The sequence below is a fragment of the Amaranthus tricolor genome, chromosome 13 (genome assembly GCF_026212465.1).
Source record: "Amaranthus tricolor cultivar Red isolate AtriRed21 chromosome 13, ASM2621246v1, whole genome shotgun sequence".
NCBI lineage: Eukaryota > Viridiplantae > Streptophyta > Magnoliopsida > Caryophyllales > Amaranthaceae > Amaranthus > Amaranthus tricolor.
The window spans coordinates 8,284,813-8,409,003 of NC_080059.1; the positions used below are offsets into that span (position 1 = coordinate 8,284,813).

At 31.9% G+C, this 124,191-nt stretch overlaps 13 protein-coding genes across 25 annotated transcripts in view; 7 read left to right on the forward strand and 6 right to left on the reverse strand.

Moving 5' to 3' along the window:
- The window catches only part of LOC130798318 (transcription factor MYB1R1-like), a 1,741-nt gene extending 1,544 nt beyond the window's left edge, over nucleotides 1–197 (reverse strand). Inside the window, exon 1 of the mRNA XM_057661255.1 lies at nucleotides 1–197. This exon is cut by the window's left edge and continues 220 nt beyond it. Within this exon, the coding sequence (XP_057517238.1) occupies nucleotides 1–42 (42 nt within the window). The 5' untranslated portion in view covers nucleotides 43–197.
- Nucleotides 198–9,591: 9,394 nt separating this feature from the next.
- Nucleotides 9,592–13,224, reverse strand: LOC130798165 (palmitoyl-acyl carrier protein thioesterase, chloroplastic-like). 2 transcript variants are annotated; one of them, XM_057661048.1, is made up of 6 exons: nucleotides 12,775–13,224; nucleotides 11,743–11,876; nucleotides 11,457–11,570; nucleotides 10,616–10,796; nucleotides 10,450–10,518; nucleotides 9,592–9,952 (listed from the first exon to the last, which is right to left on the reverse strand). In XM_057661048.1, exons 1-6 carry the CDS (start codon nucleotides 13,159–13,161, stop codon nucleotides 9,719–9,721), a joined length of 1,119 nt encoding a protein of 372 aa, XP_057517031.1. In that variant the 5' UTR covers nucleotides 13,162–13,224; the 3' UTR covers nucleotides 9,592–9,718. The 2 variants fall into 2 exon arrangements, with proteins under 2 accessions (XP_057517031.1, XP_057517032.1); XM_057661049.1 differs by lacking the exon at nucleotides 10,450–10,518 and having other exon boundaries at nucleotides 9,625–9,952.
- A 3,419-nt stretch (nucleotides 13,225–16,643) lies between these two features.
- Nucleotides 16,644–18,053, forward strand: LOC130797991 (HVA22-like protein e). The gene is made up of 4 exons (XM_057660810.1): nucleotides 16,644–16,740; nucleotides 16,899–16,925; nucleotides 17,462–17,584; nucleotides 17,675–18,053. The coding sequence occupies exons 1-4, from the start codon at nucleotides 16,694–16,696 to the stop codon at nucleotides 17,835–17,837; spliced, it is 360 nt and encodes a 119-aa protein (XP_057516793.1). The 5' UTR covers nucleotides 16,644–16,693; the 3' UTR covers nucleotides 17,838–18,053.
- Nucleotides 18,054–23,639: 5,586 nt separating this feature from the next.
- LOC130798198 (uncharacterized) lies at nucleotides 23,640–24,510 on the forward strand. Its single transcript, XM_057661088.1, has one exon. It carries the CDS (start codon nucleotides 23,772–23,774, stop codon nucleotides 24,372–24,374), a length of 603 nt encoding a protein of 200 aa, XP_057517071.1. The 5' UTR covers nucleotides 23,640–23,771; the 3' UTR covers nucleotides 24,375–24,510.
- Nucleotides 24,511–29,569: 5,059 nt separating this feature from the next.
- LOC130798780 (11-beta-hydroxysteroid dehydrogenase A-like) lies at nucleotides 29,570–34,649 on the forward strand. Its single transcript, XM_057661876.1, has 7 exons — nucleotides 29,570–29,581; nucleotides 29,631–29,831; nucleotides 32,037–32,229; nucleotides 33,299–33,384; nucleotides 33,469–33,600; nucleotides 33,690–33,854; nucleotides 34,279–34,649. The coding sequence occupies exons 1-7, from the start codon at nucleotides 29,570–29,572 to the stop codon at nucleotides 34,546–34,548; spliced, it is 1,059 nt and encodes a 352-aa protein (XP_057517859.1). The 3' UTR covers nucleotides 34,549–34,649.
- Nucleotides 34,650–35,780: 1,131 nt separating this feature from the next.
- On the forward strand, nucleotides 35,781–39,910 carry LOC130797968 (11-beta-hydroxysteroid dehydrogenase A-like). The gene is made up of 6 exons (XM_057660776.1): nucleotides 35,781–36,081; nucleotides 36,222–36,414; nucleotides 38,052–38,137; nucleotides 38,267–38,398; nucleotides 39,086–39,247; nucleotides 39,374–39,910. Exons 1-6 carry the CDS (start codon nucleotides 35,899–35,901, stop codon nucleotides 39,662–39,664), a joined length of 1,047 nt encoding a protein of 348 aa, XP_057516759.1. The 5' UTR covers nucleotides 35,781–35,898; the 3' UTR covers nucleotides 39,665–39,910.
- A 121-nt stretch (nucleotides 39,911–40,031) lies between these two features.
- Nucleotides 40,032–52,557, reverse strand: LOC130797967 (recQ-mediated genome instability protein 1). 8 transcript variants are annotated; one of them, XR_009039005.1, is made up of 9 exons: nucleotides 51,736–52,557; nucleotides 49,664–49,834; nucleotides 48,538–48,683; nucleotides 45,522–45,688; nucleotides 43,523–44,022; nucleotides 42,332–42,442; nucleotides 42,125–42,250; nucleotides 41,404–41,971; nucleotides 40,032–40,469 (listed from the first exon to the last, which is right to left on the reverse strand). XR_009039005.1 is itself a non-coding variant. In XM_057660775.1 (8 exons), exons 1-8 carry the CDS (start codon nucleotides 52,366–52,368, stop codon nucleotides 41,801–41,803), a joined length of 2,025 nt encoding a protein of 674 aa, XP_057516758.1. In that variant the 5' UTR covers nucleotides 52,369–52,557; the 3' UTR covers nucleotides 40,032–41,800. The 8 variants fall into 8 exon arrangements, 2 of the variants coding, with proteins under 2 accessions (XP_057516758.1, XP_057516757.1); XR_009039004.1 differs by having other exon boundaries at nucleotides 40,032–40,733; XR_009039003.1 differs by having other exon boundaries at nucleotides 40,032–40,736; nucleotides 51,736–52,447.
- A 3,710-nt stretch (nucleotides 52,558–56,267) lies between these two features.
- On the forward strand, nucleotides 56,268–60,004 carry LOC130797604 (transcription factor TCP20-like). Of its 4 annotated transcripts, XM_057660258.1 has the most exons (4): nucleotides 56,281–57,886; nucleotides 57,994–58,251; nucleotides 58,657–58,704; nucleotides 59,536–60,004. In XM_057660258.1, the coding sequence occupies exon 1, from the start codon at nucleotides 56,404–56,406 to the stop codon at nucleotides 57,241–57,243; it is 840 nt and encodes a 279-aa protein (XP_057516241.1). In that variant the 5' UTR covers nucleotides 56,281–56,403; the 3' UTR covers nucleotides 57,244–57,886; nucleotides 57,994–58,251; nucleotides 58,657–58,704; nucleotides 59,536–60,004. The 4 variants fall into 4 exon arrangements, with proteins under 4 accessions (XP_057516238.1, XP_057516240.1, XP_057516239.1 ...); XM_057660255.1 differs by having other exon boundaries at nucleotides 56,268–58,251; XM_057660257.1 differs by having other exon boundaries at nucleotides 56,268–58,251; nucleotides 59,556–60,004.
- Nucleotides 60,005–60,442: 438 nt separating this feature from the next.
- On the reverse strand, nucleotides 60,443–66,555 carry LOC130797603 (SWI/SNF complex subunit SWI3A). Of its 2 annotated transcripts, none has more exons than XM_057660253.1 (7): nucleotides 66,314–66,555; nucleotides 65,674–66,206; nucleotides 64,280–64,846; nucleotides 63,014–63,180; nucleotides 62,596–62,645; nucleotides 61,337–61,500; nucleotides 60,443–61,241 (listed from the first exon to the last, which is right to left on the reverse strand). In XM_057660253.1, exons 1-7 carry the CDS (start codon nucleotides 66,411–66,413, stop codon nucleotides 61,071–61,073), a joined length of 1,752 nt encoding a protein of 583 aa, XP_057516236.1. In that variant the 5' UTR covers nucleotides 66,414–66,555; the 3' UTR covers nucleotides 60,443–61,070. The 2 variants fall into 2 exon arrangements, with proteins under 2 accessions (XP_057516236.1, XP_057516237.1); XM_057660254.1 differs by having other exon boundaries at nucleotides 60,455–61,241; nucleotides 64,280–64,843; nucleotides 66,314–66,462.
- Nucleotides 66,556–69,992: 3,437 nt separating this feature from the next.
- On the forward strand, nucleotides 69,993–77,217 carry LOC130797926 (probable WRKY transcription factor 75). Its single transcript, XM_057660721.1, has 2 exons — nucleotides 69,993–70,441; nucleotides 76,854–77,217. Exons 1-2 carry the CDS (start codon nucleotides 70,050–70,052, stop codon nucleotides 77,029–77,031), a joined length of 570 nt encoding a protein of 189 aa, XP_057516704.1. The 5' UTR covers nucleotides 69,993–70,049; the 3' UTR covers nucleotides 77,032–77,217.
- A 1,367-nt stretch (nucleotides 77,218–78,584) lies between these two features.
- LOC130798245 (26S proteasome non-ATPase regulatory subunit 14 homolog) lies at nucleotides 78,585–87,544 on the reverse strand. Its single transcript, XM_057661157.1, has 6 exons — nucleotides 87,291–87,544; nucleotides 87,003–87,180; nucleotides 83,797–83,878; nucleotides 81,416–81,592; nucleotides 81,159–81,326; nucleotides 78,585–79,004 (listed from the first exon to the last, which is right to left on the reverse strand). Exons 1-6 carry the CDS (start codon nucleotides 87,421–87,423, stop codon nucleotides 78,813–78,815), a joined length of 930 nt encoding a protein of 309 aa, XP_057517140.1. The 5' UTR covers nucleotides 87,424–87,544; the 3' UTR covers nucleotides 78,585–78,812.
- Nucleotides 87,545–93,829: 6,285 nt separating this feature from the next.
- Nucleotides 93,830–106,241, forward strand: LOC130797900 (F-box/LRR-repeat protein At5g63520). The gene is made up of 10 exons (XM_057660689.1): nucleotides 93,830–94,083; nucleotides 94,181–94,288; nucleotides 94,388–94,480; nucleotides 95,061–95,177; nucleotides 95,261–95,353; nucleotides 95,459–95,498; nucleotides 97,891–98,028; nucleotides 98,926–99,107; nucleotides 103,698–103,816; nucleotides 105,602–106,241. The coding sequence occupies exons 1-10, from the start codon at nucleotides 93,901–93,903 to the stop codon at nucleotides 106,002–106,004; spliced, it is 1,476 nt and encodes a 491-aa protein (XP_057516672.1). The 5' UTR covers nucleotides 93,830–93,900; the 3' UTR covers nucleotides 106,005–106,241.
- Nucleotides 106,242–108,160: 1,919 nt separating this feature from the next.
- LOC130798248 (gamma carbonic anhydrase-like 2, mitochondrial) lies at nucleotides 108,161–114,755 on the reverse strand. Its single transcript, XM_057661161.1, has 2 exons — nucleotides 114,212–114,755; nucleotides 108,161–108,750 (listed from the first exon to the last, which is right to left on the reverse strand). Exons 1-2 carry the CDS (start codon nucleotides 114,627–114,629, stop codon nucleotides 108,374–108,376), a joined length of 795 nt encoding a protein of 264 aa, XP_057517144.1. The 5' UTR covers nucleotides 114,630–114,755; the 3' UTR covers nucleotides 108,161–108,373.
- Nucleotides 114,756–124,191: the final 9,436 nt, after the last annotated feature.

The window sequence follows — 124,191 nt, forward strand, 5'->3', positions numbered from 1 at the left end:
CTCTCCGCCACCATTAACAACCATCGAATCTTCCCTATCCATCGCAAGCAAAAAAGTCGTCGTTCAAAAGGAGAGAGAAAAGAGAGAGAGAAGACGGGAAGAAGGGAAATGCAACTGTAAGTGAAATCTGAGGTGTATTCAAGGAATCTACATCAAGGAGAGAAAAAACAGAGGCCGTACGAAGGGATATAAATAATTGCAATCTGTGGATTTTATAGGGAAATACTACATAGGATTCAAGAGAATTTTTTATGGTTATAATTTAGTTTGTAAATTTGTAATCAAGAAATAAAGTTTATTTTTTATTTTTTGAAATAAGATAAAGTTATTTTTGAAGTGAAGATAATGTTTAAAAATTAGTAGGTGTATAAAATATATGAATGAAATAAAAAGAGAATAAAAGTTTTTTCATGTAATTAAATAAATAAAACGAGATCATGTTTAAAAATAATAAATGTTACAAATTAAAAAAGAAGTGATAGGTTTAACAAATTTAAAAGGATGAGTAATTTATGGTGAATTACGTACAGTCTAAATTAAATTTGTTCTTGTAAAAAAATAAGACCAATTATAAAACAGAGGTATGTTAGTGGCGTCCATTGTGGTTTTCACGAAACTTATGAGATCTCTGCAATATAACACCAAAGGCATAGGGATGGACTCCGGAATGATGTATTCGACGCCTAAGTTAGTACCTGTGTTTATAGGAATGATTATGGGCTGGGCCTAACTACTCTCGGACTTAGACGGTTAGACCCGTAAATGTTTTATGAATCCAGACCCGAACATCAACCCAAACACCTAAAGTCTGAAAATTTGGACCCAAACCTAAGGTCATCGGGTCCATAATTAGTCTAACTGGACTTAACTTAATTATTCATAATTTGCCTTTTTTTTTTTTACAGTTTAAGGTTTATTAAAACCTAAAATGGATATATACGATGTACATAGGTCTAAAAAGTTCATAATTGGATGGGTTGGGTCGTGAATGTGTCTAGCGAGTGGATCTCTCAAACTATTGGACTCAGATCCTAAATTAAGATTGTGCCTTTGTCAAGTCTAATAGAGTCTTGGAACCATGACCTTCTCTATCCCTTGAATAAGTCCAGCTCCAAACTCATACCACCTGAAAAGAATTAGGGTTACTGTGTATCCATATCTGTAGATTAGTTTATATAACATATCCTGTGGTCTCAATTATCAGTTTAGACTTTTATTTGAGTTGATTTTTTAACATGGTATCAGAAGCCAACGTGACAAGGGGTCACTGGTTCGAAACTCAATCACCCCTCTTTTAAAAATGAAATATTCAGCGTCATATATGAAGAAGGCACATGCTGCTTCCACACTTTTAGTCCAAGGGCTCTCGTGTAAAGAGACAAATTAGAGTAAATAACATATCATAAGGCCTCAACCATCAATTTAAACTTTTAATTGAGTCGGTTTCGTTACACCTTTTACATGTATACCTTATAAACAAGGATATGAATTCGGATTTCGGAATAACCCTAATTTTGTTCAGGTGGTATGCAGTTGGGAGCTAGACTCATTCACAGTTAAGAAATTTATTTGGCAACATACAAAATGAGAACAAGATAATCTCTGTGGGACCGGACAAGCACAACATTATGTATATTTATGTAATTTTTCTGATTTTTAATAGTTGCTATACTTCTTTTTTTTACATTATTCAATGCACGATTTTAATTTTTAACATTTTTAATTTCAAATAATAAAAAATTTTAAAAAGTTAATATTATGAAAATATGCATTAAGACGAATCAATCAAGATTCCATTTGACTGTGTTTTACATCATACATGGAGAAATATATACCAAATAAGATCAGTTGATGAACTGTAATTGCTACAAAAATTGTAGCGACTATTAAAATCCAGATGAAGTATTATTGGTAATCATAAAAAATTCATTTACATTGTGTATATTATATTCGAATATCGATATATTGTGTTGGATTATACATATACTGTTTTGGGGCACTCTTGGGTTATGTATACTAAAATTGGAGTATCGTTGGAGTACCAATACACATTTCTTAATAATGAGCATATTCATAAATATAGGAAAAAAATTAACTAAAAAGAAATTCTTGGGTTGATTTTAAAAAGAATTAACAACGTTAAAAATTTTGCTCAAAGCCACTACTTGAGGACCTGTTTGGAGTCGTATTTCATGACCAACATAAAACTTATTACGACATCTTTAATTAAGTAGGTCAATAATCGACATAGCAAATCCTTTAGAACTGATTTAAAAAAGGTATTTTGTATTGGTGGATAATTTTTCAAGTATAAAAATAATAATTAATGATGTGATAAAAGAAAGATATAAGGTGAATAATAGATAAGATACAAGGCTGTCAGATAAGTTGAATAATGGATATAAATAAAGGAAGCGATATTGTATTTATATCGTAGATTAATTTAATTAAAGTTAATAATTCAAGTTAATTTTAAAAGGAAAAAAACGGGAGGAGGAAAAAGCAGGGAGGGAGGAAAATCAAATGATTATGCCGAAGTTAAGTGGATAAAACACGTGGCTGTTAACTGTGGGTTTATCTTGAAGAAATTTATTGTTGGGTGATTTAAAGAGATGTGGGAAGAATTATTAGTCAAATATCATGTCACAATCAATTAGATGAAGAGGAGATGTGGTTTAAATTTAATTTGATTATTGAAACTTTTCTCTCTAAATTTAAATCATCATATATTCTATTAATTTTATTATATAATAGCAAAAAGAAAATTTGATTGTAAGCATGTTATTTGTCTTTTTTTCATTGGTTAGTATTAATGGAATTTGAGTGATTTGCATTTTTTTACATATATTATATTTAAAAATTTATATTTTTTGAAAAACTCATATATTAATAGATACAATAAATTACAATTATTTAAATTACACAGTTGTATATAAATGCACTGTTTAAAAATTATAATGGAAAATATATAATGTACTGTGTAGAATATTATATATTGTCTGATAAAATTCTGGAATTACATCCCGTAGAAAAATTATACTACAGAATAAATTACATTTATTCCAGTGTAATTGAAATTACACAATTTAGAAAATTATACTACAAAATTACACTGTGTATAAAACCATACAGCAATTTAGGAAATTACTTGAAGTACATAATAACTCTTTTTCCATCAATTATTATTTAAAACTAATTAAATGACATAAAATTCAATTAATTGATCATTAAAATCGATCATTTATATTGTTAGGCTACCATAATTATAATTTTAAATTTTAGGAAAAACGTAAAGTATGATTTGCAATATAAAATTTCTTTAAAATATTGACGTATTAAAAAATTCTTGCATTGCACGGGTTTCTATTCTAGTATTGTTTATAATTCAAATTGAATTGAATTGAAGTTGTAAATACCAATCCAAATTATATAGAGTTTGCATCAAACTAATCACTTTGTACCGAACTGACCAATTTACATCAAAATAGTATTATCTTCACATAATATTATGTTTCATTTGATTGTATCAAACATTTTCATAAAAATCACTAATCTAATTAATTAATCAAATTCATTAGTTTAATTGATTATTAATTAATAATTTTCAAAAAAATGATTCTATAACTATAAGTTAAATATGTTTTACTATAAGTACTTCTTTAATCCTTTTAAAATTGCTATTAATAATAATAACATAATATAAAAAGTATTATTTTTAGTAACAAATTAATAAAAATTATAAGAATTTAGTGAAGAGAAATAAATTATTGATTGATGTTGGCATGGGGGGAGGGGGAGGCACATGAACCGTGAGAAAAGCATATTCGGTTATTGTGTAGAAATACAAGTGAAAGATATTTTAATTTATTACATTGGATCATAAATTATTAAAATAATTATGGTCCATGTGGGACTATTTTTTTTAACAAGGTGGGGGATTATTTTTATTGTGTCCGTACTGCTTTATTATCTAATCTAATCTAATCAAGCCATCTTTACTTAGTGAAGGTGCATTTGCGTGGTGGAGGATAAGCTGAGATAAGGTATTTGTGGGACCCCTTTTCCAACTTCCAATCTTTTTCTTAAAATTCCTTTTTCACTTCACATTTTCTCATAATCTCCTTATTAGTATTACTCCACTTTATAAAGGGTAGCATGAGAGCACCAAAATTTTAGATGAGAACTTCGCCCATAACTAAAAATTTTAAAAAGTTAATATAAATAATTATTTTGTTAAGACGAATTAAACAAGATCACACCTGATATGTTTTAACTTATAGATTAAAAATAAAATACAAATTAAAAGCGAATTGTGAATGAAATTTAAAATTCAAATGGGATAAAGTCACTGAAACGGAAATAGTATTTACTAATTGCTTTATTTCTTATATCTCTTAGCCCCCCGCTCAGGCCCGTATCTAGTCAGGGGTGGGTGGGGCAAAGGCCTAGGCTCCATATTTCAGAAATTTGATAGATTTAAATTTAAATATTAAAAAATAAAAAGATAAAGAATTAAGATGGTAGCCGGGTATTATTGGAAAATAAATTAATTATCTGACAAGTAAATTAAATGAGAAAGATTTATACACATTTTTCTCAAAAATAAATGGAAATTCTTCTATCTCTTACATATTTGAAATTGAAATTTCAATTTACATTATAGAAGTAATATTATTAAAATTTTAATTTGCTTTATAATATTTGAAAGGGCAATAAGGGCCCCTATTTCTAATTTCACCCTGAGGCCACCGAAAGTTCAAAAACGGGCCTGCTCCCGCTATATTGACATACTACAAACTACAAAAGAGGTTACTACGTAATAGAGGAGTATTTACTGGTCGATTTTTTAAAGTTTTGCCCAATTGTGAAGTCAATGTAAAGTTTTAATAAAAATAAAATAGTTTATTATCTTGATATAATTAATTGGTTTTCATATGAGAATCAGATCTTGTTTCTGTTAAAGTAAGTATCACTTTCTTAAATAAGATTTTGAAATTAAAATGTTACTTTCACCTATGCAAAACCCTCAACAACAAATAAAATTAGATTGAAATAATTGTAAATTTAATATATGTAAAAGTTTGATGTCGTAATTGTTCTTTGTTATTATTTTTAAGCATATGAGCTTTAAATATATCGAATTTCATATAATGTTGAAAAAATTATTACATGTCTAAATATTCACAGAAAATAAATTTATTAGTATTCATAGTGAACCACATTTTTCTCCATGCCATACTCCAGATACGACATTCATAGTTGTGGACAATTTGAGCTTAATTAGTTACAGAAAGATAGTTTAGGTGATCGATACATTTACTGATAGTGTTTAGTAAATTAGTTAGTTGAGACAACTTGCTATTAATTAAAAATAACCAATTTAAAACAAACTTTCCCACCCACAAATAAAATTGGTCAACTAATCAAATCAACCACTCCAATCAAGTATCATCAGTTATTTATTATTGCCAAAAGTCCCCATAAACTAATTGTGTATAAACTTGATAATCAGTCAAAGCTTAAATAAGTATTTTCTGGAGATTGAATGAGTTGTACATAAACAATTTCTTGTTTTTTTACTAATACCGTTTCAATGGTTCCGTAACTCGTTAGTATCAGGTAAGGAAATCACTAATATTGTTTTCTGAAAAAAAAAAATATATCTACATAATTAAAAAAAATTACTAAGAAAAGGCTCTAGCAAGCCGACACTAATACAACAGATCATATCAAAACTTTGCAAATAAATGTGTTTGGTCGAAAATAGTACGAATTAGGATGGGTGCTTCGGTTCTGAGAAGTCTTCTTATAGTCATATATTAAAAACCGTTTTAAGCCGATTCTATCTTTTGCGATTTTAGAGATTGTATTGTTGACTAAAAAAGGGAATTTTACTTTGGAATGAAGGAAAGTACACAATTCCAACATGTGATCATTCTTGGGGTAGGTTGATATTTGAGAGATTTGGGGGTGTAACAATAAAATTGATTAGTATCATCACAAAGACACAAACCAATGATGGGCCAACCCTAATGTTTGAGAAAATTTTAAATGATTAAGATAAATTATCAATAAAATGAACCAAATAAGATAAGTTTTAACTTATTTTCAAAAGTAAGCGTGAAACTTATCTTATTTGGTTCATTTTGTTGATAATTTATCTTAATCATTTTAAATTTTCAATGTTTGACTTACTCTATTAAAAAGTTTTCACAAACTGAAGTCAAGTGGGACAAAGGATTTGGGGGCACAAAGAGTATTTTGTAAACATGTAATCCACCAAATATTTTACTCATAATTATATGTATTTTTCAGCTGCTAATTTTTTTGCCAAAAGTAAATTTTATAAAATATAAAAAAAAAAACCTTAGTGTTACTACTTAGGGATAAGAGATAAATGTGACATAACCCAAGGAAAGGGCACCTCAAAAGGTCTAGCTATCTTCTACCCTATACAAATTTGTTAATAATCCTATACAAATTCTAATATTTTATTAGAAATTAGACACCAACAAGGGTCAATACATTACAAAACATGGCTACGAACATCAGCAATTTGCTTTCTAAGCAGCATGTCATGACCCAGGACAACAAAAACAAAATTTTAAATAATAAAATATAGTATAATAAAGTTTTATTCCCTCCATCCCATTTAAAATGTTAATTTTTTCATTGTAATACGAAAATTATTGTTATGTTTCTATTGTATAATATAAATTTATATCTAATATTGTAATATATATATTTACTTATGGAAAAAAAATTACATAAATAATATTCTCTTATGTAATATATATATATATATATATTTGAATAGAGAGTAAAAAAGTATTCAGAACAATTACACTCTTTAATTATTTTCCCACTATAATTATTTTTCCTTTTATTTAACTTTAAATTATTTCTAATCAAACTTGGAAAAATGGTCGATCAGTTGAGTTTTGGATAGGATTAGTTTCAGTTGGATAATTTTTACGTCGGGTCGATTTCAAGTCAAATCACTCAGAGTTTGACAGGTTCATATTGAGCCAACGAATTTCAGATTGGGGGTTAAAATTTTCGGATTTCATTGCTTTTTTTTTTTAGGTCGGATTTGGAATAAATTTAAGTGCGGGATCAAATTTTGAATGTGTAATTCCAAGTAGAGTATATAATATAGTATCAGCCCCACCACTCCAAATTATTCATTAAAAGAAAAGAACCTGATTTACACCCTCATCCATGTGGTCTAAAAGATGATGTAAATATTTCTTTCCTGAAATGATATGCAGATTGAGAGAAAACAGTGGGCTATTTAAATAAAATGGTTTTCTAATCAATTTGCATGGTGGGGATAATATAATTAGTAAATTAGAAAAGCATATATAATAATACACTTACTAATAAGATGGATTTGGTAAACAAAAAAAGAAGCAATTTTAATGGGGTTTAAACAACCACTTCTCCCTAATAAAACAAAATATTTATGGGGCCTACCTAATTGAAGGTTTAAATAAGTTGATCCATTTTAATTTTGTTAAGGTAGCATTTAAGCCTTTTCTCACATATGATTTGATCAATTTCATGACTTGTTGTATGAGACTTTCCTATTAAGAAATGGCTCAAATAATTAATTTATTTTTCTAATTAATAACTTTAAGGTTTTAAGTAATTATTTTAAGGTATAATAAATTATTTTAAGATTATAATCAATTTGAAATTGTAAGTGATTATTTTAATATTATAATTAATTACGTTGAGACATAAATATATATTGAGCAAACTCAATAAAAATAATCTCACTCGTAACATCGTCTCAAGTGAAAATTTGTCATATCATAAACAACTGGTCTTGGGCGAGACGGTCTCAATATGAGATGGATAATAAAATCAGCCCAATTATAATTTTTCTCAATATGCGCTCATCATTTGATCTATTTAAAATCATAATTGATACATTTAAGGTTAAAATTGAAATTTTTTATAAGTTATAACTGATCATAATTAATCACTTTAAAATCTAAATTGATTATTCTTAGATCAAAATTGAAATTTTTTACTCCCTCCTACTCTTCTAATTAGTCCCATTTGAAATTCACCGATTTTTAGGTGGGTCAAATGGAACCACTTAAAAAGGAGAAAGAAAGGGTAACAAGCGAATTGTTAAAAGTTTTTCATTAGATTTATTGTAATAGGTAATGTGAGTAAGGGTAATAAGGTCAAAATACATACTGTAAATAGAAATGAGACTAATAGGGTGACTTAACCCTATTTGAAAATGGGACTAATAGGGAGAATAGAAGGGAGTATTACAAAGAAGCCATGTACTCTTGGTCATTTCCAAGAGCATTCATTGAATCAATTGGCAAACATAATTCGAAATCGACACTTCCTTCACCTTCACATCCAGGATAAGCAAACATTACACCTATAACTTTATTTTCAAGTACATTATGAATAGAAAATTGTTGGGGAAGAGTAATACCACTATTATTGATCGATAATTAAAGAGTACAAATTCTCTTATGTTCCATTTTTCCATTAGAACCATTATATTGCATCGAATAAGAGTACTTATAATGGACAATGTTTTGACACTATTATTGATAGTGTTATACTATTTATTTGTTGTTTGAAATTTAACTATAGAATAATACTATTGTATTACCTCTATTCTAAAATTATGAAAAAAAAAATCATATTTAGGTAGAAATTGATTAGTTTGACGTCAAAATTGATCAATTTCAGGTAAAAATTGAAATTTTTTATTTTAATTGGTCTATTTAAGGTTTACTTTAAATTGAAATTGATACCTTTAAGGTCAAAATTGATACATTTAAGGTCAAAATTAAATTTTTATTTTTTAATTTTTGGAAGAGCAGCCATTTTCATTTTTCGCTTTTGGGCTGGCCTATATAGACGGTCTCATAATGAAACTGTCTGATCCGAGTTTTTGTGTATCATAAAAGGTGAATTATTAGGTGATCATAAAATTTTCTATTTGCGCTTCTATTAATTTACTTGTTATGAGCCCAAGTAGCCCATCTTTACCAAACTTTGCCATCTATCCAAAAAGCCCAATTCCTAAGAGAATCCTAAATCTAACAAGTGTCCCTATAAAAGAAATTTGTTGTATTTAATTTGAGTGGAAAGGGTACCGGAGAAAAAGACAAAAATATATACAGATGGCAGAAAAAAGTAATTAATATGAAAAAATAAAATAAATTTATAAATGAGATTAAATAAGAAAGTGAGACTATTGTCAAAAATATAAAGTGAGATGAAGCTATATTTGATTCAAAACAATTTTATTGTATGTTTTTACAATAGGATAAATTGAATAGACTGGAATAATAATTGATTTAAATTAAATCAACTAATGCAATTAAACACATCTTGGTTGGAATCTTTTTTAGATAACAAAAGATTTAAAGATAATTATAATTTAGTTGGAGCATCGATAATGTCTTGTAATTGTTGATATTTGATGAACGACATGATATGATAACTTAAATGTCACAATAAACACTATATGTTATATAGGAAATAATAATAATAATAATAATAATAATAATAATAATAATAATAATAATAATAATAATAATATATTCCTGAATTCATCAATGAAATTGTGAATAACCTTATCTAAGTACAAAAGTAATAAAAATGAAAATGAAAGAGAAAAAAAACTACATCCAAATATATAATTTAAATAAAAATTAAATTGAATTATAAAATTCTAACATAATTTAGGAAGCCATTTAGTTCTAGCACGAACAATCTCTTGTTTATTATCTTGCATCCGCAAAAGATGAGTGTTTTCAATATGTTTAGAGTTGGCAAGGACACTACAATTAGGAGTGTTTTCCATGCTTGTTAATGATTCAAGTATGTTAGATTGCCTACATTCTCTTCGATATTCTAGTGTCATACTTGTCATGTCATAGTCTTGCAACACCTTCAATGGCACACTCTGAAAATATTAAAAAAAAAACAAATTTTAACATTATTATTATTTTTTTTTAACTTTCATATTTTATGAGAAATTGATATTTCAACTATACACTAAAAAAAATACTCATAAAATTGCGAGGGCCAAAAGCCAACTAACAAGCGTTCGTCGCTTTTTTAAAAAAATGACGACGACCTTGCAATAACAAAACATTTTGTAATTCTAGACATCAAGATGGCAACAGCCTGACGACCAACCCCACTCGTTACCCGACCAAAATATTAATTTTATTTTAAAAATAGTAGCGATTTCCGAGCTACTGCCCGGGCCGTTGCCAACAAGGGCGGCAATCTGAAGCCATAATCAAGTGGTCGCCACTTTTAAAAATTTTAAATGTTAGTATTGATTATACAACATAATATTTAATTTAAGGATGGGACATGGTCGGTCTTAGCCGACTAATAACTCTGCCCTTGGACTTAGTTGTGTATGAAAGTTGAAGATATAAAAAAAATAACCTCTAAGATCCAGCCAATATATTTAACGTTGTTTACGTGCAAATTTGCATCCATATCATTCCATCTAGGCTGAAATTATTATAAGCAAATGAAATTATTATGAGTAATGAAATATTATTAGGATTGTGATTGTAATTTGTAAACATGAATTAATGATTGTACTTACTACCAAGCCTGATTGAATAATATCAGCCGTTTGATCAGTGAGTTTATGGATTCTGAGGAGATGATCATCTTCACCATTTTCAATTGCATATCTATTTAAGTAAAAGGGTTGCACTTCTTGTCTCACTTCTTCTGGTATTTTTGATAATTTCCTGCTTTCTCTGTTCATGATCACCCATGTACTACGTACAATAGTATTTCAACTATGTATGATTAGTACTTAACCAACTATAACACCAAAAGCTAACACTTCGACCTTGTTTAGTATCCGATATTTTCTAGATGTAATTAACTTTTATTTTATTGTTGACTTGTTAGCGGATCAAATAATGATGAAATTGCTTCGTGAAATTTGATTTTTAAGTCGTATAAAAAGTTATTCTAAACGAGTTTTTTCATTAATTTTTAAATTGTTTTACGTTTTCTTTTATAAATAACAAATAGCCAATATCCAATGTAACCAAATAACACTTAAAAACCAAATAGTCAAGGTTATTTTCATGGAATCAATTCAACTAAAAGTTTAAGTTGATGGTTGAGGTTTCAACATATGCTATATACTTTGACACGCCCCCTCACAGAGAATCAATTGGGCTAAAAGTATGGATGCAGCACATGACCTCTACAAACCAGCATTAAATATTTCACTTTAAATGAGGGGTAGTTGAGATTCGAACCCATGACTTTTTGTCACGTTGGCTTCTAATACTATATCAAGATTCAACTCAACCAAAAACTTAAACTGATGGTGCGAACAATCTTACATTGTGTACTAACTAACAACAAACATTATTTACATATTTGAGTTATGAGTACGTACTAACCCACTAAAACAAAGTTACCTTGTAGCTCGTGTTATAATTTTTTGAGTACTATAGTCACGTATTATCCAATCTCTTCGCATACCATTTTTTCCGGCTGCATCTACCCAAGTATCGATTTCGACTAAGTCTCCCCTGGACAAATCAATCACCATGACACATATTTTATTTTTTTATTAAATAATTCAATTAATACATATTATGTAAGAATATAATTAAGTTCTTGTTTTGAGATATTTCACTAAAAAATATAATCTCATAAAAATAGCTATATAAATAATTATTATGAAATAATAATTTACCATACCAAGAACTATATTTGTTAACTTCAACATGTACACGGGTTACGACCCAAATGAGTTTCCTAAGACTCATCTCTCGTGTTGCACCAAACCCATTTCCAGCTAGTCCTGAGCTTGTCACATGATTTAATGCTGTCTCCTACATACACATTTCCCACAAACTTAAATTACAATTAAATATAACATGTGCGAATCTTAGATCGTAAATTAGATAGAGTCAAAGTAATTATCCAAATAAAAACTAGGATTGTCTTGAGATGGCAAATTGGGCGATCGGGTGCGGTATATCCTCTCCGTATTTATACCCATCTAAAATTTTTATTTTCACCGCTCATGGCAGATAAAATTGGTATAGCCACCACTACCCACCTGAGTTCCATATAAAACCATCCCCACCCACTATGATAAACTGAGTATTCATGGGTATTCCCAGTAAGTATATGCTCCATAAAAATATATTTTTTTACAAATTCAATTATGCATCTAATTTATCAAATCATACCATGTAATAAAATAAATTTACAATTCTTAATTTTTTGTCATAGTTTTAATAAAAATATACAAAATTGACATAAAGTAAGCAATACATTGTAGTTATAAGGTGAGGGCAATGGATATGGACGGGTAAGATCTCATACCCACCATCTACTCACTACTTATGGCGAGTATGACTTTTCATATTCATATCTAATCAGTACCCTCTAAATTTATATCCATATACATGCCAACTAGAGCAAAATCTATATAATTTTACTCGCTTGGAGGGTCAAGGTTCAAACTTTCATCTCATATTTAAAAATTTCATTCGGACTAAGCTCCTTCCAGGCCCAAAAAAAATCATCTATATCAGTTTAGTTGTTAAGAGAGTAAATCAAAAAACTTAAATTGTGTGAATAAAACTCACATTAAAATAAAGAAAAAATACGTGTCTGAAAAAGTGGTGAAACTATTTATGTAAATAAAAATGTAGCAAATTTAATAAAATCGATAAAAATGAAAATTATAGCAAGTTCAAAAGCTTAAAACTATTAACCAACCTGTAAGAGATTCATTAGGGTTTCCATAGTAGAAGTTTTATCTGGACCAATTTCATAAGATCTAATAATAAAAGTTTGCCTATATACAAACCTACCCTCCACAAACTTCCCTAACATACATGCATCACCTTCATTATTCATCATTTCACTCTTCTTTAATCCCACATAAGATGTCTCTCCAACACTAATAGTACCATTGATCTTCTTCCCATTTATTACATCTATATTCGGAGGAATTCGATTGTACAATCCAAAAACCGATTTTAGATTTTTTGAATGATTCGAGTGACATACATTGAATTGAGATATATAATTTATATGTTCAATTTTCTTTGTTCTAAGTAAAAAAATTTGGTTAAGGCTTGAATTTTGAATAGATATTGTCATATTTAAGGTTCCTAAATTTTTTGGAAGAAGGATTTTTGGCTTGTGATTAGAGGATTAAGCTTAAGAGCAAAAATGATGAAGTTTTGATGTTAAGATGCTAAAAATGTGTACATATTATTGGTGGGTGTAACTACTTTTTTGTAGTCAATGGGAAAATACTAATTATGTTAAATTGAATATTTGCAAAGAGATCTTATGCATATAATGACAAGAAAGACAATAGTCAATATATAAACCCTTGTTCTATTAAAGTAGTTTGCAAATGTTGCCAAATAATATTTGTAGCTCAACAACTTTCATGGGTTGGAAGGAAAACTATGGTTGCTTCTTATTGTTGGCTTACACACAAGTGTACAATTAGGATATTAACTTTGATATTATTATTCCACATCTATTAGTATTCTTATTCATGATATATATTAATAAAAATAATTTTATTCACTTTACTAGTTACTTTTTAATATAAAATTTAATAAAAGTCAATGAATTTTACAAGTTTAATTATAACTAATAAGAAAATCCAATTCTACTATAACAACCTTCAAAATTACGACCTTTAATTAAGAATATATATATATATATATATATATATATATATATATATATATATATATATATATATATATATATATATATATATATATATATATATATATGAACTTAGTAATTAGCGTATACGTATTAGAAACTTAATGTTACCAATAAGGGTTTGGAATTTGAAAAAGTATTTTGGGAAGATGGTTGACAAGGTAATCAGCAATGAAGACGAGAGACGTTCCTCAGGCCCAGCCCATTGAAACTTAATGTCTATTACATTATTTTTAGTGTCAACTTATCGTATTCTTAATACCTACTTACAATATCTTAAATGCCTACTTATTATTTTTAATGCCTATTTATAATATTTAAAATATATATATTAGACAGGTCTAATTAGAGAAGATCTCTCAAAAAGACCGTCTCTCACATAAATTTGTATTAATATATCTACTTGGCAAAATGATTTAGAGAGTTGATATTGTATCGTTATGGCCCGAGTAATTTCAAGTAGGGTACGATATCAGCCCTATCCCAAATGAATGGGTGACATAGGCCTTTAAAAGCCCATATTTGTTTTATTGGGCTTGAATTAAATAATAATGTACGATGAAGCGTAATCTACATGGAGTAGGCTTCCATTTCTTTTGAATAAATGGAGTAGGCTTCCATTAATCAAAGCTCCATCGAGATTTGGTTTACATCTTTTTAACTTAATGGCTTTATTATAATAATTATATGTTTTGATACACAAATAAAAGAATCCTAAACATTGAGACATGCCACCGACATTATAAAGAGCATGAAAATTCGAGACATACATGTGCCTTGGCTTAAATGCAAAGAAAACCTTGATCTCACTACAATCCTCTATTAAGTTTATGATTATCCTTTTTCTTTTAAATTAAATACATATTGCTTTAAAAAAAATTAATACTTCTACAAAATAAGGGGTCTACTTGGAAAATGGTATTTGGCTGGATTTTGCTTAATAATTGAGTTAGCTGTTATAACCAAAATGTTTGATATAAATTAATTTTTAATTGTTCATTAAAAAAAAATTGGTATTCAAAGGACAACAAAATAGTTAAGTATATAGCATATTATGGGTCGTCAACAATTTGTTTAAACTTTTGGTTCAATTGGTTTTTTGACATTGTATCAGAAGCCTACGTAATAAGATGTCACAGGTTCGAATCTCAATCATCAGCTTAAGCCAACGTGATGATCTTAATAAAATTTACGTTGACCCACTTAACTATATTTTGACATCTATATTAATAAAAACAAATTATTAATGATCAATGAATAATTGAAAAATCAAATGAGACGATTCATCTGAATTGGAAGGAGTATTTAATTATTTAATTTAACAAACACACGTATTTCAACTCCCCTTATAACATCAACCACACATTTCAACCTGATATCTCTCTGTTTATTACTCCTTCAATTCATAATGTTGGTTATATTATTTACTAACTTGTACGATAATTAAAAATAATTGTGAGAAATTTACTTCGTGTTTTAAAATTAGAATTAGAGATGAAAGAGTTATTTATTTGAGTTAATTATAATTAAGGGACTTTTAACATTTTTACAATCTACTATTAAATTAATAAATCAATAAATTACTTTATTTATTTTCTCAACTAATTAGAAAAACTTTTTATAAAAGAAAATTTTCAAATATAACCAACAAAGAAAAACACCCAAAACAAAATACATCAACATTATTATACAAAGTGAATATCGAATTTCCACATTCCCTTAAAATAAACACTCCATAACAACTAATGCACACTAAATTATGAGACAAAATAATATACTAACATTTGAAATCATAAATTTTAGTAACTCAAACTGATTATTAAACAATAACTAACACTATATATTCATCTTTAACTTATATAAATTTAATTAGTAATAAATGTTAAATAATTAAATAACGATGCAATTAAATTTGTCTTAATTCATAAATTTGTTGGGAGTGGGAGTAAATAAAAATAAGAATGGGCACGGAGGATAGACATGAAATGAAGTAGTACTCAGTACTCTCTCTGTCCCATTTAATTTTACATTATTTCTATTTTTAGATAATGACCCATTACTTTTTTTTCAATCTCATCCACACATTTTATCTCTCTTTTAATTTCATTCATACAATGATACAATTTATTATCTCTTTTCATTTATTACCATTTTACACCATTTTCTTAAAAGATACCAACTTTCTCTTAACATCAAATTAAATAGGACAGAGGGAGTAACAAATTAGTATTACTCCGTCCCTTGAATTAATATTAAAGAAAATATGAATTGTTTTTTAATAAAAAAGTAGATAGTTGATAATAAATAACATATATAATAAATTGTACGGATCTATTTTCAAATACTAAAGTAGGTAAAATTAATAGGTACTGTTAACTCAGAATAACAAATAATACTTTCTCCTTTCCATAATACTTGCTACTGATGGTGACATTTTCTCACGCAATATGTCATACTCAGTAGCAATTATTATGGAAGGGAAGAAGTATAAATTGAGTGAGCCTCTGACCATGTCGATGTAACCATCATTATTTTATAATGCAAATGATCGTGATGAGTTTTTCAATAATATCGTTGTATCTTATTTTAAATGTGATTTGTTTTATAATTTATCAAATTATACAATATACATCGCTTCTAAATATGAAAGCACGACATCTAAATTTAACTCAATTTATTAATTAGTAATTATAATTTTTATTTTAATTATTGACATCATTTTATTTTTTTTTTTAATCCCTCACGGCCGGACATTGTAGGAGATGGTGGGACGGTGGAATGCTTAGGAAGACACGTCAAAGACAGAATCAGATACTCATCTGCCACGTGACTTCTCCAATGCAAAGTTGCATATTTAAACTCCCAACTCCCAAGCCTAACTATTAACTCATCAAAACAACATTCAAAATCAAATACGAGTATTGTTTTGTTTTGTGAAGGAAAAATGAGTAAATTTTGGACTTTGCTCACTCATCTTCATTCTGGTGCCGGGTAATCTTCATTTATCCTTCTTATGATCTATTCTAGCCTACTTATTTTTCTAGCTACTGGGTCTAATAGGGTCCGGGTAGGGTCTTGCTTGCGTCTAATTCTAGCTACTTATTTTCTTCAATATATTTTGCTTATTTTTTTTTTATTTTTTTTTGCAGGCCCTTGATCATGCTTCTTTACCCATTGTAAGAAAGAATAAATCCCATTTTTATTTGCTTTCTAATTCTAATTGTATGTGTCAGGGTTGTTTCGTTCATTTTTAAGCTTCAGAACTAAATATAAAAATTAAAATTGTCCATAAATAAAAATTTAAAGCTTAATAAATAATATAGTATATATTTAATTTCATATTGTTGATATTTAATTATTTTCTAAAAATCTAATAACTCATATTACATAGTAAATTTAAATTATATCTAATTTTAATTCAATTTAAAACAAATATTGTACATAAAAATATAATTTTTAAGCCCTAACAAATTTTGTTGTCCTTATTAATCAATAGCTCGCTTTGTTCTTGCTTATGGATAGCCCACGCACTTTACCTGATATTTATAAGATGAACCTAGAGGTGTTCAGTGTTCATTCGGGTCAATTCGGGCCAGTTAATTTCGGGGCGGTTTAAAGTTGGATTATTTTTAAAAGTCAGGTTCGAGTAATTAAATATCGCGTTTTTGTGTCTGTTTTAAATACCTCTATATGTATAACTGTTGATGGACAGGTATGCATCAGTAATGGCAATAGAGAGCCCAACAAAAGACGATGATGAGCAGTGGTTGGCATATTGGATACTGTACTCCTTTCTTACTCTTTCTGAGATGCTCCTCCAGCCTCTTCTAGAATGGTTATTATATTTCTCTTCCAATTATTTATTCCATAATGATAATCTATTTATTACTACTATTGACGTGTTATTTTATGGGTCGGGTTTCAGGATCCCAATCTGGTACACAGTGAAGCTATTATTGGTATCATGGCTGGTGTTACCTCAATTCAGAGGAGCTGCTTTCATTTATGAGAGATTTGTGAGGGACAAGATTAGAAAATATGCTGTCAAACACCATAAGGTTGTCAATGCCAAAGGCAAAATCAAGTAAATTTACTTTTAAGAGTTTCAGTTCGAGAATGTACCACTTTTATTCTCGAGAAGAGGCTTAAAGACTGTTTTTTAATTTATTTCTTTTCTAGGTTTGTTTATTGTGATTGTATTATATACATAAGTTGGGGGACTTTTTTTCATTCTTTTTCTTGTTTGTTGGAGATGACAATATATCTTTCATACAGAAATAGCGCTTTGTCGTTTTATTACGCTCATTTAACACAAATTTTACGCTAAACACAAAATTTTTGGGAGTCTGTTTGAGGCCTTAGGCCGGCTCATTATATATTTTTTAAAATATTGTAAGTAAGGCATTAAGAATGATGCAGTAGATACTTAAAATATTAAAAGTAGACATTAAAAATACGGTAAATAAGCATTAAGGATAATATAAGTATGTATTAAGAATACGGTAAGTACGACATTAATTTTTAATGAGTTGGATTTGAAATATGCCTTTCAAAAAGGCAGTCTTTTAAGAGACTAGTAGACTTTTTTTCGGTGCGCTCGGGTGTTATTTTATTTTTTCATTTTTTAGTGATAATCTAAATGGGCATATTTTTTTTCTTTGGAGGGGTATGGCCGCATGCTCATTATCTTTTTTTTTTTTTTTTTTTATGATTTTGATTTTGACTTGTGTTGAATATGGGTTGTTGACTACAACTATGATAATGAACATATCATATTTAAACCGCTTAAAGAAGAATGTATATGAATTCAATTAAACCCTTTAATAAAAATGGTTATGTAAAGAAAGATGAATGACATTAAGATTTATAAAATAACAACTATCGGTTGAGCATTAAAATAGAAAATGATGAAGCGCAACACAAAGCACAGTACGAAGTTGACCTAAAATTGTACGTAGTAGTGACTAGTGAGCGTCATAAGCATTCTTCATTATTGGATTAAGGGAGGTTTCATACATGTTTATGTTCATGTGAGGAACACAATAAAATTGATTAATTATTAAGTCGTTAAAAAAATTATGTTGGTGTGAAGTTTATTTTGCTATTTAATTTTTCTTGCAGTTTGGCCAATTTAAAAATAATATTTACACAAGTAATAAAGATAGATTTTCTCTAACAAACGTCTTTTCAAGTGTACAATCATAGCTTAAAAAGATAATACTACAGTTTGTTTGGTGGCATGAGGATTGAGGCCTAAGTAAATTTTCAATTCTTTGTTTCTAAATTATTGAGTAAAAATGTTCGTTATTAATAAATATTATTTAGAGACTAATATTAGAAAATGGAATGAGCTGCTTTTATTTTGGAAATTAAATTTTTCAAGCTTTGTTTGGGGAATTTTCTTAGAAAAAAAGCTTATTTTTTTCAAGTTTTCTCGTGGTATGATTATTTTTATTAGATTTGCCAAATATACACTTATAATTTTAAGGTAATTATTTACAATGTTTAAAAGAGTTCACTTACAATATATCTTAAATTGAGCAATTATATTTAAATAGGTCATTTTTAATAGTCTTAAAGTGATCATTTATGATCACTTATAATTTTAAAGTGACCAACTATAAACTTAAGTGATCACTTACAATATTAATTACATTTTATAGTTTTAAAATAATCATTTTTTACAAATTCGTTTCATGGTGAAATGTTCTCATACAAAATTTGTTGCTTTTTATCCATGTTTTATTCAAAGCATATCAGCGTGCGTATTTTGCATTATATACACAGATTAAAACCATTTCTTTGCCTAAATTTGTAGTCGAACTTAAATTTATTTGAGATCAGCTTATGATTATATATTCATATTATAATTTTTGAGTTGCATTTCATTGTTGGTTAGCCTTAGAGGGATTGTGACTAGGACTTGTTCTCTTCATCTGATCTGATTGAGTCTGATTTAATAGTAATAATAATGTTGAAAATAATAAATAATAGTAATAAGTAATCATGCTCTGATCTGGTCTGGTTTGGTCTGATCTGATCTGATATGGTCTGATTTGGTTTGATCTAATGTGAACAAATCTAATCTAATCTAATCTGATCTGATCTGATCTGATTTCAATAAGAATAAGTAATAAGTTCAAAAAATAAGTTGAAGAGAATAGGCCTAATATCTGTATTTTTTCCTTTTTTAAATGTTTGGATATCAAATATCAATTAACATATACTTGTTTATAGAGGTGAATTTTCACTAATTTAAAATTTATCTGACTTTGCAACTGAACTCGATTTGACCCGACATAAAAAATAATTTATATTTATGTAAAAAACAATGTAAAGACAAAATTCAATTTCAAATCGACTTCAAATACCTAACCTGAAATCATTCGAACACCTCCACTTCTTTACTAGATTTTCACTAGGAATTTGGAGAACCTTTCACCGTTAGTTAATGGTTTTGTAGAAGATTCATAAAATTCCCATACAAAGCACAAAGAGGTTTCAACACGATTTAAGGACTTTAGACGTAACAAAACTATTAGCTGGTGGGGGCGAGTGATAGCATGTTTAATCGGTCCGACTCATTTGAGTTCGTTCTCTTACATAATTATTTGAAAGCACTATGCAGCTTTTAAAATTATGATATTTTTTTAATACTTTTATATCCTTAAATAGTTATTATTTAATTAATTTAGCAATTGATTATCATCAACTCAATATCCCACTTGTAACAGGGTTTGGGTGAGGGAAGACGATGGTCAATCTATATTCATCATCCCTGCAGAGAGGACAAGAGCAATGTGATCAAATTAACCCCAAAAATTATGAGCCTTGTAAAAGGAGGAATATGAGTGACATCGTAGTCTCAAGAGCAAAACAATCTGTAGAAAAACAACAAAGCAGATAAACTCAATGAGAAAATAAAACAAAGTAGATAAAATCATTTAGGCTAAAAGTGTGAATGCATCATGGGCCCTTTTCATATGTAGCACAATCCGATGTGATTCCTTAATTTATAGACTATCCAGTATATAAAATTCAACACAAAAGGTAAAACGATTTATTTTAATTTATTTTACTATGATGTTTTTTTCTTCTTATTTGGGTAATCCAAAACGACGTATGGGCCTTACTCATACCTACATATTAAGAAAGTAGGCCATTTTTTAATATCAACTATTTGATTCCTCCAAATCAACTAGTCATACCCACATCATCCCATGATGTTTTCTATATACATTATTATGATTTTTATATTAAAAGTTAAGGAAGAATATGGAAGGACAAAGGTAAGAGATTGATTATGAATTAGGAGTTCTTGCTAGTGTTTTGCAGCATGAAATTATCTGAAAATGTTCTGTTTGATTTTGGCACATAAATTTATGAATTGTAAGTGATATCGCTTTATTTTGAATTTTCAAAAATTGATATTTGGCCCTTTTATATTGTGAATGAAACCCTTTTGAATGAATTCACCCATTTTTGCAATTCTAAATTTTAGATTTTTAAAAATATAATGTTTATGTCCCATGATAGGTTTATAAGGAAAAGACTTTCTCACTAGCTACAGACCTGATAATGACCAGGTGAGAAAATAGTAGAAAAATCTAAAAAAAGGTCAGAATAACCGCTAACGGTAAGGAGAAACATGGAAAGTTGTTACTCAAACCTCTAACATAATTCCTAACTATAAATACTTATATGTTCATCAATGCCAAGTACGCATTTCATCTTTCCTAAGAGCATTAACTTCAAAAGATGTTCTGAGATTCAATAAGAATTCATTAAGCAATTATTACATCCTAATTACATTAAAGAAATTCTAGTATATATCCTCCTAGCTAAAGACTACAATGCACTTAGAATCAGGCTATATAGGTACTTTAACTTATTTAAATACTAAATTGGACCTCGGAGACACCCTCTAAAGCCCCATAACATGTGTTACTTGTGCAGCCATAATCTCAGGTGATACCTAGTAAGGAATAAGTTAAGAATTAAGTAATTAATCTCTCACCAGCATTACATCCAACTCTATTTTGATACCATCACTATTGATCTTAATTGTGTCTATTATCAAAGGGGAACAAGTATACGTTTGCCTAAAATAGGAATTATGAAAGAATTAAGGTGCTATTGTTCACTAAAGCTTCTTTGTACAATTGAAACTTGAAACATAAAAAGTTAAGACTAAACAAGAATGTGGAAGGTTCGTGACTTCGTTCGTGTGTCTTAAATTACACATGGTGTCATCTACGTTGAGAGAAAATTGTATTATAATCGTAAAGAATCTTTCAAAAGGGAGAGGAACCAAAACCTAGGCCTCCTTATATATATATTAGTATTCTACTTATCATAATTAGAATTATCATTGTTAACTTTGACCAATAAATACCATGCAAGAAAAAAGTTATATGGAACTATATATAGAGTTGAATTACGGAAGAAATTAGAGTTATATGTTGGTACTTTATTGTTGATATCGAATCAGATTTTTATTAATAAATTATTAGTATTTTTTTTAAAAAATATAATAATAAAAGATCGACAAATAATTTGAAAAAGACTCACCCGTAAAATATGCTCGATATATGAGTTATATACTTGAAGCCCCAAGTTATGTGTTATAGCTAAGGTCTGACACCATGAGGAAAGACATTTTCGGAAAGTTCATCCGATGCACAAGTCAAACCAGAATAATAATACAAATTAAAATAATAAGTATCATTTTCTTCTAGTAATTATTATGTATAAAAAAGTTACTATGTTAAAATAATAAGTATGAAGGTGTTTCTCATCCTTCTTATTTTAAGCACATTTTTTATTGGTTTTCACCCAAATATATACATGAATCATTTTATAAATTATAATCGCAAAATTTAGATAATTTATTAATTATAACCATAAAGTTTAATATTTACGGGCTATAAACACTATAAATCAAAAAAGACAACTATTGTAATCATGTCTCCGGATTATGTTCACTAGTATTTTAAATGACCTTTGACCTAATTTAATTACCTTTGACTAACACTCATGACTAATCCAATCACCCAAACTACCCATTTCACCTTTGATTAGCTTAAAAACCCTCCTTCTGCCATGCATGCCTACCCACCATCCCATTGTCACCCTTCTTTCTTCTTCTTCTTCTTTTTTACTATTGATGTAAAAAATCTAAATTATCTCTTTTCATCTAAATAATTATAATTAAAATAAATAAATTCAATCCAACTTTTTACCGATATAAATCTAACAATTACTCTTGTGAGAGACCGTCTCTCACTTCAAAATAAGAAGCCCGCTTTTTATTTTCTCTTTAATTTATATTAATTGGGCTATTTAACCCATATATCTAATGCGCCACTCAAAGAGATCTTTTCTCACAACGATTAGTGTAAATCTAATTAATAATTTCAACAAAATACTAGTAAATAAATTTATTTTATTTCATGAAAAAGTACAAAAGAAAGTTTTACACAAAAGAAAAAGAATAGAGATTAATTTTTGCAAAGTAAAATAAATAAATGAATGAAAAATGAACCATTTATTCTACTTTTCAAAAAGTCACACTTACCATAAAAAATACATTTTTTTTATCCTTCGAGTAAAGCAAAACTAAAAGTATCCACGTACAGTAACGTGATTGTATAACAACATATTCCTTTTAAACTTCTTTTTTCCCACTATAAAACCTACATTTTTCCATTACTTACATGTTACAACTTCACTCATTAACCAAATTAACAAACTTCACTCACAAATTCAAATTCAAAGTCTAATCGTGTCGGTTAGAGTTTGTATCACTTTTTTTACACTAAAATTCATATTTAACTATCTTAGTCGGAGTTTGTACCACTATTTACACTCAAAATTCAGGTTTAATCGCCTCGATTGGAGCTTAAATCACTTTCTCCTGGTAAAATCTTTCATTTGATTTTCGCTGTCTTTTTCTCCGTTTCTAATCATCTCCTTCACTCAGCCTTTGCTGTACCAAAAAAAAACTTCATACTCCCAACATTATGGATTCAATCAATGTAGAAAAAATTCAAGCCCTAAAAAGATACAAACAACAACAATTCACAAAAACCCTATTGTTTTATTCCATATTAGGTTTATCATTTAGTATATTTTGTACAAGCCCATTTTGGTTTCCTCCTTTATATTCATGTATAAATAAAATCATTTATATTTATATTCCAAGAATAGTATCATTTTTCTTCAATGTAACATCTATTTTCATACTTGGGAATCTTATTGTAATATTTCTCTTGGGAGAGTCAAAAATTCAAACTTCAGAAGATTCATCAATGGTTCGGCCAATAATCCAGCAAGTCAAAAGCCGAAAGCGACATATAAGGGAAGACATATTGCCAAAAATGGATTGCAAAATAGAGGAACAAGAAGTAGTACTTAAATTAGAAAGTAGAGAAGAAGAGATAAAAGAATTGAGCCAAGTTGAAGAGAAAGAGTTGGAGAATATAATAATGGAGGATAATTATGAAGAAGAATTAATTGTTAATTTATCAACAGAAGAATTAAATAAAAGGGCAGATGATTTTATTGCTAGAGTGAATAAACAAATTAGGCTTGAAGCTGATCGTGAGGTACTTAGTTGTTGTTGAGATGTAGAAAATTAACAAGTTTTTTTTTGAAAAAAAATTAATATTTTGTAATTTATTATATGATGTATTTTTGTAGATTAATTAATATAGTAAAAGCTGCTAAAAAGTGGCTAATGAAAGTATGTTATGTTACCAAAAGCTAGAATATTGATTGTCTTATCCTTACCAATTAAGGTTCCTTATGTTTTTTTTAAAAAATAAATTTATAGTGGTAAGTCGTTTAGATAATCATTATAATAAATATATAATTATGAACTATATTAATTTATAAAATTTTGATTCTGATTAGTTACTTAATAATTATTTTTATTTATGTGAAATTGTAATTATTGCTTGCTATTAAGGGTCAATCAGAAAAAAGTTTTTATGCTAATACTAATGAAAGTAAGGTTGTGTATATCCGATCTTTCAAATGCCTATCTTAGTGGAAGTCACTTAATGACATTGGGATAATAAATTATATCAAAAATAAATTTTTGTAGAAGTCATTTTTTATTTTTAATAAATTCAATTACTAATAAATGTCAATGACCCAAAATTATGAATAGTAATCAACTCTTAAGAATGCATGATTGTAATATGTTTGGGTTTGAGAACCAACCATTATAAAATTACCCTTAACCATTAGTTGCAAAACATTTTGGCATTAATTATCTTCATCTCTATTAAACAATCTACTTTTTAGCTAATTGTAGCCTCTTTCTACGTCATTATCAAGCCTGTGCAATGGGCCGAATATAAGTTGGGCCCAATTCTAATATAAATGGATCGAGTCAGATCGGGCCTTACGCAGACTTAAGTCCCTCAAGAATTACTTTATCCATCAATCTAAAATAAAGCTGGTCTTGGACGAGATAGTCTCATAATGAAACCGTCAATTTGGATCGGCCCAATTCGCGTGTGTAACAGCCTGAGGATTTTTTTCATTTTCTAGGCAATTTGCAATTTTGATCTTAAAAGTATCAATTTTGACCTTAAAAGTATAATTTTCAAAATTAATACCTTTAAGGTCAAAATTGATAAATGCCCAAAAATTTAAAATATTATTACACTCACAAATTGAACCGACCCAAATTCAGAATCTTATAATGAGATGAGACCGTCTCGTCCAAATTTTTGTGTCTAAAATATGTCCTTTGTTATTGAAAATTGTCCACCTCTCTTTGCCTATAAATACTCTCTCTTATGTAATAGTTAGATTGGACAAAGTCTGACTTAGCTTCCCAACTTGCTTAAAGTTATTATCTCTTCCAAAGACATTAATTTACTTGCCTATAAATACTCTCTCTTATGTAATAGTTAGATTTGTTGTTCTTTGTTGTTCACTCTTAATTTGTAATTTATTTTTAATGTATGAATTAAAATATAGTCAAACGAGATGTTGTTTGATTCATCTTAACATAAGGTGTATTAATATCTATTTTTTATAATTTTTAATTATGCATATTTTAAAATATTAAAGATTAAATTAGTGCATTGATAAACTTGCAAAAAGTAAATGGGGCGTTTGAAAAGAAACGGAGGGAGTATGAGATTATGAGAAAGTATGTTGAGTAAGATCAGCTTGTCTTTACTATCTTTGAATTTCTTGCAATAAGACCACTTTAGTGACCAAATTGTAACATACGTTTGAATGCCCGAAATTTGACTCAGAGAACCATCTCTAACACTCAAGTTGGTGAATATAAGTATATAACATATGAGTAACTATGAAATAGTTATAAAAACGTCTTTGTTAAAAATTACTATTTTAATAAGTAAAATGAGTTTGTCATTTTAAAAGTAAAATTTTACTACGATTTTTAGATATCAGATTTATTATTTTTGGGGACAAAATAAATTATACGACGAAAATTAGGGAATATTAACCACCTCATATTTGATGTATATGTGTAGGAAGTCATATTACTCTTACTTTGCCACCCGCACCTTATGGCTCACCTAAGTTGCTAAACCTGCTTTGTTTCCTATTTCTTCTGACACCCACGGTGCCTTCATCATCTCTTCCTTAATTCTTCCTTAGTTCCTACGCCCAACTCAGCCTTCTTCATTTTTTATTCTGCCCCAAGTTATTGTTGGGGTAGAAGAATCTAAGTAGTCATCACCATCGTCCATCCTTTTTGTATTAAAGACTTTTTGGTAAATCTTCTTTTGGTGTTTGAAGTTGGATTTCGAATTTTGATTGAAGATTTTGCTCACCAAGGTAATTCACAAACTAATCTATTTAAGCATAAATTGAATGTTTTAAAGTAATTTCTATTAGCATCAAAGCTAGGTTTTCTTTTTAAAATAATTTGGGGATTTCCTAATCAATTTTTTTTTTCTAATTGGGTGATATAATTATGATATCAAATTATTTCTCTAGTATCAAATTGATTTTCTTATCAAGTTTTAGGTTCTTGTTTAATGTTGATTAGTAATGGTTATTTAGGTTTAATTTTCTAGTATCAAATTATGTAATATGGATTCTGAAATTTCTGATCAGAAAAGGTTCTTACTGTTTTACAATTTTCGGTATTATTATGTTCATTTTTAGCTTCTGGAATCTTCATAAGATTTGTAGAGCTCCAAGTCACGGTCGTGTGGGCACTTGAATCGCCCCAAAATGAGTTCGTATGAGGGAGTTATGTCCAAAATACTAACAGGCTGTCATAAAAATCAACAATAAGCTTTCTGTTTTGCCATTTTTGGGATTAGTTCTGATTGTTTCTGGTTTTTAGTGTCTTCATAAGAATTGTAGAGCCTTGAGTCAGAGTCGCGTAGCCACTTGAATCGCCCCCAAATGAGTTCGTATGAGAGAGTTATGACCAAAATACTAACCGACTGTCATGAAAATTGAGAATAACCAATCATGAGGTTAATTGTTCAAATTAGGATTTCAATTGGTATTTCTTTGATCAAGTATTTAAGATTATTTTATGTTTTTTTATTGGGTAATTATAGATAGTATGAGTTTGTTGAGTATTATTAATAGTGATGAAAAAGGGAGCTTGGATTGTTATCTTTTGGCGTTATAAGTTGATGTACACAAGGTGTTTTTTCAAATGCATCAATGAAGTTCTTTAGTTTTCTAATTTAATTTTTGGTGTTTTAAATTTTGGATTTCGACTTTGTTTCACCTTGTTTCTAGTCCTTGATCAAAATTATATTTTATATGTTCACAAGTTTATAAATATGAGCTTTTAAATATATTGTACTATGAAAATGAGTTATGGTTATGGATTTCAAAGAAAACCAAGTGATTTATTGATTCATTTTATATTGAAATGTTCGACATTAAAATAAAATGTCCGTTTTTGGGAATTGGCAATGGATATTTATATCCGGATTATTGTGTAAATCCTATAGCTTGATAATAGGTAATGTTATTCGGATCGGTCTCGAGCCCCCGATCCCGTTTCATTCTTGCAAGAGCCGTATTTTCGGTGATGTCGATCACCCGTGTTCTCAGGATTTAGATAAAAACCTACTTCCTGACGGTCCATTATATTCCCACGTTTTAAACTGTTATTACATTATTTTTTTTAATGAGTTTTGAATAAATATGTTTGGTATATAAAGTTTTGTTTGTTTTGCAATGAAAGCATATGTTTCATTTGTCGTATTATATCGCTATTAACTTGTAAAGTTATAGCCGTATTTTGATTCGTTATGAACTAAAGGTTTATAGCCATATTTATGTCGATACCAAACGGTCTTTTAAAAGAGTTTGAATTTGGATAAAATAATGTTTATAGATGGTTACCAAGTGAACAAGGAATTTGATTGGAGATTTTTGTTAATGACTTGTATATAAATGTAATAGTTTGTTGGATTACTTAACAATTCAATTGTTGACAGTTTTTGATGGGGCCTATCTCTTACGGGGGATAGATCCACTTTCAGGTTGCCAACCTTAGTGCAGATGGATGTGCTGCTCCTTTATGTGTCATGTGTTGCAATAGCGAGGACATCGTTTTTGGAAAGTTAACTTATAATGATATTTTAACAAATCATGTGTTGTAAAAATTAAAAAAAAGTTTAGATATTTTATAATGTATTAACTTAGATTATAACTAGTTTGTAATCAATTGTATTACAGTTATGTAAAGTTTTTAAATACTCTGATATTGGTTGTTGTGGCTATCGAGCCACAGGTCGGATTCAGCCCAGACTTCTATAAGTCTTCCGCTGTGCTTTGTAGACAATATCATTATATTGTTTATGCTGGTTTGGGTTGTTTCAACCTAGCTAGGAAGCCTAATTTCAAGTGCACTGTAGTTTTAGCTTAGATGAACTTAATTAGGGTTTGTTTGTAGCGTGAGACTTAATGCAAGTTCTTTAATGCAAGAATAATTATAATAAGCAGGTCTTTTGAGAGATTGTCTCTTAGAGAGACAGCTTTCAAAGCCTAACCCAATTCAAAAAAAAACCTACTACGCGTACGAATTTTATAAAAACACCTACTGTAATTTTTAGTAGGTATTTTGAGCTATTTTAGTAGGCATTTAAACTAGTTTTAGCAGGTATTTTTTCATACTGAAGTAGGCATTTGAATAGTTGATGTAGACATTTTGAATTAGTTATATATATTAAAGTGGACATATAAACACCTACAACACATTACAAAATACCTACAACACATAACAAAAACACATACAACAAACTACATTCAAGATAATATACATACTTACATTAATCATATATACATACACTCTACATCTCATATGATAAAAACTTACATTTCATATAATAAAAACTAAATTTAATATGATATACGCCTACATTATATATACACACTCTATATTTCATATAATAAAAACCTAGATTTTATATTACATGATAAAAACCTACATTTGATACGATAAACACCTACATTTTATATGACAAAAATCTACATTTTCATATAATAAAAATCTACATTTTATATAATAAAACCTACATTTCACAGTGATAAAAATTTACTTTTCATATCAAATATTGTTAACTTATTGATGAGCCGGTGCATTAGATACGTATGTGTCCTGTCACCTGTGAAATCCATGCAACGGTGCCAGCAGTCAATCATATTCATACGACAAGCTAACGAAGTCGCTCTATCGTAATTGTAATCAGCATTATTGTATTCATCCTCCTCTTTAACTCTTTCATCTTCCATTCTGTTTCTCCTCCTCATCCTTCATTTCAGCTTCTACTCCTTCAGCTTAAGTTTAAAAATGGCCAATCTGGTGTTGTCTTAGTCGATGTAAGCAGTAAGCATCGCTTTTTCCAAACAAGTTCTATATCTCAAAAAAAATAAAAATGGTAAACACAATCTTGAATATGACCGCTCTTCCCTTGACGTTTATAGCAATGTGTTTTTTGTTGCCGCCATTTGTGTTTGTGAAGTTAATAATGTCCATCTTCTCTTCGTTCTTACCCGAAGATGTCGCAGGAAAAGTAGTCCTCATCACTGGCGCTTCCTCTGGCATTGGCGAGGTTTAATTTCCCTCCTTTTCAATTTCATGATTCATTTACTTTTTTCGAATTCGTATGATTTCCTTGCTAAGTTGCTATTGAAATTACATTCTCCTTGTATATGATGCCATTTTTGTGTTAGGAACTTAGGACTAAGTGGGTTTTAATTTGTTGGTCACAGTAAGTGTTTGATCATAATAATAAATAATAATCAATAGTATGAAATATTAAAAAAAAAAAAAAATTGGAGCAAATTGGATTAGTGTTTACATGAGATTAAATAATCAAGATCATGTCATTAATTTAACACTAAAACCCTAGTTTTGTAGCTTTCACCCCACCCTACAATTGCTTTCTCAAAAGTCTATTCAATTTAGTTGAAATGGGGCTGTGAAGAATGACCACTCTGTAGTTTAATTTTGCTGCAGACACCAGAGTTTTGCTTGTTGCCAAGTATCACTAATCTTATTTTGTGCCTTTCAATAGTCCATTTGGAAGTACTTGGTCTTGTAAAGCCACTTGTTTGCAATTGCTGAAATTTCTTCACTCATGGCGTTAAGCCAATTGGGATCTTTATAATTAAGCTGTTTTGAAGGATGAATGAACTTGAGCAGGTGTGATAGTTGCTATGAAACAGGTAAATTGAGGGTTGACATTTGTTGAGGCAAGGTTTTGTTTTGGGAGTTATTTGATCTTGCAACCAAGATGGAGGATGATCTTGACATATAGGTGTAGGTGCAAGTGAACTAGTGGAGGAGTTGAAGTATGTGGTTCAAATTGAGGAGACTGAGCGTGATATTGGTTTGCGTTTCGTGCAGAGTTCTTCAGATGAATCTTACCAAGTAGGAGCTGAAGGTGGTTGTATCTGGATATCAGATGAGGAACGAGGAGGGTGATAGAATTTTAAGAGATGGATCTGTGCAAAGTGCAAACCAAAGGAGGAAAACAGAGAGGCAATCCACGTTCAATTGACATCACTTTAAACAAAATAAAATCAAATAGTATACTTAAATATATCCTAAGTGAGATGGTTAGTGCTATTATTTCCCAGGAAAGACCTGGGTTTGAAACCCATTACTTGCGCGTCGCCGTTTCAGATATATTTTTTTAAAATTTTCATTTTTATTACCCAACTAATAATACCTCCAATTTGTTGGAATGATGTTCGCTTCCAAAATATGAAAACGCAGCGTGGCTATTTGTGTTGGGCATTTGCGTAAACTTATTTAATTCTGATTGTAATTTTTATTTAATTATTGACATCATTTTTTTTCTGGATCTGTTCTCCCCAGTAGCATTTAGGTAAACCCGACTAAAACCCCAAACTTCTTTACATCTCAAGGATGTTTTTATGTTTTCTTTCCACCCTGGCATTTTGCTGTTCCCCTCAACACATGAGGTTTGACGCAATATACCTACTTTATCATACAATGCTCTACATTGCCAAGTGATCAAATTCTGGAGCATTATAAAATCTTAAAAATCTTCACCTTTTTGTCAAATTGAGTAGTGGTCAAGTTTATGAAGGTGTTAAGGGCTTCCGATCTATTTGCCAAAAAAATGACCCAAGTTGTCTTGGTGTGATCATCTACAACTGTGACAAAGAATATGTGTTTGCATCTGGTTTGAACTCTATACGGCCCCCATATGTTAATGTGAAGTAATTCAAAGCGTTGTTGGGCTTAAGATGAGCTGATGGGGAAGGGCTCTTTGTGAGTTTCGTCGCCATGGGACATATGCATAAGTCAACACATCATGTGAGTATTTGTCTATTTGACACTGGCCATCACACAACCCTGCTCCACACTCAAATTCTTGCTGCTTATGAAATTCAGGTTTGCACTTGACTTTTCCTTCATAGTTAACACATCACACTGTTAGCATTAGTGTGCATTAGGTAGTATAAGCCATTTTTAGGCACTCCCACACCCAGAAGTTTGTGATTAGCATTGCTCATTGCGAAACAGTAATTAGCATAGAAATTCGCCTTATATTTGTTCTTGTGGCTAGTTTATTGACAGACAAGACAATACGTTTGAATTCAGGAACAACAATTACGTTTTTAAGGGTGAGATCATTATTTAGCTGTAGGTTATCATAGTGAACATGTATCTTTATACTCCTATAAACTACTTGAAGAGGTAATTGACAAAGTTGTTATGAGATGGTTTTTCTCTTATTTGTCGTTCACAAAACAGATCATATGGCTTGTTTTGCTCTTTGAAGCATATTGCATACGAGTATGCCAGGAGAGGAGCCCGTTTGGCCCTTGTTGCCAGAAGGAAACATCTTCTCCAAAATGTAGCTGATATCTGTAATCAGCTTGGCGCACCTGATGTCATTGTCATCCCTGCTGATGTTAGCAAAGTGGAGGATTGTCGGCATTTTACCACCGAAACAGTGAATCATTTTGGCAGACGTAAGTGTGCTATACATACACGTTAAGCTTTACACATCTTATCCATATAGTTTTACTTGGTTTGATTACTAACAAAACTCCTAAAAGTCTAATTTCCAAATGTGAGGGCTTTAAGAGCATTTGCAGAAACCTTTATTCTTTTTAAGTTCAAGTTTTGCTTAAATCAGTATTTTTTAAAACTTAGAAAACAATATAACTTTGTAATTGGAACATTAAATTGAACCCCACTACTGGTGTTCCAATAAAATAAATCTTAATACATAGAGATGTAGAAATCATTCTCAACTATCAATTTTTCTTGCAAAATAGATAGAAGAAGGCCGAGGAGAATAAATATTATAATTTACATTGGACCATATATATGTGTTAAGGAACCAATTCAACCAAAAACTTAAGATAATGGTTAAGGGTCCAAGATATGTTATATATACTATTACGCGCCCCTTCACACGAGAGTCCTTTAGGTTAGAAGTGTTGATGCAGCACATGCTCTTTTCATATCATTATCATTATCCTACCAGTGTATCCCGCTCATAGAAAAACTATGGACAGGGTCTGGGGAGGGAAGGACGATGGCAACTCATACTCATAAAGGAGAGCGCGGCTAAAGGAGTCCCCTGGCTCGAGAAATAAATGCATATAAATAAAATAAATAAGTAGAACCAACTACCAAATAGAAGAAAACAAAAAACTAATAATAAAAGAAACGAGAGAAGCAAGATGGCAAGAACACCAAAAGGTAATCTAAGAGGACAACAGTAGTTTAAAACATGGATATGGTCTTTTCATACCTAGCGTTAAATATTCCACTTGAAATAACGAAGGGTGAATGAGATTTTTTTTGTCATTTTGTCTTCTAATATTTTGTCAAGGACCCAAACTCATCCAAAAGCTAAAGCTATTTATAAACATGAAATCAATTTAAAAGATTTGGGAGTTTGGGACCGGACAATGGATGTTTGATTTTCTAATGAGCTAGTAGGTTCGAAAAATACGATCCATTCTAGAACAAATAGGAAATCTTTATTTAATAACTCTGTTGCATGGATGAACCCACCTGCAACAATAGTGGACCATTTGGTTTGCAATGCTGGAATTGCCACAATATGCATGCTTGAAGAATTCACTCCTGTAACCAATGCTGCACCAGTGATGGTAAATCTCATTCAACACTACTTTTTTACTTTTCAGTCTTAAGTTAACATTACATTTAGTTGAATAAGTTTCCATCTTTTTCAGGAAACTAACTTCTGGGGCTCAGTTTACAGCACCCACTTTGCAGTCCCACATCTCAGAAAAAGCATGGGCAAAATAATAGTCATTGCCTCTGCTGCATCATGGTTACCTGTACCACGACTTGCTTTCTACTCCGTAAATTGTCCATCTTGCTTCATAGTCTGATCTATATTATTTCTGACTCGCCGTTTCTCCATCTTACTTGTCAACTATGGCAATTACAGGCAAGTAAAGCAGCACTAGTGATCTTTTTCGAGACACTGAGGGTCGAGCTTGGAAGAGACATCGGGATCACAATAGTAACACCAGGGCTAACTGAATCAGAATTGACCAAAGGAAAGTTCCTTTCAAAAGAAGGCAAAATGGTATTGGATCAAGAGATAAGAGATGTAAGTTACTTCTACTTGCTTAACATAAAACACTGAAGAATGAAATCGAATTGGTTCCACACACATGCTTTTCAAAATGAACATGTCACATATTTTAAAATGGGGGTAAATATGTTTGGCAATTGGTTGTTTGTTGTTGGTATTTTAGTTGGCTTATTTGACCAGCTAGAAATGGTGGTTATTTTTGTTGGCTTTTAAGCTAGCTGAAAAAGCCAGCTGATTATGAAGATGTTTGGTAAATTTAGGTATTAGTTGTTGGCTGTTTATTAGAGAAAATGTGGGTTAATAAGCCAAAAGCCAACTTTTTTTGTTGTTTGACCAACCGACAAGCCAAATGCCAACCAAAAAGCTAAGCAAAAAGCCATGAACCAAACACCCTAATACATAAAGCATTGAATTTAGTTTGGAAGCTACATGATGGCAGGTAGAAGTAAGTGTAGTCCCAGTACAGCCAGTGGAGAAATGTGCAAAGGACACTGTGGATAGTGCTTGCTGTGGTGCCAAGTATTTGACAGTGCCATCATGGTTGAGGGCAACAATCCTATGGAAAATATTTGTACCTGAGGCAATCGAGTGGTGCAACCGCATTCTGCTTGTAACCGGACCTGAGACGCCACCAACGGAAGCACTTAGTAAGAAAATCCTAGATCTCACTGGACTTCAAAAAACCTTGTACCCACCTTCAATCCAATAATCCATGACCATAACAAGTTCATATGTAATATATATGAGACAAGATTTTAGGGATATGTTTTCTTTACATATAAACAATATCTATTATCAAGTGTTTTAGTTGTATACTCCCTTCATGGCTCCGTCCCTTTGAATTTTCTACTCAATATCCAAAAGGCTCTCAATTTGGATACTTCTAATTCCATACTATACAGTCGGAATATTTTTCATTTCTAGACTCGTATTTTACGTCTTTCGACTTTGCTCCTAACCTCGGACGGACCTTAGTGTTCGAACCCTTATTATATATGCAATTCAATATTTTTAATAATTCACTATTTTAGATTTCAGTACTTTTAGTTTTAGACCATTGTTTGAACCCTTAATGTCCCTTATCTCTCTTTGAACCCTGACTTTGTGCGGGATGTTGTGTTGATCATGATTAAAATTAATAATTTTATTATTTTAAAGAAAATATTTCTTATAAAAAAGGACCAATAAAACTATTTTAAGGTTACAATAAGAAAATATTGCCTCAAAATATAAAATGAATAGAAATATAATAGGTCTCAACTAAAAAGGATGACGTGTTACTAAAAGTAAATCAAACAATTAAACTTAAGTTAGTTTCTTCCGATATTTTGTAATATAAGTTAAAATTTTCAGGTTATAAAGCCATTAATCGAATTTTTAAGTAATTTTAAGTAGGATTAGATTTTGACATGTCAAGGTAAAAAGAAAGAAAAATTACCCAGAATAATTCGATCTTTTACTAATTTTCTTACCATAATCTCAATTTTTGATTAAAAATAAATAATTCAAAGTATGAGAGGTGCTTGTTAAAAATGCTCTAAGGTAACCTTTTATCTATACAAAAAGACATTTTGTATAGAAAAATAAAAAGAATTATAAAATTAAATTACAAAAAAAATAAAAACTTTAAAAAATCTAAAATAGAAATCAAGTAATTTTTTTTATTTTAATTTATAATTTTTATTATTTTTGATTTGTTCTTTATAGTAATTAACAAATATAACCCAATTATCATTTGTATAATATTATTTTTGGATAAGTAACCTTAAATTAAAATTATTTATAATTAATCAAAAGTTAAATTATACTATTAAAAAAAAAAGTGTTTGTCTAATATTGTGGGATGAAATTGTACATAGTGAAATTACAGATTGGTGCGATAGATAGATATATAGAAGTTGGTGGAGAACGTGTCCTTTGAAGTCCATGCAATGGCGCCAGCAGCCAACATCGTATCACTCCACCGCTTTATCATAAATTTAAATACCAGCCTTTCTTCTTCGTTCTTCATTTGTTTCTCCTCTTCTCAGTTTTATACGCCGTTTTTCTGAGTTGTAAAATGGATATGGTTAACACTTTCCTCAATTTTACGGCATTTCCCTTCACTTTTGCAGCAATGTGTTTTTTGTTGCCCCCATTTCTGTTTATCAAACTAATAATCTCCATCTTCTCTTCGTTCTTCCTCGAAAATGTCGCCGGAAAAGTAGTCCTCATCACCGGCGCTTCCTCCGGCATTGGCGAGGTTTCCTTTTTTTTTTTTCTAATTTCTATTCATTTTGTACGTAATTAGGTTCGGAGTAGCAAATTCATAGGAGGAATGAAGTTGAATTAGATATTATAATTTGGTCTTTAGCTGATGAATTTGAGTGAATATTGATGCAGCATCTAGCATATGAATATGCAAAAAGAGGAGCATGTTTAGTGCTGTCAGCTAGAAGAGAGGGAAGCCTACGAGAAGTCGGGGATTTATGTCTCGAGTTAGGCTCACCGGATGCAATTGTGGTGCCTGCTGATGTTGCTAAAATTGAAGATTGTCAGCGGCTCGTGAATGCTACCATATCACACTATGGACAATGTAAGCTGGAATGGTTTCCTTATTAATTACTACCTTAACTATCTACTGCTTGGACATTGATTATTATTGGTATTAAATGATAAGGATAATGCTACCATTTCACACTATGGACATTGATTATTACCGTTTCAACTTTCTTTCCTCTATTTCCCTCCTTTCCCCTGTATATTTGCTATGGTTATCCAAAAGTACATTTCTCCCCCTTTATTTTCCTCCATTTCCTCCTATTTAAACATAGTGATGATATATATTACTCCCTGCTCATTTGCTTTTTGTTTTTTTCACAATTATAAAAGTAAATTTTAAATTTTAATATCTTTATTTAACATATTATAAAAAATCATTAAAAAATATGTAATAAAAAAAAGTATATATTAAGATGAATCTAACAATATCTGTATATATATTTTATCAAGTATTATGAGGACGGAGGGAGTAATGAGTAATGATAGTCTTATTTTCAGATCCATCATGGTCTATTGTGGCTTGTGAGGGCTTTTCAAACATAGGAAAATCATCTCTTAAGTTTTGCACTTTATCATTGGTACTCTTAAGTTTTCTTAAGTTTTTTTAATTATCAATGGTATCTTCGTCTTATTAAGAACCGTGACCTTTTCTAATTTTTTCTGTCCAAAATGTTCAAAACCATTAACTTTTTTTTTATTTTATTTTTTTAATGTTTTAAATTGGAAAATAAAAGAAAAAAAAATTAATGATTTTGGACGGAAAAAATTAGAAAAGGTTATGGATAATTGAAAAAATCAGGGATACCGTTGATAAATCGCAAAAATTTAGGGGTACCGTTGATAATTTTCCTTAAACACATGGTTATCAGAATCAATCCTGATCAACGATTCTACGATTCCAAATTAGGCGACCAATTTGGATCGTATGTAGAATCTTAATGTTCGTAGAATCGTACGATCCTACATAGCTCCAAGATCGTAACACGATTCTACTATCCAACGATCTTATGATCCGATCCTACAAGGGTAGTTTCAATGGTAAAAAATTTCATATAATTCAGATTTTACTTTATATATATATATATATATATATATATATATATATATATATATATATATATATATATATATATATATATATATATATAAACAATTATATCAATATTTCAAGTTTTTCTTGATTCGCATTTGAAAAATGATTATTAAAGGTATTCTTTTACAAAACTTAATAAATGAAGTCAAATAAGTTTTAATTTAAACCTTAAAAACTTAAAGAAAGAACAAATATAATTGAAATCAGTTATCTAAAGCATATTAATGCATATTTGTATATTTGTAGGATCACACGATTTCGATCCTACCCCTCAACGATCCTACGTAGAATCTCGATCCTAACAACCTTGCTTAAACATAATGTAGCAGTGACTGAAGAATATGCTGTTTCATTTACCACTAACGAGAATAGGGGAAAAAAATGATTACTGCATAATCTTACCAAGTATTTAGCTGAACTGCATAAAATTTTTATCATCATTCTCATCATTTAAAACCAATACCAACAGTTAAGCAGCTGACAGTGTTATTTAGGTTCGTATTTATGCAATGCTTACCTAAAAATTAGATTAAGTGTCATTTAAAGATAACGTACATTTATACTCTTGTTATATGCAGTGGATCATTTAGTCAATAATGCTGGCATTGTTGGGGTTGGTCAATTTGATGATTTAGAAGACGTCACTAAAATGAGACCGGTTATGGTAAGTTAAATTTGATGTTCTTGATACCAAATTAGGCCATTTAACCTTCTCCAAACCTGATTTTAACGTTTTTAGCGTAGTTTAATTTAATTCCTTGCCAAATGAAATGAATGTGTTGTAATGGTGCAGGATATTAATTTCTGGGGTTCTGTATATACAACTCGGTTTGCTATTCCGCACCTCAGAAACACGCGAGGAAAGATTGTTGTCATGTCGTCTTCAGCATCATGGATACCCTTACCTAGAGAGAGCTTCTACAATGTATGTTTTTAATAGTCATATTTCATCCATTAGGTCGTGTGCTCAATCATTTATGCACCTTATGTATGTGAAGATGAAGTTTCCTATATTATTATGCTTCAGTTAGAAACAAACTCTTCCTTATAAGGATAAGATTGCGATTGCCTACAATTGAATCCTTTATATTCTTCATAGGTTGGAGCCACCAGCATTAGGCTAATGACATGTTGTATCAAAGGCAAATCCATGACACTAGTATAGGGTGGGTCGAACACTATACTTTGATCTACTTAGATCTCATTATTCAGTGTTATTTATTATCACTATAATATTAATAGGGTTTTTAATCATATAACTTGAAACATGTCCTTGTGTTAAAGGAAATGCCCACATGTGATCCACATCGGTAATTTAGTGAGGTGTTAAGACTAGTATGTAAGCTAGGTGGGGTACAACTCACTTCACCAAGTTTGTGGTAGTCAACTCTCCTGTTGCTCACGGGTTTGTATACACGAGCCCACCGGTGATCGTGAGCTTGTCCACACAAGCCCATGAAGATTTGTCAGCTAGGCAGGCTCGGATGGAGATCCTCTATGTGGTGGTATACTTTCACATCAGCTAAAAATATGAAGAGTTTTGTTGTTATGTTTGCATTTTAATCTGATGCTTCAGTTGTTATCAATAACTCTGATTTTGAGGATGCTGCAGGCAAGTAAGGCAGCAGTGTCAGCTTTCTACGAGACACTCAGGGTTGAACTAGGTTCCGATGTCAAAATAACCATCGTAACACCTGGTGTGATAGAGTCGGAGTTTACCAAGGGCAAGGTTTGGACTGAGGAAGGCATGAAAGTGGATCAGGAATTAAGAGATGTAAGTTATCTTCTGGAATTTTTGAGCATATAACATAAGTTTTTGATTTTGATTGTGTTTTAGTACTATATATGTAAGGGTGTGATTGAACTCTAATGATGGATTATACATATTGCAAATATGTAGGTGCAAGTGAATGTAATTCCAGTAGGAACAATCGAAGGGACAGCAAAGTCCATCATACACAGTGTGTGCCGTGGGGATAGGCATGTGACAATACCATCATGGTTTAAAGTGACCTACTTTTTGGATATGTTGTGCCCGGAGGTGTTAGAGTGGACGTACCGCTTGCTGTTTCTTACGAGCACAGACAATACACCAAGAGGCGCTATTGGGAAGCATATTGTGGACTTTCCGGGGGCAAAAGCCATGTTATACCCTCCTGGAATCCAGTCCCTTGATGTCAAAACCGAGTAAAAATCCCTCACTTAGGTCAACATCTAATGTATTAATAAGTTTTACGTGCTTCATCAAATGTATAAATAAAACCATCTTAAGAGATGTGAGTGCGGATATTCAATAGATAAATAAATTTTAGTATATGGCAATATTTGTGAGTTAAGTTTGAGTTTTATGAATTCCTGTTTCACTTAAAAGTTGATGTGTGTATTTAGTATAATCTTGACACGGTGTTTTTTATGAATGTAGTAAAATCTTTTTGTATGTTTTTTTTTTGTTTTATTAAATTTGCAACATTAAGTTTTCCATGTGAGCTTTTTGGAACATATATACCATTTACAATTGGACAGTGAGAGTACTCAATTGTCTTAAATGTGAAATATGTTTTCCATGTGAGCTTTTCAGAACATATATACCATTTACAGTTGGACAGAGAGTACTCAGTTGTCCTAATGTGAAAGAATATAATGGAAACATTAAGAGAGGAAATACATCATATATATGTTAATTAGTAATAGAAATGTGAGAGAAAATACATATATATGTAAATTTGCATCATATATATGTCTACAGCTATAGCATACACTTTGCAATCCCACATCTCAGAGAAAGCATTGCTTCTTCTGGGGCATGGTTACGGTCCTTACGGATACCATGACTAGCTTTCTACTGTATGAACATTCCATCACCATGACTAGCTTTCTACTGTATGAACATTCCATCACCATGACTAGCTTTCTACTGTATGAACATTCCATCTCGCTTCATATTCTCTTCGATATTTTGCGTCTGGCCGTTTCTTCATCTCAATTGTCATTTATGGCTGTTACAGGCAAGTAAAGTAGCACTGGTGATCTTCGAGAGAGATTCAAGGTGAAGAGACAATGAGATCACAATGGTGGCACCTGGGCTAATCGAATCAGAATCGACCAAAGGAAAGTTCCTTTCAAAAGAAGGCAAAAATGGTATTGGATCAAGAATGGGAGATGCTAACTAGACCTATTGACAAGATGTATCAAAGATGATCCCAATCTTATTGAACAGAAGCCAGAATTTCAACAGCTCAAAATAAACTTGATCATTTCACCTGCTAGAAAGATCAAAGAATTTTTTATGGTGTTTCGCACGTATGCGAAAAGCTGAATTTAAAATGTACTTTAGAGTATGTATCGAGATACAGCGATAGAGAGTTTAAGCCATACCAACCAGGCAACCAACTAATACTAGTCAAAACAGTAATCTACAAGATCTGACTTCAAAATTTTAAAATCCAACTTAATTTTGGTACTGAGTTAATCAACCCAAAACACCCTCACCCAAACAAGTAAACAACACATTGCACAAGTCTAATAGAACTTAAATGAACTTTATTTATGGTGAGACTTAAATGAAATATTAAACAAACTATCTAACAAAAAGTGATGGGGACAAGCATATTTGGGACAAAATGGAATTAAATTGTATATTTAGAGTGTGCAACTAGAACATCATTCATTCAAAAACAAAAAGATGTTTATTGACAAATGAGCAATTAGTTTCAAAAACGTTCACGTGTGGCATACAATGATTACAATCTGAGTGCTTGGTAGTATTTAGAAGAAGTCTGTACAAATGATATATTGGGGAAGGTTAGAGGCACAGATATTGCCGCTAATGATTTAAGATCAAGCTTTTCTTGTTGAGATATAACACTATAGCAGCAGACTCGGTATAAAGAGATAAATCTTCAATGTCAGAATATGAGTTTTAAAACGTACCTTTCATGACTTCGAGAAGCTTCAGATCTCATAGGTTGTGAATGTGCTGTCTTGAGAACCGAAGAGCTTTATAATTGTAGCAGAAGAAGAGGCTGAGACATGACCATCTTAATAACTTACCTTTGGAGAAACATCCCTTTGATCTAACAAAATTCATTATAACTACCGTTGCGACATGCTTCAACGTGATGAATGTAGAATAGAAAATTGTAGGGCCAACCTCTGCCTTCAGATAAATGAGATGGTTTGCATAATGAGTCTCTTTATAAAATGCCAACGTAATTTCATGGAGACTCAAAGCTTCCCAATCTTAACCAGAGACCAGCTTCAACAGGAGCCTATCAATTTTCCAACAAAAATCTTGCTCATACAAGGGCTCAATCCGAATTTCAATGGCTCAAGGAGACAATTGAATGACATCTGACTGGCCACTTTGAAAGAATGAGCTTGTAGAGGTTGGCTTCAGCCTTCTTAAAAGTAACCATGCATCTGAAGTTTCACAACCTTGATTCATCTCAAGGGCAACCGGAATCGTAGAAGTCTTGTTCATCTCCAGGAGCATCATACCCTGCAAAAAGAATTAGATTTCAATTACTCACATTCTATTTGAAGGGTATATGGGAAAAACAGCAGGAAAGGTGACACAGGCATCATTTAAACAGTTTTGGAAGAAGGATTCATCAAACATATTATTCATATTTTTAAGCCAAATAAAACCTGCCTCGAAATTCACCAAGAAAGACTGAAACTTTTTTAGTGTGTTCATCATGTCCTCAGCTGCTTTAGTTTTGGAGGAAAGAGCAGCAGTCACCTCTTCAGGTGAATAGCCTATAGCCTTTTTCACGACCTGATAAGAAACCCATGAAGTTACAAGTTTGTAAAAACTATCACGTTGCACCATGAAAGAAGGCAAACAACTAGAACTCACATTATGGTGGATAAGGATTTCAGATATGAGGCTCCCATCATCAACATAAACTTCTAGCTCAAACATTGATTGTCCCTTGAACCGGAATGTCTTTACACCAGTCAAAAAGCACTGCAGAGTTTAGAAGATAGAAACTTGAGATAAACAACATAGTGAAATTTTGTGCCAAAATACTGCTTGTATTAACCAACATTCTATGCGATTACAGAAAGTCGGACATTGCTATAAATTTTTCCAAATAAATATTGTTCCTAATAAATTATAAGTTGGTGAGAAGAAATATTATAGGAACAGGATTCTGTTCAGATACAATAGAAAATGCGTCAAGGTCAGCCCAGATATATAGAAGTACATTGTAACACCATCAAGGAGAATATTGCACGCTTGAAATCCACTTAGTTGCTCATTACAAGGTGTTTTCTTTTGAAATACAGATGCTACTCGCCAGATAATAAACACAAGATGAATCTAATTAGAAACTTCAAGAAGTTCAAATGATATACCAGGTAAGTAATCAATACAAGCAGTGATGTCAGAAATGAAACTAAGGTATCGACGAAGCAATTACAGGAATAAAGATAGTACAGGAAACCTATAAATATTATGTCATTCAGACCCAGCTTAGTTCAGAAAACAAAACACAATGTATGCATGATTAAGGGTTTAAATTTACGGGATATGAGCTCTTCCAGCAGATAAAACATGTATAAGATTAATTTACTCTTTTGACCAAAATAAAATCTTTCTAGCCACTTAACCATTCAATATTTTAAAAAAAGAAAAAAGAATCATATAATGGTAGTATTTGCTTTTGTATAAAATAAATACTTCAAATAAACAATAAATTAAAAATATATTATATTATATTATATTATATTAATTTAAAAATAAACTAAATGTTATATTTAATAGTGACAAAATGTCATATTGAACTCATATTACTAAGGACCCATTATGAATTGAAAGAAATCGGTTGAAATTACCTGTTTTCGATCTAACATAAAATAAATATCTGCTAGGAATACTAATGCATAGTTCAACATTGATCAACCAAGTGCAAACATACTTTCCCCAAGTCAAAATCCAAAATTTTTTTCAATGACAACTTTGTTGTCAATGAAATAATTTGTATAACTCTAACCCCTAAGGAGCATATTAACACATGGAAATGAGAAAACACATATGCAATACCTTGATCTTTCCTTGGACCATAAGCTCTTTATCCTGTACTGCATCCCATTTTGCTGCAAGACTTACCAAATAAGTGAAAGGCAACTCTCTCTCTTTGCTTAATATGAATGGGTGCTCCACAGAATCAAGCATCGGAGCATCATTTTCAATGAAAGTAGTAGAGTGCAAACTGAGCTCAGCATGTTCACTAACAGGGTATTGCTGAGAAGCTTCTGTAACAGTACGAAACTCATGAGCATCTACAATGATAGATCTCTGAGCAGTCACACGACTTAAATGCTCAGCAGTTGCTCCAGCATGATATGACTCATTAACTTCCCTACTTCTAGGAAGCACACATGTCTCTACATGGCTATGATGTTGAGCAGTTTCACTAGTAATATAATTTTGAGAAGACTGCAAATTTGAAGAATGTAGATCAACTCTTTCTGAAAGAGGAAACTCAGTAATTAACCCTCCAGCTTGAGAGGATTGCCTTATCCTAGTCATTGGCTCAGCACCTACTAGAACAAAATCATAAATAAGTTAAGAGCACATACAGTTTCCTTAGAAAGTTATTGATTAAATTATATAAAAAAATGTGAAAGGCTTGATTAACCATGAGAAGCAATGGTGAAACTTGACTCAAAAGTTAGGGGAGCAAAGATTTGGATTAGACTTAATTAGGTTTAAAAAGAAGAAAAGACAAAGGTTTGAGCTTTTGATCTCTTAGCATAGAGCAAAAGCAAGGCTGCACGTGTGCACATCACATCCACCGCATTGTAAAGGTTTTCAAAAAAAACCGATTTTTTCCAACTTGTAAAGGTGCAAAAATCCACATTTTAGCCATATCAAGGGATATCTCATGCTTTCGACCAATTTACGCGTTACGATACCACATCACTTTCGTTACCTCATCACCATTCCGTTACCACAATCGCGATCATTACCGCAATTTTTGCCGTATGCCTCTTAATTATAAAAATATAAACCTTGCCACTTATCCAACCATTACTATATAATTCTTTAAGTTGTCAAAATATATATATATATATATATATATATATATATGGGCAGGATCAGGTGAAAACAATTAAAGTGGTGAAAACTGAAAACTAGACTGACGTACAGTCATATACATATTATGGCAACAGGGATACATACTCTCTTATAGGGTGTACATATTTTTTTGAAGGAAAAAGTTCAAATTATTTACAGAAATGCCATCTGAATAGGTATACTTTTTAATCATCTATGCACACCTTTTAGAAAATATCCAATTATTTACAAATTTTCCATCAGAATATGTACATCATTTAAGCTTTATGTACACCTATTTTCAGTTTTCACCACTTTAATTGGTTTTCACGTGATTCAAAACCTATATATATATATATATATATATATATATATATATATATATATATATATATATATATATATATATATATACACACACACACTAAGGAAAAAAGTATGGGCAGTGACGCCTTTTTGTGTACCTTAAATCTTTCCCCACTCATGAGAAGATGATATTTTACGGGGGTTGAGTGTCTTCCATAGAGCATGATTCTCATGTGGCTCACATAAACAATTTAAGGGTCCATTCCAACCTTTTCTGGTGTGAAATTTAATACGACAAGTTCCATTCATAATGCAAAAAAGGTCATGATTGTCGTAACAGTCTAAGTGAATCAATGCAGCATGAAAATCTAAGGAAATTTATTTTAAACATGACCAAGGTAAGGAAGAATGGTAAAAAGAACCTCCCATCATCTCAATATGAATGTTCAATTTTTAGTTTGGGCAATTTCACTCCAAGCGTCTCATTTCCCTACTTAAAAAGTTATTTGTGGTTAATATCTGTCTATGTCCAACAGGATTCCCCAACTTTAATTTTTATCCACCAACTTGCATTTTCTCAAAAATTCACGCTAAAGTAAACTAGACATTCATATGAAAAGAACAGAGATATTTCCATTTAATATCATCAAAACTCAACATAAGAAGTAAAGCTCACCCGAGGGTTGACGAAACTGAGCTGTAGCATGTGGCATAGAATCTAAAGTGTTCCTTAGAACATGATTAGCATCATTTGATGGCATAGCTTCATCACTAACACCACCTTGTGTCCAAGCAGCAAGAGTAGCTCTAGCTGATAAGGGGGGGACATTACCATTCCTTGTTCTGAATAAATACAAAAAAGGAAGTAAGTAGATTTATTATGCCAAAACCTCAACAAAAATAACTTCCCCACCAAAATAGGCATGCCTCTTTCACCAAGAAAGAGGTAAAGTGAGGCTATTCTAAACCAATGTTGCACAAAACCAATTATATATACATATATATATATATATATATATATATATATATGGTCAAGTTACGGTGAGAACCAAGTTTATATGAGAATCGTGAGAACCAATCTGCATGATAAAGAAGTAACTTTTTTACTAGAAAGGTGTTACTTTTAGGCAAAAAAATATTTTTTATAAAAAAAAGCTGGTATTTTTCGTAAAAAAGTGTTACTTTCAAAAAAAAATATTTTTCACAAAAAAACATAATACAAAGTAACACGTTTTTTCCGAAAAGTAACACCTTTTAATGTAAAACGTAACACCTTTTTGTGAGTTTTGTTAAGAGTTTTTTTCTTAAAGTAACACTTTTTTTCTAAAAAGTACCAGCTTTTTCTAAAAAATATAGGTAACACTTTTTTACCTAAAACTAACTTATTTTTAGTAAAAAAGTAATATTTTTTGTTAGGTAGAATGGTTCTCATGGTTCTCATATAAGGATGGTTCTCATTTTTTAAAAAGTAACACCTTTTAATGTGAATTTTGGTTGTATTTTAAGAAGGAAAATTTTCATTCAACATCTAAAGAACTGCTGCAACGAAGGGGGAGCAAAAGTACACCTGCAATCAAGACACAATAAAAAGCCTCCAATACTAGAATGAGCCACATTTAGGAATACCTCATGAGCACAAGCCCAAAAAAAAACTAATTACACCAATTCATCCCAAAAAATTGTATATAACTACTATGAACAAATTTGAACGTTCTTAACAACGTACGGTATTCAAGCAAGCTTGCTGACTTGGTCACAATTAAACATCCTAACAAGCAAGGTATACATGGTAAAAAAATTTAGGGAGGTGATTGGGGGACTTTCACAAAAAAAAACTGATCAATTTCAGTTTTCTGGGCAGCAAGAACTCTAGTTAAGCTAGCGGAAATGTTCAGAGAAGGATTCCGAACAAAAATTTTACTAGAGTCTTGGAAGATTGTTGGTTTGAGTTATGCATTTAATCCAAATTAAAAACTTACAGGAGGCAAGTGAACCCTCATAAGTTGCTGATATAATCACTCATGAGTCATGACCATTAATGGCAGAAGGAGGTTAGTGAGAAGTGGTCTAGTATTAAATAAGCAATTTACATGCTTGCTACCTATCCTCCTAAGCATCACGTTAAGGATAAAATAGACGGGATACCAGATAAAATAGGCTGGCAACAACCACAGACAGGGAATTACATGTCAAAAGTTGGTAATAATTTCTTCAACGGGATAATTCCAAACCCAAAGACATGAATTTGGAAGGTTTTTGGGAGTAAACAATATGTACCCAAGCAGTGTGTTCGATTGGAAAATCATCAATAATTCACTTCCAGTTCAGTGAACTGGAGAAATAAACAATGCAATTCACCATGTTTGTCCTCTTTTCCTTAAACATGGGGAGTCACTTGATCATCTCTTCAGAGATTGCCCAATTGCAAGGATTTAAAAACTTCACAATTTGGATTCAACACAACAAGTTCTCAACAATCCTTCAAGCTAGAATATAGTACAAAACCTGGCACCTGAATGACTATCATCCAAACCTCATTACCTGCCAAACCAGAATCCAAAATTTCCCTATACCCCATGGCTACCAAAATATGTACTATGTAAGACCACACTCAAGAAATTAAATAACAGCAATCATATGTACAAATCACAATCACGAGCAAACTATGAGATCTAGGGTTTTAGCCCTAGTACACTTGTGTTTTGAAACATTCACGATAAAGTGAGGTGATATGGGTCCTAGAGCCTAGAAGAGCAAGCATGCACACATCTCATCCTTGTTCGAGAATCTAATGTGTGAAAACAGTTGCTAGCATGAAAACAATGCAGTAACAGTGGATTCATGCTTTCCCTGTGACTCACTCCACGCCTCTCACTTGTGCAGTTGCGCCTTGATCTTTAGTGCGTAACTGCTCCCTTTTTACAAAGTTGAATTTTCCTTTTTAGAAATCACAATAACAAGTGATTCATACTTTTACATACTACTCCGGTCTAAGTCCTGGAACTCTTGAATAGTGTCACATGATTCGCTAATCACCTCGTGAATTGCGAATCGAAAAAAGCGTATTATGGTCAGTTTTAGGCTATTTTTGACCCATTTTGAGTGAATCACGGATTCAAAAGGCGGACTAACTAGCGAATCATGTTTCACTACTCTTAAAGCATCACTTTTTACAAGAACCCAATACTATTGGAAGAAAAGCTATGTAAAGTCGGCCCACGCAGGAGACTTGATCGAATACCATATCAGAAACAGCCCTCTAGAAATCATCAACATCCAGTGCTCCCTACAACCAAACTTTGTCATCCTCAAGTAAGATGAGTAGCAGCCAAACTAGATCAAAGACTAAACAATAGGATAACTAACTTCTTCATGCATATAAAAGAATACATACTCATATCCAAACCTTAAATTGTGATGCAGAACCCACATATCACAATAAAACAGGGAAAGCATAAACAACTACCCTTTTAAATCATATGTGGAATCGCATTTAACCACTCATTAGTGAATACATTATATCCAACCTAAAGGCCACATTATGAGCCCCGAGCACCACATAGAACATCCAAGGAGGAAATCCATCAACTCAAACACAAAATTTAAGTTACCAAACCACCTCAAACATGAGCGTAAAAGAACTATAAATCTTATGTAATCTCACACAAACATGAACAACCACATTTCATTACCTCCTTCCTCTTGGTGGCTTATTAACTTCTTGAACAAGCCTTTGTCTAGCATCTTCAAGCTCATCAACACAACCACCAAGGATTTCCAATACTTCAGGAACCAACATTAGAAGCCCACGTCGTACATGTACATTCTGAATGACAACCTACAACAATAAAGCCAACTAGTTTCAAAAATAATGAAGGGCGCTATAAACCATTAAAAAGTTCCTAGAGGAAAAATTATATCCATCTGGTCCATTATGCAATTCGCTGCTAGCTTAGTTTTAAAAGAGTCCACTATGAATGCTTAAGACGAGCGCCTTGGATGGGGGGGAGGGGGAATGGGTTAAGTGAGGTGATTCGTTAAGGTGAGAGTACAAGTCAAGCGCCTCAAAGCATCTTGCACATAAGGTTAGCGCCTTGCGGCTTCACCTAGCGTTGCGGACCCTTAGTGCCTAAGGGATTCTTGAACCTTTTAAAAGGGGACTTCTAGGTTTAGTTTAAAGAGGTTACATTTAACACAAGTAAAAGAGAAACCATTAGATCCATCAAATATGCTCCAATCAAGAAATACTAAACATCATGAAAATTGATTAATGCATTTGTTCCCATGCCAAGAATTTCTTTAAACAAAGTTCTCTCATGGGTTCCAAAGAAGCACCTTGTTAGAAGTCCTTGCACAAACTAACCTACAAAAGTACCAATTTCAAGAGTTACAACACTTCAATCTACTTCATCAGTAAAGTAATTGTTAGACATTTATGAAGCTCCATAAAGCTATAAATATTGAAGGTAAATTTATCTTCTAAAAAAATTACTAGAAAACTAGTTCCATATCCTATACACAAATATGATGTGGCGGGGAATCTAAAAGTTAGTGTGACTTCTAAGTTGTTTATGTGGAAGTAACTCTACCAATTATAATAGTACTTCCTTTATCTCTTATCATTTGCCCCATCTAACCTAAATATGGGAATGCTTTTTGGATCAAATGAAACAAACTATAAAGGACACTAGAGTAACTAGCAACAATATTTCAAGAAAACACCAAAAGGTATTCCCAATATATAGATATGAAGGAAAAAGTAAATAAACATTGAAAGAAAATGGAAATGGCAAGGATGAAAAAAGCATATAGAAAAACCTTAAACCCAGCGGGCACAAGGACTTCAAGACTTTTGATAGGCCTATACTCCATCCCAAATACATGTTGGACGCCATCGGTCATGGATAGCTTGAGGCATCTTTTAAGCCCCGGAGGTGCATTCTTGTACCTCTCTCTCAGCGAACAACTAATGTTAATTACTTCATCAACCTGAAAAGAAAAGGCCAAAAGGTGTAAATGATCAAGCATAACAAAGAACAACAACCAATCACAAAAATACTAAATACTAAATTCTAACTACCCATAAACTTAAAGACACCTTTCATGAACAAAACCACGTGAAGAATAGAGTAAAATTTAAAATAAGGGGGATCATATACCCAATACTCTAGCAAGATAATTATAGTCGAATGATGGATATTCATACAAGAGCAAAATACTAAAATGAAAAAAAGGTTAAAATGTAAGTTTTAATTTTAAAACAAAATTTTATAATTTGGTACTTGATAAGTTAGAAGGCATTAAAGATATCAATAAGGGTTTCTTGAGTATTTTAAGAGACAAGAAGTTGGTTAAATTATTGGTGAAAAAAAATATTTAGAATAATAAAATTTGTAGCTTTCTTAAACACTAGAACCACAAAACTAAGGTTTCATTTCTACTACTTACTCAACCCTTATATTATATACTAGCATAGAAACTCGTACAATGCAGGAACTTATTAGTATGGAATATATAAAAATATAACATCAAAGAATAATGCATGTATACATTATCGTGATTAAATTTATCGAATACATGATTTTTAACACAAAAATTAAACAATGATTTTTTAAATTATAATACATCACTTTTTCATTCAGTTAAAAGTATCAAATTCTAACTTAAGCATATAGAATTGCTACAATAAATTATATAAATACTTTACCTAATTTAGCTCCAATTTTTTTAAAAAATCAAATTCTAAATTAGGTAAATATTTTAATGTAATCAACTATTATCCACTAATATAATTCCATTTGTCAAGGCCTCCAAAGGATGACATTTGTGATTTTTGAACATTTGTATTAGCATGTATGATACAATTGTCAAGGCTTCAAAGCATGACATCTGTCATTTTCCAACATTTTTATTAGTATGTATGATTTAAAATTAGTAACGACTAAAGAGGATCAACTTAAAAATACCATGGGTCGTGTGTTTCACCGGTGTAACGACTTTTTCGCCCAAAGTCTATTGTTTGTTTAGAGGTACTCGAAAGTGAGAGTGGAAAAACTATGAAGAAAAGCCTCAAGTTTCATGAAAGGAGTAGAAAATACTCCATTTGTTTCATTTTAAATGTCCCTTTTGCATGTTTTCTAATGCACAAATTCAATACTTAACAGCGATAACTATGTATGATTAAAAATTAAGAAAACTAGATATTAATAAACTTTATGTCATAACGAATCAAATAAGATCTCATTTGACAATGTTTTAACGCATGGATTAAGAATAGAATACAAATTAAAATTGATTGAGGAATAGTAACCCAAAAGCAAATGGGACACAGGGAGTATAAAAGATGAGACTTGGACATAAAAATTTCAAGTCTTATGTCCCTCAAACAAACACCCACTATATGGCTTCCACCTAGACACGGTTAGGATCGGGTGTATGTAGCCTTATCTTTGTAATGACAAATCAGCTAGTTTTTGAATGGTAGACTGGATTAAGGAACTTACAACAATTTCAATTCACTAGAAATGCTACTAGGTTCTAATCCAAAAACAACCTCTCAAAATACAATATCAAAACATGAGCATCAGGAATATTGACCCACTTCAAAACAACAATGTCTAAAATATTGGAGTCGGTTAACAATCAATAAATTACTCTCATTGGTTGTTCACGTGACATTTCCTTCTACATCCATTTTGATTTTCCATCGTCTAAAAAGTGTACCAATTTCTGGTAATAACCTAAAAATACCCGCAACGAAAGAATATGAAGTCAAGATTGCAAATTTGTCGCAAACATTTCCACAAAAATCAAACATTGCAGCTGACACCAATATAAATTCTATTATATTCTACAAAAACAATAAAGAGAGATAGAAAGAAATAGTTGACCTGCAGAACAAAGGGGCCAGGAAGATCAACATTGTGCAATTGATGCACATTTTCAGGAAGAGAAGCAGCACCACTATAACGCATATCCGAGTACAAAAACTGCCCAAAACAAAGTTTAGCCTTCATTTCGACATTGAAATTAGAAAAACCATGGTGTGCATTCTGAAGCCCTATTATACACGAATCAAGCCACTCTCTCCTTAAATTCAGCCCCAATCTCCTCAAATGATCATTAACCGGACAGCCCGAAGAGGCGTTAACTACTCTACGAGGAGAAACAAAAGGAGGGGAGAGATCTTCAGAGACATCAATAAATTCCTCGTCGGAAATTTCGACTGAAGGAGGTTCAGAAACAATGGGGGCAGTATTGATTGTGAGAGTAGAATGGATTGAATTTAGGGTTAAAGAATCGATGTTAGGGTTATAATTAGGATTAGGGTTTGTAGCTGATTGTTGTTGTTGTTCGATAAATTCTTGATCTATTGCTTCATCAAAAACGTCATCTTGCTCATGAAATTCCTGTTGCTGTTGCAGAGATTGAGAGTGGTTAGGGTTTTCAAATTGGGGTTGTTGTAGAACGTCTTCATCGTCAGAGGAAGAAGTGTAGACTGTACGAAATCGTCTTCTCGACATTGTTTCCAAGCACAGCCTGCAATACTAGAAGTAGACAGTGAGAATGGGAGGGAAATGTTGGGGTGTTTGTGTTTCCCCTCCAAATATCCAAATAGCGATTTTAACCGTTATAATACCAACTTTAATAGTTATAAAACTAACTCTAAATAAGTTATAATACCAACTTTAATATTGGTTATAACACCAACTCTAAATATCAACTTTAATAGATTATAACACAACTTTTTTCAAATAGGGTCAAACGCGAGCGTCCGTTTTTAGGTTTTTTCTCTTTTTTTAATTGTTGAGTCTGGGCCTGGAAAGATGTCTCTTATAAAGACGGTCTCTTCGGAGAGGCGCTGTTTTATTTTTGAACATGACCTACCAATTTTTTAAATTTTCATCTGTACAATTATAACTCTTTTTTAATTATTGGAAAAATTACTGTGAATAGTACGACGTTTTACTAATTTTCTTACAATAATACGAACTTTTAATTAATCCCGTATAATATAAAGTTTGATATCATTTTTCCACCGGCATACAGTTTTACTAACAATCGGTTAAAGCATTTTCCTTCATTATTTTATTTTTTTAGAGGAATCAACTAAGGGGCCGTTTGGTTGGGGTAATAATCAAAGGGAAAGGGAATGAAAATACTCAATTCCCTTTGTTATTGTTTGTTTGTCACTTTCTATCATTTCCTTTCCTTCATTTTAGTTTTGGGTTTACCCCAAACTATTATACCCTCATTCCCCAACCCCCCCCCACACACACACACAAAGCCCATAAAAAGTTGATTTACAGGAATTCCAGTAAATATCAACCCCGGCATCTTCTTGCATTTAGTTTATAATCATCTACTCAATATTCTCATATCCACGTTCTAATTTGAGCGTCAGAGGGGTTTTCCGGGAGATCACCCCCGGACAAGGCTAACGTGTTGTTTTACAGGAATTCAAGTCGCTTCCTTCCACGAATCGCCGCTCCTGATAACGCTTCTACTAACGATATTTCAAGTGTTTTTCACTTCCTCGTTTCATTACCGAAACAAATAATAAAAGAAAAAAAAAGCATAGTAAAAGGGCAAAATGTGAAAAGTATGGTTGTAGAGTGGGGGAATGGATGGTCCAAGACAAACAGAGAATAGTTGATAAGGTTGCCATGTGTACTTGTGTAATTGACAGTTGGGTCTTTAATCTTTATTGGAGTGCCAATCATTGCTGCTTCAATCATGGAATTTTTGGTAAATACTTCCTTACTTCCCTTTAAACATACCTTCTTCCTTCTTCTTAATTAGAGTATGTGTCAAAAACATCATACCAATTTTCTTCTTTTCTCACTATAATACTAACACTATAATGGTCCTACAAACTACTATTTCGTCTCTTTCCATTAGCATTAAAACGAAATAAAGTATTTTTGAAAAATTGAGAAAATAAATTATGTATTGAATTTGAGTAAATAAAATTAAAAGATACTTAAAATATATAAATGAAATTAAAATAAAAGTGGTGAACTATATTTAAAAATAATAACGATTCAAAATGAATAAAACAAATCAAATAACAAATGATACTTAATGAATAGAATAAAGAGAATAATACCTATATAAACCTACATTATTTCAACTCACACGAGTTATAACACATAGAAGTTGTTTCCTACAAACTTTGTTTCATTGTATTGAGTTTTTTACATGTTGAATATATTGATATTGTCAAACTGATCATATTCTATTATATTTTAGTCAAATTTAATTGAATTTAGTTAAAATTTATGATATGATATCAATATCGATTAAATATAATCATTTTTTATCGATGATTCGAACTTAATTAACTTAAAAGTTTTGTTGACAAGGTGAAGACAAACATACTAAGAATCACGCTTTGTATTTTGGTTGATGGATAATTCAAAGCAATTAGGCTTATTATTTTTTTAAAATAATACCTGAACATACGATATTTACATTAAAGATAAAAATTAGCAAGTAAATAATAATTTTAACCAAATATTATTCAAAATTAACAAAACTACGATCGTTGTGTATAAGATCTGACAATTTTTAGTATCCTCTTTCACATTGCTATTTGATACAACCTTTTACAAGGGGGACTTTCAATCTGTTGTAGTCTTAAAATAGAATTGAATTTGATATTGTTCATGATAATTGCAATTTTGGTGTTTGTTGCATTATCGCATTAATCTCTACGAACAAATCAACTAGAGACCAAAAATTCATAACCCCAAACTCTCACAAGGAGAGAGATTAAAGCCCAATATTTTAGTAGACTCAACCTAAAGAATGGGTAAAACTTTTCTCTTATAAGAAGAGAACAAATATTTATTCTAATTATATCGAAAAAGCTTAAAACGGAGAAAAAGAAAAGGAGGCCGCTTATAGCTCTTATTTGTAGGCTCACTATTATTTAAACCCTAAAAATATGAAAATGTTTGACATATATCTTGATAATAAGATGGAACAAAAATAACCAATACACTTTTATATTTAATTTGCGTCATATAATTGTATTTTGAGATCAATTGTTGTACAATGTAAATATCCTTATATGTCAATTTAATTAAATAAAGCAAACAACTATTAATTATTAATTATCAATTGTCAATTATCAGTAAATTTTACAAAATATTTGCATAAACATTGTTGATATAACAAGTTACTCAAACTCATTGATTTAATCAACTATTAATTACCAGCATTTCATTGTACCACAACAAATAATAAACCCTTTTATAAAAGGCTGATTGATGTTTTGAAAATGCAATGAAACAAATTTAAATCATAACATCCAACCTAATTGTATTTTTTCCTATGTTCTAATAAGTATATTCAAAGTTTTTTTTTTTTTTTTTTTTTTTTTTAGGCGTATAGTCAAAGTTTTCTATTATTTTTTATGCTCATACAATTTCAACTTCATTCAATTTAGTTAAATACATCACTTATACTATTCATTTTCAATATTTTTTTACTTCACTCTCATTTCGATCCATTTTGAACTCTATATAACATAATCTAATTTGCTCAACACATAATAAAGAGTACGTTCTCATGTGTTATTACATGAGACAATTGATGATGGTTGTGAGTAAACCTAAACACAATTCAATTTAATGTGTTTAAGTTATGCGTAACAGTCTTTCGTTACAAATTAAACTTAATTGATAATCAAATTAAATATCACATAATTCAAATTCACCAAATCATTTTAATATAAAAATTACATTTTTTTTATAGATGATTTTGAGCATCCAAGTCCAAATGTAATTAATGCAAGAAAACGATGCATGTAATTAAATCTTCTCTCAAAATTTGAATTTAAAATATATCCCAAAACAAGGAAAAAAATCTTCCTAAAATCCAAGTAAGCAGTTAAGTACACATAAGTAAAGAGTTCACATTTTATATATTTCCTTCCCTGCAATTTTGTTTCATTATTTGTATTTGTTTAACCGAAAGAAAAAAAGAAGTCAGACTTCCACCAAAGGGAAAGATTTGTTAAGTAGCTTCCCTTTAATCTAGAAGGGTCTATTTTAGAGGTATCCATTTCGATGTTGGGACGAATTTTAGATATAATATTTTAGGTCGAGTTATTTACTTTTTCGAGCATATATAAAAATTTGACAATCTGATTTTGATTTTTGTATACAAATATATCGGCCGAATGAAATCATAATTCAATTAATCGGGTTAATTTTTTATAACTTAATCCATGTTCTTAGAGAGTTTCATTTGGATCATCAGATCGATTTTAAATCAGTTTAAAATCAAATCTTATGTCCACAATTAATTTTATGTAATTTTAAATTCAAGTTAAGTTGGATTTAATTACAAAATTTTCCAACTATTAAATCATTAAATCTATTTTGAGTACGTTGAGTTTTGAGTTTTGACCCTCTTATCTTTTCCTTTCCAAAAGAAAACTACACTCAGGTCATAGCAAATTAGCAACCACAACTATATTCTATTGTATACTCACTCTCTCTCTCTCTTCACTTTCTCTCTCTTCACAAGTCTCACACACATACACATCCATGGATGACAACAGAAACCCAGAAGAAAAACAGGTTGTTGCAATCAATACACAATCACCCAATAAAGAAGACCTTCAAAAGAAGCAGCAAAATCAACAGTTAGCACCCAAAAGAAGCTCAAACAAAGACAGACATACAAAAGTAGATGGAAGAAGCAGAAGAATTAGAATGCCTGCACTTTGTGCAGCAAGGGTTTTTCAATTAACAAGAGAATTAGGTCATAAAACCGATGGCGAAACAATTCAATGGCTTCTTCAACAAGCCGAACCTGCAATTATTGCTGCTACTGGTACTGGTACTATTCCTGCTTCTTTTCTTACTGCTTCTGCTTCTGGTGCTACCCAACAGGGTTCATCTGTTTCTTTAGGTTTACATTCTAAAATTAACGAATTACGAGCCGGGATTGAGGTGGGAAATCGGCCTAATTGGGCTAATTTTGGGGATAATTTAGGAAGATCTCAAGTGGGTGCTTCAATTTGGCCTTCAATTGGAAGTGGCTATGCTCAAGTTTTTGATAATTGTTCTGGTACTAACTCCAATTTAGTGAGTCAATCATCGAGTTATGTCACTAATTTTCAACTTCAAGGAGTTGGATTACCTACTGGTAACATGGGTCTTCTGAGTTTTACTCCGATTTTGACTCGGGGAACTCAGATTCCTGGTCTTCAACTCGGTCTTTCTCAAGATGGTGTTATTGGACAACTTTATCAACAACAACAGCAACAACAAGGCCATGAACACACTGATTCTGGTGCTGCTGCTGCTGTTAGTGCTGAAACTGTTCATCAACAGCAGCAGCACTTACAATCTCATTCTAATGACAATTCAAGAGAGCAATGAATATTGCTTTTATTTCTTCTGTGGATTACTGTTTTTGTTGGGATTTTTTTTATTTTGTAATATTATTTCTTTTTTGTTTATAGTTTTATATGTAAGTATGTTGAGAATTGTGGAAATAGGGGATTGTTTCAGGAATGTTTTTATATCTGATTAAGCTAAGAACTTCATTTTCTGAAAAAAAATAGGAAAAAAAGATGGTTGGTTTTAATTCATGTACTGATTTTTGATTGTACAGATCATCTGACTAAACTTTAAAACTATAGCTACTGATTTTTCTGATCTCATAGTTCTTAATTTAGAATGTTTAGTGATCCAAGTTCATGCTTTTAGAACTATGTTTTTAACCCATGTTTGATATCTTATGGTGAAGAGCAGGGGATTCTAGGTTTGAGTCTTGCGTAGGCCATTAAAACACTTTTAGTATTGGATTGTTCAACTTATTATAATAAGAAGAATGATAGCCGAGTTGATCAAGCCACGCATGAGGGTTTGGCTCGTCTTATCATAGTGCAAAAATTGCAGTCCCAATCGCTGTAACAGGATGGTGATGAGGTAATGAGAGTGATGTGACTTGTCATAATGCCAAATATCGGATGAAAGTGTGAGATATCTCTGAATATGACCCAAATTGCCGGTTTTTTTTGTACGTGTACAATGCGTTTGATGTTTTCTATGCATTTTATACTAGTATCCTGGACTCGAGCGCAAACAAAATTGCACTGACTTGATATTTTCTTTGATTGCTTGAAGCCTATGTTATTTAGCCTCGGGTACGGAAGTTGAATACTGGTACATTTTCAAGTGTCGGATACGTCTAAATATTCAATTTTATGCCTAAAATGAAGTGTCTAAGTGCCATACCAACGTTCAAGGATCAAGGATTGGACACGGATACGTGAAGTAGAATAAAGAGTCCGAGTAATATAGCTTGAAGCTGTGAAGATTTGAATTGGTCAACATTTAAAAGTATTAGAGCAATGTTCCATATCATAGAAAACATTCCTCAAGGTGAGCTATTTCTTGCTTAAATATTACAAGGAGTATATAAAAATGGTATTCCTTTTCTGGTTAAAAAAAATGACATGAATCTTTAATACAATTCTTACCTGGCAAAATGCTGATTTCTCAAGATAAGAGCAAATGATGTTTTATTCTAATGTCCTCTTTTATTTATTATGCTTTTTCCATGGAAATTCCCATCCCCTCTTTGATTAGAAATGTGTCTGATATGTTTTTGGAATTTGATCTCTTTGGATTCCCATTCATTTTTAAAATATAGTTTTGTTGGCCTTATGCTGTCTTCCTGGAGAATCTTTTGTATAGAAAAGGTTTTCTTTTTGGGTTTCTTCTTTCCTACTTAATCTGCAATTGTTTATGCTATTCTCACATGATTTGTCTTTGGTTTCTATGCAGGGTAATTATTGACAATGATACTTCTCTTAGTGTGCCACTATAATACAGGTAGATGTCTTGATTTTGCTCTGCTTTGCCATATACATGTAACTTTCATTTCATCATTAATGAACTAGTATAATATGCCCTAAATTTTAAAGCCTTAGTTCCGACATAATGGGGTTGAATATCATTATCATCATCAACCCAATATCCCGCTTGGAAACAGGGTCTGGGCGAGGGAAGTTGATAAACAATCCATATCCGTACTCTTTCAAAGAGTAAAAGGGGTGCAACACGAAGACTTCCCAAGAGGTCACCCATTCTAGTAGTAGTCTCGTCCAAGCATGTTTAACTGCGGAGTTCTGATGGGTTCAACTATATGAACCAAAAAATCAGTTCTAGTGGTCATTCACGTGAATTCTCGTCAATTTGTGAATCTTGATCTTTTGTATTCTTTTCCACTCCACTTTTAGCTATTCTTCGGTTTTTCTTGTCTTGAATTTGTGCATGACATACAAAAGTACGAAAATAGTATGATTTAGATCTGACTTTATGCCTGATCAAGGATATGTGGGTAGTTGAGGAAACTCACCATCATCTATTGCCATTTTGGAACATTCTCAACTGTCAAGCTTGATATGCATCTAGAAAATTTTCTTTCTGTGGTTTGATGTTTGATTTCTAATTTCCTATTCATTTTAGCAGCTTTATGCATTAAATTCTTTGAAACAAGTTAAACCATCGTCAAATTAAATTTTTTCTTTAAATAATTGATGCTAATTTTCTTGAGGATGGATGGTTCTTGGATGACGTTTATAATATTTTACATGCATCACAACTATATAGTTTGGCTTTCGAGGTTTATGACAGTCTTATGATCTTAATTCTGATTACCAGTTTTTCATGTAATGGACAAGGGCAGAAATAGACTCGATGACTTTGACACAACTTCAAAATGGGTTTAAAATCATGGAAATCCCAATGTGGATTCAAGACCCGATTTGAACCGACCCGAACAACTTGATTGGAATGGCGCCACATGAGGATTACACCATGAGTCTGGTAGCACACCATGGATGTGGACTAGTAAGCATCTTACCTTCGACAAAGCTATGCGCTAATTGCTAAGGAAAGTGAGGAAATTCAAAACGTGGAAGGCGGGATTGGTTTACAGGTCCGTTGATGGTTATGGAGTATGTATTGTTATGGAGCGGTAACAGATTGAGAAGATTGGTATTTATACATGATCATTGGTGTACTAGAAGTATTAGAATTTGGTTAATTACATGTTAACAAGGGGATAGATATGGATCTCGGATCATTCAAAATGCTATATTTTAAACATAAAATTACCGCCTTACCATCACGCTTATATTCCCAAGCAAGATTCATTAAATCACGTGCATTTTATTAATGTAAATTTTGAAAAGACGCTTAATAACTAATGGTCAATTGAAAATATCATTTTTGTCAAATTTTCATTCATAATAGTCAGTTTGTATACATCCTCGCCCTCTCAAATTTCATTTTATGTACAAGCCACTTAATAACACTGATAATGAAATGGAATGACTTATATTCAAATAAAACTTGATAGCCGTATCGTGTCTGTGGAGTTTATCCAGCATGTCATTATTATTAACTCTTGATGCTAATAAATAGCTAGAAAGTATGGCATAATTTTACTTAAGATTGAGTATAATGGGTTTAATAATTGAGTGTAATGTCTTTCAAAAAAAAATTGAGTATAATGGATTTAACAGTAGAATATTAAAATTTAAGAGATTGAATATATAAAATAAAATTATTGGGTTATATACTTATATCCACATATAAAGATGAAATAGATTCATTAAAACAAACTAAAATAAAAGATGCAAATTTATTGAAACAGAATAAAAAGAAAATTAAGTAAAAAAAAATTACTCAAATTCATATGACGTCTCAAATAAAAAATTGGCGCCGTTGACCAACCAATAATATAAGTCTGATAGGGTGTACCATCGTTAAAAGCCCAAAGCTTTAGCCATTAATATAATAAATGAGATCACTAATGTATTTAGTGAGCACTAATCTATCTGATAATTGTGTCCTTTTCCCTGGATCGTATATCAACAACATTTCTATTTTCTATAATTTATTTTTTATTCAATTGCCAAATTTATGAACTAACAAGTTAATCTCTGCTTACATGCTAATGAAATAACAGTTAAAACAACAGCGCCACTGTGACGATTAATCAGATAAACGCCAACATGATCACCAATGGATACAACACAGTGAAATTCTGACATCTAATGGAATTACAGAGAAACGAGGGTGATCACAGGAGCTCTAAATTCCGGTACACCGGATAAGAGTTCCGCCATAAAAGATTTTTTAACCATGTAGAGTCAGGAGTGTACCGTAATGTATACCACCTGACAGTCGGTCTACAGATAATGATCTGTCTGATGGGATATTCCTTCACTAAATATTGTTTGCAATGTGGTGATCCTCTGTCTAATTATATCATCTTTCGACTCTTCTAGTAATGCATGTTCCTTCTCCATCATACGTTCTAAAACTTCAAAGAGTTCCGCTTTGCGTTGGACTTTCTTCAACTGCTCAACATTTTATCGAGAACAAAAATGTTCACAGTTGGATGGAGTAAAAAAATGTAGTACATGATCTTATGTGATCAAGACTCGATTATTACCTGGGTCTCAATAATGAAGGCCATCAATTGTTCGATTTCCCTTTCTTCGTGATCAGCTAACAGTTTTGCATGAGCAGCAGCTGCTCCAAGTGCGGTACCAACAGCCACTCTCATCCGTAGGGCTAGAGGAATTGAATCTCCTTCAGGTGATAATTTTTCAATCTCTGAGAATTCGCACGAAAAATTATCATATACCGGAATAAACCCATTATCTAGAAATACATCTAGAACAGTTAACTGTTATACATACAAGATATAAGTTGGTTTATATGAATTGCAAAATACTTGGTAAAAAAACATATATAACAAAAACGTTTCCAACACATTTGTGTAAAATAAGTACAGGGATACTTGAATATGCGGTAGAGTTCACAACTCTTCTATTCCAAATCAAGGTCCTTTCTTTTTGTCTTAAGCTTTTACTGACAGAGGGCCTCAGGATTTATTCTCACTTCTTGGGGAAGAGACTTAATGGTGAGACTTAAAAAGTTATGAGGAACCCTATGGAAGGAATTTCAGTTCTCTAGCCAAAGAAAGAAAGACTAGGGTAAAATTTATCCCTGATATTTTTCTCAAGTTCTAAAGTTTGTCATGACATTTTTCACTATTTTTTTATGCTCGGATTCGAATCCGATACTCACTAAACTCGACCCAATCTTTCATTTGATTTACTTTCCACAAGTATGGATGAATTAGGGTGAGAGGTAAATTACATGAGCTTGTAGAATCTTCTGTCTTCAAGTAGTCTATCAATTCAGATACTCGATGCTAAGACTTCCCCCTTTGAATTCAAAGATTAAACGCTAAGACATTCGCTCTGATTCTCTCCCTCAATGCTGCATTTAGTGGAATATGCAGAGGTGATAGAAAAATAAGATGGTGGAAGTAAAAGGTTCTGAAATCTGGACCAGACATGGATAAAACATCATTATCATGTCACAGAGAAGAAGTGGACGGAAAGGGAATCAGGAATCCTTGATTATTTAGGCAGATGTGTAGTTATTAGTATCTAGCATATGAGAGTGGTTTTACATCATAAAAGAAAGCTACACAAAAAGGATTTATAAAAAAATACATTGTGCAGACCTCCAAATTTTCCTCACGCTCAGTAAAACGCTAGATATAGAAGTATTAGATATTGAGGCTAATTTCTTTTAAAAGTAGTTTGACCATAGCTTATTATATTATACAACTAATGCAAGCCCCTTTTCGCATATATGAAATGAGCAATTTTATTATACATGTAATGCATGAAATACCTGAAGAATTGGATGCGTCCTTCATTTCTAGATCCTCGGATTGCAAAGTCCTGAAATGTTTCAGGTTAGAGTCAATATATGATGACAAAACATTAAACACAAAGTCTATTCCATTACCCCGATGCCACTAAGTGGCTCCGTCCTAGGCGAGTTTGGGGTTAGACGTACGCAGTTGCAAACCTTAAACAGAACAAGTACACTGATTGTATGCAATCTTACCTTTGTAATAACAAAGAGATTGCTTCCAATTGACCCTTGATAGCAAACATCATTTGCAATTACACATAAATAATAAGTGCACATAATTTAATGAGCAAGTTCACCATAGTCCAATTAAATGCGAAATCAAATAATAATAATAAAACTGTAGCTCCATCAAGAATGAACACCATACGCAGAGTCTAAATAGATTAATAACCTTTCCATTTCCTTATTGAGATTGCCTGATCTCTGCTCATCTATGGAAGTATCATCTGTATAGAAAACCTCCCGCAACAAGGGGTTTCCATCACATAGAACTGTTACAGCCGCATTAGCAGCTGCCGCTGTGATTGGAGGGGCAACCATGGTAGAAATGAGAGCTACCTGATAAAATGAACAGCAACAATGTCAAATCATTAGTAAAGCCTAAATCCATGATTGGAGAGACAACCACAGTATAAATGAGAGCTACGTAAAGAAATGAAAAGAGGAAAAATAATCTTGCCACAACTGAGCAGGCTAAAATACTGCAGCATCTCTTTTCTGCTTAAAATGAAATAGGATGCAACTTGGCCATTTTTTTTTTTGAAAGATAGACTATTCCAATTATGGGCTATCAGAAACAAGCATCCCATAATTGTTAGTGGCACCTTACCAGATTACATTTCTTGCCCAACTAATCTTGCCCCCTCCTCTTTTATTCTCAAAAGTATGAAGTCTAATGAGAAATAAATAGCACAATGAGTTGTGATGGCCAGCTCCCAATAACTAGATACAATACACCATATGGAAATGCATGTTTAGAGTGTTCTAGCACAGATAAAATTTCTTGTGCTATGATTATGTAGGTTAAAGTTAACAGTGTGACATTTGTCCCAAGAATGTAGCCAAACCATGCAATGCAAAATGCATCTAAATAAATTGTAATGGCGATCTATCAAAGAACCCCGTAGACATTGTATGCACATACACTAACTAGGTAGCATAGGTGATCTACTCCACCAACTAGAGCACACACATTTTTTTGTGTGTATGTCACATACAGTGTATGGAAATCAAGTGATTATGATGAGAAAAGACCTATTTGATTTGTAGTAACTGGTCATTCTTGTGGATTTCCCATCAAAAGTATAAGTGTAGCTGAAAAAGCTTGCAGTCATTGAGTATGACTGAAATGTTTAGCTGTTCTAAGACGCCTCACTAGTGTGTTACTCATTGTGTGCAAATGTACACAGTGAAAAAAACATGCTACACGGTTCGGAAAGTTTGTACAAAAGTGTCAGCTTACCACTGCCCCATTTCATTTGTTTCAAATAATAGTTGTCCATTTTTATATTTATTTTCGGGGGGGGGGGGGGGGGGGTGTGTGCTGTCTTTGCCTACCATGAGTTGCAAGTTAAAAAAATGGGAGATAAAATATTGTAACAATCAGGTGCATCGAAACAGAATAATGGGTCGAATGTCAAGGATTAAATGCTCAAACCTGTTCCATTAAAGATCTATTAGGAACTAAAGAATCAACGCGGCTTTTCTTAAGAGGTGGCTCTAGGTTGTCATTGTTCCCACCATTATCCTTTTCACCAATTTCATGATGATGACCATTCTCCTGATCGTGATTGTTCTCTAAGTGATTGCTGTCCTCAAGATGATTGCCTTCATGTTGATTGCCCTCACGTTGGTTGATCTCCATCTTTTCATTCTCAAGGGATACAATTGAGGCCTTCTGCTCTATAGAAGTATCATCATCATCAACAAGATCCCTCACCGGCAACTTTCCATGGGAGCCCAACATGAGTTCCCCAAAAGGCAATTCAATAAGCCGTGAAATGCATTCAAGTTTAGTCTTTGTATGCACATTTTGAGCAACAAGTTCCCAATCATCTCCGTGCTTCAGGACAGATTCCACAAGAAGAAGAGTTTCAGCTTCAGTCCAACCTGCTTGATTAGCATTGCTTTCTACACTATCTTTCAACGTAAAGTCATCGGCGGACTTGTTTTCTCCATATGCACCTTTCTCAAAGCACTTCAAGCATATTGAAAACTTCTCCTGCTAAATATCACAATCCAACAAAATTTCTTTAAGCAACAACTCAAGCCTGTCATAAAAATTAGATGCAATAGAGCAAGATTCTACCCATAGTTACACGGAACGTGGAATGTAGCGACGTTCCGCGATCCGGGAACAGTCGACCCCAATCACCACGAAACGCGACCTAAATTGCTCAAGGCGTCATCCTGGTGTAGAAGACCATTTTTAAAAGGAATTTTGGCCAAAGAAGGGAGAAAAAAACAAGATGAAACCTAAAAATCTAAAAAATTTCCACTAGAAAATAATTTCTTAAAGAAAATTAATCATTTTAGTTTAATTTTGTTTTCAAATATATATCTTATACATAATGTATCTCGTACCAATCGTTCCCGAGTCAATCTAGGTTGCTTTCCGAGTTTCCGTTCCCGTTCCTCGTTCCAAACCAAATGTTATTCCAGGGAACAATGATTCTACCTATGATGTTAATCTTCTAGGCATTATCCACTTAACAAGTGCATCCATTCTATTAACTTATTTATACTAAAACTAAATTCAGTTCCTTCGAGCATCAATAAGTTCTTATAGGTACTAATAATCGCACATTTCACTTCAGTTCAGCACTATTAAATTCAATTCAGTATAAAGAGAACTAACCCTAAATTGATCAATTGTTCAATATCTCAATATGCAAGCAAAACTTCAATGTCCTCACTTTCGAACTAAGATGTACATAATCTATGTACCTCAAACCTGGGAAGATATATCAATAATAGCAAAAACTACAACAAATGCAAAATCCAAACACTGGAATCAATGAAAGAAAAGGAAAACGTACAGGAAAAGAGTACCTTTGTGCATTCATAATACTTGGATTCACATTTCTCCTTGCAATTCCCACATAAAACCCCATTTTCTCCTCCCGAATCGCGAAAAACATCAGTAAATGAAGCCAACGGTGGCAGCTTAAACCCATTATCAACCCTTCCTTCATCACCCGAAACCGATAGCGGGGCCTTCAATGGTTTTAAAGTATTAGGAGTACCAACAACCCGAACACCAATCGGAGCCCCTTCTTCAACTCTCACTTTCACACTCTCGTCAACACATGGTTGAACAGGAGGGGGTGGAGGAGCACCAAAGTTAATCAAACCCCATTTATCCAAAAAATTGAAGAGTTTATTAAGAGTAGAAACATCTCCAACTAAAGATTTACGAACCTCGGTAAACGTGAGTCTTTTAGAAGGATCTTCTCTGTATTTAGAAATAATAAAATCCCTGTATTCTTTGTAGATTTTGGGGGTTCGAGTGAATGAACTTCCATCGAAGAATTCTCGAAGCTCAAGTCTTTCTGTATCGTGAATAGAATCCCATGAAAACCAAACTGCAAAAAAACAAACAAAAAGAAAAATTAAGGTTAGAAAAAAGAAAGAAAAAGGGGAAATGTAGAGCTAGGGTTAGGGTTGAAGAGAGAAAAGGGGAGAAAATTACAGGAGTGACTGGGGATAGTGTAGAGGTCAAGATGAGAGGGAAGAGAAGTGGGTTTAAAAGAAGAAGGAGGGAGACGATCTGAGTTCAAGTTGTTCTCCATTCTATTCACTACGACACATTTCTTGCGACGCCTTACAATAAAAATTACTATAAGTATGTGTAAATTGGGGGGGGGGGGGGGGGGATGATGGGGTTACTTACCCAAACGCAATCGGGGTGCCTTTTGCCCTTTGGGTCACTACTCATCAAGTGTTGCTTGTAATGATAAGTAGTTTATAGAAATAACAAACGGGAAAGATTGTATTGATTTCGTATTGTATCTATTTCAGTTGGATAAAGACTATGAGTATGACTTTGGTGGTTTTTAGGTAGATACGAGTCTAGGTATGAGAGATTTTATATGTCATAGATAGTGGGTAGGTGGTGGGTATGCAGTCTTACCAGCCCCACAGGTATACACCCAACACCATATTCACCCACCTGTCTCGCCCCCATACTTGCTCGCCCTATATTTACAATGTACTACTTTTTATCAATTTTGAATATTTTATTAAAATTATTATTAACAAAAAATTAAGGATATTAATTATATTTTATTACATCGTATGATTTAAAAAGAAAAATAGATTTACAATTAAATTTTTAAAGATATAAAGTGTATAAGGTGGACTTGTAAAAGCATGTGAGGCGAGTATAAGATGCGAATACTCATGATGTGTATGTCTAATTGACCATAGTGGGTGGAGATGTGTTTGAATACATGTTCAGGTGGACAGATATGAATATAAAAATTTTACTCTCTATGGGTGATGCGTAGGTGGTGAATATGGGTATAGAAAGGGTATACCTTATCCAACCGTCCGTATTCTCATCCCTTCTAGTTCACTTCTTGAGGTTCATGTTGCACAAGTTGGAATTTTTAATGGTCATAGTGGTGAAAACCAAAAACAAGCGTATATAAAAGCTTAAATGGTGGACATATTTGTGGCAATTTTATAAATAATTGAACAATTTTTAAAAGGTGTATATACACGCTTAAAAGATGTACATATTCAAATGACATTTTTGTAAATAATATGGATATTTTGCTTCACAAAATTCTCTACACCCTATAAGATAATATGTATATGTTTATGGAAAAGTCTTAACCGTAGATGTCTTCCTCTATTTATATTTTCCCTACAATAAATTTTTTTATTTATAAATAAAGGTCATGCTGGTCATCTATAAGTAATTATTGGTTCTACCATTCCAATTAGAAATAAGAAAAATTTGCAAATAATTGTCTTTAAGTTTAGAGCTCTTGCGAATTACTGACTTAAAGTTTATTTTTTGCGAATTACTGTCTCCAAAGTATTAAAGTCTACACCATATAGGCCAAGTGATCGTTGACCAACCCAAATGACCTTTGACCATCCTAAATGATTGTTGACCATCACTAATCACCTTTGACTTTCCTAATTACCAATAGTACCCTTATATCTTAGCACTTTAATGTCGCTTTTTACCCATCATAATGATTATTTTTCAAAAAACGGACGTCACGACTTTCTTATGGGGTAACCCTTTTGGAAATCCGGTCGAAACAAATACTAATTCGCCTATTTCCTGACACGTAGACCGAAAAAGATATTTAAATTGTTTTTACCCATCATAACAATATTTTTTCAAAAATAACAGACGTCACGATTACTTTAAAATATCTTTTTCGGTCTATGTGTCGAGAAATAGATGAATTAGTACTTGTTTCAACCAGATTTCCGAAAGAGTTATCGCTTAAGGATAATTGCGACGTCCGTTTTTGAAAAAATATCATTATAATAGGTAAAAAAGACGTTAAATATCTTTTTCGGTCTACGTATGGGGAAATAGGCAAATAAGTACTTGTTTCGACCGGATTTTCGAAAGAGTTTTCCCACAAGGATAATCGTGACATCCGTTTTTTGAAAAGATATCTTTATGATCGGTAAAAACGACATCAAATATTTTTTTGGTCTACGTGTTGGAAAATAGGCGAATTATATTTGTTTCGACCAGATTTTCGAAAGAGCTATCCCATAAGGATAGTCGTTACGTTCGTTTTTTGAAAAATATCGTTATTATTGGTAAAAACAACATTAAAGTGATAAGACATAAGGGTATTATTGTTAATTAGAAAAGTCAAAGTGATTATGAATGGTCAAAAGAAAGTCAAAGATGATAAGTGATGGTCAACGGTCATTTAAGTTGGTCAAAGGTCATTTAGGTTGGTCAACGGTCACTTGGCCTGAATGATGTAAACTTTGATACTTTAGAGATAGTAATTCGCAAAAAAATAAACTTTAAAGCTGTAATTCCCAAAAGCCTTAAATTTTAAGGCAATTATTTACAAATTACTCTAAAAATAAACTAAATTTTAATTGATTCAACCACACATAATGTCTCAACAAAACATAAAATGAGTGGGAAATTAGTTATAAGCTACAATTGAGATTATAAAAGGAATAATATTTGATTGTGAATTGTAACTTGTAAAAATGGTTTTCTGAAAAAAAGAATTAGTTGATATAGTTTGAAAACATACGAAATTGGAAAAGTAATAAGACAAGGCAAAATAAGGATGAAATAAGTTGGGGTCCTTCAGCCGCCTATTCTTTTTCCACAAATTACATCTTTATGAGTGCATGAATGACACTAATTGTTGACTTGTACTACCCTCATCACCTATTACTATTCTCCCTACATAACTCCACCAACGCCACGTTTAATTATGCTAATCTTTTTTTTTTTTAATTCATCTTAATTTTTTAATAGCAAATATTATTTATAACTTTACATAAATTAAAAAAATACATATAATTTTATAAATTATTTTACTATAATTTATTACTCCCTCCTATTGATCTTAGGAGTCCCATTTGACTTTTCACGGATTTTAAGGGAAGTCAAAAGTGGGACCCTAAGGGTAGGAAAGAGAGTGGTATTATGGGTTTTTTAATGTAAGGGAGGAAAATTAGTATGGGTGATAGAGGGTATAATTGAAAATAGGATAAAGTTACTAAGGGCATAAAAGTCAAAAACCCATACCAAAAATAGAAATGGGACAATTAAGGTGATTTGACCATAAAAAAAATGAGACACATAAACTGAATAGAAGGAAATATAATTTAAAATCAAATTACTATAAATCTTTAATTCATCAAAATAAACGACAATTATATTCCCTTCCTCCAAAGTCCTTAATAGTCCCTATGTCCCATGAAATTTTCTTTGATCTCATTCTATTTTTTTCCATGACCAAACTCCTTCTTTAATTTTCAACAAACACATATTTAAATTACCTTATCATCTCATTCATCATCTCATTCACACGTTTTTCTCACTTTCCATAAACACGAATTCTCGCATGAGATGAACTCACCTTATAACATGTCTCATATATAGGTTAAATAGTCCAATAATCAAATTATTAGCACATAAACTTCTTTTTTAGATATCATCTAACTATGAGATGTACCTAGCTCATATATGGCTTAAATTAATACAACATATAAAAACCTTTTATTTTAAGGTCCAGACTAAAATAAGATTTCTCACAAAAATAACTCTTTATAAAATACCAATTTGACAATTTTTCTTAAGTTTCCCATTGATAATTTTCATACGAGAGAGGGAGTATTATATCCTATAAAATCAAATATACTTCTCTTTCTCATTCACTTTTTCTAGCTCCTTCTCAAGGATAATTCCATCTACAATGACTTCTCCATTTTCATCCTCAAACATAGACAATTTTACTTTCTCATCAAACATGACAATGATTCCTCACACTCCATTTTCTTCTTCTTCTTCTTCATGTTTGTTTGATGTTTACCAAAATGGTCTTATGGGAATAATGAAAAGTGAGATGAACATGGATTTTAGCAATGACTTCCATGGAAAAACCTTATTACCTTCTCATGAAGTTCAAGTTGGATCTTCTAATAATGAAATCAAAGAAAATAATAAAAAGGAAAGTAATTATAAAGAGAAGAAAATAAGAAGGCATAGATATGCATTTCATACAAGAGCTCAAGTTGATATTCTTGATGATGGTTATCGTTGGAGAAAATATGGCCAAAAAGCTGTCAAAAACAACAAATTTCCTAGGTATTTTTATTGTTTTCTCATTTCTATATTATTAATTACTATTTACTCATCCATAGATAGAAAAAAAAAGACAAAAGGTAAAACTTTTTAGTTTGATTATTCTTCAGCTGAGCGTTTTATCGACTGCAACCTTCTTATCTCTTATGATAAGTACACGGTCTATTTACTATTGTCATTTCATCTTATCTTTTTCAATGATGATCATAATTTTTATGAGCGGACTATACTAAATACTGGGTATATATGATGATCGATTTCATTTATAATTTTTAGGTCAAATTAGGTTTTACCCTAAAATCTTTATGAGATATAGGGCTTTTATCTTTGGAATCATCGAGTAGGATATAATCTAGCATAAAATAAATAAAATCCTAATAAAAGAAACAATTTTTTGTGATTGGGTTTATGGAACAAATAGGTCGGATTGTTAACCATTAATATCATATGTGACAAAAAAATTCGATTTTTCCTTAGTCTGAGTAAATATCACTTTTTAAGACCAGATATAGATTTGATTTTTACATAACTCTCTCTTCTATCTAGCATACCCTATAATATCAAAATCCTATCTACGTGTATTTTAGCTATTAGCAACAAAAAATCATCTGATTTTAATGAAGAATCCTGGGGCTTCTTCCTATCTAAAAGTATCTTTGAATGAAAAGAATGTTACTTAGGACTTTCCTTTTAAGTTAATTCACTTTACAAAAGTAGCATAATTAGCATTTGAATTAGTAATGGAAAATTCACCAACTTTAGACTATATATGGTGTTTTTTTATTTGCACCAATTTATATTAATTGCTTTTTCTACAAAATAAAATTCTTGTATTTCATGTTAAATTCCTTGAATATATATACGTACTATTATTGTGACAATGATGGATACTTATTCTATCAAGTCAAGAAGAAAATTAGGAAAGGGGATTAATCAAACATGTATTAAGATTCTTACTACTAATCATATCAATCAATCAATCATAGATATATTCTTCATGGGATATTGGGATCATATGATATGATACACATGAGTAACTTTATTTATTTTTTGTCAAAAATTATCTTTTAAAGTTGTAATTTATTAAACTAAACTATCTTTTACTTAGTGCTATATATTATCTATTAATTATATTGGGGGATTAGATCGGGTTAATAAAAAGTCTGTTTGATTTTTTATTTAGAATATACATTTTAAAGTTGCAAAGATATGAAATTTTTTTTATTGAATTTTGTAAAAAATTATCAAAGCAAAGGCTTGAAAATTACAAAGTCATGTAAAACAAACAAAATGTTGTGTAGTGAAAATAAAAGAGGTGTTTTATAAGGTAGTTTATTAGAAAACTTATTAAAATGAACTTTTTTCTTTCTTCTAAAACTTTACAATTATAATGATGGGAATTGGGATAAACCATAAAAATGTATTTTTTTTTTATAGTTTCTGAATTAACAATATAAAAGAATTGTATTTTATTTCTGTTGAAGTAAGTATTTCATATTTTTTATTTTTCATATATACAAATCTTGGTATTGATTATCACCTACCTCAGAAGTTCTCCACTGCTCATAGACTACCCTTTTAATAAAAAAAGTTTTTGAATTAATAAATTTGTATTTGTTCATATTTAAATTTATCAAAATATATTTCTTTTTTATTTGTTTCACAATACTTATTACATTATTATTTATGTTGATCATAAAGTAACTTATGAATTGTCCTATATTTACCCTTATTTTATTACTATTTCATACCTCATTAGTTTTTACACTTTTTTCATTATCTAAGGACAATAATGGTATTTTGCTATTAATCAATTATTTCCTTAATACTTATATTAAGTTGAAATAGAGAAAATAGTATGTAATAGAGTCAGTAAATATTTACTAAATAGAATAAGAAATATCTCTTTATTAATTCCGCCATTTTTGCTTAATTTGAACTTTTAATGTTTGTCTATACGAATGCGCAAGGATTTTTGCTTTATTTTTTGAGCAATAATAATAACAAAGTCAGAGTCATAATTTCAAAATATTAATATCAACTACATAAATTAAGATATTAGTTAATTTTAATAATTGTCCATATGAATTTTTCCTCAAATCAAGATATATAAACTTTACATACTTTTACAAAATTTAAAATCTTATTTTACATTGCCTTTTGTTAGCTTTTACCAACTCTTCTAAGTGTATTATATCAAAAATGATGAAGTATCAAGAGTTAAATACGTAATAGGGAGTAAAACTATGTAAAAGCAAAGTTTTGGCAATATTTTATTTTATTTTATATTTTATATTTTAGTATTTGAACTTAGTTTCTAGAAAATAAAACATATTAACACTTTAATGTCATTAAGTGACTTTCAAGTCTCACTTCTGCAGACCAGGTTTGAAGACTAAATGTACGAAATTTTACCTTTGTTATTATTAACAAAAAGATAGTCTTCGATTGACTATTGGTAACAAATACCATCTGAAGCTTCACATAAATAACAAATATAAATTATATAATGAATCATTTTATTTTAGTTCATTATAAATCAAAGTTAAAGAATTTATATGGTATGGAATTGATTATCCCAAACAATGGTGAATGGTTACTACAACACCCAAATCAAATAATTAAAAAAAAAAAAAAAAAAAACAATAGATGGATTCAATGAATTTACATTTGAAAAATAACGTAAGTAACCCTGAAACGTATTACTTCGTGCATGGCTCTTATTGCTATCAGCTACTACTATAAAGTATTATTGTTGTTTTCGTTTACTGTATATTGTGTTAATTCGAAAGTATTTAATAATTATTGTTTTCATTTCACCTTGATTTTGACTAACTAAGCTTTATTTTACCCATTTAATTTTATTTTTAGTCAACATTTTAATTATTTGAAGATTATTATTAGAATAAGGTTTTTTCCCATTTAATTTATTTTAATCGAATCAGCAACAAGACAAGATTATTATATATAACGATTAATACATAGATTTTTTATAATTAAGAGGTAAGGGGAATTCTCTATAGTTATGAGAGTGAAGAGAAGAAATCAATTTGTTTTATAGGTGATGAAAATCATATCAAATTTCTATCGTAAGAATGAAAAGATAGGTATTCAATTGCCAACCATGATTATCAGAATGTTTTGATTTTTTTTATAGGCTTTTGCACTTTAGCTTTTTTACTTTCAGGTCAGTTGAAAAATTAATTTTTAAGTCAAAATCAAAATACTAATCATAGTAGTGTTTTTTTTTATTGTTTTTTGATTTTTTTCCCCAAATTTTAATAAATAGTTTAAACAAATATTTCCAACTAGTTAATTTTATCAGTTTGCTTTTCGGCCAATATTAAATGTCCAACAAATGAAACTAACAAACAACTCCATGTAACAGTCACTTGTCATAGCTACTTAATACTTATATTGGAATCCTTAGCTTTTAAAATATTAATTTGCACCACTTTACATATAATTAGTTTGCTTCAATCATTTTATACCCTTTTCTTTTTTAATAAGAGTCTCATCATTTTTCTTTTAATCTCACTTACAATTTTGATCTTAATCACTTATTTTTATCATTCACTTATTTTTTGTCTTATTCTCCAATTCAGTTTCCCATTCTACTAAATTTCACGTAAAAATATTAGTACATTCTCATAGGTACAGAGAGAGTAGATTTGATGATCTTACTTCACATGACCGGTTTGGGCATTGCCTCATGTTACAACCAATTATGCCTTAGCAGAAGGCTTTTGCCAACAGCAAGAAGCAACGTTAGATATTAATATTTCTCCTTAAATGTAGAGTCTGATACATGACTTCCTTAATTAGCTAGCTTGTCTGTGTTTGACTTTCTTACATTCTGATTTCTGCCAATACCAATCAATATCTTCACTAAATATGCAATCCAACTCCATTAACAAGCAAACTACTCCTAATTGGTACTTAGTAATAGTAGTTAGCAAATTATTCTCCGTCTCTATGAGATTAAACCATTTCACTCAAATATGTGAGAGTTTTTCAAGTTAAATAGTACTATTATTTCAGTTTCCAATAGATTTGAAGCAAAAAAAAATTGTGTGATTTTTAAGAAATTTATAATAAATGAAAATAGAGAATGAATTGTGTTGATGAAATGAAAAAAGAGTTAAAATTTATGGATGAGATTAAAAGAAAGTGGTGGGATATTATTTCTGATGCAAAATGAGTGGGTTTGATCAAAATGACAATTGATGCAAAATGAGTAGGACAGGGGAGTATAAGTTATCAGAAATCAGCATGAAAAGAGATTACGAGTTTGAATCTCAATCACCCCTCATTTTAGTGGAGCGTCATGTTAAAGAGGTCGGGTCTGTGTTGCATCTACACTTCTAGTCTAAATTAAAGGACTCTCGTATGAAGAAGCGTTTTAGATTCCGTTTCTAAATGTTCTTCCCGTTTAGAATATTCTATTTTGAAGAGAGAAAGTTGATTAAGATCTTTAAAACATATATAGATGATAAAATATATTCATGTGAGATCTCGCTAAATTCATCTTAATATATACTTTTTTATTATATAATTGTTATAATTTTTCATGATGTGTATTTAAAGATATTAAAACTTAAAATTTACATTAAAAATTATACAAAAAGTAAACGAGAATAAAAAACCGAAAAAAAGTATAACTTTTGATTAAGTTGATTCATTAGGTTTAACGTCATCCCATGTGAATTTTGATGACTAGTAGACTAAAGTATATACTTCTACGAGAGTGAAGAAGGAATTAAAGAGTAGGTAGTAGGTTTCCGTATTCCTTTTACTATAAATATTCTATTGAATGCACAGAGTGAGACTGCACGATTCAATCATAAATTCATACTCCAAGATCCTAATATGGTCGGCTGGGTAGGTCACTCATGCATTTAACCATTTCTATACTATTATTATATTCTATTATTATCTCTCCATTGAATCATTATTGCAATCTTAAAGCAAGCGAGGTTGGAAAAGAAAGGTTTAGATGAAACGGGTAAAGGAGTCTATTTGGCAAATGGTTATTAGTTAAAACTGTTAGTTAAAATTATTGATTAGTTTGACTAACTGAAAGTATTGACTTATAACTCAGTTGTTTAAGTTAGCTGTTTGGTAAAATTTATTTACTAATAATTGTTGGTTGTTTAGTAGAGAAAAGTAGGTTAAAAGTCAAAAGCTAAGAGTCGTTCTTGTGATTGATAGAAGATAACCTAAATGAACAATCATGACTAGCCAGGGTTACTCTCAAAAATACTCATTCGATAATTAAGGCCTAAAAGTCGTTCCTTTTTATGTTACATTGTATACTCAATTATATAGGTAATTTTTTTTTTGTTTTTTAATATGGTATCAGAAGCCAGTGGGATAAGAGATTATAAATTCGAATCTCAACTTTTTCGTATTTAAAGTGTAATATTTAGCGTTAGGTATAAGGAGAGCATATGCTGCATCCACATTGTTATTCCAAAAGATTCTTATATGAGCGCCTTAGATGAATTTTAAAACTTAGGGATTGTGTTGAAATAACGGAGCCCTCAAAGCCTCACACATAAAGGATGATAGATCATTGCTTGATTCTATTAGTAGTTTTCTAGTTTTCTTCCACTCAAGTTGATTAGCTCATGGGTGTCATGATCACCTTTTTTACGTTCATATATTCTTGATTTTTATGGTGCTCGAGTTGACTTGATCCATTTTCGACCAGGATTAGGGTTTCTTCTCTCGTTTTTCCTATTTGAGTCAAGATCTTTCTTATATAGTGAGAGATTTAGTTTAGATCTTTATTTATTGTTTGCCATGGTATGAGATTGATTTGACTTTTATTGTTTCTTAATGTTTTTATTTAAGAGAGCATGGATCTTTTCTATCTTAAATCCCTTTTCAGAGTATTAGAAAACAAATTTATTGTTTGAGATTGTTTTACCGATAGATGTTCTCTTATATAAATTATAAGAGTAACTTATAATGTATTTAGGGATATTTTATGTGATAATCCTGAATTTTCTGCTTTTCTATGTGAAAGACAAATATTTTTTTAATCCACGTGGTGACTAGCTTGATCTTTGAACTCTCCATGTATTAGACAAAAAGAGAAGTTTTTTTGTTAACTTAACGCTATTTTTGCCCAACGTAATGACAATTCTTTCAAAAAACAAACGTCATGATCACTCTAATAACCACATATGTCGAAATCCAGTCGAAATAAGAACTTAATTTAACCAAAAATTTTGATATTTTATTTACCACATTGAAAAATTAAAAGCTCAAGATCACCACGCCAATTTAAAAAAAACATTTGTGAAAAAGCCAAAAACTCATGGTCACCACATAAAATTTACCATGTATTTATAATTCAATATTATTTTTGAAAATTATAAGTCGTTAATGATAGTTATACATTTTGCAGAAGCTATTATAGATGCACACATGGAGGGTGTAATGTGAAAAAGCAAGTGCAAAGACTAACAAAAGATGAAGAAGTGGTGGTAACAACATATGAAGGCATACATACTCACCCTGTAGAAAGGTCCACTGATAACTTCGAACATATTTTAAAGCAAATGCACATTTATGTTCCTCCTTAATTAGATTTTACCTATACTTAATACCAACTATTTCCATACAATGATCTTCCATCAATATTAACATGGAAACATCTTTGTAGTAATCTTGCCTTTTATTTTAATAAATAAATGTTGTGAGCAAATATATGTTTAATGCATCAATTTGTATCTTTTTATTGACGTTATTTGGATTCGATTTTTTTTACTGTGTACAAGTTTGATATTAACTAATAATTTTACTATCATCAAAATTTAACGTGACAGCTTAATATTATATCAAGCTTATATATACTATAACTTTTATGTCTTGTTTGGATGAAAGAAAAAGTAAAAAAGAATTTAAAGGGATGGAAATCACCTTATTAGGATAGCAAAAAGGGAGGGAGAGGATTTTAAGGGAAGAAATTTGAAGGGATTAAGTGTTCATTTTATTAACATCTAAATCTTTCCATAAGAGAAAAAATTTGAAATGAAAATGAAATTCCTTTCTTTTGTCTTTCTTTTCTATATAAACAATGTAGTTTTTTTTTTTTTTTTTTTTCCCTTTTCCTTTCTTTCTCTTCTTTTTTTTTTTTCCTTTGCCTTCTTTTCTTTTCTCTCTTAAATTGCTATTTAAACATAGTGTTAAAAGAGAGAATGAAATATATCTAACTTTTGGTGTGTCCGGTTGTGTTGTTCCCAAGTAGGTATGTGCACTAGTATGAAGAGACTTAATGCTAGAAGAGGTCTACCAATGTAGGAATGTGCTAGTTTTGTCTACAAGTTTATGATCATCCTTGCCTATTCTAATCATTCTTTTTCATTAGAAAATTTATTCTTATCTATTATCATTTGAGAAGGTGATATTATGTGATAATAAAGATCTTGAAAAAAAATACATATTTGAGGATGAAAGCTGCATTATACATAAAGTAAATTGCTAATGACATAGCACATTCCATCAAAATTAACACTAAACGTAATTCTCATTACCATCATTTGATACTTATAATGAAACAGAACATTAGTGTTTCACAAATATATGAAAAGATCTCACGCACAAAACACTACAACAAGTATTACGGAAAGGCGATTGGCGGTTGAACACGCCTATGCGTCTCCTTTCTCTAGTTGGAACGCCAAATTTTGCCTTTGAATCGCCGACTGTGCTGTAGTGGACACCTGACTAGGCTCTGATCCTTGGAGCTTCTCCCTCGTGATGCATATACTAAATCGTGAACTCATAATAGAGGACAGTCGACTAGGCTCCTCTCTCCAAAAAACCAAACTCAACTTAAGATTTTTTACTTTCACACAACTCCTGACCGTCTCAAAACCATAAATGTGCCGGAACCAAAACATAGAGCAACTCATAATCAACTCGCTCAATTAGCACCCTTTCTTATAGCTCACAAGGGTTGGTGTTGGGTAGTATATTTATGTGTACTTATGTAGTATAAATTTGATTAGGAAAACAGCTCATTTTTTCATGTTGGAGTTTCCTGCATAGGTGATTAGAGACAAATAGAAGTATATATAACATGTTTAAACTTGTAGAGCTGAATTCTTGGGAGCAGAAGCATTTGCGTTATGAATAATGTTAAGCTTCATAAATAAAAAAATAATGAATAACAAGGCTTGTCAAAAACAATGTTACTAACCCACCAGTATAACACAATTTCCTCATCTGTGTAATAGATTACACAAGTATATTTGGATATTTCAATTTCGGAAGGACAAAGTGTTTAGAAACACGAAGTACATCTAGATTTTAACAAAAAAAATTCAAGAAATTGTCTATTTATCGAGCTTGAAAAACCAATTTAGAACACGACAGTGTCTAGCATGGTACCCAAAGTTTGAACAATGTTGGAGGACATCAAGTTGGAGACATGTTCTTCGAGATGCTTTTTAGCATCTTGCCTTCCCACGTTTGCGATTGCTAGTTTCTCTGGGGGCAATTCGTCTTCCTCTTGTACTGCCTTGTTGTATTTAACAGCAAGATTCAACATTTCCTGCAAATATCAAATGCATGCACTGAGAAATTTAGATAAGCAGCAATCTGAATGACAGTTTCCAGTCATTTGTATATTCTTAAATGCAGCTATATCACAAGTATAAGCAAAATTATTTCTCCAACATAGTCCGTTTCTTTCACTCAATTTGCTACAATTTCACTCAAAAGCTCTCACATTGAAAATAATAACAGAAAATTGATTACGATGGATTGTACAAGACGTGAACATTGTAGTTCATATTCTCACTTGATCCTGAGGTAGTCAGGGTTAATAAATGTTATTGATTTGTAATTTATAACATTGCACATTATAGAGTAGGATTTTTCATCCCCTGCGATTTTGGAACACCAATCAGGTAATCCTAGTTTCAATTTTACATCTAGTATCCCGAGATCTACAAAAAATAAGTGCTCGATGTCTTCAAAGTTCTTACAAAAAATCTTAAACTCATAAATGCCAAAATAAGCAATTAGCCAAGAACTCTATGTTCCTATTCACTCATTTCTTCCAAATTCAAATACTTTTTCACCAAATATAAATTTCCCATTCCTCTCATCATTTTACAGTTTTTACACTCATCCCTCTTGCAAAACTCAATAAGACTAACTTATTGGTTTATACATTTTTTTGTCATCAACTAAACTTTTCAAGATCAAAAGCCATAATTATCCAGTGAATCAAATGAAGATGTTTGTTCATGAGGGTACCGAGTAATTTTTTTAAGACCTCGGGGGTGTCTAATGAAAATACAAAACCATAGGATACTTGCTGAACTTCACAAAATATAGGGTTATGAAAGATCCCTAATAGTAAATCGGATTCGGTATCTTCACAAGCCATGTGCCTTCAATCAACTTTCAAATTAGAGATGGCCATGGGACGGATTGTACCACTTTCGTCTGGATCGAGTTGTGGGTTGGTTCAAACGGACATGAACTGGCAAAACGTCAAAGTAGCTCTGTGCCAGGTCAATATTTGAAAAAAGAAAATATTAAAAGAATAAATCGCTTTCTCCTCAGTCTGTGCAGTGTGCATGCCCATCTTCATTTCTCAATTACTCTGCACCTTTCTCCCCTCATACTCTCCTCCATCTTCAATTTTCACCATCTTCGATCTTCGTGTTCACTTCCCCTCAACATCTTTAATCTTCAACTCATCACTCATCACTCATCATCTTTAATCTTCATCTATGATTTCGAGAGAGTCGAAGGAAGCCAGTATGCTACCTCAAACGCTAGCCACTCTTCCTCATCATCAGCACTATCACAAAATTGCATAAGCAGGATTTAAAAAAAGTAAGATTTAAGTCTCAAGATCTCAGCCACCCACATAATTGACCACACACGACAAATAGGGTATGAATCATCATATATAACTTTCAATTCCCCAAATTTAACAAATTTAAAACCCTATTTCCCTAAATTTAACAGATATGAAAGTCTAAATAAGTTGATTTTCTTTTTTATTTCTTATTCTAGGGTTTTTAAATATTCTTCAGTCTTATTTTGGTGATAGCATGTGGTTCCCAGCAGTTCGATGGTTTATACTGTGGAGGTGGTGGTTTACCTTTGTAAATTTTAAAATTTTCTATTTACAATAGCTAGGTCAATCATATGCCAAATTTTTATACTACGTGGTTATTTTTGAATATGTTGCTTGTAAATTTGAGCTTTTTTTGCAATCTAGTTCTGGATCGGGTCGTTTTGGAACCAATTTGCGGTCTGATTTCGATCCAATTTACTTCTTAGTTTTATGACTTCAAACCGGACAGGTAATTACATAGGGTTCAGATCGATTTTTCATTTTACTTCAGGGCCAAAGCACCCATTGGCCACCTCTATTCCAAATCAATAACCATATTTACATTGATTTAAAATGCCTATCAAAGTGAATGTAACCAATTAATCAACTTTCTCCAAAATATCGAAGGTTATATTTAGAGAAAAACTTCCATCACAGATTACTTAACCTTAATGATCTGCAGATGATCAGATACTTCACATTCTACCATCTATTACCTATTATTAGTTCTATCTTCAAAATCGAAGAGAAAGTTCTTTTGCCAGCTTCAGAAAAGCACAGTTCAGGACAATTATGCGAAACTGGCTACTGATAAATTTCTATGTCTTGAAGACTTAAATCATAGCTGACCTGGACAGTCTGTTCGTTGGTTTTGGAATGAGCATCGAATCTCTTGAGTGTCAATCCATCAGTCCATTTCTTTTTGTGAAGGTTTAGTAACATCTTCTCCTCTAATTCATTTTTCCTGTAATTGATGGCTATGGAGTAGTAATGTCGATTCAACCCATGGATCAATGCCTGAAGATCACAGTTTCAATGGAAAGAGAACTAGATAAGAAGTAAAATAAAGTAGCATTTGTATATTCACGCAACATTCTCCTAATTACCTGAATTGATGGTTTGTTGAGATGCCCAAGATTGGATGTTGTTTGACGAGGCTCTTGACCAAGCATCATAGTTTGTGGACTGATCAAACGGAAGGCGTCAATAACAACCTTCCCCTTCACACTTTGTATAGGATCCACCACTACAGCAACAGCTCTTTGATTTAATGCTTCAAAGCTCTGAAATTTTAGGTTAAAGTTAGATGAGTTTTTCTAAAAAATTGGTTCTTGCTTGATCTTTGAGATAAATATACACAAACTGTTAGTGCAAGTGCCACACTTAATAATGATGATGAGTTCGATCACTTAATCGAACATGCCTTAGCTTGTACTTTAGAGAAGGACTTTGAGAATGTATCGTATGTGAGTGAATTGAGGTTTCAAACGATCGATGAGGTGATTAATGTGAGGCAAATGAGGCTTCACTAAAGGGATGGACCATGCCTTGAACGAGTCAAGGCATGGGAAGTAGATTGCTCGAACAAGTCAACACGAAAACAAAGTCAGAAAGGGGCTGGAGAGCGGTGCTCGTTCAAGCACAGTGTGCTACATCAAGGCAGTGGGTTTTGAACTGACTGCTTGTTCGAGCACATGCTATGCTCATTCGAGCACTCAACCTTGGACGCTATTTTGGACTATTGAGCTAAAGTGGCATTGTATTCCTTTGGTTAATGCTATGTTAATTGCTATGTTTATTGTCATAATTAATTGTGGGTGTTAATTGTGAGTTTATGGTGATTGATGAGGGAGTTCTAGAATGATGTAAGAAACTTGAGAGTGTTCTTTGTTTTAGTATTGAGATCTTGAGAGGTTGTTCTCCAGATGGGGAGGGTTATTTAAACATTGCATTGTTGAATCCAATTATAAATAAACTTTATTTGAGGGGGGAGGTATCCAAGATACCTCATAAACAAATTGTGTCATTTGCTCATTGTTTCTTTGTGTTCATCATCTTGTTTATCATAAGTGTAACCGATTGTAGCTTTCCTTTCACAAACAAATTTCCATAGAACATATACTCCTCACCCATACCCCCTCCCCATGTCCCATTGAATTTGTGGTCTTTCTCATTTTTGGATGTCTCGCAATTTTACTACATTTCTAAAAGTGGGCAAATAGGGCCACATTTTCTCTCCTTTCCTTATCCATATACTTATCCTATCTCATCCACACTCTCGTTTCACTCACTTGTTTGTTTATACCTTTCACGCATTTTTTATCCATTTCACCTAAAGCTTAAAAAAGCATTTGAAATCAAATATAGCAAATTCATCGTAGGAAGTATATTCTTAAGGGAAATTCCATTTGGTAACACCAACTATTTTTGACAAATATTAGCCCAATTTTTTTGATATATCCACAAATAACACCAAAGCATAGGTCTGTTACACCACGTGACCTAAACTGTTAAATTGTCGTTAAAAAGGAAAAAGCAACATTAAATTAATAAAATAAAAAGGAAAAAAGCTTTCTTTTAAAAAAAACTTGCATCATCATTTTCTTCTTCTTCCTAATTTAGAGTCTCCATCTAGTTCATTTTAATCAATCCAACCAAATCAACTCACATCCACCAAAAATTTGGAATTCTCTATCTTTTGCTTACATCCTCACTTAGACTTACACAGACTCATCTATATCTTAGCTAAAAATATCTTTGTATTCTAATCATCCATAAATACACACACTCGCCACCTTTTCATGGTGAGGAAAGTACTCTTTCTTTTCCAGGATATCTTCTGTTTTGCAGAATGGGATTCTGGATTTTGAAGAATCATTTGGGCCCCAATTGAGCCAGGAATTTCTGGTATGTTGGTTGTCGCTATTCTGGTTCCATACTGATGTTAAATTTAAGTTCGAATGGCATCCCCTACTTTCTTAGAAGTTAGAATGTAATCGAATTTTCCGTTAGTAAATTTTGGAGGCTACATGTATTGATTAATGAATTTTCTATCAACCCTTTATATGTAGATTAAGTGTGGAGTAAAATATAAAATCAGCTGAAAAACTAATTTAGTGGCAATGGTTTGAAGAAAAACAATGATGAAGGATAAGGAAACGATTAATAAAAGAGGATGAAGAAAGAAAATAAAAATGAAGATGTAGATAAAAATGGAGGAGTTTTGGAAGGGAAAAGATGAGAGAACCTTATTTATTGTTGACTTTAGTATTGCCAACAAGAGATCAGCCCAATAGGTTGACAATGTGCCTCAGTTTAGTCAATTATCCACCTCGTGTCAGGATTTTTTGAGAAGCTGTCAGATGCGACTAACACATTTTAAACGAAACTACCAAAAGGTAGACAATGTCTAAAGGACATGCAAAGGAAGACAGTAACCAGCAATACCAAATTCAACTAGATAACTAATTTTTAGAAAAAATGTGACCTGCTGTGTGTTGATGTCCACACCAGATAGCCAGCAACCAAATCCCGGATGCGAATGATACCATCCCACCACCATCTCTGGCCTAAAAAAACAAGAAAACTAAAGATTAATCCCAGAATAAATAATAAAAAGTATTAACAAATCAAAATGTGTTATTAATTAGCTTATAACATAGGTTGACAAATCCCACATCCTTGATACATCGCAATTCGCAAACAATACATGTATTGCCAACAAGAGATCAGCCCAATAGAAGGGACGTAGGTGTGCCACATAGACATGTGCAATGAATAAATTACACAATATATAGAGTTGATCGCTCAAAAGATTTATTGCAAACTAATCAATATATATATAACAAAATAGTTTCATTTGGTACCACCTCACTGTAATTAAATACCCACTTACTTTTAATCAAACTCAAACCCCTCTACTATATACTAATATTTGCTCTCTTTCATACTTCTATCCCCCCTGTTTTCTTTGCCATTTCACTGCCTCCCTCTCTAATGCTCTCTAGTGCCTTGCCAAATGAACCACCACTATTGTCAGAGGGGTTCACAATATTATGATCAAGAAAAACTCGATATGGATTCTATCCAAAAGAATGAATAACAAATTTCTGAAACGAGCAGGATATCTGAATCCAAATAATGGTCAATTTTTATTAAAAAAACTATGTTCTATATTCAAGCATTTATCCGACAAAAAATATATAATAGCATTCATGAATAATAGTAAAACTAATACTACATTCCCAACATAAACTTATGAAAGTATCATCAAGATTTGGGGGTTTAGGTGTTTGGGCTTTGTTATAAAAATACAAAAAATCACACATATCTATGGTTGAGAAATAATCCTAAAATTTTCAAATTATCCAAAAATAAAATTAAACTAGAATTTTCAGATTGAAAATGTCAAAATGATGATAGCCAACTTTCCATTTTATATCTCAAATTGACGAAAACTCTGCTGCAATATAGCAAAACAAGAATTATAAAAAAGCATGAAGGTTGCAAAAAAGAAAACTTCTAAGAGATCTCTCAAGTCATTCCATCACACTATTATACAGCATTGGATTAATCAAGCCTTCAACATAAATCAAAGAAAAGGGGAAAAAATATCTCATGGAATGCAAAGACTAAAAATTGCCCAAATAAAACGAATCCTCACTGAAATGAAAGCTTCAAAGAGGTTCAACAATGAAAAATAAGATGAAAAATATAAGCAAAAATGAACACAAGTATTTATTGAAGTATCTTACCTCCCCCTCAAATGTAGTTTTATTAGATTGAATTCAACAATTGCAATGTAATAAACCTCCCCTTATCTTCAGAACAATCCTCTCAAGATCACAAATGCTAATACTATGATGAACACTCTCAAGTTTCAACAAAGTATAGCTTTCTCAACAATATGTGTTTGTACTATTTTGTTCTATCAATGATGCTCCCTTTTATAGAGGAAGGAAAGCATCATTCTTAGAACCACACTCAATGCACCATCAAAGCACAATAAAACACTCAATTAACAATGATAATAATCTCAGCAATAAACATTACAATAAACAATAGAGTAATGCACACATTCAATACACAAAATCGTAGCAAAAAGAGCCGTTGAGTGCCCCCTGACCTGCTGCTCGTTTGAGCACCCCACATACTCATTCAAGCAGCAAGTGCTGCTGTCTTCTGATGCCTTATGACTTAACCGCTCGGATGAGCTACAACCTGCTCGAACGAGCACCCTTGTCGAGCAACGCACTGTTTTGCTTCTTCTTGTTGCCTCATTCAAGGCATGGTTCCCACCTTCAATGGAGCCTTATTTGCCCCACGTTAAGCACCTCGTTTATCGTTCCAAACCTTAAACCCACGCAACTCGACACATCTTTATCGACCCTCTCCAAATTACAAGAGAAAGCACGGTCGATTATATATTTAAAGTTAACGTCATCATTAAGATTATTGACACTTGCTCTAACATTCACAAATTTATGTGGTATAGTCCTTATTAAAAGGCATAATCCCTAACAAAAGCAAGATATAGTTTGGTGCTAGAATAGGGGATTAAGCTCAATAGAGACCCCACCACCTTATTAGTTACTAACTATAGTATAAAACTTTTCTTATTGTTAGGCTGTGACAATTTGTCACATAATTAAATCACCAACCACGGGTGATGAGCATTGACTTATATACTTTATGAGGTTTAGTTTTTTCCAAAATCATACGGTATTAGGAGGATTAACCACCAACCATTATATGTAAGTCCATAACCCACTTTTTTTACGATGAGAGATCTTCCTCACAAGAGAAGTATTTATAACACTCCCCCTTACATATGAGCCAGATCATATTCAAACACCACCTTTAACTTAGATACCATATTAAATCGTGATAATTCGTCAAATAATCACCCCATGGGCCCACTCGTGTGAAGACACCTATGGAGTAGCAGTGGGCTCAAGCCAAAAACCCAGGGGTAATGAACATTAACTTGCATACACACTTGATGTGGTTCACTCTTTTCCAAAACCAGTAGGAGGAAGGATTATCCACTAAGAATTATATGCAAGTCCATAACCCACCATTTTTTAGCAATGAGGGATCTTCCTCACATATGAAATATTTTGAAGTGAACACTTAAAATATAGCAAAGATCCATCTACAAGCAACATCAAATGTTACTAAATTTCAGCATTACACCCTCTTACTAAATTTCAGCATTACACCCTCTTTTTTGAATTTTACTTGGAGCAATTTATCAAAATCAGAATGCTTTACCAATCACAATGATTGGAAGAGGAAAGCAAAGGGGAAGGGAAGAAAACATAGAAGTTGGCATGCGTTTTGCTTCTGGATCTTTTGGACATGTAAATGAATTTGGTTAATTTAAGGCTCCATTTCGTTTTGCAGTAACATTTTTCCATCATACCAGAAACTCTCAAATGTATGCTCTATCAAATCACAACTTAGAGCTTTGGTGTTCATCATCATGGAAAAAAACATCTAATAGAGGCAATTGCCGAAAATGTTCCGCCAAATCAATATTATCTACCAATATTAAACATAATTCTCGCACAAAAGCAATGTATCAATCACATTCTTTTATTCTCAATGTAAAATTCTCCAGTTAAATTGCAAACATTTTCTTACAAAAACAACAAAAAACAAGTTGAATAAGCAACTAAAGCAATAAATTACCTTCCAGTTTGTTTAAGCATATCAAGCATATTGGTTTGAAAGACATGATCAACAGCTTCAACACTAACTCCAGTACCACTTTGAGGCATAGCGAAGACATCAACAACCCTAACAGTGTATTCATCCACGAACTCACCCAACATCAATCCCATAACTTCCATTGGAACACCAGCTCTACCTGCAAACCAAATTCTCACCGAATATTGTGATCCAGATTTCAATGAGCAACTCGAAGAAATTTTTAGATCAAGAATCAAGAAAAAGAAAAAAATTCAGAAAATTAAATACCGTGTTTTAGCATCTTGAGAAGAGCAAGAGAAGAAATATAGACTTGCTCGGAGGTATCTAATGTCGGAGAATCAGGAAGTGGGTGGCCTAGAGCTCCTCCGGCGCCGGCGAACATTCTCGTCAGTCTGTCCATTATATCAAATCAAACTTCTTGGAATAGGGATCGTACTTTCTTTTTGCTCACGGTAGTATTTAGGAAGGGCTCTGTTGAGTTTAGGGGTGAAATTTGGTATGTTCTGACAATTAATTTTGACTAAACTAAAAACTTCGGTCTGAAAAATTTTCAGAACGGTTAGACGTTTAAATTATCAAATTAGATCGGACTAAACTGTTTCACAATTGTCCGGTCTGATCTAGTTTACGATTTTTTATTCTTATATTTTTATTCAAATTAATACATATATTTATGCAAATATTTTACACCTACAATTGATAAATATAATAATTTGAAATTAGTTGATAACATCAACATCATTCAGGTATATATTCTTTTATAGAAATAACTACATTTTAAAATATCTAAGTAGCAACTTAATTTTTTAAATACAAAATTATGATTTTCGACCATAGTACGGTTTACGGTCTGGTTTGGCCTGAAAAATAAAAACCCAGACCAGACCATAAACCGTAATTTAATTTGAAAAAAACCAGACCAAATACTAAAATCCTAATTTCGTTTACGGTTTAGACCAAACTTTGTTCAGCCCTAGTTGAGTTGTATAAGTCCGCGCTTTATACTAGTAACTATTCGCTCCCTTCCTTACACGATAGAAATGTTCATGTGAATTAAAGAAAAGTTAAATTTTTTAGATAGTTGATATACTTTCACTATTCTAAAATATTTGCACTAAACACTTTTTTGCGCAATCTAAAGTGTTTGTCGGATCGTTATATTTACAGTTATACATAACAAAAAATTATAAATTTGATATTATGAAAACATGCGATGAGACGAATAAATCAAGATCCCATATGATTATATTTTTTTCTCGTATAATAGCTAAAAGATGTAAATTACCATAAAATGATGAATAGTGCAAAAATTAGTTTTGTGCAAATAATATGGAACGGAGGAAGTATTTTTTACAAAATAATAAATTTGGCGGAGAAAAGTGAGTAAACATTAAAATAATATTAAAAGAAAGTTAGTAGAAAAAATATGAGACTACTACAAATAAAAAAATGTTACTTCTATTATAAAGTCAGCGAGAAACATATGAGAACCTAGGTTGCACTAAAACGGACACGGACACGGACACGGACACGACACGGGTACGGGAAAACGCCAACTTAAAAATGGCGGACACGGGGACACGTAAATGGTAATATAATAAATATATCAAATTAAAGATAATTTTACAAAGTGGTTCTCATTTTATTGTAACCGGGAGGCTTGTAACCAGGAATATTATTTGTGGTAGCATAGTTGTATGAACTAACATAGTAAGGGTTTCGACAAAGGTTAAAAGGCAATCCTCCAGTAAAAAACATCCTTGCTATCTCCGCATCTAAGTTGTTTCGAGCTTGTATATCAAAAGCTTTGGTGATTGGGTTGTCAGATTTTCTTTTCTTGGCATATGAAGTTGGTGAAAGAGAAGTTTCGGAAGACAAAGAATGACTAGGAAGTGGTGGTCTTTTTGGTTGTCTAGATTCTTTATATTGCTCAACTTGTCTTTCTAAGTTTCTCATTTGCATTTTATCCTCATTTGTTACATTAGGACATTGACTAATTCCACCTTTTGCAACTCCCATCAAATGTGCTCTAACTCTAGTATATGAACCACTCTTTATTTGTTTGCAAAAGTTGCATTGCCAAGTATAATTACCCCCACCTCCACTCATTTTTTCCCCTTTCACAACATATTTCCACAAAGGATAATAACAGAAATCACCCTCTTCATTTGTAGCATCACCACTTACATTGCACGAATCAGAGCCACTAGCCCCGCTACTAGACATGATTGAACTCTTCAAATTCAAACAACCACAATTAAAGATTTATAAATCAAGATTAACAAATAATCAAATTGACCAATACAATACAATAAATGTTCTTAGGATTTAGGATTAACACTTAATTTCTTAATTTCTTGAACTCTTACAGTGCAACCAACGAGTCATCTAATTTGTTTCCAAATATTGGAAACTGCTTACGGCTGGAGTGTTTCGCAGACCCACAACACTCAGTGAAGCACTACAGCAGCCGTCGAGTGTTTGAGGAGCAGACCACAGCACCACTCAGTGAAGCCGTCGGTGGCGGTGGCGTGGTGGAGGAGCAGCCGTAGAATTTTAAGGGTTAGAGGAGTGAGAATGTGAGATGAGAGCAAGAGAGGGAATTGAGATTTGAGAGGGAGGAGCAGCTTTAGAATGCGACAATGCGTGACCTTTGGGCTTTGAGTAAGTCAGGAGTTTATTTCTTTTTAGCTTTTTCCATTTTTTTTTTTTAATTTTAAATAAGACACGTGTCCCTTGCCGTGTCCGTTGCGTGTCCTTGCCGTGTCCACGTGTCCGAAAAAATATTAAAAAATTGGACACTCCATTTGGCGTGTCGGACACGGATTTTCGCGTGTCCGTCGCGTGTCCGTGTCCGACACGTGTCGGACACGCGACACGTCAGTCGCCAGCCGTGTCCGTGTTTCGCAGATGAGAACCATAAGGAATATAAAAATGCTAAAATGAAATTAATGGAAGATATGTGGCTACCATAAAAAATTTTAAAATAGAATTATTAAAATAAGGACGAAAAAGTTATTATTATTCAAAATTTGTAATATAAATAGATGATTGGTTATAGAAACAATATAGAAAACACGCCAAAATAAAAAGTAAGAACTTTTATAGAAGACGAAGGTAGTAATAAATACTTCTTCCTCTTCATGGTGCAGTACAATTGTTTAATTTAATTGTTCTAAATTAGCTATTAGAACAAGACACAAAAATCTCGGGAGCTATGGTCACATATGAATTGGTCTCAAAGCCAAAAATTGAAAATAAAAATTTCCCCAAATCCAAAAATTAAAGAATAAAAATCTAATTTGACCTTAGAGATATCAATTCTAATGTTGAAGTGATCAATTTCAATTTAAAGCAAATCTTAATATATCAATTAAAATAAAAAATTTCAATTTTGACCTAAAGTGAGTGACATTAAAGTTATCAATCTTTTTAGTTACAAGTTTATAACCTTAAATGAATTAATTATTTTAAAATCTTCAATTTTGACGTTAAAGTGATTAATTCACACCTTAAAGTGATCAATTATACATACAATGATCAATTAAATTATTATGTGTAACTTATAAAAGAAATCAAATTTTACCTTAAAAGTATTAATTATGATCTTAAATTGATCAATTACTAATCGTGTATTGTAAGAATTATAATTAGGCAGATTGGGCTATTGGTGTCAATATGAGAAGGTCGCTCCCAAGACTTGTTGAGTACAATATTATTAATGGCAAAAATCAAACATTCTATTAATTTTATTGTATAATAAGGTAGTTTGTTTTTTAGCATGTCATTTGTCTTTTTTTTTCATGTGGATTACCATATTTATGAATTTGCATTTTTAGAAAAATTTATACATTAATGGATGCAATAAATTACAATTATTCCAATTACACTATTATATATAAATGTATTGTTTAAAAAATTATACTACGAAATATATGATGTACTGTGTAGAAAATTATATATTGTCTGATAAATTGTTAGAATTACACTGTAATCTATATGATGTACTATTTAAAAAAGTATATTGCGAAATGTATGATGTTCTACGTAAAAAATTATATTGCATAATAAATTATATTTATTTCAATTATATTGTAATTTAGGAAATTACTAGAAGTACATAATTGCCCTTTTTTCCAATAATTGTTCTGATAAACTGAAATAACATAAAATTTAAAATCAATCATTTACATTGTTAGACTACCATACTTACAATTTTGAATTTTAGGAAAAATGTCAAGAATATTGAATTGAATTTGAATTTGGCAACAAATAAATTAGGAAAATTTATCATGAATAATACAACTTTTTAACCTTTTCACTACAATAATACCAACTATTAATTAACCATTGATAATACTAACTAATAGGTATGTTTTCCACTAGCAAACTTTACTAGTTAGTTACCTACAATTGTAGGTCATCTTATCAAACAAAGAAAGAAAAATCTTTAAAAAAGAAAAAACCTCTCATCCCAATCCCACCCCTTCACTAACTCTTCCCAACACCCATCCTCTCAATCACCATTGGACCAACCCTCCTACGTGAATCCACCACCCCTTCCCTGATAACTTCACCACCCATCCCCTACCCTTGCCAATCCCTTTTGCGGCCAACAACCCTTCTCGGCCCTCAGAACACAAACCATCAAATTAACAATTTCTAAAATGAAAGAGTAAAAACTTTTAAGTAAATTAGAATAAAGAAAAAAGAACATAAAGAGGAGAATTACCCATGAAGCTAGTTTTTGTTCTTGCATCTGAGGTTTAAACTTTATTTATTAAATTATAAGCATCAAATCAAACAATTCTAAATACTTTTACGAAACTAATTGGAAGTATACAATTAATTGCTCAAAAAAATACACCAACACAAGCTAAGTGAATCCCTAGAAAAACTGGAACATTAAAAGTGGGTTGTTGACAAGAGTGGTGATGGTGGGTTGCTGACAATGGTGGGGTGGTAGTGGGAGGGTAGGTGGGGCTGTGATGGTGGGGTTGTGCTAGGGTGGGGGTTGGAGTAGTGCATTGGTGGAAAGAAGGGGGAAGGGTGGGATTTTTTAAATTTAAATTAAATTTATGTCTTTTTGGGTAAAATGACTTATTTTATGGGTAATGGGTAAAAATGAGTGTTAGTGGAAAACTTATGTCATAGGTTGTATTATTCATAGTTAATCAATAATTATATTATTGACTGAAAATAGTTGAAATATTGTATTATTCAAGGCAATTTTTCCAATAAATAATGCAAAAAAGCAGCCAATTGTAATCAGTCTGTACGCAATCAGCTACTAAATATTATGCAATAAAAATCAATCAACTAAAAATATTGTCTAATTTTCGGTGATATAATTATTCCTTTTTAAAAGTATATTAACACTTTAATGACAGAAATTACAATATAAGTAGTATAAAATTTAATATTTTTATTAGTCTAAAATTTTATTAAAATATTAATATATTTAAAAATTCGTGCATTACACAAATTCCTATATAAATGTTTATTTATCCCTGCTTTATTTACCACAGCTCATTAACTTTACATCTATTTATTTAGAGATTATCATTGTCTTTTTAACATAAAAATATCAATTTATTAATTCTTGTGTAAAATCCTTGTATAGTTAATTTAGCTATTAAAATAGAATAAAACAAAGGACGTAGTAACATTTTACTCCCTTATGTGATATCAGTTTTCCAAACATTGATCACGATTATGTGTTCAATTGCACTATTATGAGTGTTCGGCAAATAAAATTTAGGTTGGAATTTTTGACTGACTTTTACTTGTTAATTGATCAATTAAACAAAAACCTAGTCAGATAGATGTTTTAACTAATAGTAAAAATTACTTTTAAGAAAATAAAACAAGCTACCTTTTATCTAGAGTAAATGTTCGTAACCAATGTTTAAATTTACCATTAAGGCATTAACCGTTATATATATATATATATATATATATATATATATATATATATATATATATATATATATATATATATATATATATATATATATATATATATATATATATATATATATATATATAGGGGAGGGATCAATTGAGAATGGGTTGAAAATGAGAAGGATAAGAAGGATTCTACACCCTTAATTTCACTAAAATAAAAAAAATCTATTGTCACGATTGAGCCAAAAACTCATAATTGTAAAAGTAACTATGATACACAAAGAGGTAACTATGAAATAATTTTTAAAACTTTCTTAATTTATAACATAGTATCATTTTTTGTATATATAGTAACCAAACAAAATCAAACAAAAATCCTTCTCACTCTTCTCATTTTAAAATCATTCTTATTTGATCATATATATATATATATATATATATATATATATATATATATATATATATATATATATATATATATATTTTCCACCTCCTAGGATTGAATTTAATCACTTGATATATTCTGGTCTTACCTTATACCTCATTTTTTTTAAGTCAAAAAGTAAAATAAAATTGTTTTAAAAGTGTTTAAAGTAGATCTAAACAATTATCCGACCTCACAATCAAATTTGACTTTAACCAAAATTTAAAAATAATTTACAATTTATTTTTAAAAAATTAACACGAGCATAAGACCAAATTTTTAACCAATCTAAAACATCAATCCAAAATCACGTGCTATTAAATAAAAATTTGAAAAAAAAAAGCAAATTAATATAAAAAATTTTAAAAATAAACACATTTTAAAGTTAATTTCCAAAATAAACAATTTTTGTTAAAAGTAAAGTTTAGAATTGTTAGCTGTTAATTAATTTGCTTATTATTTTCCAATTTTCCTATTAAATTGGCCTTCCCCTCAGTTCCTTCTTCTCCAGCAGACAGTTTCTCTGGATGGAAAATCCAATTCCTTATGGTGGCAGAAATGGGAATATCGGAAATCAACGATTATCTTCTGCAAGATATTCTATCCAAATTGCCGGCGAAATCCTTCGCATCGGCATCATGTGTCAACCGTGCTTGGAATCACATCTGCGCTCGCATTCTCTGTCGTCCTAATTTCATTTCAGCTTTATCTTTGAATGCCTCGCTTCATGTACGTTTTGTAATCTCTTCTTCTCTCTTTTTTTTTCTATATAGTTATACCAATTAATCAATGTTTTTAGTTGTTTGATTGAATTATTGAATATCAGGAAGCTGTCAAAGAGGTTACTGATAAAGCTCTTTCATGCCCAATTCGACCCCAATTCGCAATTGTCTCTATTTGTCCCTTCTTTAATCTGAATGAAGCTCATGGACTTGTAATTTATAACTTTCTTTCACTGATTTTTCATTTTTTTTTGATTTTCGATTCTTTTGAGAGGATTAAGAAAGTATATTTGATTGCAATCTCTTTTCAGATAATGGAGAAATTGGGTACTAAAATCCCAATTGTTACATGTGCAACTGGTGGTATTATGGGAAAACATGCTCTAACTGATGAATTTCAAGAGGTATGAATGTTTTCTGCATAAATAAATCCTAATTATTAAATTGTATTGAAAAATGTGAACAAAAAGTTTTTTATAATCAAGTTTTCATTACCATAATGACATGACATTTGATAAAAAAATTATGCTACGAATCATCCCCATTGCCACTATTTAGTACCTACAACCAAACCGGCTGTAAGGGTATCAAGTATCAACCCTTCTCTTGCAATGTTGCATTAGATACATCTTAAGGATGAGAAATTGTTGAGTCCCAAAGGAGGCTCAATCCAAACATGAAGGAGATTGTTAAGACCGAGGTCTTGAAACTACTTAAGGCCATCATATTTACTCTAAGTTTGATAGTAGATGTATTGGCTATATCCATGTTGTACCTGAGAAGGGAGGAATGCCCATTGTCAAGGGTGAAGAGGGTGATATGATCGCTTTTGGCAGTACTGGTTCTTAAAGTGTTTGCAATTGTGCATTGATTATCGCAAACTCAACAAGACAAAAAAATAATATTCTCTCGTTTTTTGAAGAGCTTAATATTGTATTATAGTAAGCAGACATTTATACCTTTCAATATTTGTTGTACTGACAGGTGAAGTTCCCATGTTATGACACTGATGATATTTTTGAACCTCCTAGTAGTGGGGGAATTTCATTGACAGTTGCTTATTTACCAGGATTTGAAGTTGATGTTGTTCCTCTATTAGAGGTACTTGTCATTTCTTGGATTTTATTTCTTCATGGTTCCTTTAGTAAAACTTTAACAAGGTTGAATTATATTCTTAATGATAGGGGTCGAATATCAATAAGTTTGTGATGGACACGAGGAACTTCTCAGCCACTGTATCGGGCTGCACATCCCCTGAGGCAATAATCATATTTGGAGTAAGTAAATTTATATGGTTGCTTTGCTTCAAAACTATTCTTGCATTGGCCCTTGCTATAGTCTTTAATGGCGTGTCCTCAACGTTTGATGTTTTGATGTTTTAGGATTCACAATCTGACATGAAACCTGTTATTGAAAACTTAGGTGAGTTTCATTTTCATTTTTATTTGTTTTCATTGCTTATCCCCAAAAGACATATAGAAGTTCAGAACTGGTGTGGCTTTTATGGCACAAATGTTTGGTTTAGGAAGGATTATGAGAAGTCTATGTTTCCAATCTTAATATATGCTTTAAGAAGTTGTGCATGTAATGAATAGTTTTAGGCACTGTATGCTTGGGAATACTGGCCAAGGTTTTGGAACATTTGTTGTGCCTTACTACAACACCGCTTTCATATTTCGTTCGTCAAGGTAAAGCTCAACAGCGAGGATTGTTGTATGTGATCTCACGAGTTAAACTTTTGGTTTATGTGGCCAATACCATCCCTTGGGATTGTAGTTGTTGTAATCAAAAGCTTGACAAGCTTGAGAGTTTCCATTCTCAATGTTTCCAAACTGATTATCACCACCGTTCCTCATTATAGCCTTTTCTTAAAATGTTGTCCCATTATGCATTAAATAGAAGATTGTAATATTAAAAACTAAATTTTATCCACATTTAGGAGTACTTTTCATTTCCTCTTAAAGGATTTCACTTTACTTTACAATTGACCGTCAAGTCGACAATAGTTTTGTGTTGATCTTTTTTCTTCCCTGAGCAAAGCATGAATCAGAATTTGGATTTCTTAATTATATTTTGGAGTTGATGCCATAAACGTCTTTCTTTCTGCTTTCATGTATAACACGTTACTCAATTATGGCATCTGTTGTATAGTTTTACTCATTGAAATTGTGGTTATCTCTAATTAACATGTGGGATTATAATGGATGATGGACTGTTGTTGGGGTTTTCATATAGTTTTTTTTTTTTTCAAAAAAAATTGAACATTATTTATTGTTTAGTTTTTAAAACCCATTTACTTGCCATTCCCCCACCCTGTTACTGCCTACCCTTTTAAGCCAACCCACTAAGATATTACTTATGAGATAATTTTAATCATTGGTACTTACCTGACTGCCAGGTGCCTCCTTGTCACTGCATGTTGCCCTTGACTCAGTTGCCCATTGACCACCACCGGCTAGAATCTGGCCATTACACCACCATCAACCAAACTAACATTTGCATTCTTTCATGCCTTGCCTCCTCTAGCATCGTTCTTTTTGCAAAACCTAATTGGTTACTTAAGTTCACCGAAAAATAAGAATGGTTGCAAGTTCGTAACCTTAGCTGGTTAGCCCCTGCTGCATCCTTGGCTTGAAGGTTCCCCAAAGTGCATTTACCGCAATTTTGCTATTCTCTTTCATTAATAAATTCTTACTTTCATTGATGGTTGTCCTTTCATGGGGGTTAAATTTGGTGGGAATGTGTCCATCGGTGGAAATTAGGGATGAGGAGTAAGTGTGACGGGTGGTAGGGGTTTGCAGAGATGATGTATCAAAAAGAAGGGGAACTATTTTAAGGGGCTGAAATGATATGTTGACATGATCACACATGCTTTTTTTTTTTTTTTTTTTTTGTGGAGTTGATGTGGTGGCATATGGTCATGATTAGTTGGAGGCATGGTACAGTGCAGTGGTTTGGTAGAGTTGAGGCGTTGTATGCACATGTCATTATAATTTGTAAGAAGATTAGTCTGATGTCTCCAATTGTCCTTTCAAGAGAAGCATGATTGTAGTATGGGTTGAATGAAGGTTGGTTAAGGTTTAATTTGTGTTACTAGACACTAATAGTGTAATAGGGAAGACTAGGGAGCCCTTAGTTTCTATGTCTTTTCTCCTCACTCCTCCCATAGTGCTAGCAAGCCCATTTTGCACTCAATTTACAATAGAAGCCATGTTATTTTTTCCCTCCATTTGCTGCCATTGATTTTTTGCTATCTATGAATTACCATCCACTTTCCTGATATCTGCCGACCATTTGACGCTCAAATAAATTGTCCAGAGTTCTTCAAGAGTCCCTTTTAATGGGGAAAATTATTGATGGAGATAGTTGCGTGAGGAGGGATCTTCTCACCATGGTGTGCTAACCATCCATTAGAATGATTTAAGGCTTTGTTGGAGACAAACTAGGCTCTAAGCCTCTAACACTTGGGAATGCAATTATATTTGAGTTAAAGGATTGAGAAAAGAACTTGGATAAAGACTAATCACTTAATTTAATTGGTAAGGGAATACGGGAAAATATATTATTACTGCGCCCATATAAGGACTTGATAGTCAAGTAGGTACATTATTTTCGATTAAAGAACTTAGTTCTTGTGAAGGAAGCCTATTTTAGCTTCTATTTCCAATGTACGGTTCTCTCATGAGTCATTCCATCAAACAATACTTGAGTTTTGGATTTTTGTGCTTTATGTTGCTTCTTAAACGCGAATTTAAATTATCTGATCTTTTTTTATTTTTCATTTGTTTCTATTGGTGACTTTTATTTCTTGCAGATTGTGCGTTAACTGAAGAGACTATCATTGCTGGAAATGAAAGCTGCAGTTTCAAGTATTCGACACATCGAGGAAATGAATCATCTGACGCGTACACTGTAGCTCTCGTGTTTGCAAGGCATAAAAATATGTTCAATGGTATTTTTTTTACCTTCTCTTTTTGGGTTCTGAAACATCAATAAACTGTTCAGTGGTTTATTATGCAGTTTACATCTGTCAATTTGCAAAAAAACTTGCTCAATCTGTTTGAAAGATCACATGAAGCTATATACTTACTCTTATCTCAATGCAATTATATTATTAAAGTTTGCATCAAGTTTCTGTTACTTTGTGTGATATGGAAGCTTTTGCGTATGTGTGATTTTTCACTCTCCGAGTTAAGCTTCAATCATTGGCCATTCACTTAATCTCTTGTTTTCATTTTCAGATTTGTGTATATGGTTCACTATTGTTCTTGGATTAGGACCGTTATGTGGTGATTGTACCAAATATTTTTTAAGAGTTTTGGTAATCATTGTATGCTTATCATGTGATACCTCTAAGTTTCAACATCTGCATTCCTTACTATTAACTGTTGGCTTTGTTTCATTGCTTCATCTTCTTCTTGCTTCCTATAAGTCTATGAGAAGCTATGTTTCTTTATTCTGAATCTCAATATAATCATGTTACAATTTGGTTTGCTTGTATGATAGTTACACTTGTTTTTTAAAGCTATGTCCTTACTGTGTTAATTGGTTTTTTTATAAGATATCTGTACATTTTTCATTTTTTGATTTGTTTATTGATCTCAACACTTTAATGATAACAGAAACTTTTAGTCTCATGTCAGATTTTAAGTCTCTTATGTGGTTGTTGTATTATTCAAAAGGTCATGAGCATTTCTCTGTAATTTTATTTTGTTCATACTGTGAATCCCCTGTTTTATTTGGCTGGGTCTTGAAGAAAGAAGATAATATCTATCAAATATCTTCAACATTTTCTTTATCAAACAGGTAACTTGCATTAACATATTTAATGTTGCTTCTTGATGAGCAGGTGCAGGGAAAATTGAGTTTCATTTTGCTGTAGGAGCTGGAGTCACTGCTTTGGGTCCAATATATAGAGTAGTTTCTGCAAAAATTAGGCGCAATGAGTTTACAACATGGTTGACCGCTAAACGAGAGGGGGAAAATGAGATTCTGGATGGCCATGAAATGTTAGATGATTTAGAATTGGAGGTATGCTATTTTTATTTGTGGAAAAGCATTCTAAGTTGAAGTTAGCTTGAGTATGTGGATATCTGTTTCAACTTCCTCTCCCTAAATGTTAGAACTAAGTGAATTTTCTGATGCTTATGATTCAAAGTGGTTGGCTTTGTTTGATGAAACAAGAAGCTGGGTGGAAGAATGTTGTGGTGATGACATAAAAGCTTGACTTGGGGAACTCCATCTATTACACTCAAGAATACTCTTGTGTCTTTTAATTTTTCTACATTGTGGTTTCAATATGAGAGCTTTTTGGCCAAATGTAGCAAATTCAAAGAGATAGAGGATACAATGATAAGTTTCATCTTCCCCTTAAAAGATAATAAATCAAGCAAATATCATTAGTCATAAGCGACGCAAAAATTTTGCTCGCAAACTATGGGTCCCAAGCCCGGTTTAAGGAGGGTGCTATGACTTGGTATTTTGGGGATAATGGTTTACGAATGGGTAATCAGGTAATTTCCATATTAGGAGTAACTTGGGGAATAAGCTAATTTTAAGTGGGTCCCAAGCCCGGTTTAAGAGGCTCATTATTATCAAGAATCATCATCATCCTACCCAGTATATCCCGCTCATAGAAAAACTAAGGCCAGGGTCTGGGGAGGAAAAGACGGCGACAATTCATACCCATAAAGGAGAGCGCGGCCAAAGGAGTCCCCCGGCTCGAGGAAGATAAAGAGACGTGATTACACGTGCAAGATAACTTAAAGGCCTATAAAAAGTAGAACCACTACAAAAGAAAACAAAGAACTAATAGAAAGGAAACGATAAAAGCAAGAGGTTAAGGACACTAAAAGGCAGACTAAGAGGACATCAGTAATCTAAGACATGGATATGGCGTCTCCAACTGTTCCTATCCCTAGTCAGGTCCGCAGAGAGGTTTAACTCATGCAAGTCAACTCTTATTTGCTCACCCTAAGTTCTCCTGGGTCTTCCTCGACTCCTCTTACCCTCTACTATAATGCTTTCTACCCTCCTCACAGGGTCATCGAAAGTCTTTCTCTGCACATGACCAAACCACCTCAATCTATTTTCGCGCATTTTTCTAGATATAGGGGCTACCCCTAGTTTGTCCCTAAACTCTTGGTTCCTAATTCGATCCATCAATGTGTGCCCACACATCCACCTCAGCATACGCATTTCTGTAACTTCCATCTTATGTTCGAAAATCTTCTTTACATGCCAACATTCGGTCCCATTATCCCCAAATACCAAGTCATAGCAGAGGGTGAGGGATAAGTTAGTGACACCGGCTCAGTAAAACTTACTCGCATCTCATTATCATGAACCATAAATCAATGCAAAATGAAAATAAAAGAAATAGTTTAGGATTCACATATATTGAGGAAAAGTTGAAAGTGAATCGTTTAAGAGGGTTTGGACATATGAAAAAACAGGGTATTAGGGATCCTGTAAAGAAGATAGAAAGTTGGAACTTAGGGGACCTAAAAGAGAGGGCGAAGACAACCGAAGATGACCTGGAGGGCAGAGGTGGGTAGGAGTAGAAAAGTATATGAAGGATTTAGACTTTAAGATCGAAATGAGAGAAAATCGAAATGAATGAAGAAGAAAAATTCATGTGGATGACCATTGGAACTGTGAAGTGAGATAACCCCAATCTTTTAGGACTAAGACTCTAATATCATTGTTGTTGATAATGCAACACAAAAAGAGCCACATTTGATGGTATTATAATGCCATAATGAATGTCTTTGGCATAATTTTCCTTAGAAGAAATATCAAGAGCAATCTAGTATACCTCCGAGTTTAAGTTAACAAAACGCTTGATTGCCAATAAATTGCCATTCGTAAAAAACTAATACTCCGAGAAACTAAATTCTCTAAATTCCAAATATAATAGGTCAGAATTATAAAAGTGTTCCATGTCAATCATGTATAATCACCCAATTCTGAAATTTATACACTTGACCAGAGTATTCTCTACACGAAAATAAGTTGTATTCCCAAATCAAAGCAAAAATCATACTTGTATACAAGTGTGGCACTATTGAGACACCTCAAATATGCTTGATAGTCCATTTTTCCGACATACTTTTCATGAATGTTCCCAAATTTAGGAAATAAGTTTTTTAAAATTTTGTGGACTCCCGCTTGTTAAGAACTTCATCAAGGGTCTATTTCCTAAGAAAATTTAACTTCTTTTTCTTTTTATATAATTTCTGTTCCACTTTACTTTCTTTTTCAATTTGGTGGGAGGTCACATAATCATGCTCATTGTTATGGGAGATAATGAGGTAATTTGATCTTCTCTCTCAACTTTCAACCTCTACTAATCTTCCATATAAGTTTCTTTTATAGCTTTTTCCAGAGTTTTAGGATATATACAATTTCTTTCCCATAAGACCAACATCACAAAGTACGTAATCCATACTAGGACCAAGGGACAATGAACCAAGATCTCAAGTTACCATGACATTTTGCATAGTTTATAAGAATTTGGATGATCTGTAGTCTCTAATTCGTGTCATCGTGTAATTATAATTAATATTAGCAATAGTATCCTGATGATGATTAAATTACAAGTTTTATAACATAAGATCTTGCAAGTTGGATGAATTTTTTTCCAAATAGTCTCATAACTTGTATGGATCTCAATATCATATTGGCCCAGTCAAAGCTAGATGAAGCAGTGAGAAGACAAGAACAAAATAACTGGTGGTAGCACCACAATCACAGCCTTATATACATTGTAAGAGTGGATATAATTTAACATGTTGAAGTAATATTATTTTTCATAAGCTCACAAGCAAACATAAAAGTTGCTTATGATGAAATCATAAGCTATAGTGAGTAGCTCTCTTATGATTCTAGAATTTTCTAGTAAATAAGAACAACCAAAAATATGATCTTAATTAGATAAATATTCAACTTGGAAATAATATTACTAAAAATAAATAGCCAGGTTTCAACAAGCTAGGACTTCTAATAGTTAATCATGTAGTTACATTCTAGTAACTAAAGGGCAACCAACTCAATATATTTCACGATGCAAGCAACATTCTGTTTATGTACATTACCATTTACCACAATTTAAATAATCCATTGTTGTTCATATAAAATATATTTTTTATTTATTTATCCACGTTAAATTAGTTTATAAAACAACGATTGACGATATAGGGGGTGAGGGGAAGAGTAAAAGAGCGGGAAAATAAGTAGTTCATAAATGGGTAAGTGCAGATAAGTGGTAGAATCAAAGATGGAAGATGTGCCATTGTGGTTTATTTGGGATAAATCATAAATGTGCCAAAAACAAAAAATAAGAAGGAAGAAATAGGTAGGTGGACATATAAAACACGGAGGAAGTAATACCTATCATATCCCAGTATCTATCTTAACTTATGAGGGTAAACCATATGCAAATATTTTAATTTCCTCCATCTTAAAATAATTGTACCATAGGTCTTAGCTCCTTTTGTGGATTTAGGTTGGTGGGTTTGGGAACTTTGAGAATGTGTAGTAGGATAGTGGGATAGCTTTGGAAAGAAAGATTATATGTTGGAAAAATGTAAAATATTAAATAGGGCCAATGAAAAAGGATAAATTTCTAGGGTTTAATAACATTGATTAGGCTAGGTAGTAGGGTTATATGGTGAGAACTGCAAAAAAGAATATGTAGCAATTGCCGAGACTATTTTGAGATGGAGAGAGTATAACCTTTTTTCGGGTGAAATCTAGTTACAATTTGTACTAGGTGGGAGAAGAGTAATGTCTATTGTAGGTCAGAGTAGAAGCGTTCACGTGTCTAACTATAGGGTTGCCCATCCAACTCCAAGTCCAATTCTTTGGGGTTGAAGGTGTTTGAAGATGGTTGAAAGGGGTTGGAAATCTTCAAGTAAACCTAAAAAACGAACAAAGGTTACTAACTCGGGGGCGGCACCGGGAAAAGCCCCTCCAAAGCTTAAGTCACACGGAGGTTGAATGTGAATATGAAAGTAGGATCACTTAGAGAGAATTTGGAAAACCTTCCTTCATTAGGTGTGTCACGAGTACTTCATAGTTGTTGGCTCTGTACTATTATGGATATTGAACTGACCGATGCGTAACCTGAAATTGGGCTTGAATATTTCATTGACTATCTTTGACTTGGGCGTCACCGAGTCATGGACTTTCCTTGACTTTATAACAAGACCCAATTAATATTAGGACCTTGTACCCAAAACAGACCTATTTGAACAATTAACATGAATAGGCCTGTTTATCCTGCATCACAACACACAAGTCTTCTATTTTGTTGTTCATTTTATCCATATCAAAACACACACACACGTGAACTCCGTAGAAAATAAATTAAGGAGATGAAAAATCAAAATGAGTGTGTTCTATGGAGTCAATGTGTGCTCATGATTTCTTTTCCGAAGATGTATGCTGTCCTTTAGTTTCGCTGTGCACTTGTAATATATCCATATCAAGTTTTTGTGACTTCACTAGTCTCATTTCTTTTTTTAATTCTTTTGGTATTTATTATCCCTGATATGGCAGTGGCGGTGCATTGTTATAAAATTTTGGTTTTCATAAAATGCTCTTGCTGGATTATGGCAGATGGCTGAGCCTCTCTCAAGTTATGATCTGTACATTGGGGTTAGAAAAAGAAGAAAATATTCTGTTGGTTCAGAGCAGATCAAATCAATGATGTCTTTAACCTATCATCCTATTCAGGAGTAAGATATCAACTTTATTCTTTACCAGGCATACTTGCTTATTCAAACATGTTGGCTGTTGCTTCTTACTTGTTTCATACTTGAAGCTTTTCTAGTGTAATCTAGTGACTCTGTTTTGAGTGCTTGTTAATCAAGGGCTACTTAATCAGATAGATGAGGTAGAAAGACTCCATCCACTTGAAGCAAAATGGCACTACCATGTCTTTGGGCTTTAAAAGAGTTTTCCAATCAAGCATTCATATCTACAATTTGAGGAATTACATGCAATCATTGATGACCAGGAAACAAAATCACCAGCCTTAGTAACTCTAGGAAATGCGACTTATTATTGAACGCTATTTGTTTTTAGCGCATACTAAGTTTCCTAATTAGGTTTTAAATGGATGATTTGTTCAATGATTAAGTTGTAAAACCTAAATATATCCGCTTCCTCTGTTTCCAAATAGTTGATCCCTTGCTCTTTGCAGTCTCCAAGACACAATATGGACCATTTGTATCTTTAATAAGAACAGCTCGGTGTACAAAGCATCCCCGAGAGCAGTCTAATTTGAAAGTGGGTGTCTGTACTTTGTAGTAGGATAGAGTGCGTCTTCTATGTGTGTCACATAACAAAATAAAAACATATTGATCAGTGTGGCATATTTGATTTCATAACAAGTTGACAAGTACCTTTTGTTAATCTTTTGAGCATAACTTTTGGTACATAACAAAGTATTTAAATAATTTTTTTTATTAAAAAACCTCAAAATATGCTCTAAAGTACGTTCCAAGTGTATTGTGTCTTATACTCTTATGGTTTACTGTAGGATTATTGAATTTAGTTTAGTGACGTATCTAAATTTATATCAAATTAGGTTAAATGTGCTATGGTTAAAAAACTAATCTACCCAGATACCGCTAGGCGGTATGATAGTTTTCTTCTTATATATAAGTGAAAAAACTTGGTTAAATGATATGATCATTGACCTTGAAAAAAAATGGGATGAATTGTTTTGAGGCGGAGGGAGCTTTTTTTTTTTTATGAGTTGATAGTATGAACTTCTAAGTGTAATAAGCAAGAAAAAGGCCTGTAGGAAATAAAATTCAGGTAAAGGTGGGTGTCTTGATTGTGCTGTGTTTTAGATATTTCTTTTCGTCTTGTAATGTAAAGGTTTATCCTAGAAGTTCTAGTGTGCTTTTGTGCATTGTAGGATTTAAAGCCATATAGTCATAGCTTGTTATGTACTTTGCTCTTTTTCGAGTGCATCATTTCTCTGTGGTATGCAAATCAAGAGAAGAGTGCTAACAATGGGACACATCAAAGGAGAGAAATTTGGTCACAAGTTAATGTAGTTATCTAAAAAAGAAATGATGCACCCATTTAGAAATTTCTTGAAAGAAAATATGTACTTAAAAACAGAGGAGGCCTAGGAGCTTGAGATCATTTGTTATTTTCAGTGTTTCTTCTGTAGGGTCCAGTTTTATTTGTAATCTTCAGAGAACTCTGCTGCTTAACCTATTGAACACTTCATTTATCCACCTTGGTATGATTAGGACTTATCGTTAGTTTAGTTTTTGACTTCTGTTGCTTTCGCCATTACTAGTATAGCAAGTTAGCAACTCTACCACTGAGTATTGATCCCTGCTGTAATGAGTTTTGGTAATGTCTACAATGACACCTTACTCCTATGTCGTGATTGCTAGACGATTTTTTTCAGATGTCTGTCAACCAGTTCTAGTGAAGTGTTTTTATGGGTTCCTGAACATTTAATTACTCTTCCACTTTTGTGTCGACAAATTTTTCAGGGGTGATGAGCAATACTTGTATGTTGGTGGTTGGGACATCAAGACTGGAGATTCATTTTCCTTTTATACTCCTGACGTAAATCGCGCATTAACCTCTTGTGGTACTGTTGCCAAAAACTTTGGCAAGTTAAAGCACAAGGAAATGATAGGAGGTTTTGTCTTTGCTTGCTGTGGAAGGGGTGAAACGTTCTTCGGAAAACCAAATGTGGATAGCTCCCCAATCTTGGATAATTTTCCCACCATTCCACTTGCGGGAATGTATTGTGGTGCAGAAATTGGAGGTGGCTCCCCTAATTTAGGGAATTCAAATGAAGAACACGAGCAAGATTTCCCAGACACTCACTTACATGTATACAGTACGATTTACCTACTCATGTCTTACAGCTCTCCTTCTAGGCCATAGGATGTTCTTTTACGAAGCGATTGATAAGTTTGCTTGGTTTTTCGTTGATGTAGCCCTTCTTATGAGGTTGTATCATAGTCAAATTGTCTTTTACTTTGTAATCATATAAAGGAACATCAGTACTGATTTGTTATAAACCCATGATTTAGACTGGATTAGATGTAAAAGGAGGTTCTTAAACTGATTCCACCAAAAATTGGTAGGACTTTTGAATCAAGGAACAAGAGTTATGATTTACGCCATTGTTCTTGATTTGTCTTTTTTACTAGCCAATTGGATTAATTATTGCTTCGACTTGGTGAAATTGCAAGGACATTTTGTATTCACTTCCCAAATCCTTAAAGAACCAAATCATGATGCAAAATTCAAACCATCTGTTTGATTTTTGATACTAAATAGTGAGAATGATCTGTAATTTCATACAATTTAGGTTAGAGAGACTACTTGACAAAATATTTGGTCATGCTCAATGATGTTCAAAACAAACTTGATGATTTGATATTTATTCGACTTTATAATCAAATTCGATTTAACTCGACATAATAAATGGATTAACAATCATGTAAAAATCACATAATCCAATTTCACTGAAACATCTAACTATGCACTTGTACCATAACCTTTGTCTCATTGCTTCACCAATTACCCAAAGGTCTTTTGCTTGATCCTAATGTTTTCATGCACGGATGGCGCGCGTCTTAAGGTATAACTTACAATAAAGTTAAGTTCAGTCTTTCAAAGGCATTATAATAAACTATGTGGCACTAACTAACATAGTATCTGTAGCAAAAATAAAAAGGACAAAGAGCAACATTAATTAGTATATTTTCTACAAAAACTCGTATTCTAGTTAGTCAAGAACAACACATCAAAGCAATACTTTTTTATTAGAAATTTTTGTTTTAAAGATTTTACTTTTCACTTGTCTTCTTAAAAACTCGACCTTGGATCACATTAGTAACTTGGAGTAGGTTCATAATATTTTATTTTAAATGAAAATAAAAAACAAACTTAATAAAAAAAAGTTAAAATAATCGGAAAATAAAATTCACCCCACGTTTTTCCATCTTCTTCACTTCATCATACTCAAATTAAAAAAAACAAAAGGAGTACTTTCTTCATTGATATTCTTTTCCCAATATTAGTAAGTATCTTTTCTACAAAAACCCGTATTTAAATTGCTTGGGAGAACAACTAACACATTTATTGTTAGAAAATTTTGTTTTGAAGACTTTACTTTTTACTTGTCTTCTAAAAACTATGACCTTGGATCACATAAGTAACTTGAAGTAGGTTTATAATATTTTATTTTAATTAAAAATAAAAAAAAAAGAAACTTAATAAAAAAAAGTTAAAATAATCGAAAATAAAAATCATCCCACGTTTTTCATCATCTTCACATCATCATACTCAAAAGTCAAAACACTAGATTTTTTTTAAAAAAAGCCATTGATTATTATTCATCATAATAACAGTTTTCAAGCCATTTTCTATGATAGATTTTCTATGCCTTATATAACTGCCGTAGCATTTTCCGTTAAATTCTTGTCAATTTCCTTTAATTCACCATTTTGACATGTCTATTCTTATTAAGTGTTGGTTGTTCTCTTTATAATTTGCCTTAAACATTCGAGAGCTTTGATGAATTAAACGGTGAATTAAACGTCAAAACGGCGAATTAAACATTTTAGAGCATAAAAATGGTTTAGGGCAAATTATAAATACAAAAACCAATACTTAATAAGTGTAGAAACGTCAACATGATGAATTAGAACGCAAATTGACAAGAATTTAATAGAAAATGTTACGACAGTTAAATAAGGCATAAACTGAATGCTAGCATGTGAAAAAATCTTACAAAAATTCTACCACTAGCGTTTCATGGAAGTTCAATGCTACCATGTGGAATTTCCCTTTTTTAAAGAACCAATTATTTATAAATAATTTTTTTGGGTGAAATTTAACGTGTTTGATCTCCAACGTCCTCGTATTTTTCTTCCTTACGAAGGGTAACCGGGAGTATCATAGAAGCTATCTAGTCTTTTAGCAGTTAGCATAGGAAGGTGGGATTTGCATGTTTACTCGTTAGACATTACCACAAGAAATACTCACTTTGATAGTATGTCATGATGATAGTATGAAGTTCCACGCCTCCATCCGACGAAAATTAAGAAACTTTTATTTTTTGGCTTCAAGCCCACATAACAGGGTTAACAAACACAAAATCCAAATAAATGAAGGTCCAAAATTAATGAACACGGCAAAATCATTAGTGAATACAATGCAAAAATCATGTTACTTGAGTCATGATACTTGGCTTATTTCAGAGATGAAACACGAAAATCTCCTAAACCAAAAAAAAAAAAATTTCAAATATTTATCCCCAACTTCTTCTTTAGCTTCTCAACCTCCAAATATACCGTCGAATATGGAAGGTACTCCGAGAAGTAACTTTTGCTCAGGTCATTGATTGCAACGGCCAGCTTAGGTATCTCAAGGGTCTCTTCATGAGTCAAGGTTCTCACAAATCTGGCTGGATTACCAGCCCAGAGTTCACCAGTAGGAATCCTTCTTCCTGGAGGAACCACAGAACCCGCTTCGAGTATTGAATGAGTTTCAACCAAAGAACCTTCCATTAGAATTGAGTGTTGTCCTATGATGCATTCCGGCTCAATTGAGCATGCTCTTAGGAGACAGTATGCACCAACAGTCACAAATCTATCGATAGATGTCTCAGCCGGTAGACCTGAACAAATTCAAATATAGCAGGATACGAATAAATTACTGCTTGTGCAACATACACTTAATGGTCAAAAAAATAACTTGCCAAGGTGGTTATAGAAATAGCAACAATATTAGTTAAGATTAGCAATGTTTAAGATGGTTATACAAAGCTATGGTAAGATAAACGGAATCAAATAATTCTATATAAGTCATTTTAATAAGAAAAAAACACACTTCTATGGGTATCCTCGGCATCTTTTCTTCTTCTATGAACATTAGTACATTACAGGAGTGAAAATAAAGTTGAGCTATTGGGACCTCAAGCAGTCAACATCACTTGTGCTCAAAAGTTAAAGGAAATTTCCTTAAGATTCTTCTAATGTCAAATTGCAGAACCTGGACATACATTGTTCTATTCACAAAAGGAGTGAACAGTGAGGGTTCCTCCCTTCTATTAGTTCTCCCTAGTTAATGGTGGAGATGCTCCTCTAGAATCCTCCACACATCAACATCTAGAGACTTCCAAGAAATTTCTACCCACCTTCCTCTTCAACAGCTTTTCACTAGTATCCAATATGTTCAACATATCTCCAGAATAATCTATAGTATTCCACATGCTTCCACACACATCTAGAGAATTCTAGTCTTTCTAAGGTAACTAGTATCATTCTAAACGATTATAAAATTCTCTAGAATGTTCTAAAGTTTCCTTGAAACTTCTCAATTAAATAGGAACCCAAAAAATATCCCCCTTCAATTCAACTAAGACGTAGTATACCAACACCTTGACAACATTCTTCGGAAAAAAATTACCTTGGTCAACATATCTGACCAGTTCATTAGTATGTGTCCTTGTCAAGATTAGATGATTGTCTTAGAATAATTTTATGATCCAATGATGTCATCATGAATCAATATGCTTCGTACAGGAGTATAATGTAAAATTTTTGCTCAGTCAATAGCACTTTGACTGTCACATTTCAAGACATATTTGTCTTGATCTAATCCTAATTCAAGCTACAAGTTCTTCATCCACAGCATACCCTTACAAGCTTCCCTAGCTGCAACGTATTTTGCCTCACTAGTGGATAAGGCTAACACAATTTTGTAACTTTGAAAGCAGTGAACAGCTCCCCTACCCCTGCAAATGTAGTTAGATATTCCGAAGTTGATTTCCTAGAATCAATATCACATACCAAGTATGAATTTATGATACCCTCTAACATAGGTTTCCTTTTGCCAAAACATAAAAATTGTTTTGATGATTCGCGTAAATACCGAAATTTCCACTTAACTACATTCCAAGGACCAAGATTCCTTGCCTAGGTTAGCCAAGAAGCGACACAAAACCAATTGTGTCGTAGGTCATGCACATATCATTGTATACATGAGACTTTCGACTATAAAAATATGAGGCATCTTGAATTTCCTCCATTTTCCCTCGCTCTTTGGATTTTACATCGTGCTTAAGTTGAAGCGTCCCATAAGTGGCGCGTTTATTTGTGTGCGAGTTGAATCTTTCCAGTACCTTCTCAATGTATCTCTCAACGGATAACCATAACAATATCTTTGTCGAATAACAAATAATCCTCATCATAAGGATTTTCCTCGTCGAATCGGAATTTTCATGGAAACGCATTGCTCAAGTTTTTCTTCAAAGCATTTATCTTGATGTCGTCTTGTCCGACAATTGACATATTATCAACAGCCAAATAAGAAACTCATCGCTTGCATACTCCTTTATAAACATGCAAATATCGCTATTGGGCATCCCAATACTTGATCGATCATGAATGACTCAAACATTTTGTACCATTGTCTTAGAGCTTGCTTTAAAGTTTCTTTCTTGATTGGGCACCAAATTTTCTTTGTCACAACGTTCCTCTGGATGTAGAATAAAATGGTCTCCTTTATCCATGTCATTGTGAAGAAAAGTTTTCTTGGCATCAAGATGTGCAATCTCCAAGTCAAGTCTAGCACAGTTGGCAATTGCGAAAGCAAGAACTTGGAAAGACATTTTCCAACCAACTTGAATAACTTTTCAAATCGAGAAGGATCTGCTTTTGAGCAAAGTATGTGTCTTATGTGTCTTCAGTCTTTTATGTAATTGTCGAGTTCACCTCTCCTTTGCAAAGTTTAACTTGCATCATATATAGTATGCCTTATTTTCTCAAGCCGTGACTAAATTTCTTTTCTCGCATCTTTCACGGCAAGCTTGCATCCAATGCTTGTCAAAAATAGGATCTCAAATCCAAACAATCTTAATTCTATTTTGGATCCCCATTTGATCGTACCAAAGTATCCACTTTGGTAACATAAGAAGTGTTCATGGAGACTGGGCTAGAATGGTGAGATATGAGGGTTCCTCGGTTCCTCCTATGTTAATACGAGTTCTCCCCCCTAATGAATAGTGGAGATAATTCTCAAAAATCCTCCAAACATCTCCAAGAGATACCTCCATCCTCTTCCATAGCCTTCCATAACATTCTACAAAAGTTTACACATCTCTAGAATAATCTACACTAGAGTATTCCCGATGCTTCCAAACATTTCTTGAAAATTCTAGTCTTGTCATTAGTTATCTGTAACATTCTAAAGATTCTAGAAAAATCTAGATCGTTCTAGAGTTTCCTTGGATCTTCTTGATTAAGAAGGGACCCAAACACTCCCGATCCTAACTCCTTGATTTACATAGCTTACTAATTAATGGACTTCCTCAACGACAATAAATCGTGTTAATCAACATGGATGAAAGCAAAGCGAAAATGTGTGAGACCTACTAACATTGACTACTTAACAACAAAAAAAGTTTATCCAAGGGCTTTGGGCTTTCATTATGAAGATTATGTAAAATGAAAAATGGGAAGTGAAAGGTGGAATATCATTTCTAAACATCTGCATGGACCAATGTCCACTCTGTTAGTTTTTTTTTATTAGAAATCTTCCCGGCCCAACAAACATAAATAATAAATTAAAAAAACTCTCAAAAAATACCACCTCATAGACATTGAACCTATATTAAGTTCAAGCCTAAAAATAGGATGATGAGCCTTTAGAATTCCATGCAATTATTATGCACAATAAATGCACATCGTCATCATCATACCCAGTAGATCAACCTCAAAGTGGAAAACGACGGCCCATGCCCTTTATAAAGGAGATATAAGGTGGTTCGACCAATGAGATTCTCGGCTCAAGATGTAAGCACTATAAATGCACATCAATAACTAAAGAAGAATTACCTAGTGAAACTCCATAGAAACTCGGACGGACCTTTTGGTTCGAAATGTTGCTTCTTTGGGATAAAATTATCTTAAATCATGCCATTTAGTTTTCAAAAACTAAGTATTCAACCCTGATCCTAAACTCCCTAAACTCTCAGATCAGGGTTAGATTGAAGATGTGTTCATCTTACACTTCTCCTCACCCCATGTCTCATGTATCAGAGTGTTAGATCCTTTGATCATTACTTAATGAAATTGCAACAACAAAGTAAAAGGTTGATGAAAATTTTCTTCATTAATGCCCAATACTAACAATTCGAGGAGTTTTGAAGTTATGTATTTATGTCCTTAATTATGCTCCTAGAGAAAAAAACAACCATCCCCATGAATAACTTGCTCAATAAAATCAACAAACGTAATATACTAAAAATTCATCTGTAAAATCTACTACAAAAAATTATGTTGATTGTAGGCCATACACAATACATGTTTCATTAAATGGGTAGATGCACAATATAAAAGCCTACTCAAGTTGATAAAGTATGTATTTAAGCACACATGCTTCAAGAAACAATTTTGTTCGTCAATAGTCACTAAAAACTTGATTGGAGAGCGAGTTTTGCAAGGAACAACCAACACCGTGCATTTTCCAAATGCAACCAATTTTAGTCAAGGTCACATCCACTTTTTCACGTCCTGAGCGAATATTTATAACATTTACCCTTAAGAAACAAGGGCCTACTCTATTATTTTTAGTGACGGTTGACAAAATACTAATTTTCTCAATAAGACGACATTTCTTCACCGAATAACCCTAAATAACCAAAAAAATACAGCAAACCAACTTTACCTATTACCTAGGTCCAATGATTTCAATAGAAAAAACCCAACTAAAAATACCGAGCAATACGAAGAATACAGCAAATCTACAATGCATATTACCTATCATATAAACAAATATAAAAATAATCAAACACTGACAAAGAATCTCACAAGAACGAAAAAAATACCAATATGTAAACTAAAAATCATAGGCCCTGCCAAAATTGGGGACTGAGCAATCATTCAGTGTGCTCACGTGGATGAGTTGGCTCTACCTATTTGTAAATGTACACCAATCAATGGACAAACCACCACATTTTTGTGGGTTAAAATTAGGGATTTTTAAACAACAATGATAATGCAATGAAAATCTTTAGTTTCAAAATTCGAAACTGAATCAAAAAAAAAAAATAGTGAAAAGCAAGTGATCTATCTTGCTTTGAGAGATCTCCATACAATAATTTCTGCTACAGTTTATAGTTTACAACTTGCAAAAGGCAACCGCTCAAAAGCCATCACTGAAAAGACTTCAAGGAACTATCACTGTATGAGTTCAAATACCTGAAATCTGAATAGCATTTTGCTCACGCCCCCCCCCCCCCCCCCCAAAAAAAAGTGGGGAGTCAATGGAAGTATTCATTATGGGAATGCAATTGCTTTTTACATTTTTCTGTTACTTCACCAAAATCAAAATTTAATTATCCACACCTGTTTGAAGTGAAGGATAAGAGGAGTCACATGCAATTTAAAGTTTTTCATTTCAAAACTTTAAGATCAAAGCCCAACACACAACAAAAGTGTCAAAAAAGCCATTCAAGGAATTCAATGAAGCAACAATTGGTACCGTATAAAAGCAGCCATAAACTCGAGAACCTTGACCAATTTGAAAGATCATTTGATGTAGCTGAAATAACTAAATTCTAGGCCATTTGATCAAGGAGTGAATTTATCCTGGTTCTCCTAATTGTAAATTCACTTAATTTATATTCTATTTTTTCTACTCTCTATAAACCCCATCAAAGACAGCAAGAAGTTGAGCAAGGGAAGATACTCTACATGGAGTTATATCTTCTATATTTACTGTTGAACAAACACGATGATTCTCCACAGTTAAACCACTGCCAATACAAGAGTTGAATACAACACTATACAACTATACAAGTCCATGTGTTAATGGCAGTTTAAAGTGATATTGAAACGGTGATTTGGTTTCCTCAAGACAACATAAAAATGCAAATTGAAGTTTCCTATGATATTTGGTAAACCTCATCACAAACTAAACTTCCAAAGGAAGTAAAATTAATCAACCAAAAACCGGTAGTAGTACCAGCCACATCATTTGCTGGGTATCCCAAATTGATTATCCACATTCACGAAACAAATTATAAACAATTGCCAAAAAAATTGAATACAATCATAAAGGACGAGTAAGAAAACCTGTAGGAGAAGACCAGGCAGCATGAAGAACAGACTTTTCCTGAACATTAGAGCAAAATCCAACAGTGATTTTGTTGAGATCACCGCGAAGAACAGAGCCATTCCAAACGGAAGCACCATCACAGACAGTAACCTGACCAGCAAGGACAACATTAGGAGCAACATAGGCATCAACAGCGATTTTAGGGTTCCATTGACCTAAAGGAATCATCAATCTCTGTCCTCTATAGTCCCACTTCACTCGATCTGGATTTTCAACTATCTCTCGCTTCGGAGATTGCTGGTGAGTTTCCACGGCGGCGGAGGCGGCCGATGAAAAAGAGCGGAGAGGACGGTGGTGATTGTGTTGTTGAGGGGAGATTGAAAACGAGGGAATAAGTTTTAGGGTTTTTCTTGAAAATCTAGCTAACGTCGCCATTGTTGAAGTACAGGAAAAGAGAGTTTGTATTGTGGAGCCTGAATACGGGTTTTCTTCAAAGGGCAGCGGACAGGGTGTGTTTTGCGGTGTTATGATTTCGAAAGAGTAGACCGGTCACCGGTGACAAGAAAAAAAAAATACATATTTAGACAATTAAGAAAAATTATGTATATATAATTCATTTGATTTTTATTAATTCAATTGATTTTTACTAATTGAAATTCATTTTACTTATCAGAATTGATTTTTATTGATTATTAATTTTAAAGATTGTTAGTAAGTTTTACTTATAAATTATCGTTTAATTGTACTGATTACAATTGGTTTATATTGATTGTAAATGATTTTTATTGACAGCAACAAATCTAAACAAAACTAATTTTTTAATGATTACTTATTTTTTAAATGTGACTAAATTGAGTCTTAATTTGTTAAATGGTGTCGATATTCTAAATAAATTGTTAATAATTTACTTAAGAAGATAGAATAATAAAACATGAAGTTAAGAATAGTTTGTAATGTCCTTATATGTCTTTTTTCATGTCAATCAACTTTCAACTTTCAACTGTCAATTAAATTTTACCAAATAACTTAAATAACTAGCACTAGCTATGGATTATTGTGCTTATAGGCCTTTGCCCTTTGACTATAAATAGGTCACTCATATAACTTCATTTCATTTAAGTTATGATTACTTGAGATGATTAGTATAAACTTTTAATTGTGCGAGTTTAATTTTAGACTTAATAAAGTTATAAATATACACAAATGTGAAGAATTGCGAAATATAAAAAACATTTCAAATGCAAATGAATAATGATGAACAACAACTAAAAATGATGAAAGATTGTTCGTGAAGTCTTACGAAAATTAACACGTTGTTAAGTGTGATTTTATTAATCGATCTGATATCCTTGATATCCCATTAATAAATCAAAGTATATATGGAGACACTAAAAATACTCTTAACAATGTTAGTGGATTTATTTTCTTTGTAATAATTAACATGGAAAATCCCTAACACTAAAATTTGTTATGCTATAATGGTTAATCACTAACATTATCATCAATTTATATCTTTTTTGTGAAACTACTTACAGTAACCACTAACATTCTAGCAATTTTCATCTATTATGTAGTTTTTAAATTGAATTGTCTTTATAATTTCACTATGTTTTTATCTTTTAACAATAATTACCTAATTTCTTTTATTATTATCCATAAATCATTTTCATCCATGTAAAATTTCTTCCACTTAATTTTTGAAATCGTTTTCACTAATTAAGAATAATATAATAATACTATATGTTACTCCTTCCACACGAAAAATAGCCCCTAAGTAGATATGTTGTGAAAATCAAGAATAAATGTGATAAAAATTGTATATTTTATGGAAAAGCGTGAGAAATATGTGGACAACATAAAAAAATAAGTTAAATGTGTCAATGAAAATTAAAGAAAAGGGTGAGTAAATGTAACACCCCTGTCCCTCGTACCGCCGGTGACTACTCATGGAGACTGTATGCTGACCCCACAGACCAACACAAGTAATCCAGCGTACTTTGGTCTCACTCGTGCGCACCTAGGAAAACTTCCCAGGAGATCACCCATCCTAAGATTGCTCCCCACCAAGCACGCTTGACTGTGGACTTGTTAGCAAATGAGCTCCCATGAAAAAAAATATGAATAGTCTATCAATCCTTTTTTAAGCATATCTGGGGTATCACTGTAAATGCCAAAAATAAAACGAGACAAATTTAGTTGAACGGACTAAAAGAAAACAAGACAATTTTTAGAACACAAAGATTATTATTTAAAATATAATGGACAAAGACCCTATTTCATTCAACTTACAAAAATTAAGTAACTAAGTAAAAATAAGTTTCAAATAGTAAAATCAAATTTTATCTGCACAAATCATTTATAATAAATTAAAATAAATTTTAATCAGTAAAAATCAATTTCAATCAATAAAAATAATTCTTAATCAGTAAAATAAAACTAAGTTATGGTTTATAACTAAAAATTAATTACAATCATTAAAAGTTAGTTTCATTTAGTAAAAACCAAATACAATTCATTTTAATTCGTAAAAAATTAATTATTATAATCAATGAAAATCAGTAAAATCATAAAAATCTGATAAATTACAAAAGGTCATACATGAACGATCCGTTTGATAAGTGGTATTAAACGGTGTTAATGAGAATAAAAACTAGAGTAATTTTGGTGAAAATCTTTTGGATACCTTGATGGCATGCTTGTGCAACTTCAATTATCTCATTTTCTTCATAAAATTCATTTTAATGCATTACCATTGGGAGATACGTTATTACGTTGTAATGAAAATTTGCACACAAAAAAGCTTTTTTATGATCAAAGTTTCACCAACATGAGAATGACATAAAACTTTTAATAAAATTTTACGCTATAAATCATTTTCATTACTATCATTTAGTACCACTAACCAAACGAGTCAAAATTATTTAATGATCCTTTCAAAAAAATTTGAAAGAAGACGGGACTCTCACTCACAAAATGTCAACATGAGTGTCTTGCGAATTGCCATTGCCTTTGCCTTAGGTTCTTCCAACAACTTAGTATTAAATGGGAAACCTAATAAAAGAAAAAGAAAAAAAAAAAGCAATATTCGATCAACATTCATCTCAAAATTTCAAACAAGTCTTCCTCCCATTTTTTTGCCCCAAATGGTGATGCCGACGACAATGACTCTGTGGTAACACGTTCAAAAGTATCATTGTAATTTGTTTCATTCACACTGACATTAGTATTTGTATCAATCACCTTGTCCCATTGCCATTCTTCATCTTCAACAAAGTGGACATCCCTGCTTATTATTACTTCTTTTCTATCCGGATTATAGAACTTGTAACCTTTTGTAACATCATTGTATCCAATGAAGATACATTTTTTACTTTTATCGTCTAATTTTTTCCTTTTCTCATCAGGTATATGAGCATATGCAATGCATCCAAATACTTGAAAATGAGAGACATCTGGTTTGTTACCTGTCCAAGCTTCTTCTGGTGTCCTTCCACGAACGCTCTTTATTGGACACCTATTTAATAAATAAACAGAACAAGCAACAACCTCGGCCCAATATGACTTTGGTATATGTTTGGCCTTTAACATGCTTCTCGCCATCTCAAATATTGTTCGATTTTTCCTTTCTGCTACACCATTTTGTTGTAACGTATAGCTTGTAGTTAACTCACGCCTAATTCCTTCTTGCTTTCAATAGTCATTGAATTCATTAGATGTGAATTCTCCTCCTCTATCTGATCTTAATGTTTTTAAATGAGATCCACATTGCTAATCAACAAGAGCTTTGAATTCTTTGAACTTGTTGGATGCTTCTGATTTTTCTCTAAGAAAATATATCCATATTTTTCTTCATCCACGAAAAGTAAAAAATACCTTTTGTGATTCTACCTCAACTAGTCCACATATATCAATGTGAACTAACTCTAGTGACTGTTCTGCACGCCTTGAATTTCTAATCGGGAATGAATCTCTCTGATGTTTTCCTAGTATACAACCTTCACAAGGATTACTAGGAGCTTCAATATTTGGTAACGCTGTCACCATTTGTTTTTGGGCTAATAATTTTAAACCTTTAAAATTTAAATGAACGAAACGAAGATGCCATATCCAGTTGCTATCCTTAATCATAGCTTGCAAGTTCATCAAATATTTAGTATGAATAAGATAAAGGAAACATGCGATTCTTTGTCATTTTCACCCTTGCAATAATCTTATTATTTTTGCCTTTGATCTCGCAAACTCCATCTTCCAGTACAATCTTGTGTCCTTTCTCAGACAGCTGACCCAAACTTAATAAGTTCCAATGTAAATCAAGTACATAAAATACATCAACAATGGTAACGTTAGTATCATCCTTAGAATGAATACAAATATCACCTTTACCTTTCAAAGGGACCTTTGTTTTATTCCCAAAGTTAACTTCTCCTTGAACTGATTCATCTAAGAAGCTAAAGATATCTTTTTGACCTGTCATATGGTTAATATAAGCAGTTTCAAGATACCAAATATTGTTTGCTTCAGTATCTGCTCCTTGCTTGTATACAAGAATTAATGGTTGCTCTACTTCAGCAACATTAGCTTGCTCATCTTGATGACGTTGCAACTTGGATCGACATTCTGACGCAAAATGTCCAAATCGTTTGCATTTATAGCATTGTACTTTGGACTTATCCCGATTATTAAATGCCTTTCCACGAATTCCTGAAGAACTACCTTCTCCATTTTTGTCTTTATTAGAGAAAAAATAAGTTCCTCCTCTTCCTTGACCGCGACCATTGTTATATCCACCTCGAGTAGTAACATGTGCTCTACTTTGTAGAGCATGCTCAGAATTAGAATTAATATTATTGTTGCAATATTACATTCGTTGTTCGTGTGATGAAAACAAACCCATTAATCTTTCTAAGAATATTTGAGACATGTCATTCCCTTCTTCAATAGCTGGAACAACATTATCAATCTTAGAATTTGTTGATCGTGCAATTTTTTCAACTACACGTTGGTCATTAATATTTTCACCATTAGCTCATAACTGATTAACAATATATTGGATCCGATCAAAATAGGTTCCAATTGTTTCATCTTCATTCGTATTTAAATTTTCAAATTGGCCACGTAACGTTTGCAAACGTACTTGTTTAACTCTTTCATCTCCTTTGTAGGAGTTCTGCAGAATGTCCCACACAGCATGTGCAGTTTCCATTAAAGAAATTTTTGAAATATATTTTTTGTTTCAATAGAAGAAAATATAAAGCACAATGCCTTTTGATCTTTTTTTCTTTTTTCAAGTAATGAATCTTTCTCCTCTTTTGTCAAAGTCTCAAATGCTGTAGAGCCCTTGACATCTTTAAATTCATGTTCAACAATAGCCCATAAATTTTGGGCACGAAAGAATACTTTCATATGAACTGCCCAGTCATTGTAAAATTCTGTATTTGATAATATTGGAAGGGGCACCTGAACTGTGTTGCTTAACGACGCCATTATTAAAATTCAAATATATTATTTTACAATTTTGGCTCTGATACCATGTAGAAAATAATAGGAAATTTGCTATTCCTATATGTAAGAAATATGATATGCACAAAAGTAAGAGGAGAAAGAATATTAAAAGTATTATATAAAAATGTGCAAGCACTTATTTAACTTTTATTCTTTTCTAATTATTTTATAATTGCATTACAAAATTACACTTTTATAGTTATCTTGAGGCTAAATATAATGTCCTATCTCTTATCCTATAAACTTTAAATGGTAAATATACATTTACTATATTTATTATACTAATCATAGTTCAAGTTTGCCTATTTTCAACACAAAAGCCTCTCCTTCCTCACGCACTATGTATGATTAACTTCACCTTTTTCAATTACCTTTTAGTGTTTCGTTAAAAGGTCTTATTACTTTTATATTCATCAAAAAGATACCATTATTCATTAACCAAACGCTCCAGTCTACAAGAGATTTTCATCAAAGCAAAATTAATTATCATTTTGCGAAACTTGTTTTGATCTAAAATTTTGCCAAGGAAAATGTTTCTAGCAAAAACATACCCTTAAACTTGTTACCTGCACTTTTCTGTCATTTATTTTGTTGATTGTTCCATCATAGTTTTTACGTATATTTCTTTCACATTATCAAGCACAGTAACTTTGGTATGGCCGCACTTTATTTTTGGGCAAAATTTAACACTATGACGTATAACCGAGTTAGACACAAGTACCTGTGTTCGAGTAACAGCCCATGACACAGACACACACAAATATGGAAATTTGGTTCAAACTCTTTAGTTGAATTTTCCTACATGGATAATTCGTTTTCGCAATGTTTTTTCTTTACCTTTGAGATATGTCAAATTATCCTTTTTTTTATATAGAGAATTAGATTGTAGTAACAAGGTATATTGGAGAGTTAGTGAATTGTGATGGTTGTCCATTGAGAATCTCAACTTTCATTCATTGTTTCTGCTTCTGTGAAATATCTTACTCAATAAAGGATTGTCTGTATTCTAATTTGGGTTGTATGACTATGATATTTATACATTATTACACTATTACACTATAGTCAAGTATATTTTCGCAAGGCTTATTAGGGTGGAAGTAGAATAGGAGACAATAGTCTAACACAAGGGAGTATGTGGCCGGTGATCATGTTTATTGTAAAATGACTTTTTGAAATTATGGACTTAGCTTCTTATAGCTTATAGATTTCTTTATGCTTTATGAAAAATTACCTAGAATAATCCAATTTTTTACTGATTTTCCTACAATAATCCTAACTTTTAATAAACCATGAATAATCACAACTATAAGAGGTGCTTGCTAAGAATGTACCAAGGTAACTTCTTACATATACAACAAGTCAATTTGCATAAAAACAATAAAAAAGCAAATACAAAATTAAATTATAAAAATATCAAAAAATTTAAAATTTTAAAAAGAAGAATCGAGTAAGTTTATTTTATGATTTTAACTTTTAATTTTTAATACTTTTTCTTTTTTTTTTTTTGTCTCGAGCCTCCGATCTCATTTCGTTCTTGAAAGAGCCGTATTTTCGGTGATGAAAATCACCCGTATTCTCAGGATTTGGATCAAGCATACTTCCTGACGGTCCATATATATTCCCACGTTTTAAAGTATTGTTATTAGTTTTGAATAAATACGTTTGATATATAAAGTTTTTGTTTGTTTCGCCATGAAATTGTATGTTTCATTTGCAATATTGTTTCGCTATTAACTTGTAAAGTTATAGTCGTATTTTGATTCACTATGAACTAAAGGTTCTTAGTCGTATTTATGTCGATACCGAATGGTTTATTAAAAGAGTCTGGGTTTTGATAAATTAATGTTTTAATAATATAATACCTGTGCCATGCACGAAATGCATAGCTTTATGTTTGTATAAAGTTTTTTATAATCATATTTTTCTTGTTAGCAACTTAAATTTAGCGAATTTTAGCTTCTTTTACCTATCAATTATGAGCATTGACAATAAAGATAAAGATATACTTCACTCATATGGTTGAGCACACTTTTTACAAATGTCTATATCACTCCCTGTTTTTGTCAAAAATACTAACTATTTAGATTCACTATATATGCTAGATATACTTATAGGCAAAAAGACATTCTTAACCAAAATTTACCCTCTTGAAAAATAGGTAAGTTTAATTGAAACTTCCAATGTAAGCATTTTTAACTAAGCTGAATAATTTCAAAAACAATCAAGCAAAAAATAAAATTCAACACCTTTTTATCAAATCCATGTAAAAATCCCTTCCCAAATTTAAAGCCAAAAATACAAAATTCAAAATTCTATTTTATAACACCTCTGAATTTCCAACCCCTTAAAGACTTTAGAATACGAGCGTCAAAGTAGGAACCATTGGTGGTTACCAGAGCCATATGAAGGAAGGGGAAAAATTAGGGTGTTACATATTTAATTATAAAAGTCACAAATTCATGATATCTTTTACCAATTTTAAAACCCAAAAAATCTTGATTCACAAACTATAAATTGTAAATCATAGTTTTTGAAAAATCGAAAGTTAAAACCCCAAATATGCAAAGTTTTAAACCGAAATTGACTTTGGCAAAACATAATCACACATATACCTTGAAGAAGCTTAAATTTATTTGTATTCTATATGGTAAATCTCCTTTTTGTCTTCATAAACTCCCAAAATATATCATCATCACCATTCTACTCAGTGTATCCCGCTCATAGAAAAAATTATGGATACGGTCTGGAGAGGGAAGGACGGCGGCAACTCATACCTATAAAGGAGAGCGCGACCAAAGGAGTCCCTCGACTCGAGAAAGATAATAAGACGTAGCTATCCGGAAAAGATAAATTAAATGCATATACTAAAATAAATAAGTAGAACCAACTATAAAAGAAAACAAAACAGAATACAAAACTAATAATAAAAGAAACGAGAGAAGCAAGATGGCATGAACACCCAAAGGTAACATAAGATGACATCAGTAGTCTAAAACATGGATATGACGCCTCCAACTACCCCTATCCCTAGTCAGGCCCTTAAAGAGGTTTAACTCATGTAAGTCAACTCTTATTTGCTCATCCCAAGTTCTCTTGGGTATAACACCCCTGAATTTTGAGTAACTATGAACTATATTATATTGTATAATAATTCTACCGAAATTTCGGCAGAGTTCCGTTTGAATTATGGACTGCCTAAAATATTAACCTAGGACCGATGTCCAAAATATAAACCTGTTTCAACAAAAAAAATATTCATTCCATATTCCAAATTTCAACTCCACATAGCTCAATCGCTAACGCATCCCCAAACTCGAAATTTCAAGCGTGTTATTCCACGATTATTTTAAGAATAATCGCTAAGGAAACTATCCATCCAACATCTAAATCATAACTTAAGTTAAACTATTACAACCTAACCGAAAAGATGTAGCGCAGATTAATATCTACACCTTTAAGTCTTAAAATACTAATTATACATAAAACTAAGGCGAAAATAAATATTATAACTATATACACAAAATGAATGGACGTAGTTTTCTGCCCGTACCCCGATTCTAACCTTTAGGTACCTGCATATAATGACATGTAATATCAGCCAAACATGCTGAGCTAGCTTCCATACTATGAATCCAAACATATATGCAGATAGGATTACATATATACTACAAATCATTTACTTTTGCAAACACAATACTATGAAAATAATACGTTATAAAATCACTTTCCCTTTATTTTTTTTTGTTTTCATAAATCAAACACTTTTCCTTTTTCTTTAATAAATCATTTTCTTTCAAAATCTTAGAATCACCAATCAAATCTATGGAATGAAACAAACTTTATTTCCATTGGGCTAGCTAGGCCCTCCGGATAACTATTAGACAAAGATCCCTAGTGTGCACACCCCACAAACGGTCAAAACGTAGCAGAAGATCTAAGTCTGAGGTACTGATCAACGTACCCCCCAACTATTATGTAGCGTCAAGATTATCCCGACGAGGTTCCAATTCCTTGAGACACCACAAAGGTAATCCCAACCGTTTTAAGACATTAAACAACCTATAACTTTTCTATAACTATTCTATGATTTCAAGATTCGAGAAACCACTTTCTATGTTAAGAAGAGCATCTCCTTGTGCTTAAACCAATCTCAGCTAAAGAGAAAGATACATACCTTTGTACTCTTTTCTCGTAACTAATAAAGATTCGAGTAAGAAATCTAACCTTTTAAATTACAGCAAACCAATTAGCACAATGAATATGACTCCTCAATAAAATCGGTATCTACAATATAAACATGTATGTGTTTAAAAATGGATGGTAGATTTGACTTGACTAGCTAATGAATTTTGTTTAATTTTATTTTTATGAAGTATCAACTTTTTATTTGAATTTAATATAACTTATTAGTATAATTAATATAATTAAACCAACAAGTATTTTTAATAATCAAAGTAATATTCACCATATAGAAACACTCTCTTAGTTTATTAAT

What these genes read in the sequence shown, in the direction of transcription:
- LOC130798198 (XM_057661088.1), top strand. Translation starts at nt 23,772, where the DNA reads ATGGATTCAATCAATGTAGAAAAAATTCAAGCCCTAAAAAGATACAAA.
- LOC130798780 (XM_057661876.1), top strand. An exon ending in CTTCCTCTGGCATTGGCGAG is followed by an intron (nt 29,832 to 32,036) that starts GTTTAATTTCCC and finishes TGCTCTTTGAAG; the next exon opens with CATATTGCATACGAGTATGC. An exon ending in CCAATGCTGCACCAGTGATG is followed by an intron (nt 33,385 to 33,468) that starts GTAAATCTCATT and finishes CATCTTTTTCAG; the next exon opens with GAAACTAACTTCTGGGGCTC.
- LOC130797926 (XM_057660721.1), top strand. Translation starts at nt 70,050, where the DNA reads ATGACTTCTCCATTTTCATCCTCAAACATAGACAATTTTACTTTCTCA. An exon ending in AAAAACAACAAATTTCCTAG is followed by an intron (nt 70,442 to 76,853) that starts GTATTTTTATTG and finishes TACATTTTGCAG; the next exon opens with AAGCTATTATAGATGCACAC.
- LOC130797900 (XM_057660689.1), top strand. Translation starts at nt 93,901, where the DNA reads ATGGTGGCAGAAATGGGAATATCGGAAATCAACGATTATCTTCTGCAA. An exon ending in ATGTTGTTCCTCTATTAGAG is followed by an intron (nt 95,178 to 95,260) that starts GTACTTGTCATT and finishes TCTTAATGATAG; the next exon opens with GGGTCGAATATCAATAAGTT. An exon ending in GCATAAAAATATGTTCAATG is followed by an intron (nt 98,029 to 98,925) that starts GTATTTTTTTTA and finishes CTTGATGAGCAG; the next exon opens with GTGCAGGGAAAATTGAGTTT.
- LOC130797968 (XM_057660776.1), top strand. Translation starts at nt 35,899, where the DNA reads ATGGATATGGTTAACACTTTCCTCAATTTTACGGCATTTCCCTTCACT. An exon ending in CTAAAATGAGACCGGTTATG is followed by an intron (nt 38,138 to 38,266) that starts GTAAGTTAAATT and finishes GTAATGGTGCAG; the next exon opens with GATATTAATTTCTGGGGTTC. An exon ending in TGGATCAGGAATTAAGAGAT is followed by an intron (nt 39,248 to 39,373) that starts GTAAGTTATCTT and finishes GCAAATATGTAG; the next exon opens with GTGCAAGTGAATGTAATTCC.
- LOC130797604 (XM_057660255.1), top strand. Translation starts at nt 56,404, where the DNA reads ATGGATGACAACAGAAACCCAGAAGAAAAACAGGTTGTTGCAATCAAT.
- LOC130797991 (XM_057660810.1), top strand. Translation starts at nt 16,694, where the DNA reads ATGAGTAAATTTTGGACTTTGCTCACTCATCTTCATTCTGGTGCCGG. An exon ending in CATCTTCATTCTGGTGCCGG is followed by an intron (nt 16,741 to 16,898) that starts GTAATCTTCATT and finishes TTTTTTTTGCAG; the next exon opens with GCCCTTGATCATGCTTCTTT. An exon ending in CTCCAGCCTCTTCTAGAATG is followed by an intron (nt 17,585 to 17,674) that starts GTTATTATATTT and finishes GTCGGGTTTCAG; the next exon opens with GATCCCAATCTGGTACACAG.
- LOC130798245 (XM_057661157.1), bottom strand. Translation starts at nt 87,423, where the DNA reads ATGGACAGACTGACGAGAATGTTCGCCGGCGCCGGAGGAGCTCTAGGC. An exon ending in TGGACATCAACACACAGCAG is followed by an intron (nt 81,593 to 83,796) that starts GTCACATTTTTT and finishes CTAAAATTTCAG; the next exon opens with AGCTTTGAAGCATTAAATCA. An exon ending in CCAACGAACAGACTGTCCAG is followed by an intron (nt 79,005 to 81,158) that starts GTCAGCTATGAT and finishes TGATATTTGCAG; the next exon opens with GAAATGTTGAATCTTGCTGT.
- LOC130797967 (XM_057660774.1), bottom strand. Translation starts at nt 52,368, where the DNA reads ATGTCGAGAAGACGATTTCGTACAGTCTACACTTCTTCCTCTGACGAT. An exon ending in AAATCCTTATCCACCATAAT is followed by an intron (nt 42,251 to 42,331) that starts GTGAGTTCTAGT and finishes GTTTCTTATCAG; the next exon opens with GTCGTGAAAAAGGCTATAGG. An exon ending in CTTTCTTGGTGAATTTCGAG is followed by an intron (nt 41,972 to 42,124) that starts GCAGGTTTTATT and finishes TTCTTTTTGCAG; the next exon opens with GGTATGATGCTCCTGGAGAT.
- LOC130798248 (XM_057661161.1), bottom strand. Translation starts at nt 114,629, where the DNA reads ATGGCGACGTTAGCTAGATTTTCAAGAAAAACCCTAAAACTTATTCCC. An exon ending in TGCCTGGTCTTCTCCTACAG is followed by an intron (nt 108,751 to 114,211) that starts GTTTTCTTACTC and finishes GAATTTGTTCAG; the next exon opens with GTCTACCGGCTGAGACATCT.
- LOC130797603 (XM_057660253.1), bottom strand. Translation starts at nt 66,413, where the DNA reads ATGGAGAACAACTTGAACTCAGATCGTCTCCCTCCTTCTTCTTTTAAA. An exon ending in CTCAATAAGGAAATGGAAAG is followed by an intron (nt 62,646 to 63,013) that starts GTTATTAATCTA and finishes GAAACATTTCAG; the next exon opens with GACTTTGCAATCCGAGGATC. An exon ending in CCTTCATTATTGAGACCCAG is followed by an intron (nt 61,242 to 61,336) that starts GTAATAATCGAG and finishes AATGTTGAGCAG; the next exon opens with TTGAAGAAAGTCCAACGCAA.
- LOC130798165 (XM_057661048.1), bottom strand. Translation starts at nt 13,161, where the DNA reads ATGACAATATCTATTCAAAATTCAAGCCTTAACCAAATTTTTTTACTT. An exon ending in CCCTAATGAATCTCTTACAG is followed by an intron (nt 11,877 to 12,774) that starts GTTGGTTAATAG and finishes ATGTGTATGTAG; the next exon opens with GAGACAGCATTAAATCATGT. An exon ending in GTTAACAAATATAGTTCTTG is followed by an intron (nt 11,571 to 11,742) that starts GTATGGTAAATT and finishes TGATTTGTCCAG; the next exon opens with GGGAGACTTAGTCGAAATCG.